The sequence below is a fragment of the Gastrolobium bilobum genome, unplaced genomic scaffold (assembly GCF_033153095.1).
Source record: "Gastrolobium bilobum isolate Gb01-03AN ecotype WA unplaced genomic scaffold, APGP_CSIRO_Gbil_v1 utg3449, whole genome shotgun sequence".
Classification (NCBI taxonomy): domain Eukaryota; kingdom Viridiplantae; phylum Streptophyta; class Magnoliopsida; order Fabales; family Fabaceae; genus Gastrolobium; species Gastrolobium bilobum.
This window is the reverse complement of record NW_026895570.1, coordinates 47,165-171,295: the sequence shown is the minus strand read 5'-3', so window position 1 is coordinate 171,295 and position 124,131 is coordinate 47,165. Positions and strand designations below refer to the sequence as shown.

At 34.2% G+C, this 124,131-nt stretch overlaps 4 protein-coding genes across 6 annotated transcripts; 2 read left to right on the top strand and 2 right to left on the bottom strand.

The window, feature by feature from the left end:
- Window positions 1-13,153: 13,153 nt before the first annotated feature.
- LOC133317272 (nuclear transcription factor Y subunit C-2-like) lies at window positions 13,154-13,519 on the bottom strand. Its single transcript, XM_061519132.1, has one exon. It carries the CDS (start codon window positions 13,517-13,519, stop codon window positions 13,154-13,156), a length of 366 nt encoding a protein of 121 aa, XP_061375116.1.
- A 7,781-nt stretch (window positions 13,520-21,300) lies between these two features.
- LOC133317296 (G-type lectin S-receptor-like serine/threonine-protein kinase At4g27290) lies at window positions 21,301-25,105 on the top strand. Of its 2 annotated transcripts, XM_061519167.1 has the most exons (8): window positions 22,285-22,468; window positions 22,719-23,078; window positions 23,216-23,347; window positions 23,532-23,689; window positions 23,783-23,993; window positions 24,132-24,369; window positions 24,462-24,612; window positions 24,696-25,105. In XM_061519167.1, exons 1-8 carry the CDS (start codon window positions 22,435-22,437, stop codon window positions 24,996-24,998), a joined length of 1,587 nt encoding a protein of 528 aa, XP_061375151.1. In that variant the 5' UTR covers window positions 22,285-22,434; the 3' UTR covers window positions 24,999-25,105. The 2 variants fall into 2 exon arrangements, with proteins under 2 accessions (XP_061375145.1, XP_061375151.1); XM_061519161.1 differs by having other exon boundaries at window positions 21,301-23,078.
- Window positions 25,106-56,125: 31,020 nt separating this feature from the next.
- On the top strand, window positions 56,126-60,266 carry LOC133317281 (probable NAD(P)H dehydrogenase (quinone) FQR1-like 1). Of its 2 annotated transcripts, none has more exons than XM_061519142.1 (4): window positions 56,126-56,234; window positions 58,544-58,637; window positions 59,413-59,675; window positions 59,768-60,266. In XM_061519142.1, exons 1-4 carry the CDS (start codon window positions 56,212-56,214, stop codon window positions 59,997-59,999), a joined length of 612 nt encoding a protein of 203 aa, XP_061375126.1. In that variant the 5' UTR covers window positions 56,126-56,211; the 3' UTR covers window positions 60,000-60,266. The 2 variants fall into 2 exon arrangements, with proteins under 2 accessions (XP_061375126.1, XP_061375136.1); XM_061519152.1 differs by lacking the exon at window positions 56,126-56,234 and adding an exon at window positions 56,415-56,490.
- Window positions 60,267-63,951: 3,685 nt separating this feature from the next.
- Window positions 63,952-66,731, bottom strand: LOC133317326 (transcription factor bHLH123-like). Its single transcript, XM_061519194.1, has 7 exons — window positions 66,415-66,731; window positions 65,571-66,192; window positions 65,315-65,422; window positions 65,115-65,180; window positions 64,875-64,940; window positions 64,735-64,785; window positions 63,952-64,144 (listed from the first exon to the last, which is right to left on the bottom strand). Exons 1-7 carry the CDS (start codon window positions 66,729-66,731, stop codon window positions 63,995-63,997), a joined length of 1,380 nt encoding a protein of 459 aa, XP_061375178.1. The 3' UTR covers window positions 63,952-63,994.
- Window positions 66,732-124,131: the final 57,400 nt, after the last annotated feature.

The following is a 124,131-nucleotide window of genomic DNA, read 5'->3' as shown; positions in this document are numbered from 1 at the left end:
GCACTTGAGAAAGCCAAAATTCACATTTAGAAGGCTTTGCATATAATTGTTTCTCTCTGAGAATTTGCAACACAGTTCTTAAGTGACCTTCATGCTCTTCCTTACTCTTCGAATATATCAGGATATCATCAATAAATACAATCACGAATTGATCCAGAAACGGCTTAAATATGCGATTCATGTAATCCATAAACACCGCAGGAGCATTAGTGAGTCCAAATGGAATTACTTGATACTCATAATGTCCATATCTAGATCGGAAGGCAGTCTTCGGAATATCTTCCTGCCTAATTCGGATTTGATGATAACCCGACCTCAAATCAATCTTTGAGAAGACACAAGCACCCCTCAACTGATCAAGCAAATCATCTATGCGAGGGAGAGGATACTTGTTCTTAATGGTAACCTTATTCAACTGACGGTAATCAGTGCACAATCTCATGCTACCGTCCTTCTTCTTAACAAATATGACTGGTGCTCCCCACGGGGACACACTTGGCCGGATAAACTGCTTAGCCGAAAGCTCTTCAATATGCTTCTTTAACTCGGCTAATTCCGGTGGTGACATCCTATACGGAGCCAGAGAGATAGGCCCCACACCAGGCAACAGATCAATCGTGACCTCAATCTCTCTATGAGGCGGAAGTTGTGGAATTTCATCTGGAAACACATCCACAAACTCCCTCACCACGGAAATAGTGCCAATCTCCTCATGAATTCCGCCTACTAAACCCCCCACAAAGACATATCCCAATGCCCCGGCCCTCAAAGCCTTTCTAACCTGCAACGCAGATAGATATGGGGAAGAACTAGTAGCAGAATCATCAGCATCAAGCACAATCCTTTTACCGCAGCAGTCTATCATAGCACAGTTCTTTGACAACCAGTCCATACCCAAGATAACTTGAAGGCTGATCATAGGTAAACAAATAAAATTCAGCACGTAATCTCGGCCTTCATATTTGAATTCGACATCTTTACACAACACGGATGTATAACACTCCTCTCCAGTAGCTGTAACCACTTTCATTGGAGGGCGAATGTCATACATTTGCAAATTTAGACCAACGGCCATAAAATCAGACATACAGGAGTGTGTAGCTCCTGAATCAAACAACACTTCAACATCCATATTATCAATGTAAATTGTACCTTTCACTAGATTCGGAGCCTTCTCCGATTGTTGACGGTCCATGGTATATACTCTACCAACCGTCTGAGACTCTAGCATAGGTTGAACAACAGAGACCGGAACAGCAGTAGCTTGAACTGCCATAGTCCTTGCTTCGTTCTGAGGACACTGCCTGGAGTAGTGACCGGATCTTCCACATTTAAAGCAAATCACCTCACCAGTAGCACATGGACCTCTATGCTCTTTGCCACATCCCTTGCACTTGGGAGGAGGTCCTCTATCAACAAATTCCTTCTGAGTACCGGGTTTTTTGAACAAGTCAAAGGGCTTATTCGCATTCAGCTTCTTGCCTTGCACCTTCCTGTTCTTCCAATAACCTGAGCCCGTTGCTTTATTGGAACTAGGTGCCTGGGCCTCAGAAGACTTCTTGGTTTGGGACACCTTATACACTTCCTCCACTTTCCTACACTGGTTTACAAACCGACTGAACTCTCGGATGTCACAATTTGACATCTTCCGAGACATCTTCTCATTAAGACCCCATTGGAACTTGGAGGTCATTTCAGCCGGGGTGGGTAAGGCTCGCCCATAGTTGGCGTATTTCACCAACTCATTGAATTTTGAGAAGTATTGGTCAATAGACATCGACCCTTGTTTGAGATCGTTATACTCATTCTGCTTTTGTTCCCTAGCCTCTCTAGGGAAGTAGTTATCCAAGAACAATGTCTCGAATAACCGCCATGTGATCTCCCGACCTTCAGCTTCTAATGGCTGCACGGTATTTGTCCACCAATCCTCTGCTTCCTCTTCCAGCATATAAACAGAGTAAGCCAACTTCATTGCGTCAGGGCACCTCATCACCCTGAATATCTTCTTCATCGCTTGGAGCCATTTTGCAGCCGCCATTGGCTCATAACCTCCCTTAAAAGAAGGAGGTTTATGTTTTCGGAAAGCCATCAATCTCCTTTCCTCCATTTCATGATCACCGACATTTTCAACTTGAGGTTGACGAACCTCGGTGTGATGACTCCGACTCCCAGAGTGGTGACTACCTTCACCCTCATTGTTACCCACTCCACCCTCTTCCTGTGAAAGAGGTGGAGAAGGCGTAGCAGTGTGAGGAGGAGGAGTGGGTTGCCGATTCACGGGCCTAGGACCCCTCAACGTCCTCAGCTCAGTCATCATTGCGGCTATGGCAGTCCGCGAGTCTTCATTTGTTTTCATCAGATTTTCATTGGCTTGCCTGCTAGCAGCCAACTCCCTCTGAACGGCTGCAAGAGCTTCAGCCACGGGATCAGGCTGTACGCCCATTGCCCCACGGCCACTTCTAGGCCTCACAAGAGCAGCCAAAACAGGTTCTGGCTGAGCATTGGTGTTTGATGGTCCGGGGTTGTTTCGGTTCCTCGTCATGTCACTACACATGTTACACAAAGAAGTGAGTTGATCAGGCCCACACTTAGTGATCACAAATGCAATAATCATAAAGAGTACTAAAACAACTATAAAGCATCAAACACTAAGCATACTCAACAATAGCTAACAGTTATTCCCTACGAAACTGCTCTGATACCATAAAATGTAACACCCCGTTCTAGAACCGGTTTGTTAACATCGCATTATGATATTAAGCGCAGTTACAATCACATGGGTTCAATTAAAATCCGGATAAATTTTTCATTTTAAAACGTACCGAACTTATAATACCCAATTTCGTGATCATAACCATATTACCTTGCGGAAACAGATAAATTAAGCTTAACATCATGTTCATTTTCCATTTTTAAACCATTAATTTACTTCTTATTTATTTCACAACTTCTAATATATTGTAGGTTTCTTCATTAGCTACCCGTGGCTTCAAACCGTGCTCAAATCGGAGCACTGTAGCCCAAGTTAGGACAATTTGAAGCAACACAAGAGAGTGTTGGTCACAGGCCCAGCGCGCTACCGGGCGCTAAAGCCTCCATCTGGACGCTTAAGCGCACGGAGGCAGTAAGCATCAGGCATTCCAGTGTGGATGGGCGCTTAAGCGCGCAACAGGGCGCTCAGGCGCGCTATCCTGGGCGCTCAAGCTCCCACGGGGATGTTTTAGCGCGCAGAGACAGAAGCATCTCCTCCTTCAGTGGCGAAGGGCGCTTAAGCGCGGACCAGGGCGCTCAAGCGCGCAACCCTGGGCGCTTAAGCCCCACCCTGGGCGCTAAAACACGAGGGGGCAGTAAGCCACCCAACTTTCTGCAGCAAAGGGCGCTTAAGCGCACGCCAGGGCGCAATCCTGGGCGCTCCAGCGCGAGGAGGCAGAATGCATTGGCACTCGCAGGGGCAGCAGGGCGCTTGGGAACTCGGTCCAAGCCTAGGGGAAGATGCATCCCCATAACAAACCCCAATTGTCCATGCCCCAAAACTAAATCCTAGCACTCATCCAACCTCTCCTCATGAGATTTAGCTAGAATTTGGGCAGCATGACCTTTGTTTTCTCATCGTTTACCAGTTTAAACAAAAGGGTACCTAATTGATTTTCAGCCCAACCAATTCAACAACTCAATACATAACAAGCATGCATATATTGAATTTCAAGTAGGCATCATTTACATTACATATCCTTTACAAATCATAGAACTTAGCTTACAAAACACTATGATCATTCCCTTGGCTCCCATCAACAAAAGGTGTAACCAAAGGCATAAGCATAGGCTAAGTTCATCCAATGAATCAAGATATACAAATGACCATGGGCTTTCAAAATAAAATCCTATACATGTCAACTACAAAAGGCATGCATAAACTCAAAGAAATGCCATATTTCATGCATAATCCAGATATGGCCACTTGCCACCAGAGGCTCCTGCAGCATCCTTACCTGAAAGGGGGTCCCCACAACACGGGGTGAGATATACGAATATATCCAGTAAACCAGGGGTCCTTGGAGCATCTCTCCACCCCACAGTTCCATATCAGTGTAATAGCAATAACAATAATAATGCAGTAAATACATATCTATGCAAAGTGCAATACATCTCCAGGAGAAATCCCTCGAGCTCTCAAGCTGTCCTAAGGAAACTCAGATGCAAATAGTCCTACTGGCCAGCTAACTACCAAGTATGATTTACGCATCGTCATGCAACATACCAACATAGGGAAACACCATCCTATGCCACACCAAATGCATACACATACGTATAACAAAGCATTACACTATTTTATTGCATTTATATACACAATCACAACCTCTACCCTTTCAGGGCTTGGTAGAACAGTCAAGGGAATTACACCCAAGGTCCGAAGGCTTACCTCAATGCTTCAGTCAACCTTTGTTCTTCACCAACAGTTTCAGCAATCAACTTTTACAAACATACACCTACACATGGTGTAATGCAATCAACACATTGCATCCAAGAGTATTTCACAATCAACCATCAATTACTCAATTCAAAGCACAACACAAGTATGAGCTTACCAATTCTAATGAGCTATTCAAGCTCCATAGCTTGCTCCAATGGTTGATCACTCACGGTTGGTCCAAATGTCTCATTCCTAGACATCACAAGGATCCAATCAATCATTCAACTCACTAATTGTTCAACATGCTAGAATACTAACCAATCCAAGCATGAATTTTCCCATATTATGAACAATTATCAAATGACTATCTAGGCTCATTTCCACCGATTAAATGACATTCCTAGCATTTTCCATAACATGCTCTAAGCTCCATTCTTCCTAGAACATAGCTAATTCAACTACATTTCATAAAAATCCCAATTTACTATTCACAAACCCTAACTCATGCAAATTTCAAGGAATCATGAGGTTCAAGGGTTAGAATCTTACCACCAATGGTCACACAACCAAGGATTGATGGCTCCTCAAGCTTCAATGGAGGTAGAAACTCTCAAAACCCCAATTTTCACCAAAGGGCCGAATTTTTGAGAGGTAATATCTCTCTCCACAATGCTCCCCACTCAAAACAAAGCTAGGATTATGAAAGAGGGGAAGATTTAGAGTGATTTAGGCTTTTGAATCACTCCAATCGGTTAAGATTTGCTCTCACTCTCTCTTCCTCCCTCCTTTCCCTTCTTCTTCTTTCTCCTTCTTCCTTTCCTCTTCTCTGATGCTCGACGGGTTGCTTGGGGGGGTTTGGGTTCATTTTGGCTTTTAGTCACTTAACATAGGTTAAGTGGCTTAAAGCGGGTATTGGTTCGTCTATCTATTCAACTCCAATAATTACCAAACTTTACCCAAAAGTCTGGAATATTATTCTAGGAATATTACTATTTTTATTTTTATATTTTGGGTACTTTTGCCAGTACCCATTTATACCCCTTAATTTTCACTGAGTACACTTTTTAACTCCAAAGTGACTCAGATTCATTTAATTAAGCCTTATACTTAATTTCACTCACTAAAACATGTTTAATTAATTAATTACACTTGATTTACTAATTAATTAAGATGGGCTATTATACCGCCTCTCCTCTGCTATTCTATATTGGGTAAGGGATCTCTTTTGACATACTATTGTAGGTGCATGAGAAGGACAAGAAGGGCCTGAGTTTGATAATATACCTTTTCATTTCTCCATTGGAATATGTGTTTTATACTTTGATTGTTTGATACTTTGATTAGCTTGTGAAAATTGACTTGTGGATATAATTGGTTGAATTATATTAAGTATATTTTGAATCTTTAATGATTGGTGGTTTGATTTTTTTGAATTTTTCATATAGAATATATATTTATATATTTTTAATGTATAAAACCCTAACGAATAAAGAACATGCATTATTTTTCACGAATTTATCTGAGGGGGAAAATATGACCTTGAAGTTAGACGTATCATTATGGTCAACCATTTCAGCAAAGATCTGGTGTGCATAACCATATAATTTCTACTCATGTTCTCTGGACGTTATTTCTTTATACGCTATGCGACCCAACTTAATGAACTGCTCCTTTGCTTTCTTTAGATCTTCTTGAGAGAGATTCAACTGGTTCTGCAATTTTGAACTCTTTGCAGATCTTGAGGTTTGTGTATCTGGTGGAGAGAAGGTGGGTCTAGGTGATTTCTGCTCAACCACTGGCTATGAATTCACAGATTGCAGTGATCGTTCCACAAAGAGACGACAATTTTGCAAGGGAGATGGTGATTCTGATTCTGAATTCGGTAGCTCTTTCTCTGAAACTGAATTCTTTTCCTTTGATTCAGCCATTTTATTCTTTGCTTCTTCATTTTCTTTCGCCTTACTTTCTCCTCCTGTTGCGTCCACCGCCATCACCGCGAATGCCAATACGCCAAAAGTCGACCACGACAGATCCACCAAATTTAGAGAGTCCACAACATCAACCGACACATTCTTAGGAGTATGGTGAATTTTATTGAAGCAACTTTGCAGCACCACATTTTCCCTTGAACAATTTTCTCTACCCAAGATTGCAGCGTTGTTGGGAGCTATGATGCACGGACACGGACACAGGACACGACACGATACGCCGACACGTTAATTCTAAAAAATGTCATATTTGGACACGTTGGGACACGTTTTGATATTAAATAAAATTTTTAATATATAATATCAGAGACTTGGCCCTAGAATGATGTATTTATTGATATCTAATTGTGGTAATTTTTCCATGGGATTATATACCTTAAAATAAACTACGCTCTTTAGCACGACATAAAGCTAAACATATTTACTGTAATGAGGCAGAGCATGTTACATGAACAAAGTGGTGGTCTACAATTTGACAGAGGTAGGAAAAGCTCAATAAAAGATAATAACATGCTTGAATCCAATTATATGATCAATTGCTTGAAAAAATGTAGAGCTTTGTTCACAAAACACTCGTCAGCAAGCCCAGAAACAAGATAAACATGTTCAAAAAATAAGGAAATGCCATCAATCAGAAATGAAAATTGTAGTAATGTTAATTTGCTTTAAGTGATATGCAGTTGAGTTAGCTTCAAGCATCAAATTATCCCATGTTGAAGTTGACTAGTCCAGTTAAATTGAACTAAGAATCTTGCACATAATCTTTTCAAATGAGAATCAAACATGATTAATTGAAGTTCCCAAGTTGAGATTGAAATTAAACCCAACAAACCGGGTTGCGAAGTTAGAAACTCAAAAAATTCCTCTCATTTTTTTTTCTTTTCAACATCATACTGTCATTTCAGCAAGCAATATCTGAATGTGAGGCTCAATTGTGGAACAAAATAAAAATAGCGCATGGTGAAAATGGTTGATCACAGAAATGCAAATATTGTCCTATCACATTAACGAAAGAAGCAAAACAAAGAAAACAATAATTGAGGATAGAATGAAATACAGGGCAAATCAGAGAGATAGTGAAACTGACAGAGGGCAAGTCATGGAAGAATAAGAGAGAATGAGAGAAGAAGCCATTGCTTGGTCTCAGTTCTATGTTGTGAGCAACTGTAGGATTCCACTATTGTATAAATGAAAAACCTCCTCCTCCATTCTATGTTTCAGAATTTTATTTTATTTTTCTGGTTTAAAGGTATTGAAAATCTAGAAAGCAGTTTGAAAAAATCTATTAATAATTTCACGTGAATCATGTACCATTAGTTTCTTATTTTAGATTTAAGGTATCACATACCATTCGAACCGATCTCATTCCTAAACCAGAAATAGCCAGGACAAGGGGCAAACAACCATCACAGTATAAAAAAAGTTTCAAGTTTGATTCTATTCCTAACATATAAAAATCATTAACACAATTCAAATCCGCAGAAGCTGAAGAGAGTAAGAAAAGAGGCACCATAGAATGAATGGGGTACCTTTGTGGAGCTTGATGAGGAGCTTCTTGGTGGGCTGAGCCGGAGGAGGAGCTATATTGATCTCCGCTTCCACTGCCTATATTATTATTGGAGATGCAGAAGACCAACCAACCACCGACAGGCGACAACGAAGAAGAAAGCCTCCACCGCCAGAGAGGATCGGAGAATAGGGTTCCACTTTTTGATTTTTATTAAATATTTTGAATTTTTTTGATTGTAATTTTATTTTATTTTTACAAAAAAAATGCAAAACGTGTCCACATCTGTTGACCGCGTGTCGGATACGGTCAAATTCGCGTGTCCCACTAGTCAACGTGTCATAAAAAGTCAACCACGTGTCGGACGCGTGTCCGAACGTGTCCGTGTCCGACACGTGTCGGACACGCATTTTTTCTCAAAAAAGGCGTGTCCGTGTTTCACAGGTTGGGAGCATGGTGCATAGTTCTTTGATTCAATGAAGATTGCGTTGCTCTTGCTGTCAAGGCATCAATACCCAGAAGTGCAGCGTGAATTTGCTGCAACAGATTCTTGATATTGGAGAACAAAGCTTGATTTTCAACGAGACCTTGCTCCATTCACGTTAGCATCTTGAACGAAAAGATTGGTGTGTGTTCAAAAATGAAAAGATTTAGGGATGGTGGAGACTCGGACTCCTACTCATCCATGATGTAGAATGAAAGCACTAGTGATAAGGGACTAGCCCTAACAGAGTAACAGAGAACAAGAAAGAGTAGAAAAGAAGATTATTCTATTACTTTTTTGAATGAATTTTCAAAAGATACAAGAGTCCCCTATTTATTAACTACCCGGCCTAACTAACCACTAATGCAATGCCACATCCACACTTCTTTAACAGAAGACTACTCACAAGATTACTTATTAACAACTCCTCTAGCTATACACCTTTACAAATCAGTATTAACAAAGCTATTGCTATTACCTAGCAATTATGGAAGATGATATCGTAACACAATGATCGTGCACGTAATGGATATTATGTATCACAAAGGAATGAAGACCCTTTAATCAGTGGTTTAAGCATTATAGAACTTGAAGCTCATTTAGATTCATTCAGTGCCATATTAGTGCAAGGCCTATAGCTGGTTTTTGTGTTTGTTTTACAGTAGAAAATCGATATGCACTAGCGGACCAGGATTTTTTATGATAGGAGATAGAAAATAAAATATCAAAATTATAAGTGTTATTAAAAATAATATGATGAACTAATTATTACATATTTTTTAAGGAGGGGCTAAATATTAGCATCAATAATCTATGATTATTATTATTATATAATAATAATAATAATAATAATAATAACAATAAAATCAAAAAACGTAAAGGAGATGGTAGAAGGTAGAAACGTAAATCGTAAAAACGACATGAAACGTAAAGTTTCTACTACTTAAGGTCAAGATACACTATATATATATATATATATATATATATATATATATATATATATATATATATATATATATATGTGTGTCATATAAATCACTATTCAAAATTCAATGAACAATTTCATATTTAAAATATATAGGGGTGGCAATTTGGGTTGGTCCGCCCCGTCTCGCCACCAACCCGCCAAAAACGGGGCGGGGTGGGTTGACTCAGCCAAAAAATATTGGTTGGAAAAATGAACCTACCCCATTTTATGATGAGTTGGCGGGTTGACGGATCAATCCACCAACCCGCCAATTAAAAAATTAATTAAAATTTAAAAATAAATTATATTTTATTAATTTTTTCAATATTATTTTGTTTTATTTCACACTTTTCTATATTTTTTTAGTGTCAATCTTAAATGTAAACTAATATTTGTCAAACATTCTTTAGGAATTTATATATAGATAACATTTGTCATAAATAAAATTGTTATTCTTTATTTTTTCTAGGAAGTACTAAGATAAAAAAAAATTGGATATCACAAAAATTTAAGGACTAATGAAATAGTACCTAATTGTAAAAAAAAAAAAAAAAATTATAACCCGGCGGGTCAACCCGCCCCGCGACGGGTTGAACCTGTTTTGACCCACTTCTAGGTGGGGCGGGTTGAGATGGGTTGGTGGATTGAAAATCTCAACCCAACCTGTCCCGTTTTAGCGGGTTAGCGGGTTGACCCGTCGGGCTCAACTCATATTGCCACCCTTAAAAATATATAAGTCACATAAATATATAAGATATAAGTCCAAAAACATCAAAAGAATAAAGTTTAATAGCTCTTAAATTATATCAATTGATTCAAATCAAACAGATCATGCATTAGTTGCATGTTCTCTTCTCTTGCTTCTATAACAAATTTATTGGTAATAATACGTAATAGATTGATTCAAAATCCACCTCAATTTGGTATTCAAACTTTTCATCAATGGCTTCACCCTCTTATTTCTCGGCAATAGCGACCTCGTGTGAGGGTTTTTTTCCAAATAATTAGAAGAAGATACTGTGCATTTTGATTTGGGGGAAATGGAAATAGGTTTTTTTTTTTTAAAAAATTAAAAATAAAATTGTGTCATGGGTTAAAAGTTGACCTGGTTCAAATTTATTTTTATTCTTTTTGTATAAGATCCGATTCAGTTTTTTGGTTTAAGTAAAAACGTACCGTTCTTATATTTTTATATTGTGTTTTTACCAATTTTTATTGAGGAGAATTTTTACTTATGTTTTACATGTATCACTTCAATAAAAACGTAATTTTTACGCCAACTTTTGACAACAATGTATGCCATTATAGCCTGTCTTGCTTGAACAAGATGCATGGCAACTATTTTCAATGTACAATGATTATTTGTGCATAAAAATGGGGAGAGACGAACCTCTCTTGCGGGTGTCCTCCTAAGCCTTTAGGCATGGCCTTTCATATTAGGCCTGACCATAGCGCCGGCCAATTATACTGGCCGGAACAATTATTTATCAAATAAATTCGTCTGCTATGACCTTATTTTAGCCACTCGAATATTAATAATTAGATATTTTAAAAATTCGTAAACCTCTCGAATTTTCTGCATTCTTCTAACACGAGTTTGTAACAATTGTTTGTGGTGTTTTACTTATTGCTTTATTATTCTTCGATCCATACAATGCATGCTAGCTTTGCTCAAATTAAACTCTCAGTGCCGTCGTGCTGCAGAATTAATTAGCATATTGAGAAAGATAATAAAATTAGAGAAAAATTATACTTATAAAAATTTTTTTACAACCTCTTACAATTATATCTTAACACCGTTGATTTCTCCCAATAAACGGTTACGATTTCTCAAATTAAATTCATTAATTAATTATTGATTCACAATAAATGATAACCGTTGATTGGCGAAAATCAACGGTGTTAAAATATGGTTGTAAAAAAAAATTGTAAATATAACCTTCCTCATGAAATTATTATAAACCTTCACCCAAAAGCTTAAAATAGAAAAAATATCATTAAATTTCTTTGTCCTTTATTTGTTGCGTCATTTTAGCTTTTGCTTGTTCATAACGCAAACGGTTCCAAGGAATCAAAGTGTGGCCAAAAATAAAAGGACAGAGATAGCTTTAGTCAATATTGGCTGCTAGCAATCTAGCATGAGCAAGGATGCACAATGTCGCTGGTGTTTTGTCAAATATTAAGGGAAAAACACTTCTTAGGATGCTGTTGCATGAGAAAGCGTTTTTTCATATTGTGAGTCTTTAATTTACGTCAAATTTTTTTTTAATAAGTGAGGGGTCTAAAATAAGTTGAATCACAACATAAAAATTCAATTCTCATACAATATGAAAAAATCAAAGCCCAAATATTAATATAAAAACTGCACATGTGCTTTGGCCAACAATTCAAGCTTTTCACATAATTGGTTGCATGACATAAAGTCTGTTTATATTTTTTTTTTAATTTAGAAATTACTTTAAACTAAAGTTAAAGAAAAAATAAAAAAAGTTAAAAATTATTTGGTGATTATATAAAAATTTTAACTTAAAAACACATATTTCAATAAAATCTCTCTCATTTTATCTCATAGCTCTTCGTTTAAAAAAAAATACATAATTCAAGAAAAATTGATAAGAGCTTAAAAAAAATTCCTTCTAGGAACTTTTGGCGTTTAACTTTTTTCTTCATTATAAAAAAAGAGCTTTTCCTCATATAAGTTTTTCTCAAAATTTGATTGGCCTAATTTCTACTTATAAATAGCTTCTATCTTAAAAAAAAAAATAGAATTCAAACAGGTAGATAGTATAAAAGCCTTTATGACCAAAGTCATTAAGATTCCTTTCTTACAGTCCCATTCTTCTAACGAATATTATGAATTTGAAAATGGATCTTCTCACGTGAAAAGTGATCATGTGGTCATGTTATTTGATCCCAATCACTTATTTAAAAATTATATATTTTTCTCTTTCTTATCTCTTCATCAATAAGTAACTATGATCAAATAACATGACCACTTTTTCACATGAGATGATCTATTCCTATGAAATTTGAGCATGTTCAGCGTTTGCAGGAGGGATTGTGTCAAAAATATAAATATAAAAACCATATATGTGCCTTCACCTGCTTAAGTTTTTGGAACAATTGATTCGTGACATGTTCTTCACAATGTTTGTTTCCCATGACATATAACCTTCAGGTTTAGCTAAATGTTTGTGTTTTATGTGAAAAACAATGGACACAAGATCAAGGTAGGAATTGAAGTTGGAAGCACCACCGCAATATTATGTGACCTGTTCTTAGCTCTCTATTTCATATGCAGAAGAGGAAGAAAGGCCACCGTGAAATGTAAGACTACTTTTTCATCTTGATATACTTAAGCATCTTCTTCTGGATTACGTACGTTAGTTGACTTACAATACATTATGGTGACAAGGCTTATTTATAGCATTTTCTTTAGATCATTGTAGTCCAACTACATAGTTCTAGTGACTTCGTCTGATTTGTCTACCTAATGTTTCTAGATTTTTGTTATTTCCATAATTTGGGCTTGGGTTGTCCAAATATGTACCAAATATGTACCTAGCTAGCTGCATGAAGAGAATTTCATAAATACATAAATAGTAACTATTGCTAAATCTTTTTTCTTTGGATAGCGGATGGGGCTTTCACGTGATTGGAATTGTGATGAATCAAAGAACTTGAACTAACTATAACACAACTTCATTTGAGTAAAGAGAATGCATAACCAACAGATAAAGTACTTAAGTTAGCTATATCCATATTATAATAATTACATAGAACCATATTATAAAGGTTATTCCAAAGTTTCATTTTCCATGACAGTGGCCGCAGCACCAACTACAGGTTTTCCAGAATTAGAAACCAAAGTGATCAAAAAGTCAAAGATATCAGTGGTCATAACAGCAGAGGCCACATCCTCTTTGTGCAAGGTTCTCCTTTTGCCTTGGATGACCATGATCCAAGACCTTCTTGTAAGCTCCTCAATGAAGAGTTCACAAGCCTTTGAGAAAACAATGGGAGCTTCCCCTGATATCATTTTCACATCCTCCCCAGATTTCTTCATGATCTTCTTGATCCTTGCTAAGGGAAGAGAATGAGGCCCTGTCCTTCCTGATATGCCACCACATAGTAACCCTGAATATGCACCAGCTTGTCTCATATTGTTATTCTCTTCTTTTCTTTCTGTTTCTGCTTTAAATTCAACTTTATATGTCTCTGAGATACTCTTTAAGTTGCAGTATCAGTGTCAGTTTCAGTGTTATATATACAAAAACTTCATGGCAGAAGCATGCCATTAACGTGGCCGGCCATGCCTGCTTTAGCCGGCTAATTGAAAATTCTAATAAATAAATCAGAGAGTATGCATTCTTAATTAGACTCTATGACTCCAAGACTTGTTTTTATTTGTTTATTTATAAATGTGTGTAAACAATCATACAATCGACAACGTCATCGTGATTGTGTGGTAACAACATCAACTTTCCGTTGTCTAATTTGATTGAGTCACGTTTGAATGATTCAATATAATGTACAAACTACCAAAAACTAAAAAATTAGAGACAAAGATACTTAATTTGATAACTTTAGAATAGTTCAATGCATACACATATCATCTACTAATCTAAATATCTAATAATCATATAATATAAAGGGTTTTATTAGTGTTATGTTACATGATTTAAGTGTTGTTTCCAACACACACACAAAAATAGAGAGAGAAAGTGGAATGATGAAAGAGAAAGGAAAACATGTGGACCCCACCTCTTTAATGTGTGTGTAAGAAAGTGATGTTATATCATGTTACATGATAAACATAAAACCCTAATATAAACACTGAACAAAAGTAAAACTGATAAATATACCTAAAATGTATTCTGAAGAATAGGACTTTTAACTTAGTTAGAATTGCCTATCAGAGGAGTTTAAATTATAGAAGATTATTATTGGGTCTCACACCTTGTCTAGTTTTGAGGATAATAAATAAGTGAATTATCTAATCATTTGTTTAGTTTTTGAAAGTTTATGTAACAGATCACACTATGAGATTGGACCAATTTTAATTTTTTAAAAATTAGTCACATTTTAGACATAGGTAAATAACCATTGCTAAGTTAAAGATATAAAATTTAATGGTTGGCGCTAGCTAAATTTTTTTGGCCCTAACTTATTAATCTTGCTTGCTTCGCCACCTGATAGGATAGCAAAATTTATTTATTTACTTATTTTCTCCAATTCATCCCTATAAAATAAAGCATAGATCATTCGTGCTTTATGCCTAAACCACTCCCCATCCACAGTGCCCTTGTGATAAAATATCCCTAGAATTGTTAAAATTTATGTTGACAATCTATTGGTTATGAATAAGAAGCAGGTTAAGGAAAAAAAGAGAAAAGGGAAGTTGAAGGAGTGTGTGAATTTAAGAAGTCCCACGTTTGACAACTAGTAGGAGGTGTGAGAGTTTATAAGCTCCAACCTCACTCTCCTAAAATGGCCCTTGGGTCACTAAACATTTTCTGGAAGGGGAGGACCTAGGTGGACTTAGGTTCACCACACACACGCGCGCCACCGCCATCCGGCCGGTTCGGTTCGGTTCATATATGTAATTTAATTTTTTGTCCAAAAATGCCCCTGGACTATCCGTTGCTTCCCGCCGATTTTTTGAACATTTTTGAACTGAACTGGTTGCACCCGTTCACGGCCGTCAGTCACGATGGTTCATCGTGACCGGTCAGTATCTATAAATAGACACTGACCCCCCTAGAAATCCTATCCAATTTTTTTCACTGAAATTCTGCCAGAATTTTTCTTCCCTCCCGGTTTGCATATTTCTGTTCTTCCTCCGGTGTAATCCCTCTAGCATATTGTTGTGTTCGTTTTGGCTTTTGACTGGTAGTGCCGCCACTCTTCAGACTAAATATGTTCTACCCTGGGAGAAAAGTGTCCATCGACCTTTTATAACGCCTGGCCACTTGCAAGAATCAATGATTGTCCCCACACACTAACACGAGACTTTTCAGTGTGCTTTGTCCTCACTCGCACACTTCCCAGGAAAACTTCCAAGGAGGACACCCATCCCAGAATTGCTCCAAGTCAAGCACGCTTAACTGTGGAGTTCTTCCGATCCGGGCTACCGAAAAGTAGATGCATCTTGTTAGTATAGGTAGTACTAATTAATTCTTCTAAGTCATTCCTAACTGTACCGTCCCATACCAGCACAGTCTCTGGAATCCCTCTCTTTCGGGTGTTGATTTGATTCATTCATGAACCCCCAAGCTGCAAGATTTGGCATGAGCCGCTCATTGTCCGTGCCCTTTCACACCAGCGATCACTCCTTGCCCTTGTCAGCTCTTGGGATGTTACATGCCCACTAGCTTCCGCCTGGTTTGTCCTCGAACCACACCGTACTGGAAGAGAGGCCCTGCTCTGATACCACTTGTAACGCCTGACAACTTGCAAGAATCAATGACTGTCCCCACACACTAACACGAGACTTTTCAGTGTGCTTTGTCCTCACTCGCACACTTCCCGGAAAAACTTCCCAGGAGGTCACCCATCCCAGAATTGCTCCAAGTCAAGCACGCTTAACTGTGGAGTTCTTCCGATCCGGGCTACCGAAAAGTAGATGCATCTTGTTAGTATAGGTAGTACTAATTAATTCTTATAAGTCATTCCTAACTGTACCGTCCCACACCAACACAGTCTCTGGAATCCCTCTATTTCGGATGTTGATTCGATTCATTCATAAACCCCCAAGCTGCAAGATTTGGCATGAGCCGCTCATTGTTCGTGCCATTTCGCACCGGCGATGACTCCCTACCTTTGCCAGCTCTTGGGATGTTACATGCCCATCAGCTTCTGCCTCGAACCACACAGTACTGGAAGAGAGGCCCTGCTTTGATACCACTTATAATGCCCGGCCACTTGCAAGAATCAATGACTGTCCCCACACACTAACACGAGACTTTTCAGTGTGTTTTGTCCTCACTCGCACATTTCTCGGGAAAACTTCTCAGGAGGTCACCCATCCCAGAATTGCTCCAAGTCAAGCACGCTTAACTGTGGAGTTCTTCCTATCCGGGCTACCGAAAAGTAGATGCATCTTGTTAGTATAGGTAGTACTAATTAATTCTTATAAGTCATTCCTAACTGTACCGTCCCATACCAGCACAGTCTCTGGAATCCCTCTCTTTCAAGTGTTGATTCGATTCATTCATGAACCCCCAAGCTGCAAGATTTGGCATGAGCCGCTCAATGTCCGTGCCCTTTCGCACCGGCGATCACTCCCTGACCTTGCCCGCTCTTGGGATGTTACACCTTTGGCATCAGTGAGGGGGGAAATATGCAAAGTGCTAATCAACCTTCTCGCCAAGCCACTCAACATCTTAGCAAACTTCCTTGCGATTTCTCCTTCTCATAGTCGACATCTTTTACTTCAAATGTGTGCGATCAGGCCCAGTCCAATATTTTTAGGATTGAACATTTGCACCGCTAAGGATGCTTTCAGGTTGGTACAACGAAATCACATGTAAGAGAAGGCATCTGAAAGGGAGGAAGAGCGTTCCTGCCAAAGATCTAAATTCTTAGCCTCTTCTTCCCACTCCATATCAGCCAATCCTTCCATCAAGGGACCTACTTCCTTCCCTTTTTGGTAGAAGATTGATGGAAGGTATTCCTATCCTTCTCCCCACTTTGCGACATCGGTTGTGGACAAAGTAGTTGTAGTTATATCGAGATGTGCAGCTTTTCTTTTCTTGATTTTCCTCCTTTTGCTTGGTTCTATTTTAAATTTATTTTCTTTCTCGATGGAAGAAGAGGATGCATCAATTGGACCTAAAATTGGGCAAGGATAGGAGCGAACAGGAGTCTTAGATCTCGCTTGGTCCTGCACCAAGATCTCTAGCGAATGTAATTATGGTCTACTAGTACCTTCACCACCAGGTGCAGCTTCATCTCTTTTCTTCACCAAAAGTTCCATTATTTGTAGCATGCTCGATATCTCGTTATCTGCAAAAAATTCAAAATAAGGCATTATAGCATAACTAGTAAGAATGCAGCCAAAAAATTAAGTGTGGGGTCATAAATGAATGCTACATGCATAAACTGATTCCTGCCAAGGAAGACCTTTACATTATCATCAGTATGATTTGAGAGGATAGTTTACGCGCTTAACAAACCACCATCTGTGGAGTTATAAGCAATGTCACACAACTTTGTCACAGTCATGCTCTCAGGCTTATTCAAGTCATCATACTCATAACTCAACTTATGAAAATCTTCAGGGTCATTGCACTAACACAAGGGAAAGAGAGGGAGACATCCTTATAATCTAGCAAGAAGTGATGACAATCTTGTACGGGATACACCTTGAAATAATCCCTTTTCCAAGAATGAATTTTGTTTGAATACGCCTCACAAAATTGAAGGTTTGGTTCTTTCTGAATGAAACCCAGCTCTTACAGGCTTCGTACACTCTAAACAGACACAGAAAGGATTGAACAGAAGGAAAGAGATTATATGCTTTGCATAACATCTCGTAAACACAAATAAACCCCCATGGATTTGGATGTAGTTGTGAAGGGGTGACATAAATCTGATATAAAAGATTATTGACGAAAGAAGAGAAAGGAAAAAGACAACCTAAAGTAAGGAAGAAGAAGTTGTACATCATCAGAAAGTGTTTGGTCCTCGTCCAAGCAAGATGAACAAACACACTCTTCGGAGGGAATAGGGGAAATCTGCCACTCAGGGTCAGCAGCTTTATCTTGTTTGAGGTGAATAGTGGCAGAAAGCTCCGCAACAGATCCAGTTGTAGGATATTTTGAAACCACCTTTTTTACAACATCCCGGATACCCATGCGAGACTATCTACATCTCGCAAAGCACTCCTCTCTGGAAATTGACGACGGCTCATAACAACCCCGATAGATGATAACTTGCCAGTCTTATCAGTCTTGCATTTTTTCAAAGGATAACTGGTGAGATAAATAATATTTAGAGGAACATGATTACAATTTCGATGGGGACTCAATTCAGAATTTGATCTATCAAAAATGATTATAGGACTTTTAGAGGATGAGGGAATATGAGTACTGGACCAGCTTGCTCATGCATATTGCTTTGTTGGGATTGAACTCGGGGCAACCCGCGAGATTCCCTATGCCAAGATGAAGCTATAGCCCTTTTAAAGCCTTGAGAAGAAGAACCCCCTTCATACCCTCTAAGTGAAGGGGGAAAATCCAGAGCATTTCGGCTTTCTCCCGTGACGAAATTCCTTCTCCAGTTAACCACCATTCTCCAGTATTGTGAGACCTGGCAGCACAAGGCCTAGGTGCTTGCCTAGGTTCTGGACTAGTCGAACCTGACCTCTCCATTATTCTAAAAAAAAGCAGAAAAAGGGTGTTCATGAGACATTCTCTCAAATGGGTGGTAAACTCCTCACAAACACAAAACCAAAAAAGAGAAACCCAGAAACGAAAAATTACCCAGAAGGAACGAACTACTCCACACAGTAAATGAAAGTAACAATGCAAAAGACTTAAAAGTTTCAATACTCAGATTTCTAGAAATAGAAGAGAATGAAAAAAAACAAAAGAAAGAAAGTACCCGGTATTTATACTTGAGGTATGTTGAAGTTCAATGAAGTTTTTCTCTAAAGCAGCTTACTCACTTATAAAAGTGTCACGAAAACAAATTAACAAGGGAGGTAAGGGAGAGCAACTATGGAAGAGGAGAGAGCACTATCAAAGGAGAAGAAAACACAAAGCAACCAAACGTAATGGTTCCTTCCCAAACCCTCAAGGTTAACATATGAAAAGTAGTCGAAAGGTATATGTGTAAAAACACATAAAGGTGACACGATAAAACAAATGAGTGGGACACGCGTCAGCAGAAGACCAAAAGGTTAATACATTAACCCACACGAAATGAAGGCTGCATTTAATGCTTCTGATAGTTTAAAATCACATCAACCGTCTCTTAAGCGATGAAATGCCGGATTACCAAAACCCACTCTAGTGTATATCCTACGAATACGTGGCAGTATCTCACCACAAGTAAAATATCTCGCATAAAGAATACATCTCGCTTCTCATGCCTACAACATAAGTAGCAAGATGTGGGACATCTGATTTGAACCTACTATATATGAGATAAAACCTCAATCTCATAAAGGCCCAAACGACCCAGAAACCCCTGTGACTTGATCACAAAGGCAACCCATCTCGCGTAGAAAGCATGGGATCTCGCTTACTTGATTAGCAAGCCAACATGACTTAATCTGAAAAGAATCATCATCGCCGAGATCACCAACTCAGGCAAGCTGACCACCATGTGAACCCAATGATTGAATGGCATCTCCTGCTTGCCACTACATCTAACAAATCTACTCTGAACATAGGTTTTCCCACCAAGGAATAACCTGAGAGAAGTCACCTCTCTCCACTAATGAAAGTGAAAATCTTCCTACGTAAGGCGGTATGAAATAAGACACTCAAACACTATAAATAAGAGGTATTTAGCCCAAGTATAATATTTCTATTTGAATACTTGAACCTCCTTGAATAGTGAACTGACTTGATCATCGTAGTGCCGTTGCAGGTACCCCTAGTCGCTCGCAAACTGCCTAGATACACAAAGTGCTGATCAACCGTCTCGCCAAGCCACTCATCATCTCGGCAAACTTCCTTGTCATCTCTCCTTCTCTTTGTCAATATCCTTTATTTTAAGTGTGTGTAATCAGGCTTAACCCAATATTTATTGGATCGATTAGTGCCAAAGGCTCTAAATAACATAAGAGGTTCCATTTTGATCCCATTTTGTTTGACATTTATGCACTGATTTGGACGTTAAGAATTTCTTACTTAATAATACCTATTATAGTTTTACCTTAGTAATGATGGTTTTACATTATTTTTTGCTCTAGGAAAATACAAATCATTGATTTAGAGAGAGAGAGAGAGAGAAAGAGACAGAGAGAGGCGAGGAAATGGGTGATCAAAATGGTATTATGTAAATCATGTGACAGGGAATGACGTAAAAGTAACGTAACTCTAAAGTCAAAAACTCTCATAGCTTCATCGTTTTCGCACGTGTTTGCAGGCCATTTGATATGACGAGAGAAGGAAGACGATAATATGAAGAAACCACAACTTCACAACTTGCGATCAAACCAACCAAAATTGTCTGTCTATATATTTGTTCGATTTTATAAGAGTTATTTTGTAAGAAAAGTGATTGTGTAATGTTATAGAGATTTGTTTTTCGTGTTTAATTTTTTTTTTTTGCTTTAGAAAGTGTGGGCCCCACAAAATATTATTGTGTGTGTAGAAAATTTGTTTGTGTCATGTTAAAGGACAAACTAAAACCCCATATTTGTTATTAGAGAAAATATTTTTTTTTATCCTCAGCAAATTTCACGATATCCACTTTAGTGTCTAGCAAATAAAAAAGTTATTCGTGGTCCTTATGAAATTCAAAATGGATCCATTTAGTTGAAATCGTAGTCCTTCACAAATTTAAGAAAAACCCACATTAGTCCCTCAAAAGGACTAAAATGGGTTCACTTTAAATTTTTTATGGACCACGAATAATTTTTTTATTTGCTAGGGACTAAAGCTAGCATCATAAAATTTGCAGAGGACCGAAAATAGTATTTATTTTGTTATTATTTAAAGTCCCTACATCTTTTTCTTTTCTTGCACGTCATTCTTTCGAAGAAGTCTATGTAAATTGACTATATAGCTTCTTCTCCTAGACCAAAAGTGGTAAAATATAAATAAGGTCATTAGTTATTACCAACTCCCATCATCTAGAGGCACCAACATGATCATTTGGTAATACTCCTTGGATCCAGGTACATGTAAAAGAAACTAATTAATATCTTATGTACAAGGCTTTTTAGATTTAGGTAAAATTTTAAAATATATTCAAAATCAAAAAAGTAATATAAATAATTAAGTTAAAAGAGAATTCTGAAAATTCTCTTTCTTCATCATAGGATTACCGTTTCAGAATCAACTTGGCAGGTTTTGACTTTGGAATCAGAAGTTGCAATCAGTAGAACTGCTTAAGCAATATTTCAACCTTGCAAATTGTTCTTCCCCACTCCCACTACACCCACCTAAAAGTGTTTCTGACTCTGCTACTTTTCTTCTCTTCAATCCTGTGTCTCTTGAGTGTACAACTTTGTTTCTGGGTGTCAGTGCACTTTTCTGAACTTTTAATATTGTCACAACCACCCCCAACATGTTTGATTTAGAACAATTAATATGCCTGTCCAGAACCAACCTCATGTTTCGTATTTTATAATTACTATATGAGTCTCTCTCTTTTTTTTTTCCCTCTTATTTCTTTATATGCAGATCATTTAAACAAGCAACATGAATGTAGCTAAATTGCATAGTTCTTCAATTGTTACAATTTAATTGGCACTATGTCTTTCATGAGAATCATTTTCCTTGCTTTTCATATACTTGCCCATCTTTCTGAAATTTCCTTAGCAGTTGACTCCATTTCTCAGTCCCTTTCCCTAAGTGATGATGGCAAAACCTTAGTTTCCAAAGGTGGAACCTTTGAACTAGGATTCTTCACCCCAGGAAATTCCCAGAAACGTTACCTGGGGATTTGGTACAAGAAAATCCCAATTCAAACAGTGGTTTGGGTTGCAAACCGGGTCAACCCAATCAATGATTCATCTGGAATCTTAAGATTAAACATCAGTGGGAACCTTGTCCTCACCCAGAATGACACTGTTGTTTGGTCTACTACAACAACATCTCTGAGAAAACCAGTGAGTCCTGTAGCCATGCTCTTAGATTCTGGCAATCTTGTGGTAAGAGATGAGAAAGAAGCAAAGACTGAAGCATACTTGTGGCAGAGCTTTGATTATCCAACTGATACTTTCTTACCAGATATGAAGTTTGGTTGGGATTTGAGAACTGGTCTTAATAGGAATATAACAGCTTGGAAGAGTCCTGATGATCCATCTCCTGGAGATTTCTCTTTTGGTATGGTGCTAAATAACTATCCTGATGCATATATGATGAAGGGTAACAAAAAGTTCTACCGAAGTGGACCATGGAATGGCCTACATTCAAGTGGTTCACCACAGGTAAGGGACAACCCCATTTATGACTACAAGTTTGTTTTCAATAAGGATGAACTTTACTACACATATACCCTCAAGAACTCATCTATGATCTCAAGATTAGTATTGAATGGAACAAACTATGTTCGTAGACGGTATGTGTGGATTGAATTAACACAAAGATGGGAGGTTTACACATCAGTGCCATTGGACTTATGTGACACTTATGCCCTTTGTGGAGCTTATGCAAATTGTGTTATTTCTGATTCACCAGTGTGCCAATGTCTGGAAGGGTTCAAGCCTACGTCACCTCAAGCATGGTACTCAATGGACTGGTCTCAAGGATGTGTCCGCAATAAGCCATTAAGTTGCAAGGACAAGCGTAAAGATGGATTTATCAAATTGAGTGGCCTTAAAGCGCCTGATACTACACATACTTGGCTGGATCAAACAATTGGTTTAGAGGAATGCAGAACCAAGTGTTTGGATAACTGTTCTTGTATGGCATATGCAAATTCAGATGTCAGTGGACAAGGGAGTGGCTGTGCCATGTGGTTTGGCAATCTAATTGACATGAGACAGTTTGCATCTGGAGGACAGGACCTATATCTTCGAATGGATGCTTCAGAATTAGGTAGGTACTTAGCTTTGCCATTTATTAGTCCTTCAAACAAACAAAATTTGTTAGAATCCTTTTTTTATCTTTGAATATGTAAGTTCCCTTTATAAATTTGTGATTTAACCATAGTTTGTTTGATCAAATTTAATTAGAACATGTCAGTCATGGCCACAAGAAGGAGGGAGTCCTAGTTGCTGTGACAGTTTCTCTGGCCGTGGCAGCAGTTTCTGGTATACTCATACTTGGTTGGTGTTATAGACAAAAGTCACGCTCCAATGTAAAAGGTGACATTCACATTTCAGTTCCTCTTCTCAAAAGAAAAATAAAAATAAAAATGTCTAGATTGCTTTATTAATGTTTATAGCATTGTATTAGATGTACCCATATAGTCATATAACATTGCAGTAATATACATATGCTGCCATGCTTATCATATTAATCTGAAACCACCCACTAATAATTTGTCAGAGAAATTAGACTTCAATATCAAAGAAGAACAAAACAGTAGAATGCAAGTGGATGATATGGATCTACCAGTCTTTGACTTGTCAACAATTGCTAAGGCCACTAGCAACTTTACAATCAAGAACAAAATTGGCGAAGGAGGTTTTGGACCTGTATACAGGGTAATTTGCTTATAGATTATTATAACATTAAGAATTGATAAGGAGAAAAACTAAAATGAACATTTCTATCAATTTGAAAGTTTAAATTTTCAGGGAACTCTAGCAGATGGACTGGAAATTGCTGTGAAGAGGCTTTCTACAAGCTCAGGACAAGGATTGACTGAGTTCAAGAATGAAGTAAAATTGATTGCAAAACTTCAACACCGCAATCTTGTAAAGCTTCTTGGATGTTGCCTTGAAGAAGAAGAAAAAATGCTGGTTTATGAATACATGCCTAACAGTAGCCTTGATTCCTTTATTTTTGGTATGGATCCAAGGAATTGTATATTTAGATGGTTAAATGTAGTAAATAATTTGTGTCCCTTAACAGCTTTTCACACTAGAATTATTTTAGACCATATAATCAAATTGGAGGGTTTTTTTTCTGATGGGAATATGGCAGATCAACATAGAAGTGGATTACTTGACTGGTCAAAGCGCTTCCACATTATATGTGGAATTGCCAAGGGCCTTCTCTATCTTCATCAAGATTCCAGACTCAGGATTATTCACAGAGATCTCAAAGCAAGTAATGTTTTACTTGATAGTGAGTTGAATCCAAAAATTTCAGATTTTGGCATGGCTAGAATTTTTGGAACAGATCAGAAAGAAGGAAACACAAGGAGAATAGTGGGGACTTAGTAAGTGAAATAAGTGTTTTTACAATAAAGCAGAATTCATAACATGCTGTTTTCTCCTCGTTAGTGGCTTCATTTCAAAATGTTTTCTGCAGTGGTTACATGGCACCAGAATATGCAACTGATGGGCTATTTTCAGTAAAATCTGATGTTTTCAGCTTTGGAGTTTTGTTGCTAGAGATCATATCTGGGAAGAGAAGTAGAGGATATTATAGTCAGAACCACAACCATAATCTCATTGGCCATGTAAGTTTGAGAGACAAATTGTTAATTCACAGTGTATCAAACAGTTGTTTCTTCTTTAACAAGAAATCTTTAATGTCTTTCAGGCATGGAAACTCTGGAAAGAAGGAAGACCACTAGAACTGTCTGATACAAGCCTAGAAGACTCTTGTTTTCTATCACAAATATTGCATTGTTTTCATGTTAGTCTCTTGTGTGTTCAGCAGCATCCAGAGGATAGGCCTGGAATGTCATGTGTGATCCTAATGTTAGCTAGTGAGTTTGAATTGCCTGAGCCCAAACAGCCAGGATTCTTTGGAAAAGATTCGGGAGAAGCAGATTCCTCCACAAGTAAGCAGCAACTGAGTTCAACAAATGAAATAACCATTACCCTCTTAGAAGCCCGATGATATTCCTTTGCTAAGCACAATCCATGTTGTATATAAATGTAGATTATTGTATTAGAAATTAACTCAAGGTCAAGGACTATATTCTCTCACTCTTTTTCTCCCTTCCTTTACACAGAAAGAGAACATCAAAGCTAGAATATGCAAGAAGCTGCAAATATGATGGTACAAAAAATAAATAAATAACAATACATTTGTCACAAAAGTAACCAAAAAATAACAGAGGGATCAAACACTTGCATGTTGTTCAGCAATAGCTACATATTAACATCAGGTATTCACTAAATATCATTTCTCTGTTTCTTTCCTTTTTTTTCCGTCAAAAGAAATAATTAAAAATTTAGCTATGTTGAGATAACACAAGATGCAATTCTTCAAAATTACCTAGCTCTTAAACTATGTCAGAAAACTCCAATCAAGTTCACTGATCCTTTAGAAGAAATTCTTATATTTTGATACCCCTCCCTCCTTGAAATGAAGCTATCCTGCGAAATGTGTCTTTGAGTATTAGGGTCTATTTGATTGTATTCTAATTTTTTTGTAGTTCTTAAAACTGATTTATAGAATGGTTATGGAAATATGTGTTTTCTGTGTTTTTTTTTTTTTTTTTGAAAGTGGAAAGTCAAAACATAAAACAAAAATAACCTAGACATATTTTCTAAATTTGATTTTAAAAACAAAAAAAAGTTACAATTTTTTTATAAAAAAAATTACAAAACAAGCCTTATCAAACAGGTATTTTTATTTTTTTAATTCTGAAAATCAAAAAATTATTTTTAAAAAAAGTATTCAAATAGGGCCTTAGCTTCTAGATACGCTCTCTAATGAAATTGCATAGTGTGAGGCCAAGTCCATTTTAGTGAATTTGGTTTTGTTCAGCATTCTAGCTAATTTTACCACTGTAGGGATGATAATATACGGAAAAACAATGACATCAAGCTTTTATTGGCCTGGTTCTATATCTGACTAAAACTATGTCTTGAAATAGAGCAATAGAATCAGCAACACTCGCTGGAAAAATTATCTGTCCTCGTAAGATGAGATATGCATGAGAAGTTATAATAACTACCCAAAGTCTCCAATTTACCGTTACAAAAAATTTCAGGTATTTAACTCCCCAAAAAGGGTTAGGTCTCAGTGTGCTCTTACAATCTCAAATCCCTCAAAAGGTAAAAAAAAATTCCACTCTAAGAACCTTTGAGACAATTTTTAGAGGTGAAGGATCAGCTAACATAAATGACACTCATTATTAGCAATTGATTTGAGTTTCACTTCACGTTATATGTTAGTTGCTATTAGTAATGGAATAAGACTTTTAAACTTAAAATAGCGTAAGTTGACTCTCCTCATTATTTAAAATGAAAAAGAAATGAAAAGTGAGAAATAAAAATATAAAACATCAAGGGAGAAATAAACACGAGTTAATTATTTTAAAGGTTTAATATTTCTGATTTTACTTATAGAAAAGTTTTTTTCTGCCACACTCACATAATAGTGAGTAAATTCCATTATAGTTTTACTAATTTTTTGTTAAAAAAAAATTTATGCGGTAAAAGCAGAAATATCTTTATCTTATTTTAATAACTTAAATTTCCCTCAAAAGTGAGGTTAGGCCATTTGGGATTGATTAGTGTGTGTCCGGGTAATACCTGGGGACAAAACGAATTTTCCTTAAAAGATGTTTTGTCTAATTGAGATTTGAGGGACACCTCATAGTCTGCAAAGAGCAATTTATAAAAGCATTAGGTAAACGGGCGTAGACAAGTAGGGCTAGGCCCTCACTTTTTACCCAAACAAAAAAAAAATTATTTTTAAGTTAAGGTATATAAAAAAAAAAATACTTAAAAAATATACAAATTTTGATGGTTTTAAAAAGGAGGTAGGTAGGTAGGTAAGGGTGCTAAACGAACTAGGAGTCTTTCAGGGATCTTAGGCTCGGCTCGAGAAGGTTTGGACTTACATGTCTAAAATTAGTTATTGGAACCAGCTTGAATTTGTATAAAAGCTCGTTTAATAAAAAAGCTTTCAGCTCTAATTCAAAAGTTCGGCCTTAGAGTCTCTTAGGTTGGCCTAGTATACTAACTTTTATTTTTATTTTATATTTTTTATACTATTCATAATAAATCTCTCTCTCTTCTCAACCCATTTCACCTCATTTTTCTGGTTAAACAAAGTTTTTGAATTTTTTTGTTCTATATTATGTTTTTTAGATATAGATTGAATTTATGAATCTTTGTGAAGTTATTAGTGTTGTTGATCATATATTTTGTTTGAATAAATTTTTGTGTCTTTTTTTTTTTAAACAGGCTCACAGGCTTTTATTTTTTATAAAGAAGACAGGCCACAGGCTGATAATTATATTCATAATAGGTAACAAGTTAGGTCAGGCTGACACATCTTATATTCTAAGACAAACTCATTCTTTGGCAAGTCTGCTGACGTGTCACTTCCTCCTTCAATTTCAGCTTTGCGTTCACACTACAAAAATTTGAAAACTTTCCTTCTTTGGTAAATCAGTGAAAAAAAATTATAAAATAAAATCTAATTTTGAATGAAAGTCGATGGACAAGATTTCATAACTCAAATCAATGGTACAAATTTGTTATAAATTGTAGTGGCAGACAGCTCATTTAAATTTGAATTTACGAGTTGAAAATTTAAATTTGATTTTTGAAATCTGACAACTCATTTAATGTTGAGCTACTTTCTCCATTGGAATTGCTAAACATTTAAAAAAAAATACATCTGCTTCTCATTGTTCTATGCGATTGCTTAGGGGCGATTTTGTTGCTCCTCTTCATTTTTTCCTTTTTTTGCCTCTGACACATATCAGTGAAAACATACAGCCTCCAAGAATCAGCTTCTTCGTTCTCTCTTTGATCGTCTTACCAATATGTTTTTAAAATATAATTTTCTGAAGGATGTCAGTCCTGCCAAGCAGGGGCGGACCGAGGGGGGTGCTAGGGTAGGCAGCCGCCCCCCTCAAAATTTGAAGAAATTTTTTAACACAAGTATAATGCAAAAAATCTTCATTTTTTTCTCTTCATTAATGTGGAGTAGTTTTCTCCCACTGCAGAGAGTTGATAGAGTTTCTTTATATTTTTAGATTTATTTAAGATTACATCACAGTGTTGAGAGTACCAGTGACCACCAATAGAGCTACATGGTTTCTCTTAGTTCAAATTCTTTTAGCTACTTGGCTCTTGTTTGTTGGCACAAACCTGGTGGTAACAATTAGCATATGGAATTAGCCTTAGATTATGGGGAAAGATTTGTTTACAATTTTTTTTACAAATTACACTAAGTATGACCAGTCATACACTCTTGATTAAAGTATGACGATCAGACACAGTATAGTTTGTAAAAGTTTCTAAATGAAAAGTTTGTAAATATAACATTTCCCTTATTTAAACCTCGACTTGAAACTAACAGTTTCAACTTTTATTATGCTTAGATGTTAGCACAAATCTTCCCATCCATGAATAAAAATAAGAAGTCCGAGAGCCTTATGAAAGAATGAACCTTATTCTTTCGATCCCTCTCCTTTTCTTGTGATTCGTGACAAAGAGAGAAGTGAGGGGCAGCAGAGTTTTGGTGATTGTGTTTCTTGACAATCTGTCTCTTCTGATTTATCTTTGGCTTTTTTTTCTTGTTGGGCTAATAGTGAGTACATAGAAAAAGAGGTTAAGAAATGAGAGGGTTCTGCTTTGAATTATCTATTTAGATTATAGTACATATTTTTTGTGAAATCTAAACCTTTGCTCTCTTCTCTTTTTCTTTGCATAAAAAATGTTTATTTTAGGGGTTGAAAAGGTGTAATTTTTTTCAAATTGATAGTAGATTTTGCCGTGACAGCTTCCACCTCTCTCTCCGTCTCCTTCTTTCTCTCTATAACAAGTTAAAAAAGGTATTTATAAGTTATGTTCTCTAGATTGGTATTTCGGCCTCCCACATATTGTGATTGAAGAGAGGAACAAATGTTTAATTTTAGCCCCCCACAGGAAAAATTCTTGGGTTCGCCACTGCTGCCAAGGAGGACTGGAGGATTAAGGTGAAGGTGGTTCGGGCTTGGAAAGTTCCTAACTTTCAACGTAGAGATTTTGACGACAATGTTGAAATGGTTTTATTGGATGAACAGGTAGTTGTCTGCGTTTTTTAAATCATGGTTCTTTGCGTTTTTTAAGTCTTCCATCTTTTGTGAGTTCGCTGCGTTCTTTTGTAGGGTGGTAGGATAATAGGGAATGAACCCTAATGGCAGAAGAAGAACAGAGGAAATTGAAAAGAGAATTCCAGAATTTTTAACAACCCCTGAAACGTCTGTTTACATGTATCTTATACCTTGCCATTCACTTTGGCATGACACGTATTGCTTTGTATCTATGGGCCCTTACCGGTAAGGCTATTAACAGAATACTAATTCCTGAACAATACAGAAACAACTAACTCAGTAAAACACACGTAACCTACATCATAAGCTGCATCCCACACGTGTCCTTCATTACAAGTTTTAAGCTACATAGTCACTTAAACGAGTGGACATCTTCTTCTCTCTCACTGACCTTCTTACCGTAACATTCCCCTCTCCTTGACAAAGAACCTTGTCCTCAAGGTTCAGGTGTGGATAGCAACGACTGAGCTCATCAATAGGCTCCCAAGATGCATCCTCTGGCACAGCTTCGGACCATTGCACCAAGGCTTCACGATGCTGAGAAGTGCCATCAGTGACCACACGTGATCCAAGTACTGTCAAAGGCTCCTGCACGGGTTGATTATCAATGGCAGCTGCTGGAAGAGAGGCTCCCACCCATGAACTAGAACCCACATAAGGTTTGAGTAAGGAAATATGGAATACAGGGTGAATTTTGCACCCTGAAGGAAGTTGTAGCTGATAAGCTACAGGTCCTAGCACCCTTGAAACTGGAAATGGCCCAAAAAACCGTCGTGCCAACTTGTGATTCGATCTCCTAGCCACTGAAACCTGACGGTAAGGTTGTAGTTTAACCCAAACTTGATCACCCACTGCTAAGGACCGCTCCTTATGATGCTTGTCATACTGAACCTTCATCCTGTTGCGAGCACGTTCCAGCTGCAACTTTAATGCAGCCAACACCTCATTGCGTTGTTGCAGCAAGAAGTCAATAGCCTCAATTTTAACCAACCCACGAGGGTAAAAAGGAATCATCAAAGGAGGCTTTCCGAACACAGCCTGGTAAGGAGTCATACCAATTGCTGAATGTGTGGCAGAGTTGTAATGAAATTGAGCCCAGCAAAGAAAAGAAGCCCACAAATGGGGCCTATCATGGCAGAAGGAACGCAGATACTGTTCCAAATATCTATTTGTTACCTCTGTTTGTCCATCGGACTGAGGATGATAAGATGAAGTAGTGCGAAGTGTAGTGCCACTAAGGGAGAAAAGATGCTTCCAGAAATGACTCAAAAATATAGTATCACGGTCAGATAAAATTGATCTAGGAAAGCCATGGTTACGAACAATTAGATCACAAAATAAAGCTGCAACAGTAGCTGCTGTGTATGAAGAAGAGAGTGAGCCAAAATAAGCAAACTTGGACAACCTGTCAACTACGACCATAATTGTGGTGAATCCTTTTGAAGATGGCAACCCAGAGACAAAATCCATGGACAGCTCCTCAAACACTCCTTCAGGAACAGGAAACGGTTGGAGCAAACCCGAAGCTTTAGAAGTTTCTGGTTTAACTTGTTGACAAATAGGACACTCCCGAACAGCTTGCTTCACATCTTGCCTCATTGAAGGCCAATAAAATGTAGAGGTTAGACGAAGGAATGTTCTTAAAGTACCAGCATGACCCCCAACAAAGGAGCTATGAGCTTCCTTAATTAATGCTGGAATCAAAGGAGAATTAGAACACAAGAAATACCTGTTCTTGTGGAATAAAATTCCCCCACGAACCGATATGCTAGAATCAGTCATTGACCCATCACCAACTTGTTGATGCAACTGCAGCAATGTAGCATCTTCAAGATTTTGTTGCCTAACAGCATTCAATATATCAAAGGAAGGTTGAGACAGCAAGGCATTTACTGATCCATTCTCATAAACCCGAGACAAGGCATCAGCCACCCGATTTGAACAACCAGTCTTGTATTCGATGGTGAAGGTATAACCCATTAACTTGCTCAAATATTTTTGCTGCTCAGGTGTCTGGATTGTTTGATTCAGAATTTCCTTGATGCTTTGATGATCAGTTATGATTGTAAATTCAGAACCAAGGAGGTATTGTCTCCAGCGTTTGATGGCAGCCACAATAGCATATAGCTCACGCACATATGTAGAAGCATTAGACATGCGAGGACCCAGTCTTTTGCTGAAGAAAGAGAGAGGCTTATCATGTTGTAAGAGAACCGCTCTGATGCCAGAATTAGAAGCATCGGTTTCTACCACAAAAGGAGCTGCAAAATCTGGGAGAGCTAGGACAGGACAAGAAGTCATCACCTCCTTGAGCTTCCTGAAAGCATCTGCTGCAGTAATGGACCAACAAAAATTTCCAGCACCCTTTCCAGCACCTTTTAACAAATCAGTGAGAGGGAGGGCTATTGAAGCATAACCTTTCACAAATCGTCGATAGTATCCCGTCAAGCCAAGAAATCCTCTAAGCTGTTTGAGAGACTTAGGTTCCGGCCATTGCATCATGGCTTCAATCTTCTTAGGATCAGCAAAAACTCCTTGGTGGGAAACTACATGTCCCAAATATTCAATTTGATCCACTCCAAAGGCACACTTGCTGACTTTGACAAAAAACAGGTGTTGTTGTAGACAGTGTAAAGCCAAATGGAGGTGTTCGACATGTTCCACAATGGACCTGCTAAAAATCAAAATATCATCAAAAAATACAATTATGAATTTGCGAAGGTAAGGCTTGAATATGTGATTCATCATCGCTTGGAAGGTCGCGGGTGCATTAGTTAGGCCAAACGGCATAACTAAGAACTCATAGTGCCCCTCGTGAGTTCTAAAGGCAGTCTTCGAAATATCAACGGGACTCATCCGGATTTGGTGGTACCCTGCTCGCAAATCCAACTTAGAAAATATTGTAGCACCTCCCAATTCATCCAATAATTCATCAATGGTAGGAATCGGGAATCGATCCTTTATAGTAACAGCATTCAACGCCCTGTAATCAATACATAACCGCCAAGTGTTGTCCTGCTTTTTCACCAACAAAACTGGAGACGAAAAGGGACTATGGGAGTTCTGAATAAATCCTGACTTCAACAATTCCCCCACCTGTTTCTCAATTTCCGTCTTTTGACAGTGAGCATACCTATAAGGCCTGACATTAATTGGGCTGCTTCCTTCCAATAAATGAATGGAATGATCCATGCCACGAAAAGGGGGAAGCTTGGCAGGAACTGCAAACACGTCCTGAAAAGACACCACCACCTTCCATATCCTCGGTTCCAGCTTATCCTTAAGGGACAATAGTTCTGAGTTGACAACAGCTCCATGAGCTTCACCCGAAATCAACTCCATAGCACAACAAGTAGCGCACTCCAAGCTACCTTCATCTGAGGCAGAATTTATCACATCCAAAGGATGCACCCCTTGAAGGACAATAGTTGATCCCTTCCACAAAAATTCCATTGTTAACCGTCGATAATCATGAGTCACCCTTCCCAACAATTCAAGCCAAGGCATTCCAAGGATAGCATGAAAAGTAACCAGCTCAATAATCCAAAAATCCACAAGAAATAGTACATCTTGCAACTTAATAGGGACTTGCAAACACTTACGGTCAGAAAACAGAATCTCCCCATTACCAAGAAAAACACGAAGCTTCTGAGAACGTACGGTGGGCAATTTAAGCTGATCAACTAGGTGACTTTGAAGAAAATTGTGTGTGCTCCCAGAATCCACCAAAACTGATATGGCAGAGCCTTCTAATGAAGTAAGGAAGGTCAAAGAATGTTGATGTTCTTTGACACACAAAGCATGTAACGAAGCATCATTGGTTTCATTAAAACCGGAATCTGCCTGCCAAAGAATTTGTTCCTCTTCAGGATCACCCTCATCTGTTATCTCCTCCCCAAAGAACAGCATCATTTTGGACTTGCATCGATGCTTACTGGTCCACTTTTCATCACATGTATAACAAAGGCCTAATTCCCTCTTCCGCTGTAACTCCTCATTGAGCACACGTTTGTAATTCGAAGGAGGAGGCAGTGCCAGGGGTCGAGTCTGAGTTGAACCAGCATTGGTTTGAGACGAAGGAGTATGCTCAACAGAAACTGAAGTTCGTGGAAATAATTTATTGGAGCCCGCAGCAAATGAAACTCTCAATTCTCCATGATGATCATCATATGCCATGGCCAATTGGATCGCCTGATGCAAAGTTAATGGTGCTCTCAATTGCACAGCACTGCGCAATTCAGCTTGCAATCCCGACACAAAGAAATGCATAAGTAAATCATCATCCAGTTCAGGAACTTGATTCACCAAGGATTCGAAGCGTTGAATATAATCACTCAAAGAAGAAGTTTGCGTCAGTTTAGATAAAGCACCTTTCAAACTAACAAAAGTTGAAGTACCAAACCTTTGGCGCAACGCGACAGTGAAAACCTTCCAAGAATTGAGCGTGCCACTATTAAACATCCACTGAAACCAAGCGGCAGCCATACCGTCCATACGAATTCCGGCGAGAGGAACCTTAGATTCTTCCGGAATGTGTTGGAGATGGAAGAATAGTTCAGCCTTGAAGATCCACACATTCAGTGCCGAACCGTTGAAGAGCGGAATCTCCATGCGCACACCTTTGAGCAAGGAACGTTGATCCCCGAGCTCGTTCTGCTTCAGTGTGGAAAGCGAAGAAGAAAACTGTGGAGTCACCGGAGAATCCTTCACATGCACATATCTGATCACAAAATTGTCCTGGAATTGCTGCATTTGAGCAACCAGCACCGAAATTTGATTCTTCGTATCTGAAGCTTGAAGACGAAGCTCCTCGAGAGTGGAATCTACTCGTTGCTGAAACGAGTTGAGTTCCTCCGATAATTCCTGCACCTTCATGATGGTGATGCAAAGAAAAAATCAGGGAAGAATGAAAGCACCAATAATAGGGAATGAACCCTAATGGCAGAAGAAGAACAGAGGAAATTGAAAAGAGAATTCCAGAATTTTTAACAACCCCTGAAACGTCTGTTTACATGTATCTTATACCTTGCCATTCACTTTGGCATGACACGTATTGCTTTGTATCTATGGGCCCTTACCCGTAAGGCTATTAACAGAATACTAATTACTGAACAATACAGAAACAACTAACTCAGTAAAACACACGTAACCTACATTATAAGCTGCATCCCACACGTGTCCTTCATCACAAGTTTTAAGCTACATAGTCACTTAAATGAGTGGACATCTTCTTCTCTCTCACTGACCTTCTTACCGTAACATAGGATCCACGCCACTGTCAAAGGTTCTTTGCTGGTGCGGAAGAAAATCCACGAAGAAGACTGCTATTTTATAAAAAAAAATTGGAGTTGGATTCAATAGCGATGTGTTCAGGCCAACCAAGCATTAGGGCTGTGCTTGGGTCAGGTCGGGTCAGGTTTTTGTCCGACTCGACCCAACTTGGTTTTTATAGGTTAGGTATTTTGACCCGACCCGCTTTAATTTGATCCAAGTCAGGTCTGACTTGGTTTGGACTTTGTTGAACTAGTTCAGAACCGGGTCAGATCTGACCTGACTTGGTTTTTGAAGTGGGTCTGACTTGGGTTCTGAAATGGGTCAAATCTGACCTGACCCGTTTTTGACTTGGTTTCCTCACAAAATTTCGTCGAAATTTCTACGTTGCAAATGAAGAAAATTTTGTCACAGTTATTTTTTCGTCGAAATACTTTTGTCGAAAAGGGACGAAATTTTTCTCTAATGAAAATTTTTATAAAAATAAATTTTCTATCGAAATTTAGTTTTGACGAAAATGATTTCTTCCATCAAATGTTTTAATCGAAAAAAGAATTCTGTCAAAAATTTTGACAGAATATTTTTCGTTCAAAATTTCGATGGGAATGTGTTCTGACGAAAATTTTGACGGAAATTGTTTCGAGGGAAATGTTTCATCCGAAACTTTTGACGAAATTTAGATTCTCTAAAGAATTTTGCCAGAATATTTTTTTCGTCAAAATTTTTTATCGAAATATTTTTTCTCAAAAATGTTTACGAATTATTTTTACAGAAATGTGTTCCTTTGAAAATTTTGATGGAAATATTTTTTATCAAAAAACTTAACGAAAATATTTAATTGAAAATTTTCGATGGAAATGTGTTTCGCTAAAAATTTCGACGAAATTTTTTTTTTGTCAAAAAGTTTAACGAAATTTTTTCCGTCGAAAACTTTCGCCGAAATTTGAAATCTGTAAAGAATTTTGAGGAAATATTTTTCCGTCAAATTTTTTTGAGGGAAATGTGTTTCGTTGAAATTTTCGATGGAAATTGTTTTGAGTGAAATGTTTCATTCGAAACTTTCGACGAAATTAAGATTCTCTAAAGAATTTTGACAGAATATTTTTTCGTCAAAATTTTTTATCGAAATATTTTTTGTCAAAAATTTTTACAATATTTTTTTACAGAAATGTGTTCCGTTGAAAATTTTGATGAAAATATTTTTTATCAAAAAACTTGATGAAAATATTTAGTCGAAAATTTTTTATAGAAATGTGTTTCGCTAAAATTTTCGACAAAATTTTTTTTTTGTCAAAACATTTAACGAAAATATTTTCGTCGAAAACTTTTGCTGAAATTTTAAATCTGTAAAGAATTTTGATGACATTTTTTTCGTCCATAAATTTCGATGGAAATGTGTTTCGTCGAAATTTTTGATGAATATATTTTTTTGTGAAATTTTTTGACGAAATTTAGACTCCGTAAAAAAATTTGACAAAAAAAATATTCCGTCAAATTTTTTTACAGAAATATTTTTTAGTCACAAATTTTGAGGAAAATATTTTTCGTCAAAAATTTTTGCGAAATTTTTTTATGGAAATATTTTCTTTAAAAACTTTTGTCGTAATTGTTTTACGTTAAAACTTTTATTTTAATGTAATTGTGATTTTTTTTTCTTTTTTTTTACATAATGGGTATCGGTCAAGTTTTGGGTCAATATTAAAACAAGTCAGGTCTAAAACTGACCCAAATAAAAGTGGATCAGTATTTAAACCAGTTCAAAAAATATAGGTATTTATGGGTCAGGTCAAGGTCGGATCAAGGGCAGGTCAAGTGAACCAATTTTTTTGCACACCCCTAAGCATCAGTATCGTTTGTCTTTCAATTTGAGAACTGATCTTAAATCAATTGTTGATTCTAATATTTCTCCGAGTGAATTTGATTTTGTTGATTATGACATCATTGAGAAAGAAACATCTGACTCTCCTTATTTAGTGGGTAATATAATTTTCCTAACCGTTTTTCATTTTTTAATTTTTGCATTTTTTTTTACAAACTCTTTGCTGCCCTCTTTTTTTTGTAGACGTCATTGGTTTAATCTCAGGAATTTGTGAAGTTTGTGAACGTGTGGTGTCTGGTAGGAAGACGAAAATGGTTGTGTTGGAGCTTGGCAACCTAAGGTATTTAAAATTGTAGATTTAAAAAAATTAATTTTGTCGAGCTCTGTTAGCTTATATTTTTCGTGTATTACTGTTGTTCTTGCTGCAACTCATATGAAGGGGTCACAAGCTGGAGTGCACTTTGTGGGAGCATTATGTGGATGAGGTCCAATCTTTTATGGCAAACAACGACACTCCTCATAACGTCGTGATAGTCCAGCTAGGCAGGATAAAATGTTTTAGGGGTATGATTTTAACAATCTTTTTTGACAAAACGTTATGCTTCTGTGTTCTGTTTAATTCACATTTTTTTTGGCTTTTCGGTTTTTATTTGATATGCTCAACTCGATAGGTAAGGTTGGGTTAACAAATACAAAATATACAACGAGGATTGTCATGGATTCGAAGATGCCAGAGATCGTTGAGTTTAAAAAATGATGTGTTTGTTATTCTTGAACTCATTTGACAATTTATTCGGTTAATCATTTATGGTGTTATGAATTTTCTCTTTATATTCTTTCGGCTGATGGTGTGGAAAGTAGTCTGAGGATGACTCAGTTGTCTACTCAGTCCACCTATTCTTACGAAAAAGATTTTCTGAAGGATACAGAAAAGAAGTCTATCAGTGATGTGAAGCTTTGTGGCGAGGTAAATATTGAATTTTTGTTTTTTCGCTTTTCTTGAATAATATAAAGTCTGTATGAATGATGTGAATCATTGTTGTCAAAAACTAGTGTAAAAACTTACGTTTTTACGTTTTTACTAGAATGGTACGTGATAAAACGCAAGTGAAAACGGTCCTTACTAAAAATTGGTAAAAACTCCGCGTAAAAATGATAAAAACTTATGTTTTTACCGTTTTGACCGTTTTTACTTAAAACAAAATATTTAAAAAAAAAAGATTTACGAAAAGATAAATTAAAAAAAAAAACCCCAATTTTTTCGTTTCCTCAAATCATATGCACATTATCTTGATATCTTTTTATTTGGATATATGTCTTTTATAATTATATCTTATAAAGCTGCAATTCTATTATAAGTTATGCTATGAGAATCGTTTTGTGTTTTTGGATCATTGTGTGCATTGAAAAAATGGAATTATATCCTAATGAGCGACGATCCAAAATCTGCAGAGTGTATGAAGCAGTTAGAGCATATTGGTTATCCATTACTTGTTAGTTATCACTGTTTACAATTTTGATACTTAGTTATCAAAAATAATTTTTCTTTTTAGATAGATAAGTGGCTCAACACATATGTGATATTATGTGATATTATTTTTTACATGCATATATATAATTTTGTATCTAGACCTTAAGTATTAGAAAGCAGAAACTTTACGTTTTGTGTCGTTTCTACGTTTTATGTTTTTACCACCCCTTTCCATTTTTAAGTAGAAACTCGAGTTTGACAACATTGATGTGAATTGTTTGCCTACGATTAATATATTTAAGGTTACGACTTGCATCACGTATGGGACTATAAAATCTATTTAGAGAAAATACAACTGGTGGTACAAGTCTTGCAAAAAATGTCCATTTTCTGTTTGAGAGGATTTTGAGAAGTGGTATTGTAAGAACTGCCAAAAACATTGGGAAGATTATTATCCGAGGTAATAAATTGTTCTTGGTTTTTAAATTGTCTTTAATCTGTAAGCTTAATATTTTGTTCCGATATACAATTTTGCAAAACGATAGATTTAGTGTTCAGGTAAGAGTTGTGGATAACACGGATTTCACATCATTTCTTCTGTTTGATTGCGACTGTGTGTCTTTGTTGGGGATGAGTGCTGGTGAATTGCGCGAGCTGCATTTCAAGAGGGTTTGTATTATCATTGCTATGAAATATTGAAAATGTATATTTTGACGTAGAGTGCACTATGTTCGCGCTGTAGTTGTAATTTTTTTTCCATGTTTAATGGATGATCCTTTTTTTTTGTAGGGTGCGGATCTGGATCAATTTCCAGAAGAGTTAAATGTTCTGAATGAGAAGTCGATGTTGTTCAAGCTAAATATCAAGCAAAAGGATTTGAACTCATACAGCGAGCCCAAGTATCAAAGGATGCTTAGGTCTCTTATGTCTGAAGTCGATCCAAATGTATGCTGCTTCTCTATTTCTGTTGGGCATCCATTTCTCTTATTCATTTTGTTCACTGGTGTTGGTTATTGTATTTCAAAGGATGAAGCAAATTTCGAGGATGCACGCGAAAATGAAATTATTTCATCAGAACCAGAAAAGGCTGCGGTAACCCATTATTTGAATTTATATTCATGTTATGCAAAAGTCGATACTTGATGTGCCTTTTTTTTACGAAATAATGAATAGGATGTTGAGAGTCAGACCTGTGATAGTGCTGACGTTGGTGATATCTCTTTGACAATGTTGACACCAGTGATCCATTATCATCATTCCATTGCTGGAGAATTCAATTTTCCAGCTGTTCGGACAGCCAAAAAATAAAGCTTGAAAAAAAGTACGTATTTTCAAATTTATATTTATAATTCAATCGTGTGGCATGTATATTCTTTTTCTTTTCGTAATATAATGTGCAAACTATGTCATTTGCTTTTATATTTTTTAAAGTGCTGATCATCGAATTTTTTCTTCCTTTTTTTAGATAGATTTGACGCAGAAGCATATGAGAATACCCCGTAGATTGGGCTACTGTGACTGAAGAGTGGTATTTTGTGTCTTGGAGACAAGATGTTTACAGAAATGTTGAATTCACGTTTTTTTGTTGGAGTTACATCTTGAAATGTTTAAATCTTTTTTTTTAACATGACATTTATTAAATATTCAAAACGTTTTGTGATGTTTTGCTGTGTTTAGTTCAGCCAATGATAACGCTTATGGAATGTATATTGATATATTTGATAAACGCTGTGTTTTTGCAATGGAAACCTAAGTTGTTGATCTATGTCATGTTATGTGATTTGTTGCTGTGTTGAAATAAAAAAGTTTCATTTTTTAACAAATAAACACATCTTCTTCACATCTTGACGTTTATTAAATTTTCAAATCATTATTGTTACATGGAAAAGTTTTAATTCAAATTTTTGTTTCTTATTTTTAAAATTTAGTTTGGATTTTTATTAACCTTTGTTCATGTATTGGAAGATGTGTCTTTTTGATCCACAAAAAATAACATTTATAACTACTAAAAACAGATTAAGATACGATTTCAATATAACAAAAATAAGTAGTTTTAATTCAATTTTTTTTTCTTATTTTAAAATTTAAAGTTTTAATATTTATTAATCTTTGATCATTGGAATTCAAAAAATGTCTTTTTTTATCCAAAAAAAAAATAAATTTTATAACTACTAAAAACATATTAGGATACGATTTCAATCTAACAAAAAAGTAGTTTTAATTCAAATTTTAAGTTTGAATTTTATTAACCTTTGATCATTGGAATTCAAAAAATGTCTTTTTCTATAAAAAAAAACGTTTATAACTACTAAAAACATATTAGTATAGGATTTCAATCTAACAAAATAAGTAGTTTAAATTAACAAAAAAAAAAGTAGTTTTAATTCAAATTTAAAGTTTGAATATTTATTAGCCTTAATTCAAGCAAGGACTGATAAAACAAAAATTTTAATCTGACAATTTGAAGATATTCAAATAACATATCTTAACAACTGATATCATATCTTAACAGGTTATTTCTTTCTGTTTCTTTTTTTTTTCTTTCTACATTGTTTCTTTTTGAATTCAAAATGGAATTTGGAACGACGGTGTATGAGTATCCTCATTTGTCATCAAAACGTTGCACCTAATATGCTCCTTAATCAACGTAGGAATTAATGACCATCTTAGGTTTAATGACCGTTTCAAAATTTGAAGAAAAATGGTTTTAGAAATCGATTAGCATAATTAAACAATTAAAAGCTTAATTTGGGACTATCTCTCATTAAAACGCTGCACGCTGCATCTAATCCACGACGTTCCATATTCCAGACTTCCAGTTAACGTGTTCAGCCAATGAGTTGCAGACGATTTAAATCAGCACGTCATACGAAGATGACCAGCCGAATCATCAAGGTTAATCGTTTGGCTATGTATCGTTCTACGTCATTATATATGATGACATTTCTGTATTTTTATATTCATTTTATCTTCCGTGTAATTTTCATCCAACGTTGTTCATCCTGAGATTGTTCCATGACTGGTTCATCGTCACAAAAGCACATGAAAATGGAGATCACCGGTGTTCAGTCTCTGAAACATCTTCCGTCAGATGTGTTGCTGCTGATCTTTGGAAAGGTGGCATCTCATTCAATTGAGGACATCACTAACGTCAAGTTTGCTTGCACCGAATTTCTTCGACTTGCCGAATCAAATTATGTCTATGAGCGTGTTTTGTTGGATAAGTTTGCGCTGGGACCATTGGAGTGGGTTACAAATGCGAAGCCTTTTCTTCATCGAGTTAGGGTCATGGGCAGTGAAGAAGAACAAGGTGACGTGTACTACGACCCACTGCAAGTAGCCAAAAGAAGACGACAAGTTCAATTTTTGCAGCGTTGTAGGGAGAGTGGCAATCCTGAAGTATTGTATCGTGAGGGCTTGGTCAATTACTTTCTATAAATTACGCATTTCTTAGTAATATATAATTTGATATTTCATATGAAGTCTGTATAAAAATTATAGTTGTTAACGTTTTGTTGCTTTTTTTTATTATATTTTTTAGATAGCAAAAATGCTAGATTAAGGCAGAAAGGTATAATGGTTCAAAAGAAAACTTCTAAGAAATGTGTAACATCACAAGATATACCACGTATGCTTCACTTAACAGGTAATTCATGTTCGAATGAATTGAATCGTTAACTCATTAATGGTTTGTACATAAGCAATCCTCCATAAACTCCGATTAGTTGTGTTCTTATATATTTTGTATAATGTATTTTTTTGATGTAGAAAATCTTTCTCCATTATCTGCGGCCACCATTGGCATGTAAGTTTATTGCTTAGGTTAATTTATTTAGATTTGATTATTAATCATTCTTTTTTTCTGTTTTAAAACTTACAGCCTTACTCAGATCACCAGTGAACGGAATGAGTTTACCTGCAGCAGACAACATCTTCATGATATAACTAATAGTACGTAACTCTCTTTCCCCGGTACAGATTTTTTATTGTTGTTACAAAAAAAATAAAAAACTTATATTATCTATATTGTGTTGGCATCAAATTTATATTATCTATATTGTGTAGAAAAGCTAACTCCGTTGACTCCGTCAACCGTTGGCAGGTAAATGACGTGTGTTTATATTTCCTTCTGTCTACAAGGAGATAACATTGTTGTTTGGTACAGGTAAAGACAAAAAAAAATGGCAATGCAGTGCTTTTTTACTTATCTTCGTTGCTGTTGGTTTGAAGTTTGATTTTTTTAACTGCTACTTCTTTTTCTCATGCAGGAATCGTATTTCATGCACACATGGTATATTGTTAACTGCTATTTTTGAACAAACAGTATTTCATGGTCATCAATATATTGATGTATTGTTATAACACTTTTTATTTGTACTCACATATTCATCTTTTTTTTTCATACTTTCATTTGTAGATTATTACTCATTGATTTCTAAGAGGATGAAGGATCACAAATGTAGGTTCGACATCTTTCTTATTACCTTCATGTCAAGCACATCATTTAAATATTTTTTGTTCACATGTTACGTTATTATGTTTATTATGATTTACTCTATTACAGTTATATTATACAGAAATGCTGTTAAATGTTCTAATCATCTCCGAAAAATACTTACAGAAGCTGAGTCAAACTTTGTTATTTTTTAATAACCACATGACAATGTGAAATGCAGCAATATACTTGCATGTGTTGCGTTAGTTTTTACAAGACAAATAAATCTATTTTTTTTTTCATCCGTGCAACACACGGGTAATACACTAGTTTAAACAAAGACTCAACCTTTTAAGACCAAAGTCTGGCTTGACTCGGCCCGTTAACACCCCTAGATGTTGGATATTCATACTACCATTTTTTTCTATTATCAATTCATTACTACTCTAATTACCGTTGGATCAAACTTTTAAGCAAAAAATAGGCCGAGAGAGAGAGAAAAGTTGCTGAAAAGTTTGATCCAACGGTGATTAGAGTGGTAGTAGAAAAAAGTGATAATATGAATATCCTATCTCTTTAAAAGGGAAGATGGAATAATATATCGTTAGAGTAAATCATTGAAGGATAAAATTTATAAATGCAAGTTTAAAATAAAGGTAAAATTGAAAAATAAATATGAGGAATTCAGAAATTGGCATGCATCTTTAAAAAAAATTCTGTAGAATTGTTATTTTTATTTTTATTTTTACTTCATTGTAAAAAAAACTTTTTAAAAATAAGAGTTTTGTAAAATTATGTTTGACTAAACTTTTACTTTTAAGGAGAACGGAAGATAAAAATAAAACATTCCAAAACATGTACTTAGTTTGTTAAGAAAAATGTTCAAATTTCAACTCATTTAATTAAACAAATTAAATTTAGGGCTCATTTGGTGGACACAGTAAGATAAGAACAAATAAGATAAGAGAAGAGAGTTGGATAAGGATCGGAAATGATATGGACAACATAAGCGCATATCATATCATGTGTTTGGTGTGCATTGAATTAGCAGTCTGATAGGATTATGTTATCCTATCACGTGTTTGAAATGAACCAGAGATATCGTTATGATATGATATAAATGGACTAAAATAACCATTGCAGCAATCAGCATCAAGCCATGCTCCACCATCACCATAGCCTAACTCACCTTCATCTCCCCATCCACCATCCTCATATCTTCCTCCCCTTTCATATTTGCCAACTTCAGCTTATCCACCATTAGTGGCGGACACAGAAATTTTAATAAGAGGGGGCGAAAATAAAAAATACTATATCATAAATAAAAGTACTTGAAATACAATACAAATTTAATATACAAAAAATTGAAAAAAATCTATTACAGAAATTAATATCACTTCACTTACTCTTGTTCTACGTATTTTCATATTATTAAACTCATATATAATTGAATCCGAGATAAAATTCAAAATAATTTCTTTTTTTAATGTATGTAATCAAAGATAGTCTATAATTATACATACATGCAATGATCTTAGGAAGGTGGAAGTTGATTTTGCTTGGCTCTAGATTTTTTTTTTTAATACACAGCCAAAATCGAATTTACACAGCCAAAATCGAAAGGCTAAAGAAGGAGGTTGGTAATGGACAGAACACGGAAAGGAGAGAGAGGATGATATGATGTTCTCAAGAAAAAATATGGGTAAGAGTGTGGGCAGAAACATGAGGAACTGAGGGACCGTTTGGTACGAGGCATTTTTTAGGATTTCTGAAAAACTAGGAGTGGTAATCATATTTACCCATGTTTGGTACAAGTTTTTTAACGTTTTCCCGGAAATCTGATTTTTCCGAGATTTTATTTTGTGTAATTTTTTTTTAAAATACCATCCAGGAGGTGGTATTTTAGAACTTCTATGGCAAAGAAAAATTTAATACAACTAAACATAGCATTAAGAAAATTAACCCAATAATTCCGGGAATATTTTAGTCTACCAAACACCTTTTTGCTAACATTTTCAGAAAACTCATCTTCCTATCATATTCCTGGAAATCGTGATTTTCGGATAAAAAAAAAAATCTCCTCTACCAAATGCCCCCTAAAGGAAAAAAACGTGTACAACACAATAATTTTATCATCATATTTTTTTACATATATTATAAAAAAAATATTCTCAAATTTTAGAGGGAGGCGGGGCCCACCCTAGCCCCCTACTTGGTCTGCCCCTGTCCACCATGTCCATATCCGCGAGAACCAGAAGCCCAAAGGAACAAAAAAAAAATTATTTTCGTTACGGTTTTTTCCTTTTTTTCAAATTTGCTCTCATTGTTCATCGATTAGTATTATTGAACACATTATGTCTGAAATGCTTATAGGCCAATATCTCGTGTACTAATGTTCGATCTACACACTCCTATTATGTGTGTTTCGTTGCAACTTCGCTTCTATCACTCATCTTCTTTCGGTAATGGATTTTCGGGTCTCACCCATTTCTGCCATAAGCTCTATTAGATGGCATCGGTTTCAAGTCATTTCAATGTAATACAGGGTATGTAGTTTATAAAGCGAAACTTAAACGTATTTATTTAATAAAATAAAAAAATAATTAGAAATTTAATAAGTTAAACTTGAATAATTCATAAAAGAGAAAATATTATCTTATGCTGTGGGAAAGTATTTTTCTGTCCTACACATACATCGACTTCCGTGTTGTTGTTTTTTCTTTTTCTTTTTTTCTTTAAATGAATAGGTCTCACTCATAATTATCTCTATGACATAAGAGAGCTTCTCTTATGTCAGATGAGATTAATAAAGCCCTTCATAAAATTCATTCTCGAAAAGGTATCTAACAATTTGGCTGAAAGTCACATTCCGCCAGAGCTTTATATAAAATGTGAGGATAAGATAAATAGTTATCCTGTAAACTATCGAATTTGCTCAACCGATTTCTTCGGGATCAAGACCTTTGAAAAATAGCTACTACATTTTCATATTCACTTCATTACCTAATAATGTGACTTCAAAAAGAATGAATAGACTTGTCCTTCAAATGTTATGATGCATATTTAACGAGAATTTTATTATAAAAAAACTTTATGTTTATTTATTTTTAGCTAAAATTAATTTAGTTTTAAAAAAGTACGTCTGAAATAAAAGTAATATATATAGGAACAAGATCATTTGACACTGATGTTAAAAAAAAAATGATATCAAATTCTTACCGTTAATTTTTGTGAATCTTGAAATTATAATTTATTATGTCACACTTATTAATTAATTATTAATTTTTAAAAAATTAATATTGTTAGATTGACGTAAATCAACAGTTAAGATTTGATATTACGTACCAAATCTTATTATATTGACATGATCAAACTCGGTGTCAAATGTTTATGTCCCATATATATTAAATTTTAAATTGTATTATAGATAATTTATTTCACTTCAAACTCACTTTTAATTAAAAAATTTATAAATTTAATATCATTTAAAATCAAGGATATAAGGATACAGTATCTAACACTAGATTCAAATTTATCCTTATTACATTTATATATTTTTAGAGGTTTATTAATCTCTGTTTATAAGAAATTTTTTCTCTTCAACTACACTCACAAATCAGCAATGGAACCCATCAAAACAAATGGACCCTACATCAATTTTCAGTCTGTAAAAAAAGCATGCTATCTTCTTTGACAAAGAAAAGTAAAATCCATATTTTTATATGATAAGGATCAAGCAATTTAAAAGGTGAACACTTGTCAGCCTTGAACGTCCATGCGTAGTAAGGACGCATTACGTACCAGATCATATCTCCTATGCACTTTACAGTTAATCCTTTTGAATTTCTTGTATAAGTTGAAATCCAAATTAAAACGCCGTGTCCAGACCCACACAACTTATTAAAACAAGCCCAAAATTGACCAGCAAACCCAGAAAATAAAATTAGCTGGCAAGAGAAAATAAAGAAAAAGAGAGAATCTAGAATCATGGACCACAATTTGTGTGAGGGGCAAAAAAAGACCCCCACTAGGATTGCTTTCTTTGACTTGTAGGATTAGGTGTTATCCATCTTTCATGGGTCCAATCCAATCATAAGTTTCCCAACGCCTTTGCTAATTTATCCACACCTTACATACATAAATAAATTACAAACATATTGTTGGAAATATAAATATGGAGAGTGAAATTTCACATCAACTAAAAATGGACTAAGTGTCGATCATTTAAGTGAAAATACTCATTGTCATAGATCCACATAACGTCCATGTACTTCAGAGACCCAATAAAGGATGGACAGTTGAATGACGTGCAGACACAAGATTGGGCCTGGAAGAAAGAGGCTTAGATAATTTAAACTTAAACACTATAAATAGAAGCTAAAGACCACATGTATGGACTAATCTCTCTCTATTATTATTATTAACGCAATTATTGTGCACACACACCATTCCCTTTTTAGCTAAGGCCTCATAATCGTATACAGTAATTTACTACCCCAAAATACTTAATTCATAAGTATTTAGAGAGATCACAAGATCTTATATTGATCTACTAGCCGTTGGCTAGACATCTCTGTCACATAAAGAGAACACTCATAAATTAAATACCTTAAAAGTTTTGGATTAAAATGTGTTATATGAATCCACTTATTAATGGTAGTTCTTGCCTCCCATGAGCCCCTCCTTCATCCTTACCCAACACATTTTTACATTAATACACTCAAAGCAACCTATTATTTACAGTTAATTTTATATACGTTGAACATAGTAGCAAACCATGAAGATTGCACACGAGGAGGTAGGTCTTGTTGAGATATATAATCCCACATTGGTTGTATGAACAACGAATGTGGAGTTTATAAGGCCTTGGGCACTCTCACCCTTTGAGCTAGCTTTTGGGGTGGTGACCTCAAGGTTATTTACATGGTATCATGCCTCGCCGCCCCCCACTTTCTCTTGTGGCATTTCTTAGCACAGGTAGGATGAGCCTGTTGCATTGTTCATTCTTCAAGCCTAATGGGCTCTTGTGTGAAGGGACGTGTTGAGATATATAGTCCCGCATTGATTGTACGAGCAACTAATGTGGATGGAGTTTATAAAGCTTTGAACACTCCCACTCTTTGAGCTAGTTTTTGGGATGGTAACCTCAAGGTTATTTACAGGTCTAGATGAAAGAGATGGGGCGGGGGGAAAAAGAGTACTAAGCTTTATAAATAAGCAACCGTATGGTTATGAAGTTTGAAAGTAATTGGTGCAGACATTGAATCCGTGAAGCAAAAGCCACTTTTTATCTTTGTTCATGTGGCTTGTGTCCCTTTAGCGTAGCTATACTCTTCTTAGGAATCATAAAGCAAGGACAACACCATAATAATAATCCTATTAATAATGGCGCTATGGTATATATCTAAGGAAAGGGAAAGGGATTACCATCTTTTCTTTTATATGGTTATTTCAATGCGAAACTGTGAAGGAAAGGTTGCTTTGCTCCTTTTTACTATAGAAACACGAAAATTACTTGCCCTGCTACCAAATGTTTTTGTTGGACATTAATTTTTATATAATGCAAAAAGCGTAGGCTCATCATCTTACATAGAAACATAAAGTTCATTTTTCAGGTTCATCGACGTAAAACAAATTAATCAATATATCACGTCATTAGGTGAGTTCAGGGGGCCTAACACCAGGTGAAAACATGATGACGCTGGACCAATTTTGGAGACCTTAGCACCAAATAAGGAAGACTTTATAAAGTAACGTGTTAATGTTTCATAATTTATTGACAATATATATAGGGATATTTGTTTCTCCTTTTACAGGAAAAAGAAACAATATTCCTGTCCAAACATAAACTGTAAGACCCATAAGCCAAAAGAATAAAAAAACAAATATTAATCAACAACATTAAAAGCTTGTCTCAGTTGGAAGGGTGTTGTTTTCTCCGGCGACAGGAGAAAGGAAGCCATATATATAAGCCCTGACTTTGTTATTGCATTGAAAGGAAGCCACTGTAAATATAATATTCTGGAGTTAGAGGTAGTTTGTTTCACCTTTTATAAAAAGTAATTTTTATCACTTCCTTATTTTAAAAGTACTTTTTACAAGCGTTAAAACTATTTATATTTTTATAAAAATATTTAGTTTCTAAAAAATATATTTGACTTTTGACTTCTGCTTTTCTTAGAAGTTAAAATTTTTAGCTTCTGAAAAAAGTAAGTTTTTGGCTTTTTCTGTGACTTCTCCTTTTTTAAAAGCAGATATCCAAACGAATTAAAAACGAAAAGTGTTTTTTTTCTTGAAAAAAAGCAGCTTTTGAAAAAAAAAAAAAAGTTCATCCAAACAGGCCCTTAAATATCTTGCAATATTGGCACGTGCATACAGCGAAGTCTGCAATGGATTATCACTTTACCAATTAAAATATGGGATGACTTTATATATATATATATATATATATATATATATATATATATTGTGGCGGACCCAGGAAAATTTTTTTATATCCGCACATTTAGTGGTGGAGATTCGCTGCCCCAAATTTTTTTTTGTAAAGATAGTTTAGATTAACGCTTTATGTACAAGGTTATGAACTCCTTCATAATCTAGTTGCTTCCATAACAAGCTGCAGGCAATAGTTGGACCAATCATCCCCCTAAATCTTACCAATCCTCCAAAACAAATATTAGAATATACTCCGGTACATCCATATATCATCATTCTATTTTATAGTAGTGAATAAAAAAGTCAACACTACCTGTACAGAAGGCAAGCAAAATCACAGTGAAGGCCTCGTCTCTAGAGATTAACTTATTTGAGAATGTCAGCCATATAATCAATCCTCTCTTTTTAGAAAAATGAAAAAGGAAACAAATGATGAAGAGAACATGGGAATGGGTATGTGACGAGGAGGAAGAATAAGTTTTCTCTCTAATCAATTTGCGTTGCTACGTTATTTTAATCATCTCTGTACGTTGCTAACTAATATAAGAGTAAATATTCTTTTTGGTCCCTAACAAAAAATTTGGACCCCACTTTAGTCTCTTACAAAAAAAAATTTGTGACATGGTCCCTGTGAAATTCAAAATGAACATATTTTAGTCCTTTCGAGCGACTAATGTGGGTCTTTTTTGAATTTGTGAGGATCACAATTTTAACTAAATTGATCGACTTTGAATTTTTTAGGAATCTCAAGATTAATTTTTTTTATAAGGGACTAAAGTGGAGACTTTATTTTTTATTAAGGACTTAAAAGAGTATTTACTCTTAATATAAATATTGAACCAAGAAACAAATAAAAACTTACAACAAAGAAAAGAATAAAGAAAAAAACTAAAATCATCAGTTTTATGTCTGCAATGTCCATACTTGCGGACATGTGCGCCAACTTGGGTTCGCCATATATATATATATATATATATATATATATATATATATATATATATATATATATATATGGGGCAGGATCATCTTACACCGGTGTAAGAATAATAAATCTTACACCAAATCTTAATCATTGATTTTCTACATCTAACGGTTAAGATTTATTAGGTCTCATTCATTAATTAATTTTTAATTCTCAATAAATCTCAACCATTGGATGCACGGAAATCAACGGTTAAGATTTGGTGTAAGATTTATTATTCTTACACCGGTGTAAGTTGATCCTATCCCTATATATATATATATATATATATATATATATATATATATATATATATGATATGACTGCTTTCTCTCTCTTGATTGATGCCAGGTTAAATCTTGAAATTATTTCACAATAAATTAACTACTGCAAATTTTATTCAAACTATATTATATAAAAGGGGAATATTTTTCTCCTTTAACAGTAGAGAAGAGTTGTCTCCTACTGAGACAAAAAAGTGGGACCAGCAATTTAAAAAAAAGTAAAAACAAAAACAAAAGCTTGACACGAAAGTCGATGTATGTGTAGGAATAAAATCTTGTCTCATGTGAAAGGAGAAAAACATTTCCCTATATAAAATGCAAATTAGTGTTCATACATAATGATTTACGCCATAGATAATAGTTACAACCATTTTATTTGACAACTGAATTTTTATATTTTTTATTCCCGACCCTGATTCTTTTTGAAGCGGATGTTTTCACAAGCTTCAACTTTTTTAATTGGTTATTAGTCATAATTAAAAATCATCATCCTTCCTCAAAGATATATTTAATGAGAATCAAATACAAATTCTTTTTTTACCTACTCAACCTATGTTACCAACTGAATTACCCATTACGTTCACAGGTGAAATTCTAGATATTTCATTTTTGAAATGAAGTCTTCATCAAATAAAGAATACGACCAAGGAAGGTTTGAAAGCCAGAAGAGATCATATACTTCCCACCACGTGGATAGGTCAAGAATATAAGATAAAAGATCCAAAGAAATGTGTATGAACAAGGTAGCCAATTTTTGAAATAAAAACATATTGATGTATTAACGAAACGATACGGGATCTAAATGAGCTAGGTCGGCCTACAGAAGTCTATGATTTAGCTTAATTAGGTAAGACTTGACCTATTATAAATAATAAAATAGAACAGACCTAGACTTTTTAAAAAATATATTTAAAAAATAGACTATAGACCTTTTTGTACATATCGGGTCTATAAGCCTACAGGCCGGCCTATATCATATTATTGTTATTTAAATAAAATAAATAAAATTGTTATTTTAATAATTTTGAATAATAAAGTAATATTTTTTTAGTTATTTTTTTAATTGTTGAATGTTTAATAGGCTTAAACAGACTTAGGTGAAGGCTTTGATTTTTTAAATATAAGTCAGACCAAACTTGTAATTTAGAGCTACACATGCTAACAGGTCAGGCCAAATCAAATAATTTTTACACAAATATAACCTATTTAAGCCAAAATCTAATCTAACGTATCCTATTTACATCTCTAGATACAGCTAACGCTAGTTACTACCCCCGAAAGTTGAAGTCAAGATCACTATTGAATTGCAGACAAACAAACCGGTTTTGAAAACTACCCAAAATTGATCAAAATCGTCAACAACAGGAAAAAAAGACCAATTCTTGATTTTAACTTGATACCTAATTTCTCTCTATTGTGTGTGTGCGCGCATGGTTTTTTTTTTTTTTTTTTTTCACTTTTCAGGGTTACATAAATAATGTTGATGTAAATTGTACTATTAAAAATTGAAGTTTAACAATAAATAACAATTTCAAAAAAAAAAATAATTAACGAATTTTTAATAATGAACAAATAAAGTTGAAAACAGGTTATATGTAAGATATGATCAATGATAAGGCATGTACACAAAAAAAGAAAAAATGAAAGGACTTCGGCAATAATTGAAAAATAAACGAAATATAAATCCAAATAAATATGAGAAAAAATGTTCTTAAAAAGAATTATTTAATAAATATATTTTGATATTAATTCATTTATTAATTTACGTGTGAAAATAAATTTTATTATAGTTATTAACTTCTTAAAATAAATGTTTTTTTATATATATAATGAGTATTATTCAAATCATTCATAACTAAATGAATCCTAATGATATGCACAAAAGAAAAAAAATTAAATGATGGTAGCTTAGTTAGTAGCAATGGAGCTGAGTAAGGGGAAAGGAAAAGATTTCAATTCGATCTCCACATATCGTCTTTTGGAAGGGGTTTAAATATCTTCATCTTTGATTCGCCCTGCATTCCGGATTAGTCTCGTAATAGGCTAAAAGAGTTGAAGGCTTATGGGATACCGAAGAAAACCAACTCGCCTCAAGGATATAATTAGGATTCGGTTAACTCGAATAAAAAAAAATCCTAATGACTTAAAGGACAATAATACAATAATATTGATAACAAATTTTATTCAAAAACGAATGAGTAAAACAAGGGGGGAAAAATTTGATCCACTCCCATTGATGTTAGGGTTGGCAAAACGGGCCAACCCGAGTCGACCGGACCCAACCCATTTGCCACCCGAAAAAAATGAGCTAAGTAAGGGTTGACTCGGAAACAAAAAAAGCTAAAAAATCCAACCCAACCCGATTCGGGTTAAAGTTAGCTTACAGGTTGGCTCGAAAGAATGGGAAAAAAATAGCATTTATCACACTCATCCAATATATGTGGTGGAAAGCTAAGAAAATGATTTTTATTTGATATAAGATATTTACTGCAATGGAAAACAATTGATATAAGATATTTAGTTGTTGAATATAATTAAATTAACAAGTTACAAAACCAAAACAACAACTCAAAATATATCACACAAGGTCCAATACTTCATTAAAAGTTTCCAAACAAAATATTCCAAGTCCAACAAGACATAATGCTAAACCAAATCAAGTTTCATGAGCTTTTAGGGAATGGCAACGGCAACCGCGACGACAAGTATGTTTTTGGGATTTAGTCTTTAGGTTTTTTACTTTCTTCAAATAGATCTGGTCCCCTTATTATTCTTGTATATTTTTTAATAAATAAAAAAGATAACTCGCGAGCTAAGCTGTTTAACCTGTGGATTGACTCAATTTTTTTTGGAGCTGACTCTGATTATTAGCTTATTTTTACAAATTCAACCCGGCTCATTTTACGTGGGTTACGAGCCAACCTTCGTTTTTGCCACCCCTAATTGATGTTAGGTTCTTTATATTAATGCACATCTGGTCAATATAGATAAAGCGCAATAATATTAAAACGCTAAAAAGCATATAAATGCACAATATTTCTAATATTACGATCTTATGTTTCAGCTAAAAATTCTCAAATGATATTACCATATTAAAATCATATATATAAAATGATTTATTCCCATTAATATTATCTTTTAACTTTTAAAGGCTGAAAAGTAGGGACAAAAATAGACTATACGGTCTATTAAAGGCCTATATGCCACATATATGTCAGACTAAAGTTGACATAACATATTCACTAGAACAAGCTTAAGTCTTAAAAAAACTCATTTACAAAATAAGGTATAGACCTATTTTTACAATATCTGGCCAAGAAGATTCTAAGCAAAACAATATTATATTATTTAATTTAATGAAAATAAGTAAATAAATTTTATTTTTATATATAATTTAATTAATAATATAATATTATTTTATTTATTTTTCTAATTCTTGATAGTTATTGAAGGTTTGATAGGTTTAAACAAGTTAATAAGCAACACTTTTTGAATTTTTTTTAACATAGAACAGATCAGATTTATAATTTAGCTTATATCAAACTAATAGTTTAAGTTCGACTTAAAAATATTTTACATAAACCTCATTTATTTAAATCGATACTCATTTAAAATATTTTACCAAAATTAACTATCCATCACCTTTACACGCAAGTGTAACTCCAAGTAGAGGTGTAATTGAGTCTGCCAATTCAATACTATGTCCATTCGATCAAAAATGAATCAACAAAATTGTCTTTTTTTTAGCATCTAATTTTTGATTTTATGAATCTATATAAATATAAAAATTATATCTATTTGAATTGATTCATAATCAAATTTAATAATCCATTTTTTTAAAAAAAAAAATTGGATTATTAAATGAATATTCTTTTTGATACAAAATTCAAAATTAGTGTCATTACTCTTGCTGATCAATAAAAATATCTATAAAAAAGACGGGCCTTATATGATACAAAACTCGTTTATACCGCTAACTTAAAAAAAAAAGAGCTTAATAGGGGCCTATGGCTCGCCGTCAGATCAAGCTCGACCTATTAAATATAATCAAATAGAATAAGCTCAGATATAAAAAAAAACTTATTTAAAAAGCAGGTCAATAGTTTTCTTTTACATACAAGGTCTATATCTTATTATTTATTTTATTTAATAAATAAATTATTATTTTAAATAATATTTGTAATTATTCAATGTCTAATAAACTTAAACAGGCTAATCAGTTTATGCCAAATTTTTTAATTTTTAAATATAAGTCAGGCTAAAATTATAATTTTGGCCTATAGAAGTTAATAATTTAGGCCGGGTTAAAAATATTCTAGACAAACCTAATTTATTTAAACCAAAATTTACCAAAAAAAAATCTAATCAAATTCAACCTATTTACATCCCTAACTCCGAGCAGAGGATCACCAACAGACACATTTGGATTTCTTTTGGGGGTAAACGGGCACATCTGTAATTTCATTGTGATTGCTATAGAATATAAATTTTGGTCAGCATGCAGCGTGCGATACGTCATCTAATTCCTTTTGTCGACGCCAAACACCGCGTTATGGAAAAGTCAAACGCCATCAACCTTTTACAGCAAATCAGCAATTTCTTACGATTGTCAACATCTAAACACTTTCAATTTTCATCATTTTTATAAAATATTATGGGTACATCGGATATATTTTGTTATAGGATATCTGTAATTTATTTTTAATTATATATTTTTTTAAATATATAATTATAATATTAAAATTATTTTTTTTAGCTATATATTTAAAAAAATATATAATTAAAAAATAATTACAATAATGAATAATATTTATTATTCCTATATTATGATTCTTATATTTCCAGAAAATCATACTCTTTCGTGGTTCAACGGCCAAGATCTCACCAACCCCACCCTTTCCAGTTGCCCCACATCACTCATTGATTTTCAAAAATCATATAGCATAAAAAAAATATCCTATAATCAACTCTAATAATAGTTCATGCTTCTTTACATTTATATTTGTTTTAAGTTTTATTTAACATTCTTAAGTGCAAGCTTAAGTTTTCTTAATTTTTAAGAAAAAAGTCATTTTTTTTCAAAGTTCTTCAAATAAAATTTTAAGAAGTTGTGTGTTTTAGATTTTTGTAGAACTAGTTTTAAAAACAAATAATTTATATTTTAGAAAAATATTTTAACAATAAGCTTAGAAGAATTAATTTTGTTTGAATGATAAAAAAAAAAATCACTTTTGAAGTGTAAACAAAAAATATTTTCAAAATTACACTTAAAACGAAATATTTTACAAGTAATTTACTTTGCTCAATTTCAATCCTAATTGTCACCAAATTAATTTTAAAAATTCAAAATTTTATCCAAACAATTATAAACTATATTTTTAAAGCGAATGTTTTTTTTACAGGTATCTTCCACAAGAGAAAAATATGTTTGAAGTGAAAATATTCACGTCATGATGAGACTAACCTTAAATCCTTAATGAGTTTATTGTTTCTTTATCAATATGATATAAAATAATTTTCATCCACGGCAAAAAAATTATATTATTTTGGGGATTAAGGAAATTAATAAAGGATATTTTTTATATAATTCATATAACAAGAAATAAATAAAATTCTGAAAATATCATTTGTTAATTCTCTTAATCCTCAAACGTAATTTTAAAATTGACGGGATAACTTTTCTCGTGTTGGTGGAAAAACAATAAACTCATCATAAATATATAATAAGCTAATTTAAATACATGCTAAAATTTAATTTTCATGTTTACTTTTTTAATCCTATGAGTTAAACCGTTATTAATTGTATAAAATTGAGCTAAAAGAATTGACAGGTTCTAGAGCAATTGCATATTAGTTCACGAAGACCACGATGATGATGATGAGCGTGACACCATCCTATCATCATTAATCATGTTGGAGACAACGGTGTTGTTTCACCTACCAAACATACAAAAAGCAAACCAAGAAATTAAGCACTAGTAAAAAATTATTATTGTTATTATTATGGGCTTTATTAACCTGACGTGACATAAGAGAAGTTCTTTTATGTTATAGAGATAGTTATGAGTGAGACCCACTCACTTAAAGAAAGAGAAAAAAAAAAAAATAACACTGAAGTCGATATATGTGTAGGAGAGAAAAATACTCTCATACAACATAAGATAATATTTTTCCTATTATTATGCTATTAGTAGCTAAACTAATCAATTCAATGTGCAAAGTACACATTATAATTATATATATGTAAGACATATGTGTATATATATAGCTTGTGCTCCCTTCCCATTTCGCTAACATCAACTTCAGTGCTTTGTTTAAGTGACACAACGAATCACAGAGAGAGACACACAGAGACCTTGGAAGACTTCATCAATGGCTGTCAAACTTTATATTGTGTATGTTTTTTTAAACTTTTTATTTTTTTTGGTAATTAGAATTTTACTTTTGAACTTTGTTTATATTCTCTGTTAATCTCTTATTTGTACTGTCCTTGTCGTTAGTGCTGTTTTTTTTTTAATACCTTTTTTTTCTGGTCCCTTGTTTTGCCATTCATGCTGATCAAGATGGGATTTTGGATACTGGGTTTTCTTCACTTCTTCAATGGGTTCCTAAATTTCAAACCTTTTGGAAATTCATTGAAGATCTGGGGGTGTAAGAATTTTTTCTTTTCGATCTGATGCATTGTTGGTTTGACTGTGTTCTTCTGTATGCTCTGTAATGGAGTGTTGTTCAGTTTGATCGTTGGGGGAAGAAGTATCTGTTTCTTTTTGGGTTTGTTGGGAATAATATATCAGCAGAATGGCGTTGATGAAACAGAATGTCTTTTGAAAGTTTGTTAGTTTTGATGCTTTTTCTGTTTGAATTGTTCTGCATTTTGTTTGGTAGTAATCATAACCTTTCTCTGCGCAATTGCACACCTTCAAATTATTTTTCATTTGTTTCTTTTTCTGATTTGAGTTGGATTTTATTAAGAAAAAAATGATGACAACAGAATTAAGATATTTACAAACTCTTTGTGTACTAGATAGCTTGTTTTACTGATGGTGCCATCATTTCTCTTGCAATACCTAACAGTTATCACATCAGACACGATTCTAATTGCACTATTGTATTGTGTGTGAAAATCTCAGTTATATATCTGAAGTAGGTATCAAACTTGGCATTTTCATTTGTAGGCAACATGTAAAATAACTAGAATGAAGGAAAATGATTAATTCTTCAGTATGGTTCCATAGATCTCTAGTTGCAATACTAAAAGTCTAAAACAATAGTTATTGGATGTCACAATCAATACTAAAACAATAGTTATTTATGAACATACACACATATGCATGTGCAAATACATAATATCTAAAGAAACAGAAATCCTTATGAAGCGTGCTTTTGCCTCTTTCGTTACCTACCTGGCTGCTATTTTCATCAGAAAAGAAAAATGAATATAGAAAATCAGAGAACAAAGTTACTTTCATATTTTTCTGTAAGTTTTCTACAAGAGTAATTTTATTCAGGAATCCCTCTATTGGTAATGATTGTTATCAAATGGGGAAAAAAGGATGGCCAGTGTAAATTGATCTTCATCTTCCAAAATTTCTAGCTTTTTAATATGTTTGTTGATGCCAGCAAGATAAGTTGGCAATCAATTTAGGGTGGACGGAGTAGAGATTCGAAAAGGAAACTATTAAGTCTTTCTTTTGGTTTTCTAATTGACTAATTCCACTGCTTGCAAGTGTATTTATTGTCTTTTGAAGTAGAGGTTACCAAATTTTACTGCTTAATGATTAAAAGGTTATTGAGGATGAAAACTTTTGACAGCCATGGGAATTCCCATGGCACCCCATCCAGAACACATCACTTTGCTAATGTTTTCAAAGTTAAATGAGGATCATAAGTATCTCTCTCCTGCCCAATCATTTAGGGCTGTTCTAACTTTTAACAAAGGTTTTTCTATGATATACTGGTTCTGATGATTGGACAGTTGGACTTGTGTTCCTATGTTATGGTTCAACCATGATGTTTTTGTTGAAGGCTTTATTGACTTTGTCTATATTTGTTAATTTCATGGTGGCCTTGCTTGTTACTATTTTGAGTTCAATTTTCATGGACATGAGTGCAATTCATGTCATAAGTTCCTTTGGTATGGGCTACAATGTAAGTCAGGATAATAAGTAACCGAAATTCATTGAACTTATTTTTTAAACTGACACAATTTTGATTACTAGGCCAACAAAGGACCTGGGGTTTATGTTTCCAAACTAATAAGCAAACTTACAAAAGTAGGCTGTCTTTTCTAAATGACAAAGTAGGGATAATTAAAGTATTTGTTTATTGGTTGAAATTGGAAATTTTAGATTACATATATGAAATTTATATAAGTAATTTAGGAATTGGGTGTTCAGAGGTTGATGAATGCTCAGTTTATCACGCATTTGATCCATCTAAATGATTAGCAAATACTGCAATCATCTTTTCTAGGAAAAAAATAAAAATCTTATGCACTCTTGTTTATACATAATTCTACTGTTAAATTGCTATCTTTTGTGTTTATACTAGCCATTAGTTTTGTTGATCTGCATTTCCTCTTCTTCTTTTTTTATTGTCAATGAGTATTGCTCAATTCCCCTTTCATTTCATCAGCAAAGTGAATTACTAAACATGTTTCTCTAAGCTTTAATAACAAAATGTAAAATTTACATTGCTTTGACAGGTACTACTCCATGTATGGACATGTGGAGAAATTGGCAGAAGAAATTAAGAAAGGGGCTGCTTCTGTAGAAGGTGTTGAGGCCAAATTATGGCAGGCATGTATTAATGTTTCATATTTTACATTTCCTGTGTGGAGCCTTGGCACAATGGTTGGTGTTGTTGTCACATGACTTGAAAGGTCACATAGTCGAATCATGTAATCAGTCTCTTGCAAATGCAAGGTAAGGCTGCTTACTATTGATCCACACAACTGGTCTGACCCTTCTGTTTCCCCTGCACATAACGGGAGTTTTATAGCACCAGTTTGCCCTTTTATTTTACATCCATGGGAATTCCATTGTGTAATAGCATGAAAGTTGTGAATGGGGTGCTACATCAGTTCCGGATACAAGGCTTATTCTTATGTAGAGCAGATAAATGCTTTAAAAAAATAAAATAAACTGCTTGTATGACTCTCATTGCACTGTAAGGTTGATCATTGGTTTTCAACTCAATATCATTGTTCCTGCCATCCAAGTCACATAGTTTTAAATTTTCTGTTGGCTAGGTTCCTTCATTCTGACCATATATTCCTATTACCCATGAGCCTTCAGATAATTTTCTTTATTACTTCTTGTCACTTCTACGGCCCCAATGTTCTTTCAAAGCTACCTTTATAAGTGCTATATATCTGGAGGATCTCTGGCCTTTGGTTTCAGAATAATTCTTGTATGATCAATTTTGGTGTACTGAGAGTTAAACTTTACTCCCCAAATTCACTCTTAATAAATTTGAGAAGGGATGTAAGCATTTTTTCTGGCCATGATATTGTAAACAATTTCATTATCAAAAGAACAGAGCTCTTGCTGACTATATTAAACCTTTGAACAGGTACCTGAGACACTGCAAGATGAGGTGCTTGGTAAGATGAGTGCACCACCCAAGAGTGATACACCAGTCATTACCCCCAATGAACTCTCTGAAGCTGATGGCTTTGTTTTCGGCTTCCCAACGAGATTTGGAATGATGGCTGCTCAGTTTAAAGCTTTTCTAGATGCCACTGGAGGCTTATGGAGAACACAACAGCTTGCTGGCAAGCCTGCTGGAATCTTCTACAGCACCGGTTCTCAAGGTGGTGGACAAGAGACTACAGCGTAAGAGCCTCTACCGGAGTGTTCATCTCAAATACTCAATTACCATGATGAATCAAATATTAATGTTATGAAACTTGTGTTATCCCTGACAGGCTTACAGCTATCACTCAGCTGGTTCATCATGGAATGATATTTGTTCCAATAGGATATACATTTGGTGCTGGCATGTTTGAGATGGAGCAAGTGAAAGGTGGAAGTCCATATGGTGCAGGAACTTATGCTGGTGATGGCTCAAGACAACCAAGTGAGCTTGAGTTGGAGCAAGCATTCCACCAAGGGAAGTATATTGCCACCATCACAAAGAAGCTCAAGGAAGCTGCATAATGTTGCATTCATATAGACATACTATTAAACAAATACCGTAGTAATGCTTGAAAACCATTACCCATTTTTTAGCATTGAAATATATTGAGTTATATCTGCAAGTAACCTTTTTTTTTTTCTTATTTATTTTCGAAAAGAAAATGCTTTGTATGCGTGTTACTTGATTGCAGTGGTTGCAATTTGTTGAATGATGAAAGTTTGTTTGTCTTGTCCTTTTGTTTTAGGCTGAGAAAATACTTGTTCTCATCTTTTGTATTCCCCCTTAATGCCAATAAGCAAGCACATATACATTGCAGCGACCAGTTTGAGCAGAGGGCTTTATTATTCTCTTGAATATAGTAAAGATTGCATGTTTGAAGAACTTAATATGTGCATATTAATGTGTGCTATAAGGATGTAAATGGAGAAAAATGAAAATGAAAGTTGAAGATAATGGATCTTATCAATATCATCCCTATTAACATTAGCTTATTGAAACGGTGCCGAAAGCAAATGTGGTTACTTTGTCACTTGGAACTAACAGTGCTTAATTATGTAAAGGACAATAGTACACCTTTACTTCACATTACAAACCTTCCAATACTTCATTATGTATATTGTCGGTTTGGATTATATTAGACATAGCTTAGGTCTCTTAAATTCTTCAAAAATGAAAGTGGTTTTGATCAGATTATCACGACCAATTTGACAACTTATCACCTCCTCCATTTCTAACAGTTGCATTTTAGTCAATTTTTGTCATCAGACCCTCTTCCATATCTTCTTTAATCTACAAGTTTAACCATGATTTCTTAACACTTTTTTTTGCACTTAGTTATATAAAATAAAATAAATTTGTTATGTACATGATTGAAATAAATAGGTACTTACTGATTAGACAGTCCGTGCCACAGAAAAAGGCAGTCTTGAAAAGAAATATTCTGGTACACATTGGTTTTCCTTTCTATTTGTTGTGAATGAAATCCATTGTCATGTGATTCACAGAGCTTTTTTGCATTGTTGTCCATTTTTTGTCCCATTTTTTCCCTTCCTATTATTAGTTTGTGTCCATGAGCTTCTACTTCTGGCTTTGCAGCATCTAGTTCCATCATTTCATGACAAAAAGTGCCTGCCCTGACATCTTTTTTTAACATGCTAAGCTAGCCACGCTCATGAATTTCAGCAGTAATTTATTTATTTTTGGATTCCAACGACACTGTCCTTTTAAACATGATGAAGAAGCCCTGACATTACCCATGACGCGCTGAAAAACTTGGAATGGAATCTGCATAATAGTTACATACAGTCTTAACTTATAGTGTGGATAGATAACAAATCTTTAGTACTACTGAAGTAATATGTACATCCTTTCAAAAAAAATAAAAAAATTGAGATTTAGATGAAAATAAAAATAAAAATGTTGGTTTAAATAAGGATAAAATTTTTCTTTTTAAGTAAAGGGAAGTATCGAATTCGGTACTCCTGTAGTAGGAAAAATTCATGGATAGATAAGCTTAAGCTCATTGTTCTCTTCACTGCTTAAAAAAATGCTCAACGTGACCATAGCTATAACTGAAAGCTAGGAATCTTTAGACAATTGATATAGCCCTAAATAATTTGATGATTCTATTCCTTCTCTTTTTTTTATCCATATGAACTTTGGTATCATTGACATTCATTGATTAGTGATAATGAGTTTGGGTAGTTTGTATGAGATTACATGTTCGAATCTCAATGCCATTATTATATTAAAAAAAAAAAACTTGATCAAACAGTGAGAAAAACTAAAATGTATCAATTATTTTCGAAATAAATATGCTTGAGCTATTAAGTATGTACCTTAATGTATATATTACCCTACTCTGCTGCTACCTGAGGAGTACAAAATCGTAGCAAAGAAAAATGGTTTATGCTAGCTCCTTCCCTTGTTTGTTATTCACTTCTTATCTCTTTCAAATTATATACCTTAATGCCAAATGCTTTCCACATAAATAAACAACGCATGCGAAAAGGCAGATTCTTCTTATTATTTACTTTTAAGTTAAATAAATAAACACAAAGTGCTCAAATATGACAATTTGTTAGTGAAGACAAATTTTATAGAAAGTAATTAGGCTTATAAAATAGCGTGGAGCCCCATTACAGGCTAGCTTAATTAACATAATAATGACTAATGCTTAGAGGCTCCATCTTTTGCATTAGTCTTATATTTGGATCGCTAGACAAGTTAGAAAGTGAGATTTGGTAAAGTACCTTTAATCACAAGGGCGCCACCCACCTGGACCATAACAAAATCGTTTGAATTACTCTCCGGCCAATAGCTGCAAAGGTAAAGTTGGTGTTTTTGAAGATATACCAATCATATAGTTTTTTTTTTTAGATATCAATCACTTTTAAAAACTTTAATAGGTCCTACTAATTCAATTTTAAGTTTGAATCTCTTAATTTTTTTTTGGGAGTTACGAATCTCCGGAATCAAACTCATTACTCTTTGAGTAAGTCAAATCCTGCGATCTAGATGAGTCACCGTTAAACCAACAACTCTTAAATTTTTTTTTTACCATGGTTTTAAATTAAGACTATGGTTTGCTTTGTCAATTGTTGTTATTATTTATTTGCCTTCTTTTTTGTCCAAGATAATACAAAAAACGGAAGACTAGCATTAAGGTCTCTCTCTGTCTTTTCATATATTAAAAATTGGGTTTTTTTTTTTTTTATGTTCCTGAAAAGAAAATATATAATTATAATCGATTGATACAAAAAATTTTTTTGCAGCAACATAAGAAATACATTTTCTTTAAAAAATTATGTTGAACATTGTACCTCAAAAAAAAAAATATTATATCGAACCTTAGAATTCGGATTTCTAAAAACTCGCACTCAACCACTGGTACTATGATTGATCAGCTCAGGTAAATTAATTAAAGCTCTAGTGATGATCCCAAGTTGAAAATAATATTTTTCTTTAAACCCAAGGTACATATATTTTCTTTACTTCGTACGTTCATTTGAATTTCTTGAAGAATCTTCATGTTCTTTTGAAAAGAAAAAAAAAATAGATAATGACGGGCACATACTTCATTCAAAATGAGGACCATATCTGTCCTCATCCAGAAGTCCACCGAAGATAAAAAAAAATATTTATGAATTTTCTCTTCTTTTTTTTCTTATTTTTTCTATCCATACTTCCAATGGAAGCCCCTCTATGTGACCATTCGGTATAAAGCACAAAAGCATGTGAAAAAGCATCTGCAAAATATAAATATCTTTCTAATTATTCATTCTGATAAAAAAATAATAATAATTTGATTTGAAAAACCAAAAAGGGAGAATGTGGGCCACCCTCTGACTTCCACTTACTTATTCCAAAGACATAAACAAATCAAAAGTGAGATTTTTCCAATCAAATGACGTATCCATTCATTCACTCTTGTATTCTATATTTCAATGATTCCTTCAAATTAGATTTATTTTCTCTTGAAAACTAAAGGTAGTGCCAGCTCTATTCACAATATCTCTCAACAAGAAATTAATAAAGCTCCTTTATCTTTCTACTAACAACAATTTTCCTTCTTAATGTTTAGTCTATGAAGTAAGAAATTCCCCTATATTCAGCAACTTTGTCATTCCTAATCCCCCACCCCTTGTAAGGCATAATTCTTGAATTATTACAACAATTTATTGTGTTCCCAATGGTCCCAATATTGCACAAACCCTGCCATAACTCTGAATGTAGTTGGCCCCAACAATGGGTCAATGGCCTCTCTTTTTTGTATAGTCATTTCCCTTTCTTTCTCTTTCAAAACATTTCCCTCCCATTCTCTCTTTTATTATCTTTTCCACAACTCAGCAAGTATTAACTAACTTTACGTATACTTGTGGGCTTCCGTGTCCTCTTTCTTTGTTTCTCTTTTCCTACATCTTATCATTCCCAACTTGGCCAGGTTTGATAAGGTGTGACATGCATGTCCTAGCTAGTTGCAGAGTATTTGGTTCCGTGCCCCAATTCTCCATCATTATCTGGAAGACCCTCCATATGTTGGTGTCCAAAAATCAACTGTGGTTTCATGAGTCACTGGAAATGTACTCGAAACTGGCACCAAGCATAGCCCTCGGCTTCTAAGATCTTGCTTTGGACCCTCAGCTTCCTTTGATTTACCAGAACTCTGCATTATAAGGCAAAAAAACATCAAAGAACAAATTTCGTACACAAAAGTCATTTGGACTTGAAGTGTAGATATTGTACTAGCTGCACGGGTAAATTTTTTATTTATCTTGTGCTTACTTAACTCCACCACAAGGTAGGGAGCGGTGAGGATCAAACTTGTGACCAATTGATCATTTCAGCTTTGATATCATATAAAAAATTATTTCAACCCAAAATCTTAAAATATTATATAAGGTTACGTTAATAATTTTATATCTCCGTAACAAAGGTTACACAGTCTAATCCTTGCATTCTTTATAAAGAAACTGTTTTCCAAACTTTAATGCTTAACCTTCCAATCACAAGAAGCAACTTTGTTGTTGCTCCAAGTCTGATAAGAAAAAATAATAATAATAACTGCGTGACCTCCCGATCGCAAGGAGCAACTTTGTTGTTGCCCCAAGTCTCGATAAGAAAAAAAATAATAATAATAATAACTCCTAAACTTGGAATAAGATATCAGCATCATTGCAAGATAATAATATTATTATTATTACTACTCGAAACGATATTTTGATGTGGAAATATAAATAAATGTACGTATGCTACCTGTTGTGTCTGTATTGGTGCTCCACTTTTCATATACGGGGTGCTTAAAACCTATAGAGAAAAACGTAAAACATAAATCCATAAGATGAAAGTTTTTGAGTTTTTTAATTAAGAATATAATAATGGGTAATGAGACTTACAGTGACCTGTTCATGGAGGAATTTGATGTATTCAATGGCTTCAGATAGCACTGAGGCTGTATCAGTCTGACACAATATAACAGTTTTTTAAACTTTTATCAATAAACAGCATTAGTATAAGTATCAAAACCGCTATAATCTTTATTTTTTTTCTTTCCCACTTTATTATATGACATAAATTCACAAAGGAAATGATCATTTACTTAGTAGGCTATGTAGATAATTTTATTGGAAGCTTACCTTTCCGAAAGGCGACACTAATTGTTGGAGTGCAGTGATTCTGTCCCCCATCTTCTCTTTTCTCACCTAAGAAGCAAGAAAGTAGAATTACAGGTTCACATACTTGTTTATGGATTCAATTGAAGGATAAAAAATTAAAGATAAAGATAAAGATAGAAAGCTTCCCATTCTTGTTAAAAGGTTAGTTGCACTTATTGTACCTTAAAAGCTGGCAAAGGAGATGGGGTTTCGTTACGAGGCCTTTTGGGTGTTGGCTCACTCCCACTTTTCCTTGCCACAGCACTTGACTCCCTAACTTCAGATATATTCTGCAAAACCATGAGTATATATATGAATTAAAAACTTTATACTTGACCACATCAAATGCAATGTTTCAATTCAACCATAAAATAATAGATCATCAATATGGTGTTATATATACATATATACATGTCAAATGCATTTTAGTAGTAGTACCTTTGACTGTGCATCAAAATTTGGAGTGGAGAATTGGGGTTGCAATGAAGGGAAGAAGCTGGACCGAACATCTTTGATGGAAGCAGCATCAGAGTTGTTCCAAAAGGGAGCGTTGTTGGTGAAATGCAACTGGTTATTTGGTATTTGTTTTGGAGGTGAAGCTCTCAAGAATTGAGGAGGTTTAGACCATGAATGAATCAACTCATTAGAGTTTAATCCATAGCTTGTTGGGCATTGAAAAGTACTCATGGGGCGATTATCAAAGGAAGCTTGATGGGGTTGATGATTATTGTGATCAGGTCCTAATAGTCCTTGTAATATTGATGTGTTCCCATATAAAGCTGCTGAGGAATCCATTGGAAAAGTAGAGGACAAACCTTGGCTTGTAACAGTGCTGTCCCCAGAACTATATTGAGGACTAAACTGGTTTTGTTCTAAAGAGAAACCCCTATTTACTTGCTTGAATTCATTCGTTGGAGACTCTGTAGAGAACAACTTCTCTGACCTCCATTGAACTTGAGACAACCCCATCTCAGTTTCTTGCTGAAAATTTGTTCTTGATGAGCTCAAATTCTCTTGCAGCATCGACCTGAAACTGTTCTCTGTACCCTTCTCACCTCTTCTACCAGCATAAACAAAAAAAAAAAAAAAAAAAAAAAAAAAAACACAGTTTTTAGCTGATGAGAATTGATTATACTCTATTCTATTCTACCAAATTAGTAAAGAAGTCAACACACACACACACAGAAAGAGAATGAAAGATAAAAAAAAAAAAAAAAATTCTTTTTTCTTTTTTGTGGGTGGTTTTGTTTCTGTCTTTGACTTGACAAAAGATTGCACTTACAGCAATGATGCTTGATTCCAATCCATGGCATGAGATGAAAGGCCTAAACCCATCATCATATGCAAGTTGGGGTCAGTGGCAGAATCTGGAGTTTGAAGCTTCTGGTTGTCATGGAAAACCACAGAAGAACTACCTGAGACAGACAAGGAATCAATGGAAGACCTTGGCTTCATGTCTTCCATATCTTGGTTTTGCCAAGCAAAGTTTCCAATGTTTGTGATGGCAGAGGAAGAAGACTGTGATGCCCCACTTTCAAACCTCACGTTTCTTGCTGAATCCCACCAGTTTCCACTTGCTTGAAATTGATCATCTGCCATGGTTTGATGAATGATGAATCTAACAAATGCTACACCTTCCTACTCCAATAGATACTCTCTGTGTGTGTTTGTGTATAGCTATGTTGTCTGGTTCTGCCTTCACTATCTATAAATTATGAAAATATATATCATGATAAAAAAAAATAGTTAAACTTTTCTGCTATATATGTGGTATTTGGGTGCACCAAATTCTTCAATGATCTACGTGTGTTGTTGTGACTGAGAGTGAGTTTGATAAAAATGAATGGAAAACGTTTCGCTACTTCTCAGTATTTATATTAGCTGAAGAGCGAAAGACCATGAGAAGAATGAATGAATGAATGAGGAGAGTAACCGTCTAACTGGAATATGGTTGACACTTTGATAAGACACAGGAATTAAATTAAAGTTTCATTTTTCAAATCGAATTTGGTTTGTTCCTATATATTATTATTTTATAGTTCATTTTTTTTTTTGCTTTTTTTTTTTTTTTCCAGTTGTTGGCTCATAGCTGTCTTGGATTTTTCATTGAAACTGAAATTTTGTTAAAAATGAAAACCTTTAAAAGTTTACATAAAAACTAAAATAATAAATAACTTAATCGTGCAATAGTTAAGACAGCGTGATCTCCACCTTATATATTCTCTTTCTTGGAACGAAAAACTTGTCTTTTCTAAACTTTTGTTTTCAACCAAAAAAAAGAAAAAATTGGGTTTATACATTGAATCAACGTTTTTCTCTTAAATATAATAGGCTAATATAAAGGGTACGCTATTAAAATTAGGAAATTAGGGATGTAATTCGGTCACATAGATTACGTACTAACCTATGTTAGGCCAAACTTGAGTTAGCATATGTCGTATTATTTATTTTAATTAAAATAAAATAATTATTCAAAAAATTAATTAATTTTTTTTAAGACTTGATAAATATTGAATGCATGATAGGCTTAACTAGATTAATAAGTCTAGACTCAATTTTTTTATTTTTAAATATAGATCAAATCGACTTACAATTTAGCTTAAACCAAATTAATATAAGGCAAATCAAACTGAAAATATTTTACATTGATTTGGTCTATTTAGACCAAAATTTAACATGATGCAGCCCATTTGTATCTTTACTTAAAATTACTTTAAAAAAATTAATTAATGTTAAAATTAATCAAAATATTTTTATTATAAAGAATAATTGAATATCAAAATATTACCCAATAATCAAATAAATTCTATCATATAAAAAGAAATATTTACTTAAAATCGAAAACATAAAAAATATAATTTAAGATTCAAGATGTCAATCTTGAAAACATGGTCAAAACTAAAACAAATATCAATGTCCAAGAGCAAGTGTCATTGTTTATCTTTTTCTCATATGAAGAGTTTGTAATAGCTAGCTTAGTGCTTTACTTTTGCAAATAATTGAAAAAAGACGCATGTATTGTTGGCCTGGCCTCGTTCATCCCAGGTTGCCTCTTTTGGGATTCTATAGAAGCTTTTCTTTGTTTAAATTTTTATGCTGAGTGAGGATGCGTTTTTTTTTTTTTTTTAACGAATCTATTCTTTATGTTATATTTATCAAAATGATGTTAACTGTTATTAATATACATATATTTAAACAAAAAGGTGAAGACGCTCTTGCCAATGATTATTTCCAGCGTAATGTTAGTTCACTTTTTTTCCTTTGTTTTTGTGTTTTTTTTTATACCCTTAATAGTATCTTTGTTTTGCGTTTCGGTAACGGTAACACATAAATAATTGATACCTTCTGCAATTACATGTTTCAAATTTATGGTCATTTTTTTAATTCTGTAGTGAAAATATAAAAAATTCAAAAGTTAATATTTTAACATTATATATGAGTATGAAACATTAAAATAGAGTCCTATAAGAAAGTGTCCTCATATTTGTGTATCATCAATTGCAAAAACAGCATGGACGACCAAAGCTCAAGGGTCGCTTCAAATGGTGGACGATTAGGGTGCTGCTTATTAGGGATGTGAAAAATAATTAAAAAACTGAACCGAACCATGAACCGAACCGAACCGAACCGAACCGCCCCTTACAATAATCGGTTTTTAAAATTCAGTTCATCAACCGAACCGGTTTTTAAAGAACCACTTCATGAATCGAACCGGTTTTTAGAACCAGTTTAAGAATCGAACCGAACCGTACTGAACCGTTTTCAAACCGAATCAAATTGATTTTTGTAACTTTATTTTTTAATTTTTTAAATTTTTTTCTTTTAAAAAAGAGGATTGACCCGAACCGGTTCCGAACCTGTTCTAAACCGAATCGAACTGTTTCAACCGAACCGAACCACTTCTGAATCGAATTATTTAACCAATTCGATTCGGTTTTTTAAAAAATCCAATTCAGTTCGACCCATGCACATCCCTACTGTTTACCGCTTACGTCTTACGTTGCAGCATTGCTGAACATCTACAGTGTACAAGGTTTTGCCGTGTGCGTTTAGGGGACTAGAGTAATTTATTAGACGAAGTTATCAAAAGTAATAAATAATAGGGAGATGTATTTCTACTATTATCGGAGAAAATACATTTCCTAACCCACAAAAACATAAATAATTTATTATTTATTTATTTTTCTAAGTGGCCCCACCATCATTTATTGTTCGCACGAAATGAATCACTTCTCCCATAAAAGGAGAAGTGTATTTCTCTAAATAATAATAACAATATTAGATTGTGAAAGTTAAGTGACCCATTCCACACGGACCAACTCCTGCATGGCCCTAAAGATCCACTAATCAAGACCTAGAGAATAAGCAAACACCTCCATTACGGTGGCAACTTAGGACTTTAACCATCTCCACAATCGCCAATGGCAAAAGGACAGACACATGATTCCAGTTATGCTTAAAAGGCAGAGCCCCTAAATAGGAATCCCGCATACGGATAGGTTGCGAAGGCCACCTCAATTCATCTATAAGACTTAATGGTAGAGCTAGCAAAACTACTCAGCCCGTGACGAAAAACTTGGCTAATTTTTTAAAACAAGGCACTGGCTGGAGTAGGGTTGGCAAAAATGAGTCAACCCGTCGGGTTGGCTCGTAACCCGCCAAAAATGAGTCGAGTTGGGTTGGCAAAAACGAGCTGCCAACCCGGCTCGTTTCAACCCGTGAAAAAACGAGCCAACCCGCGGGTCAAACGAGCCAGCTCGCGGGTTGAGTTTTTTTTTTATAAAAAATACAAAATATAATATACAAAAATGGACAAATCCCACACATGTTGTCATCATTTTTTTTCCTTCTTTAAACCTAAGTCCTTAATATTCTCACATCCATGCTATTTTTTATTGTTAGGCTGTGCTGACTCTGTTTGGTTCAAATATCTTACCCACTTGGTAGCAAGTGGTTCTGATTGTTTTTGGATGTTGATGCAAATTTGTTGTGAAGAAAATTTGAAACTAAAATATTTTACTTTTATTTCTCATTTTGTAACCCTTTGTTTAAGTTAATAGAAGCCACATAGCAGGTGCATTAATACTACATAGTCATTTTAATAGGCTGAAAACGAGCTAACCCGTGAGCAATTTTCGTGCCAACCCGCGAGCCAATTTTCGAGTCAACTCGCGAGCTATTTTTTCAAGCCAACCCACGAGCCATATTTTTGAGTCAACCCTCACCCGACTCGGGTCGGGTTGGGTTGGGTTTTCTATCTCATTTTTTTTTCGAGCCAATCGTAACCCGACTCGTTTTTTTCGGGTTGAATGCGAGTTGGGTCGGGTCGAGCCGGATTGGCCCGTTTTGCCAACCCTAGGCTGGAGCCAACGTGATTCCGCCACTAATTATGAGATTAAATGTCGTCATACTAAGGCGGCATAAATAGCCCAACCATTATATAATAGAGGCTTAAAGCCCTTGTATGATCATCTAATCCATCTTAACTTAAGCTTATTGATCAAATACTGACTTTAGCGTCGGATGCCTTGCAAGTATCTCCCCCATTTGTCCTAGCCAAATAAAGCTATCAGGATCAACTCAACGATCCCGTAGGTGTATCCCACGACAACATCCATACCAGAGCAGATCCACTCAGATTGCTATTGTCTGCAATCTAGCCAACTCCTTTTGAACTGATTTGTTTTTCATTAGGGGTAGAGTATGTCAATGTAATACTGATATAGAGAGCCAATGATGTGAAGCAAAAGTATGGAGAAGAAGTATTTATAGAAAATTCCCTCGTGTGAGTAATACTTGAGTCTAAACTTTTTTTTTCTTGTGGGCCTCACTAGAGAGTGATGCAATGCGCTTTCATTTGTGTGGGATGCTTGTATGCATAGGAAAGAGTAACCTAGTGTAATGAGAGAGCATTTGTCTCATTTTAGAAGTGCATTAGTTTAGTCCCATAATGAATTGTAATGGTCGGCCAAATGAATTAGGCTGGTAAAATCGATCGAGAACATATTCACTCACATAGATTAACAAAATTAATAAAATAAAATAGATTAAACATAATGTTACCACTCACTATTGCCATTTATTATTAGGGTTTTAATACTATCATGTTGCAAGAAAGTGGATATCTTATGCCATAGAAACACCAAGTGTGGGCCCATCGATTTTTCGAAGAAGAAAAAAATCACAGATTTCGAAGGCTGCAAAAGCATACCCAATTTCATGCAACATGATACTTATAAATCCCTTATTATTATTGTTGATGTGAAATGCCATTTATTATATGGGCTTTATTAATCTTATACAATAGAAGAGAAGTTCTCTCATATTATAAACACAACTATGTATGGGATTCACCTGCTTATAAAAATTAAAAAAAGAAGTAACACGAAAATCGATATATGTGTTGGAACAAAAACTCTCCAATAGCAAGGAAGTATATTGGGATTTATTATTTTTATGTTACATAAGAAAGAATCTATCTTCTACACACAAATTTAAGATGAGTTTCACTCTATTTTTTCTCCCTCTCCCCTAAAAGTAGACCTTATATGCCAAATGAGTCTGTCCTATTGCATAAGAAAACTATTACCTAAGGATATGATATTTTCCCTTTATTATATTTTTGTGTAGCATTTGAATGGTAGCACAGCGTGCGCTTCCCTGACAAGACCTTATTTGAATTTTCAACCACGGGTCGTTGTTAATAATTTGTTGGTGAGTGACTAATGAAATTACTTGACATAGGGATTCATTTGTGAAGAACTGAAGTCGTCTATTGATTATCAAAGGGTTGAATGTTTTGCGTGTAATACCGATTCGAATATTTTGGGTCAAGGATAGGATCATTTTGACAATTGCTACACAAACGTGGTAATCAAGGGAATTTGGAAGTCAAATAGGCAATTTCTTATGTCATTGCTAAGGATAATATTCTACATCATCAACCACATTGATTTAACTTTCCATATGAAAACAATTAATGAATTTCTAAATTTTCTGTTAAATAAATTGTAAGAAAACAATTTATAAATATTTCAATCATGTCATCGTAATTATATTAATTTTAACACTTTAGTCATGTATTCCATTTATGGTTTTCTATTTAATTTTTGGGGTGAGATTTGGTCATTTTCACGGAAAAGGATAAGCTGTAAAAGTTTTCTGACCCATTCTGTGAAGTTAATTAGATCGATATGGACTTCAAGAGTCATCTAGTAAATAAAGACTTTATTTTATTCTGAATGCGTTGATTATTACATTTCTGAAATTTTGTGTCAATTGAAGATGACAATTTCCCTTATGAGTTGGGGGAGGGGGCGTGTTGTTTGAAAAATGTGTCAATTCGGACCTGTTCATTTTGGCCCGCCTGTTATAGGCTGGATGAAATAGGCGCTCGTCTATTGCATTTGAAGTATAATTTAAATTAATAAATTGTTAACTCAATTAATTTTTAAAATTACGAATTTTTTAGGTGATTCATTGATTTATAATTTTTATTTATTCATATAATAAGGATTAACAATATTAACTATTTTTTTATAGAAAACCTAGAGGTATTTTCACACAACCTTCTCTTGCCACATTTGGACCACTGTTGTAGGAGAAAGGGTGGGACTAATGGCGAAAGGTTATTTTCCTCTATTCCCCCAAAGAATTATAAGAATATGTTTAGACCAAGATTTGAGCCTCTGAGTAAAACAATTATTTGAGCACTTAGTTTAATTGAGCTACCTTTGAAGGTTTATCAATTTTAACTTTAAATAATTTTTTTTGATTAAAAGACATAAGTTACTTTACATTACAAAAATTTGATTTTTTTAAAAAAAAAAATGAATACATCTTTATTATAAAATGAGTTTCATAAAAAAAAAAAAATTAGTTAATCATGATAATTTTAAATAATAAAAGTCAACCAATATCAAAATGGATCAACTCGTCCTATTAAAGTAAGCAAATTAAATTAAATTAAATTTTGAAAAGTATGCTTTTTATTATGCATAAGGAAAATTTTGAATTTACAAGTGATGGTTCCTTTTTATTTGCATCTCAATGCTCAACAACATAAATTGATTCCACTTCCGTTTATAAATATAAGGTGATTTATATAAATTCTTCGTATTTCCTTTTAGGAAATATCAATTAATAATAACTGATTTTTTTTGGAAATATATATTAAAATTTTCAGTATGATAACATAAATTCATAATACAATTATATAGAGAGAGAGAAAGAGGGGGGGGGGGGGAGGAAGGGAGGGGGTCCATCTGATGTCCAATCACTGGATATAAAATTTTGTCTATTCATCGTGTTATAACCAATTATTGACCCAGCCCAATTATTGACCCGATTGAAGTACTGGGTCACTGGTTCTACCAATGGATCACGGCTTCAACCGCGTGACCTCGAAAGTATATATAAATCTATAACTTATATTAAAAAATTATAAATATGCTTAAATACCTGTAAAAAAATGATACCAATTTCAAATATTTGAATATGAAAAATAATATATTACACATCATTGTCCAACAAAAGATCAATCAAACATTTCATATTTGTGATACTAGTTTTTAGGTTCAATAAACGACATCTCTAACTATAAATCAAATCAAAATTCCCTGCTTATGCATAACCAAGATAATATTAGTGTTCTAGGTACATAATCTATCTAAGTTAATAAGCTACAAATCACTCAAATATTTCAAAAGAAAACAAACCATTTTGTTTTGAGAGTGAAAAAAAGAAGAAATCAATTGATGAGAACAAATTAGTTTTTTTTTTTTACCAACCGACCAAGTCACCGGTTTTTATGAAAACTCGTCAGGTCACACCGGTTCTATAACATGGCTGGTCCAATATGAGAACTTGATCGATTATATGACCGGTTCATTGGATTCCGAGTCGACCCGGCCTAACTTTGTACTCCAAGAAATACAGAGGTAAATAGTAAAGTTGTGCTTTTTTTTCATTTTTTACGTCAACAAATAAGTTTATGCAGAGAGAAAAAATATAACTTTAATATTATAACTACGTATTCTCCGAAATACATAGTTATAATGCGGATACTGGACAAAATCTTATATCCAGCGACTGAGACCCAATTTTCCTATATATATATAGGCATGATCTTTTTACACCGGTGTAAGACAAACAAATCTTACACCACATCTCAACCGTTGATGGACAAAAATCATCTGTTGTTATTTGTAGTATAATTAATAATTAATTAATATTAATTAATTTATATGAATTCCTAAATTATAACCGTTGGATGCACGGAAATCAACAGATGAGATGTGGTGTAAGACTAATAAGTCTTACACCGATGTAAAATGCTCCTTAACCATATATATATATGGGTTTAGTGTTTGTAATTTTAAATGATACAACTTTGTGTCATTTTTAATGAAACTACGTCGTTTTGGTGTGTTTTGTCATTTTCTCTAATTTATAAAAATAAAAATAAAAAGAAAATGGAAGAGAGAGAATGTAAAAACTTACCAAAACGACGTAGTTTCATTAAAAATGACATAACTTTGTGTCATTTAAAATGACAAACATTTTTCCCTATATATATAGGCAAAATGATTTGTAATGTGACTGAATATAAGCATAGGTGTAGTCACCTAAAAACTACGTCGTTTTGGGTGGGATAAAGAAGTTCACATTTAAAATTAATTGTAGAAAATAAAAATATTATATTTATTTCCAACTTTGTATGGTTATGATTCTCCATATTTAATGTTTTATATTTATTTCCACCTTTGTATGGTTATTATTTCTCCTATTTAATGCTTTTACATTATAAAATGACGTAGTTTTATATGACTGCATCAATCCTTAGGTGCAGTCACTTTACATCCGCTAAACCCAGATATATATAGGATTTAATGTTTGTCATATTATAAGAGATAAATTTATCTTCTACACCCACATAAAATGTGTGAGACACATATTTTTTCTTTCTCTCTTTTCTCTTCACGTGGATCTACATGGCTCCCACATTTATATGTGTGTGTGTGTATGAGATAAAAACATAAGAAACATTAAACTTTTATATATATATATATATATATATATATATATATATATATATAGCTATATATATATATATGCAAAGTCATTTCTGCATCTGCTACACATACAGCAAGCCAAGATACGGTTTCGTATCCTGACTTTTTTTTAAAGAAAAGCAGTGGGCCCACTTTTCTGTGTCAGCTGCAGATAACAACTCTCTACAGCTGTTGCATAACTGTTGTGCCCATATATATATTGAATCTATCATTTGACATGTCACATGACATAAAGTTATGTCATGTAACCCTAATAACTATTTCGTTTTGGGAGTTTGGAGAATTAATGAAGGGTGTTTTGGTAAAATTCATATAATAAACAAATATAACAATGCGCCCTTTATTAATTCCTTGAGCTCTCAAAATGACGTAGTTTTTGAGTAATATGAGATAACTATATGTCATGTGACATAAAAACTAATAAACCTATATATATTTTCAATATGTATATTCTGAGGTAAAGAAACTTTACCCCAAGGATAAGCCTCAATTCAGTCCACTTATTCATTGGACTTTCTTAGTTAAGGTTAAAAAAAACCCTTCGCACAAAATAAATTTTATACATAGATCCCAAAGACTAAGGGAAATAATTATCTCATATTGCATGAGATAATTATCTCATGCAACAGAGATAAAGTAGTGGGGTCCATTATTTTTTTATTTTTTTTAAATAATGGACACCACTATTTTGTCTCTGTTGCATGAGATAATTATCTCATGCAACATGAGATAAATAGATCCATAGATTAAAATGCAAGTTATGCAGAGTGGTTGAGACCCAAAATAATTGAGTGTGTAGAATGCCCACTTGAATCCACAAATTCAAAAAAATTCAAGTAAATGGTTTTAATGGCGGAATGGTAAAATGAATGTAGAGTGGATGGTAAAGCGGGTATTTCACCCAAAAGATATTTCTTTTTATGACAAACCATGACCATATCTCTCTTCACTTTATCATTTTCCCAACTCTCTCTCCATTTCCTCTCACTGATGCCCCTCCCCCTCAATCCACCTCCATTGTTGCTTTCTTCCTTCTTCAAGGTTGAAGCTTGAAAGCACTACCTATACTTGATACTATGATAAAAACCCAAAGCTACTTCACCCCAAAGGTTAAATCAAGAAGAACCCAATTCCTTGTGTTGAAACCCATCTTCGTGAACCCCTTAGGTGGGAGAAAGAAAGGAGTTTTTCTCGCCATTAGTGCCTAGGAAACACTCCTTTCAAGTATTTTAGGGCTTGTAAGGTAAAAAAAAAGCATAGATTTCTGTGGTTATTAATGGGTTCCAAATTCTACACAAAGATATGGTGAGATTGATACTTGAATCTTGTGACTTTGTTGTGGAGGAGTGGTTGGTTGTGTTGAAAGTGGAGTTAAGCAACCATTGAACCATCCTTGAGCTAGGGTTTTGGTTCTTGAGACTTCCAAGAATTGGTAAGAAACTAAACCTAAATTCTTGATGAGATTATAAACCTTGGTTGATGGCTAAGTTATCTTGTATGCGTTGTTGATGAAAATCCACCTTGTGAATAGGTTGAACTAGTGTGGATTGCTTAATATTGACTTGTGTTGGCCAAAAAGAGCTAGACGGTAAAGCCTTGAAAGGTAAACTCTTTGATGTTCACTAGGGGTGAAATTGGGTCCTCCCGACTTATTGGGGCCTACGGCTCGGCCTTCGTCGGGCCCAACCTGACCTAGTATATTTCATAAAATAGGTTGGGCTCAAGCCTTGAAAAAAGCTTGTTTAATAAATAGGTCGTAGGCCCACTTTCACAAGGCCTGACCTATAAGTCTACAGGCCGACCTATATTGTACTATTTATTTTAAATAAAATAAAATAAGTATGGCTTGAAGAAAAAACAAAATATATAAATTTAAGAGTAAATGCCCAAATCGGTTCCTGACAAAAAACTCGGTGCCCAAATTAGTCCCTCACAAAATAAATTTGTTGGATAGTCCCCAACAAAGAGAAACAGGACCCACATTAGTCCTTCAATTAGTCCAAAACTCACGGTGTCACTGACGGTGCTGATGTGTCACGTTAAGTGACATGCTGAACGCCACGTTGGATTAGAAACTACGTCGTTTGGAGAGAGCACATCCACGTTGGTCAGAATAAGTTCACTTTCATCCAAGGATTATCGTCGTCTCAACATTTAGGGTTCTTCCTAAACCAGAAAGCAGGGGATTAAATCGAAGATTGAACCTATGAATTTGGGGAAAATTGATTTACGGTATAGTGATTGTGGGTTTATACTGATAACTTTAGGTTTCTTCTTAGTTTTTATGCGATGAATAATTCTTTTGGAAGGGGGAGCTCAAGTAGTTCATTTGGGTCCAGAAGTGAAAGAAGGAGAGTTACTCCATTGTGTAAATGTGGAAGGCACATTTCTGTTTACGCCTCCAAGACCATTAGAAACCCTAATAGATCATATTTTGGGTTCCCCAATTTCAAGGTGAGGTTTATTTTTTCATACGTTCCTTTTTCTAATTTCAACATTATTAACTGTTTAATTTAATTTGGTTTAGAAAAAGAAGCCACACTGTAACTTTTTTACATGGGTGGATGATGCTACATCTGAATAAAAGGGCTACTCGAGATTGGGTGGCCAAGAAATTGGAGAAGAGGATACTAACACAGCCCAAGATGTCCAGGTTAGAGGCATTTGAGCACATGAAGAAGGAATACAATGTTCATTTGAATATGAAGAAAGTAAGCAAGGCTTTGAAAAAATCAAAGGGAACCATTGAAGTTTGTGAGAAGAAACAATATGGAAGACTAAGAGAATATCTTGCTGAGCTGTTGAGGAGCAACCCTGGATCCACTTGCAAATTGCAAGTCACCCCCCACCTAGGCCAGCCCCACATAAATGATTGGAATACTCTATAATCACTGACATTAGGACTTTTTTGTATGGCTCTGATATAGGAATTCATTGGAATTGTAATTAGGCCAGTTATTTAGAATTACTTTGGTTTTGGCCCTGTTCAAATGTGTCAGATAGCTTTTTTTGTATGCCTCTGGTTATGGCCATATTAAGTAGGAAACTTTGTTTTTTTGGAAGACTATTGTGTTGGTCTTAATGGTATATTATGTCAGTTGGTTTTTTTGAAATTGTAACTATCTGGTGATGAAATGAATGGGAATTGTGTTTGTAACTATCTGTTTGCTGTCATTGCTCTCTTTTGGATGTTGAATTTTTGAATTGGAAAACAAACCATCCTTGGATTAGTACTTGCAATAGGAACACTTTCTTGTTTCTGTCAATACAGGATGCCATAAATTTGTTTGTTGTGTCACATTTGGGTTCATGTTTAGCATAACTGAACAAGCTCTATCAGTAGTTAATATCCCTTATTAGTCCTCAACATTTTTTATCGAGGACCTTTTTAGTCCTTCATTACTTCATCATTAAACAATATTAGTCCTTAACAAATTTATCGGGGTCCATTTTAGTCCTGTTAACCATGAGCTAACACCAATGCCACAAAACGTGTTAGCAGACCAACTAGTCTACCCCCTTCTGCATAATTCCCTCCATCACAGTATCATTAAACTTTGTTGCATGTCATGTCATTCAACTTTATACTATACATTGTGCCAAAAAACTAAACTTCAACAACATAAACCATATTATTTACATTGCAAGAACAACATCTCATAACATACAACACTGATTCTTCCATTACAAATATTTACAGTCCAAAAAAATACAACATGTAATGGTTAAAGGTTTAGGCAATTCTCAGCAAAACCACATTTTTTATTTCACTCCAGCCAACCAGCAAGATAAATACATATTACAAACACAGCAACAATGGATCAAACAAACACCCTAACACACCTACACACATGCATAATTTCCTTCTCATCCCTTTCAATATCTGTCTGCATCTTCTTTGATAGGTCTTCAATCTTTATATAGTGGTCATTAATCTTCTTTTTGTGCTCGTTCACCTCCAGCTGCATTTCATCATTGAGTTTCATGTCCAAAAAATTAAACTTAAATTCCATTTCAGCTACATTCAGCTCTATCTTGTTAATTCTCTAATCTTCCAGCTTCATGGTATCAGATGTAGCATCATCCATCCATATAAAAAAGTTACAGTGTGGCTTCTTTTCCTAAACCAAATTAAACTAAATAGTTAATAATGTTGAAATTAGAAAAAAGAACGCATGAAAAAATAAACCTCACCTTGAAATTGGGGAACCCAAAAAATGATCTATTGGGGTTTCTAATTGTCTTGGAGGTGTAAACAGCATTGTTCCTCCCACATTTACACAATGGAGCAGCTCTCCTTCTTTCACTTCTGGACCCAAATGAACTACTTGAGCTCCCCCTTCCAGAAGAAGTATTCATCATATAAAAACTAAGAAGAACCCTAAAGTTATCAGTATAAACCCACAATCACTATATAGTAAATTAATTTTCCCCAAATTCGTAGCTTCAATCTTCGATTTAATCCTCTGCTTTCTGGTTTAGGAAGAACCCTAAATGTTGAGACGACGACGTTCCTTGGATGAAAGTGAACTTATTCTGACAAACGTGGATGTGCTCTCTCCAAACGACGTAGTTTCTAATCCAACGTGTCGTTCAACATGTCACTTAACGTGACACATCAGCACTGTCAGTGACACCGTGAGTTTTGGACTAACAGAAGGACTAATGTGGGTCCTGTTTCTCTTTGTTACGGACTATCCAACAAATTTATTTTTGTGAGGGACTAATTTGGGCACCGAGTTTTTTGTCAGGACCAATTTGGGCATTTACTCTAAATTTAATCAATTAAAACTATTTTATAACTGAATTATATTAGATTATATTTTAATAGAAATCTAACTTTATTTCTTATGTAGACCAACATCTCAACATATTAGATTCTGTATACGAATATATTAAAAGGTTTTTGGGAGAGGTTATACTTACTATTTTTTTCTTACTATCAAATCGTAATCATTGATTTTCGTCAATCTAATGGTTATAATTTATTATGTCAATCTTATTAATTAATTATTAATTTTCAGTAAATTATAACTATTAGATTGACGAAAATCAACGGTTAAGATTTGGTAGTAAGAAAAAAAGGTAGTAAGTATAACCTCTCCCAAGGTTTATTGTTTCTTAATCTTATATTTTATCTTTTCTATTCTTTAATATTATTTTTTGTTTTCTATATTTACAAATTGTTTGCCAACGTATATAACATTGGAATTGTATTTGCAGGGGAGAGAACATGATGAGAAGTTTTTTCCTACTACAAGCATCATGATGTGTTTGTTGGATTCATGTAGTAATTTTAATTTACATAGTATGGATTGATTTGTTGAATTTAAAGAAATATATGTTATTTAATTTGGGCATTTTATTTTTGAGAGTGACTTAAATGCAGATTGTGATAAGATGTTGTTGTGATATATGGTTCTGTTTGGATATTGAAATTATGGTTTTTGTTTTAACAACATAACTTGAGTTTTTTGTATAGTTGATTCATGTTTTACTTGAAAGTTAAAAATTAAGATAACGGGTCAGGCTAGGCCATTTATCTTTTTATAAACGGGCTAGACCAGGCTAATAGTTAGACTCGTACTATATTATCGGCCCAGGTCAAATTGAAATTTTTTGTCATAGGCTTGGGCTTTTCAGGACAAAGCTCAGCCAGCCCAACCCACTTTCACCCCAAATGTTCTTCATACTCCATAAGGAGTAATGGTTTTATGGATTGATATACATTGTGAGTTTAAATTAGTAGTGATGCATAATATGATAATGTATGTTATGTAAATGCATGACTGAGGAGGTTCCCTAGCCAGGAGAATATGAAATATGGAATTTACTTGGAACTAAAGTTATGTGAATAAAAATTCCTTGTGGTCGACACTTAAAAGAAAGAGCCAGGAGGGACCTTTCGTGGAAGTGTCATATGAGCATTCTTTTGTTTGGCACATTGGCCAATGAAATGGCTCTAATGATATATATATATATATATATATATATATATATATATATATATATATGTGTTTATATTTTTCCAGCTGCTGTACATGCAATAGTCAAATACTTGCCATATATATATATGTGAAAACATTAAATGTTGCGAATCAAAATCATACACTTGCTATTGTTGTATGTAAAGCAGCTGTAGAAATGATTTTACTATATGAGTGTGTGTGTGTGTGTGTGTGTGCGCGTGTGTGTGTGTGTGCTTTGACGAGACATGTATTATAATGTTTTTTAATGCCTGTATATCATGAAAGTGAACTTAAGGGTGGAGAAATCTCCAAGGACTCTTAGTTTATAGAGATGATCATCTCACCCCATGTGGGAAATTATATTTCTCTTCTTTTGTGCTACTAGGATTGACCCAGGATATATTGACAACTTCTGACAATAAAACTTTGGATCTATCCTAGGTATTTTGGATGACTTCTATGCAAAGACATCTTTACTATTCTTCAAAAAAATCTGCTAACTCTATTTTAACAGCCAGGTCTAAAGCTTTGCCAACTTTGGTAGATTGCCCGGGCTCATTACCCAGGAAAAGATCTTCTAACTCCCCATACGGCTCCGGTCTCAGAATCAAGGCTTCTTCTCTCATATCTAGCTCAACCATATTCAATGGTTTGCCTTGCTGGTGAATGGCTTCTTTTCTTCCTAATCTGTCTCCAGGATGGATCAAGGGTGGGGAAGATGGTCCACCTTCATTATCTTTCACAGCTTCAAAATAGCACTCAGGTGACTCCTTTTGATCACCTTGGATAATGACTATCTCATTCTTGTTGCCACTATCTTCAATTTTTGGCGCTTGGTGGACACCAACACGTCCCACTTATGAACAGTTGGCCTTCCTAAGATTATGTTGTATGGGGATGGAAAGTCGGCCACGATGAACCTTACCCACTTCGACTTAAACGTTTCCTTTGTGCCAAGGGTCAACCCGAGTCTATGTATCCCCTTGGAGGGATGTTTTCTCCATTAAAGAGTATTAAAGTCGTCTTACACGGCTTCAAATCTTCCTTATCCAGGTTCATCCTCTTTAAAGCATCCCATACGATAATATCAGCACAGCTGCCAAGATCTACAAATATCTTTTTAACCCGGTAATTTAACAGGGTACCCGTGGTGACCAAACCATCCCCGTGGCTTGGCACCACGTCTTTTAAGTCATCTTTAGTGAAATACAAAAGTGGAGGTTCTGACTTGCTGGGATCTTCTTTGAATTTCGGTCGATCCTTAACCGAAAGCACTTCTCTTAGATACTTTCTTCTAGCAGTTACTGTATCTCCACCACCACCTAGAGCTCCATTGATGACGTTGTAATCAAACTCGGCTTCAGAGAACTCATAATCATTAGACTCTGTATTCTTCCCTTTCTCATTTTTCTTTTTCTTTTCTTTCACAAGATTTTTGCTCTTGTTGTGGCCTCTTTGTTTTCTTTTATTATTCTTTCATCCTCGTGTTTTGATCACATGCTGGAGTAGGTTATCTTCCCTGATGAATTTTTCAATTGCATATTTGAGATCCCAACATTGGTCAGTAGTGTGTCCGGGTCCATCATGAAACACATAATATCTAGACTGATCTAACCGACTTTGTTGAATACAGGTCGAGGCCGCTCTACCTTCTTCATCTTGGTCATGGCTACCTCCCTCCAAATTTAGGACCGAGATATATTCAACGAGGCATACTTCTCGTATCTTTCAATCCAGAATCTATCATCCGAATTTTTACCCCGAAAATTCGATTGTTTCTTATTTCCTGGTCATTGTTTCTCTCTTTGGGTCAGACTTTTCCTTCTCGAACTCCGGCATCTGTTCTCTTTAATTGGAGCATTTGTTATCTCCATTTGTTCTAGCTCCAAATACTTTTTTGACCGAGTTCTAAATTTTTCCAATATTCTAACCGGCTCCTTGTAAATTGATTTCGCTAGTCGAGATGAACCGTTCAACCCAACTACAATAAAATGCACATGAACATTTTCTTGTAACCCTGGAACCTATAGGGATGCGTCCTTGAAACGATCCAATTATTTTTAGAGTATCTCACTTGGTTGCTATCTGATTTTTTCAAATGTGAACTCAGACTTTTGGTGTTTTTTACTTCTAGCAAAATTCAGCAAAATCTTATCTCCAAACTCTTCAAACAATCCAATTGAATTTGCTGGCAAAGTCGAAAATCATGTCAGCACTGCTTCCATCATGTACATATATGTATCAAATGTATCTATATGGACCTGAGGATCCTGGCTTCCATCATACTTTGGCAAATGTGCTGAGTTAAACTCATGTTGGAATAACGCATATATGATCTCATTCGTGAAAGGGCTATTGTTGTACTGCCCCCTACGGTACGTTCTTCTATATGTTCCAGCTTCACTACGGCCCTGAACTTGAATATCTCGATTGCGATTAGCTTCACCTCGGTTCTGCTCCATATTTCTTGTTATTTCAGCATTTTGATCTTGGCGACCACTCACCACTTGACACGAGCTGTCGAACTCGCGCAAATTAAAAATTATATTTTTATTAGGGTTCAGAAAATTTGTAGTAAAGTGGAAACCCTAAGTCGTCTCTCAAGGAAATTATTTTGGTAAAAATCGCTTATGATGACAGAAAATTAAAAGGGGGTTTTGGATTTTGATTGAATAATTAAAAAGGCAAAATATAAATTTGGAATAAAAATTCGTAATTGAAAATTAACCAACCTAAGGTTAGGGTTCCATGGACATCTTTCCTCGGATAAAGATATATCAGAATCGTGATTGATCGTCAATCGAATCAGAATCCTTATTTCCAATTGGCAACCCTCTCTAAGCGATCGCTTAGCATTTGATCAAATACGGTGCTTCTACTGATACAATCGCAGAGTATCAGCCCGTTTGATTTAAGTTCATAGGGTCAATCAATCTAACCATCAAATCTGATGATTAATCCCTTTCCATAATTGCAATCGCGAACCTCAGATTGAATATCCACGATCGCACGATATCAATCTGAGTTGGGAAGGGAAACGAAACTGATTTAAAATAAAGCGCAGACCCTCAAGACTAATCCATGGAATATTTTAAAATAAAGCGATCGCTCCAGAGAAAGTGCTTTGATCCCAAAATACAAAAATTCAGAATGAATAAAATGTTTCCTACTCTGCCGTCATATACCCCTACCCAAAGCGGGTTACGGTTTAGTTCTGATCGGCCCATCTGTCTAAAATACGAAATAAAATAAATAAATTAAAATAAAACTAAAACTTGGCTTTGGGCCACTTAAGTAACTGGGTTTTAATTTAAATTACAAGTCCAATAATAAAATAAAACTTCAGCAAAATGCGTTCGACTTGACGTAAGAAATATACCAGCTTCCAGTCCTAATTGGGCTTCAAACTCTTCATAAGAATTGTAGTCCTCTGTGTTATCTGAAAAATCCAAAAAGAACGGAGTCAATCCGACAACTGTGGACCGAGATATTGCCAAAATACAGAAGTAACGTAAAGCTGAAAAATTCTGACGAAAATAAATTAAACCCAATCAAAAACTAAAAATATAAATTAACTCAAAACATCATTATTTTATTCAAATAAATCTTAAAAATACTAATCAAGAGTAACTAATAAGTGTAATAAAATATGAGTTATCACCACTCAACTTTGATCATCTACGCCTCGACCATCGTTGCCTCTAACTTATAGTTGGTAGTTAACTTCATTGGCATTTGTGCTCTCGTTCTCAACATTATTATCGGCATTACCACCATGGTGAACTCCCCTATTCCTTTCTCTTCTTGTATATTCTTCTCCTCGAACTTGTCCTTTAGTACACTCCGAGTTCTTTCAATGCAGCAACCACTTTTCCATCTCTTGCATCCTTTGAGCGTCTTCATGTCTTTGGAGATTATTATAGTTTTCAACTTCTTCCATCCGCTGTAAGATCGCATTGAGGATGGTTTGCGCGAGGCAAGTATCTGCATCCACAACTGTACGTTGGTGAGGTGCTGGTTGAACTGGAGGATTGGGTGTTAGTGTTAGGGTGGAAGCCATGTCCGAGATGTCATCACTAACGCGTACTGCATCAAAACAGGATTCGCTGGTGGCGGCAAGTGACTACTACTTCTAGTGTTCACCATGTCTGGTTGTGGGAATATGAATTTACCAAATCCCAGCAGACGGTGCTAATGTGTTGTCCTAGGAACAAAGATGTCTAATCAAGAAACTAATGAATTAATCTTGGATCTAGATGCTCTCTCAGATATCTATGGGTTAGATACTTTTGAGTGTAGTAGATCACTGTGCACTAATAATAATAGCGTTAGCCAAAAGGGTGGTGTGTGTGCACGATGACAACATAACAGCAGAAAGAGAATAGGTGTCCATACATGTAGGCTTTACCTCTTATTTGTTAGATTTACTTATGGGTAGTGGAATTCTGGACCATTGGTGCCTCCTCTTAAAGCCCACGTTGAGATTCATTGTTATCATATTAGGATTAGTATTTTGGATTGATACTTTCCTTTAGTTATATTAATTTCCTCTTTCTATTGCTCATTATTGGGCTTTATATTGTATGAGCCACTTATATGGGTCTATAATACCTTGCAAATGAAAAGACTAGTGTGAAACTATCATTGAAAAAAGTGGGTTTTAGTTTGCAATTCAAATCGCGATTTTCTAATCAATACATCACTGCAAATTTTATGGAGGCAAAATAGCAAACAAGGCGAGGCATAGAATCATGTTGCGGTTAAGCTTTTGCGAAGAAATGACAACCATGTCCTCCCCACTTCCACTCTTGATCTTGATCTCCAATTATGTGTGTTTTTTATTTTATCTCCACACGCAATGCTAATGCAAACGCAATTCCACACTCGGTGTAAGGAAGATAAAGCAGAACAGAAGCGATAGCAAGGAGGTTAGGAAAAAATTGAAGATGGAAGAGAGAAAAAAAGAATTGTAATTGATTGGAACCGTTGGATCTAATACTGATCTTTTTGAGTCCTATAACTTTTTGAGTTAAATTTCAGTTTACATACAATGAATATAAATATGCTATATCTAAAAGAGGATTTTAGTCCCAATATGATGTGAGTTTGACAAGTGATAATATCACACAAAGTTCTTGGATTCATTAAAGATTTACACGTCTTTCCTGAAGGAAGGAAACCTACAATGCTGACAAATTCACAAAAGGTGTAACATAACTTATTTAATTTCAGAACGTAACCATATATCATCATGCTCGTGGGTGCTGTGTTCCCATACGTCTTCTTTAATTTATCCTTCAATTTGTACTAAAAAAAAAATTATCCTTCAATGTTTTTTATTTTTTTTTGGCGATAACTTATCCTTCAATAATTAAAGAAGCACAGTCCTATTCGCCAGCACATATATTTCTCGTTATTTAGTACAAGTAAACTCAATAGAACATTTAAGTATGCTTCATGCTTGGAGAAACTTTAAAAAATTAAATAATTAATTAACTATCTTTACATAAAAAAGAAGAAGAAAAAGATGTAGCGTTTAACTTCACCGAGTGCGTCGGAAAGTACTTCAACACCTAACCATAAAAAATCATCAAACATGCTTGAAATGTTTTGTCTCCTACTAAATAAGTTAGACCGTCTTATTCTGCCACTATACGTTTCTTTAGTATAATTGTTTCTTGTATAGTGATATTTATGCAAATTGTACTACCAGTCAATATCATGATAATGAATGCAAATACCTTTCATATTTCAAAGCAACTGTTTAGGCATGGAATAAAACCTTATAATTAAATGGTAGAAAGTTTGCAGAGCGAAGAGTTGTCAAAGATATTGTTAGTTATTAAAAATAGTATCAGCTATTAACAAGTCATTTACAATATTTGCTGAAAAATTATAAACTTTTACAGTTGACTTTTTTTAAAAAAAAAATTAAAGTGCAAAATTTGACTGTCACTTGCGTTTAATTCCTTAATAATTAAGTACCCAAAATACACATAATATGGATAAGTACTTAATACTTATCATTTTAATTCCTTAATAAGTACTCTTACGGTGTTTATTAAAAAAAAAACTCAAATATTATGACCACTATATTAATATTTTTTGTCACTTATTAATAGCAAGGGTAAAGTTTAAAAAATAATTAATATTTTAAAGCAAAAAAAATATTAAACAACTTTATTAAAGTGATAAAAAAATATTTAAATTAAAACATTAGATATATTTTTAAAAATTTTAATATAATAAATACTATAATATTTGTTTAATTTTTATTTTTTTAATTCGTTAACTACTTTTATTTTTTTTATTTGTTGGTAAACAGTTAACAACTTCATTATTAGCTCCTTATGAACAAATCCCTTATCTTTATCTCTTCCATAAATTAATTGGCCAATAACTTGTACGACGTACTTTCACTTTATCATTAAATGGTTTTAATTTCTTCAACTGGAAAATATCTTCTTTTTCTAGCATAAAACATTGGGTGGGTATTTCCAAACTATTTTCACTAAATAAATAAAAGCAATTGAACCTCTGATTTTCAACTTTAATTTAAAAGCAGTAGACGAAGAGTATACGAAGAAAATATTAAGCAGTCACAAATATTTTTATAAAATTGTTACTTGATTAAGTTGACATTATTGATAATTTATAAATAAATAAACAGTTCTCGTCATTTTAACTTATCCATTTTATTTTTTCAAATTTTATTTTTTGCTACCTGGCAACATATTTAGTATTGATTAAATTTAGAAATATTTTTTTTAAGAAAAAGACTTGTCAATAATTATTAATTTGAAATTATTCCAAGCAGAAATGTAAAATAAAATTTTTACAATTTGGAAACTATTGTCAACGAGTAGGACCCACGCGGCGTGCACGCGTGCGACGACATCTGGGTCCGATTAGCATTCTGCTGTAGGCTTGCAACAGTAACCCTTTTCTTAAGAGTCAGAGCCCTGAAAGTGACCCCTTTTTTATTCTTTTATGTTTTTTAATATTATATGCCGTCTTAATCAATTGCATAATGGCCATCCCAATTACCCTCAAATACACGAATGTTTTTAGTGTAGTGCACGAATAAATCTTTGGTACTACTTCTGTACTTAGATTCAGTACATCTTAGTAATGAGAGTATTACACATCAAAGGAGAGAAAAAAAATTTGACAGAAAAAATAATAATTTATCTTACATGTAATATTATCATTGATGGGATGCACTGAATCTTTGGTACAGCAGTAGTACCAAAGATTTATTCGTGGTCCAGGACCATTCTTCTACTTAAAATTTGACATCTGGATTAATTTTTTTTCTCTCTCTCCTCTCTTCTTAATTTTTTCTCTCTTTCTCTCACTTCAGTCCCACCAAACCTTTTTTTGACGCCGGAGCACATTAACTTCACTCTCAAATACATATAAACAAAAAAAAACTGAAATTTGTGTAACCCCCACCGGCAGAACCACCATTTCAAAATCACACTGTCCCAATCCATATAACTGCTAATGTGAACATAACTTACCTAGCATGTGTTGCCAATCCATTAGCATAATGAATTCCCCAAAAAAGTTGAAGCTTCTCCTCGATTAGGATTTGGTATAGCACTGATTGATTGCTTGCAAAATTTCTTCAATGAGTGGGAATCGTTGACAATTGAAGGGTCAAACAATAACATATTTTTTTTTAGAAATATTTCAATTAATTCATCGTTTCGCAATTAGTCTAGTTCAGGGCTGGTCTTAAGATTAAGACTTTAAACTCCTTTCAAAGACGATACTATAGAGGATCAAACACATATTTTTACTCTCATCTGCTTAGCTCCTCGGTACCAACTGAGCTACTATCATTTGGTAACATGCATGATAACACATTGATCCTATCTATACAAGAAAAAAATATTAAGAAACCATTGACAAGTGCATGTGCACTAATTACATTAGATGTTTGCCCAATTGCTTACTAAGTTTAAGTTGGAAATTAAGTTTTCTTTTATAAATAGTCTAATTGAATCCAATATTAAGATCAGTAATACTTGGTATAAGACCCCTGGATATTGGGATCCAACATAGTGTATATGCTATAACGTGGAAGTCACCAAAATGAGAAATCAGGGGCTCCCTATGATTAGCAGAATGATAATGGCTCCGCTTAATGACTCATATAATGCCAAAGGAAGACAATAAAACAATCTCGGACAAAACCTACTATTTAGCCTCAGTTCTCATATTGCATGCTTGCTAGCTATTTGGATGAATTATTTTTTGTGTTTGATCAAATCAAGTGAAGATTGCAGTAGCTATGATCAATATATCAACAAAAAACATGCAAGTTAATTTAGTGATCTATGGTATTATTTTATATTGGGATCTCTACAAATTTTATTTTAGTGTGATATATAATTATACTGTGTGGTAGTCTGGTAGATAAAACCCAAAAGAAAAAAAAATGATGTCATAATGCAGTAAGCTTTAGGTGTGCAAACTGACAAATTGAATTATACATGAGAGTAGGGCTACAAATGTGTGAAGACACAAAGTAGTGAAGGGTGACCTGACCTCCCCCACATGAGTAAGTAAAGAAATAATGAGGACAAAAGAAGGACTACAAAACTGTGAAGTACATTCCCAACCATAGTACTCTCTTAGAGGGGTGAAAATAAAATTTTAAAGTTATAAATATTATTAAAAATAATAAAAGATATTAATTATTATAAATATTTTTTAAGAAAGAACTAAGTATTAGTATTATTATAAAAAAAATATTATTTTATATATAAAATAAAAAAGAAATTAACATCTAGGGATAATCGGCCGTTAATGTTCATCTCTCCCTCTGTCCACCCCATGCGTGTCACATGATTGAGAGTGGAGAGAAAAAGATTAAGCCAGCAAACTTGCTTTAATTGGTTGAGATCCATTGGTCCATATGTTTTTGTGAATGCGCAACGTGTTTGACTTGTTTCCATGTCCTATATTTTTAATGTATTTTTTTTTTCTTATTTAATTTTGTCAAGTCAGCCACAGTTTAATGGGGTGGCGATATTGAATTGAAACACGCTCTGTGCCTTACACGACAAATTCTCATAATGGCTTGGTTTACTTCTCAAACATCATCACCAAACTCTGTCTTAACTCTGTCTCTCTGAACATCATGAAGATATCACTAAATTAACCAATATGACAAATTTGCTTGGAGTTGCTTTAATTAATTAATAAACCATTGTAGATTGGGTAATTAATAAGGAAGAGATAAAGTTATTATAGGATTTAGAAGGTTTAATTCAGATAATATCATGAGGGAAAAAGATCTTCCTATGAGGGGGAATAACGGGAAAACAAATTAATTAGGATTAATAAAAATGTATTTACTACAAATTATTTTAAAAAAATACTAATTACTAGTATGAAACAGAGTTATACATGTCAACATCCTATGTATAGAACTGTCATTCTACCCCTAAAAACGTCACTCCACGTGGTGCCATACAAATTAAAATGAGTTATTTTTTATTTTATTTTTTAGAGTTTGTTATAAAATAATATAAACTATTAAAAAGACCATTACTTAACACCTTAATATAGATTGGGAGGTAACGCTTTCTCATATTCCAAGAGAAGCTAATTCCTGTGCAGATTGGTAAGCCAAGTCTGCTCTTCACAAAGATACTGGATTCTGGAGTCATAGAATTATGCCGTTTCACCTTGCTCAGTTATTTGATCACGATCTTCAGGGAATCTCCTCTTGTAGGGATATAGACCCTGGATAGTTATTTTTTGTTTCTGGTTGTTTGTTTGTTTTTGTTTGGGGCTTCGCCCCTTAATGTTATCAAAAAAAAAAAAAATTTGAGCTAAAATGGTTCTTCACGTAATATTATAGCTTCAGTGACCACAATGTCATGAGTTCGATCCTCACCGCCTCTATTTTCAAGTGGAATTAAAATAAGTACAAGGTAAAATCAAACAATTAGGCGGATATAATATCCACACTTCAAGCCCAACTTCAGTGACTATAAGGTCATGAGTTTGATCCTCATCGTCATCACTTTCGAGTGGAATTAAAATAAGTACTAAAATCAAAAAATTGAGCATATACAATATCCACACTTCAAGCCTAAAAGGAAATATACATATTGAGAGAGAAGTCAAGTAACATAAGGATACATTATAGTAGAATATAATTTTTATATAAAATTAGGAAATTTTTTAATATGCTCTGGGACCATCATGGTCTTTTCATTAAAAAATTGACACTTATACTAAAAAAAAAAAAAATCTCTCTTTCCTTTCTCCTCTCTCCTTAACCTTTTATCTTTTTATCTCACTTCCATCCCACCAAATTTTTATTAGGCCTGGAGCACACACATATTGCTCTAAAATTAGGCCGTGACAACATAATAAAACAATTTTATTAAAGGGATATGTTATTTTACTTATCATTTTTTTTTCTTACCTTTACCTACCACCCTCCAATACTGTTAGATCAGAATATCAAGAAGAGAGAAAAATAAATGTTAGTTAAGATTCTGATCTAATAATGTTTTAGAATGGTAGACAATGGCAGACAAAAAAAAATAGTAGGTAAAATAATCTATCCCTATAATAAAATTGTTTTATTTATGTGACTAATCCTATCTAATACAAGATGTTTTTGTTTTGTTGTTGTTGTGAATTGGAAAGGTAATTAGGTTTGATTTTGCCAGATATTTTCACTAATCAGGTTAGAATTAATTAGTTTGATGTGATAGATTCTTGTTGGCGATGACCAAATGGACCATCTCACTATCACTGTTTTCTAATTGATATGACATAAGTCAACAAACTATAACCTTTTTACAAAAGTCAATTGATATAATTTTGGGGCTTGACTAACTTAGCAGTGAACTTTTCTGGTGCACATTGAATGGCCTGCAATCAAAGCCTTTGACTTCAATCAGCCAATTAGGATTTGTAAATCAATTTTTTTTTTTAATAAATTACGCCGATTTTGACTCTAGTTCGTCAAGCCTATGTAAATTACGTAGACTGTTTTTGTGTCCGTAGAAATATGTATTTTAAAAAAGTTTGGCGTCATTTGAATTCTTCATCCTACAAATTCCTCTTCTAGTTTCTTCGTATTATACCCAAATCTTTGTTATTAATTTTAGGAAGGTATAACTATTTATTTAAAAATATAGTTATAACCTTTTAATAACTATTATTTTTATTATTAAATTAAAATCAAATCATTGATTATAAAATAATATTGAATGAGAGTGATTAATTTAATTTTGATCAAGAGCTAACAAAATAATTATAAGGAAAAAATATAAATATAATCTGCCTAATATCAATATATATATATATATATATATATATATATATATATATATATATATATATATATATATATATATATATATATATATATATATATATATATAGGGCTTATCATTTCTCAAGCTGCTTGAGACAATGTTATCTCTGACTACTAAATCATAACTGCACAAAGATAGACCAATGGTGATAAATGAAGAGAGAGAAAAATGAAACCATAACCATTCAAAGGTGGATCAATTAATATAAGGAAATGTCTTTCCCATACATATATATATATATATATATATGATAGGATCAACTTACATCAGTGTAAGAGTAATAACTCTTTGGATCAGAGGTTCAAACTCTGTCTCAAGCAAATTCTTGAAAAATCTTTGGGGGACAGAGGACGTGCCTCTGTCCTCGAAGGAGGGATTAGTCTCATACTTCCTCCGGCATTGAAGCTCAATGCACCCGCTGTTCTAATGAGGGGGTAGCTTTCGGGCCGTACTCCGAGGACAAGGTGACCGAAGGAGGTTGAATGGGGAAACCCTCCAAGTTATACCAATGAGGGGTATCTTCATCAAGCCTATATATAGGGAAAAACATTTCTCAAACAGCTTGAGATAAGTTTATCTCCGGCCACTCTAAAATTACGTCATTTTATTTATTTATTTCCTTATATTAATTGATTCACCTTTGAATGGTCATGATTTCCCTTTTCTCTCTCTTCCTTTATCACCATTGATCCATCTTTGTACGGTTATGATTTAGTAGCCGGAGATAAAATTATCTCAAGCAGCTTGAAAAATGATAAGCCTATATATATATATATATATATATATATATATATATATATATATATAGAGAGAGAGAAAAAAACATTTCTACAGCCACTTTAGATAAGGTTATCTACAGTTACCATTTTTAACAATGTTCTCCCGGGAGAATATAGTTATAACATTAAAGTTGCTTTTTTTTATCTCTCCTCCGTTACTTTTCAGAACTTGTTTGCTGACGTGAAGAGAGAGAAAAAAAAGCAACTTTAATGTTATAACTATGTTCTCCCAGGAGAACATAGTTAAAAATGGTAGTTGTAGATAACCTTATCTAAAGTGGCTGTAGAAATGTTTTTTTTCCATATATATATATATATATATAAGGAAGGTTATACTAAAAACATTTTTCGTTTACAACATCTTACAATCATATTTTATCCGTTGATTTTCGCCAAACAACGGTTATTATTTTCATAAATTAAATTAATTAATTATTAATTCGCAATAAATGATAACCGTTGATTGGTGTTGCGAAATCAGCAAGTATATCGTTCGTTTCAAGTAATAAAAGTGATAAGTAAAGATCGTTCCCACGAGAATTAATGCATCAAATATTAATTTAACTATTCTCGTTAAGTTGGAAAAGAAAATTGTTTTGATTGTGAAAGTGATTGATTCTTGTAATTTAAAAACAGAATTTTAAAAACAATAATATGAAAATGCATGCAAGAAAAGGTCAAGAACGTAACGGAAAATATGAGATTGATTAAAGATTGTAAAAAGACTGTAGCCAGGATGCACTTCACCTCCAATCCTCTCTTATATCCCTATATTGTATTTTATAATTAACTAATTGCTTTGCTAAGACAATTCATTATTTTCCTATAAATTAGTTGAACCCTAATGTCTCAATGATTTCAACCCTTTAACCCAATTAGAATCCTAGTGTCCTAGTAATCCCTCTTGAATTAAGCATTAAGCAAATGAATTAAAAATCTGCAATCTGTGTAGGCCTATGTATAGGTCATCCACAAATTGTTATTCTACCCTTGTCCAGACTAAAATCTCAATATTTCTATTGTGAGTCCTAACCCTCAAAGACCTATCATTAGAGTGGCCAATTATAATCAGGATATGAAAAAATTAACACGGGTGGAATAAAATAAACTAACTAATTAACATATAAAAACAATATAGAAAATATAAAGGATTCGCATCGGATCCGTGATCCCAACTACAAAAAGAAATTAGCCAGACATATTCATGTCTGACTTAAACAAATTAAAAGAATAAAAATTGTTCATAAATGAAAAAGAAAAGAAGAAGTAGATCGAAGATCAATGGTCTTCTGTAACACCCCGTAGTACTCCGGTTGTTATTATTTTGATACTTAGCGTACACAGCGGAAGACTTTATTTTAAAATAATAATAAATCTTTTTATGAAAATATGAATAAACTTTTTCCAAAACATTTTATGAAAACCTTTCTAATAACGTTCACGTGAGATACTGCGAGAGTGTAAATCTAAACATACATCTACTAATTAATCCCATAAGCCAGTATTAGTGGCCATTGACCATCAAGATATGACATCAAGTGTCATTCCTGACGGAGTCTCACGGACATCATAACGGCTGTATTTCGGATAACTGGGAACATGGTCCCACATATACCGTTAACCTAATTGATACAAGAATTTAAACAAATAGCTTGCAAGTCCCAAACGAACTGCAATCCCCTCAATATATCAATACAACAATAATTCTCCATGCCCAAATTAACTGAATGCATGCATCAAGTCTATATTAATCCTAAAACATAACATCAGTAAATCATCCATGGCTCTAAGGATACAATCATGAGCCTAAATAAATCCATAACATAATCTCAATACAATAATTAAGCATGTTAAACAAATCTACATGTCGTCATAAGTCTAAACATAATATAAACTATCAGCTGTATCATCAACTACTCCAATGCGGGGGCCTTGCCCCTAAAAGGATCGCCACTACCCTAGGTACCTGAAATGATGTCCCCAAACGGGGTGAGATAACATCTCAGTAAGCTCAAGGTTCATAGAGGATCCTCTAATCCCTTGAGTTCACTTCCTGCATGACAAGTCAGATATAAAGCATATAATACAAACATACAGCAACAATATAGCATTATCATATCATCCTTGTGTAAGCCCAAGGTCAAAGCCATAGAAGGTTACACATGTGTGACTTCCAGGGTCAAGCCATACACAGTTAACACAACCTCAGTATGAAATAGCTCCCATAGTCAAGTCATAGGCAACCTACATACCATGATCACTGGCCAGAATCCTTATAACATATATCATCAGTGCATCATCATAACATCAAGATCATATAACATCTATATGAATGTGAATACCATCATGGTGGGGCCACAAGAGAGGAGTCAACTAGAACTAGGAGCATACCTCAGGGAGCTTAGCATAAGCCCACACTCCAATATAATACATATGCTCCAACAAAATTCTCAAGTGCACGATTCTTTAAGCACACGTAGAGTATAAACCATTCACATCATTAATTACATATTAATTAATCAAGTCATATTCACGACTTAATCATTTAATGATTCCACTTTTCATACTCATATGCCAATAATATGCTCATTACAAGTCTAGACCAATTATTACTTATTACATATTTTAGTGCATTATTACAAGCCATCTTATTCTTCAATTACTTACATAGCTTAAAATCACATGCAAGGCTCACTTAGGTAACTTAGATTATTTTCAACTCATCCAAGCCATATATATGATTATTATAAGATACTAAGGGTTCTCATAAGCCTACTTAGCTTAAATATCACTTTTACAGTTTTTCCATAACTGTACATGCTTCTATTTTCTAGTCACTGAGCCCAACTCACTTGTTATAAAATTCTTATCTTTTTGTATGTTAATATAGACTCAATGAACTTTCCAAAAAGGTATACATGCCTAATTTGGAGTTTTCTAGCTTCAGTTATCATCATTTGAAGTTGGACAAGCAAAGCTGTTTGCTAACTCCGAACAGAGCCCTAAACATCTTTTACCATTTCTGCGATTCTGGAAATCTACTAAACCCATTTCTCGCAAATTTTTATGTAGACAACTAGACATATTTAGCTTTAATTAGACATATTATGAGCCTAATTTGAGTAAGAATTAAGGGAGAAGCAATTCGTGGAAGTTCAACTCACAAATTTATTTTTAGGCAGTGCAGGGGATCCCAACATCCCTCACGGTTTTTGTCCCTGTGAGAGTTCCAGGAGTTCGATTTCTTTAAAATTTTAATATGTTGTAGTGGATACCTAGGGATTTAATTCTAGGTATCATAAGCTTAATTTGAGTAAGTAATGAGAGAGATATGAATTTTAGAATTTGGACCTTTGGAATTGTCCCTGCACGACGCGATTTTGGGCAGTCTGGACTCAAATTCACGTTCTGCACAAACCAAAATACATAATCCTCTCAAATTTTATGACAATATAGATGATATCTCCAGATTTAAAATGAGGTATCATTAGCCTCATTTGACCAAAGGATAAGGGAGATATCACCCTCCAAAGTTAGGGTGTAAATTAAGATTTTTAAGCTTGTTTCTTTGTCCTTTCTTTAGTTAATTAGTCCTAACACTTAATTAATCCACTAATCCATGATTATCTAATTTTTAACACAACTAATCCACCTTATACTCAAGAGGTTAGAATCATCATGTGTCTCTTTCAGGGTCCAAGTTCATCCTTTTTCATGAAATCCATACAAGGATCCAAAGGTTGTACCTTTACACATCAAATCAACCATTTTCTTTGTTCAAAACTCACACACCCTCAAGAACAATCATCAAAATTCTTTCTTTAAAAATTTTAAACAACATTCTCATCAAATACAAGACAAAATCGAGGATTAGAAGGGAGGAAGAAAGGATTTTTGGGGCATCTTTTTCCAAAGGAAAGCTTACATCTTTAAGCTCACACCTTTAGCTCCAAGCTCCACTTTTTACCAACAAGCATGCTCCTTTAAATAAGAACACACCTTCAAAAATATGCTCAAGAGTTAGAGCTCATGAACACAAGAGAGAAAGATGAGATTTTTCAAGAAAAGTTTAGGAAACTTACACAAAAACTCAAGAGAATTAAACACACAAGTTATGTTCTTCAAGAGAGCTCAAAAACACAACTCCATAGCTCCTTGAACCTTCAAAATTGTGGCTGTTCATGAGGATAAATACCACGAAATTTTGCTTCACACCATGAAAATGGTATGGTTGTGAAGAGGAGAGTGAGGGGAACAAGTTTGGTGAAAGAGATTTGGTGATTTGGAAAGGTTTTGGAGCTGGAATCTTAGAGTGAAGTGAGAGCAAAGTTTGAAGTTTGAATTTTAGAGAGAGAAGTGAGAAAGGGGCTGCTGATTCAAAATGAGGGGGAAGGGGAAGGGTGCCCTAATTAGTGAAGCCATGTTACTTTAATGGCACTTTGTCCTTTAGTGAGATCCGGTGTAATTTTATTCTGAACCGTCGTCAAACTTTTACCTGAAAACCCCCAAGAATCTAACTTTAAGTACTTAACATTAATTTTGTCTAATTATCATCTTCATAACTTAAAATTTTGATTAGTCGATCACAGATCCACTAACAGTTGTTTAATTGCACTATAGTCTTTACCAGTGTTCTTAACTGTATCCAGATTTCATAATCTTCTTAACTTTAACATTTTTGGTCTAATTATGACTTGTTAGGCATATATTGGTCTTTATTTCCATTTTCTCATCTGTTTCCCGTTCCGGGATTCTACCGGTTGCTGCTACAGCAGTACAAAATACCTGGCAGAAGTGACTTTTCAAAAATACCCCAATATGGGTATCAATCTTCATCAAATCATATCCTTACCTCATTCATTATGTTTATATCGTTAGATTAGCTCTCTAACTATAATTTTCTCACTTGAAGCTATTCTACTGACTGTTACTGCGTAAGCAGTCAAATTCACAGATGAAAATTCACCTGTGTAAAATACCCTCAATATAGGTATCAAAATTCTTAGAATTTCAATCTCATTTTATTTATGACCATAATGTCCTCATCATAACCCTCTAATTTAAAATTCATATAATTAGGGTTACTATATCTTCGATCTTCAACTCCGTTGGAGTCCTGATCTCCAGCGCGAGTCTCCAAGAATTCTCTCAATTTTCTGTGCTCACGATTCTCTCCAACCAAAGATTTCTGTCTCTGGGGGTCTGAGTCTCTATTTATAGAGTTTGTACCCTTGCTTAGAAATCTTGATCAAATCGTCATCGTGTATCTTGGTCCAATCTTTCTCTGATTCAGAATGGGATAAGTTACTGATTTTCCCGTACCTCCTACGCTACTAGCATGGATCCCACACTGAGTGCGTGAGAGTTTTGTTCAAGTACTGGAAGTTCACGCTACTAGCGTGGTTCCCACGCTACTAGCGTGGTTCCCACGCTAACAGCGTGGTTGGCAAGATTGGCTGGTGCTGCTAGCGCGAATGCCATGCTAACAGCGTGGAGGTTCTGGATGTAAAGTTGCTTCTGGCGCTGTCAGCGCCACACCCGCGCTAGTAGCGCGGGGCTTCAGAGGGGAATCTAATTTCTACTAGAATTTGTTTAGGCTCAATCCTTACAGTTATAATTCAAGCTGTAATCTAATTTCAAAATTCTACATCAAGCATTATCTAAGAATTATTAATCAAAATAGTTATACAAACGAGCAATCATCACTCTCAAATTATCTAAAACTTTAATGCTCCATAGATATCACATGTGCTTCTTATGATTGAATCTAATTAATTACTAAGTAAGCTTTTGCAAAATCTAAGAATGCTTGTTTAGGAATTTTAAATTTTTTGTTTTTCAAAAAAATTGAATTGAATAAAAAAAATTTGAATTAAATCAGCAGAATTTAATAAAAATAAAAGTTAAAATATCTCCCCTTTTAACAGAAAAATTTTCTGTTAGATGTCTCTGTTGTGCTATTCCCCAGTTAGCAGGTATCACATGTTGTATGCGCCCGATTTCCAGATTTAGAATGTTGTTGTCCTCAGCAACAAACTACACTAGTTGAGTGAAGCTAATTCTGCGCAGGTGGAACACACACACACTTGTTAAACATAAAATAGAATAATCATAACAATAAACTGTATATAAAGGAGACATAACCAAATCAAAACAGCAAAATAAAGAAAAATACTAAAGTCAAGATAAATGGTGAAGTGTGTGACATGGGATGAAAAATCTAAAGATCCTCCATAATATCATCAGCATCTTCATGCGCCGGAGGTGATGTAGGTGGTGAAAACTGTGGCCGAAAACTCGCAGTGTCAAATATTTGGACAGGCGCTGATAGCGCTGAAAGTGCCATCCTGGCGTTGTCAGCACGGAGCTTCTGTGAATTTTGGATTAATGGCGCTCTTAGCGCCAATTTCACGCTATGAGCGCGGACTCACTGTCTCTTTTTCATTTTGTGGCGCTACTGGCGTTAGGTTGGTGCTGATAGCGCTAATTCCCAGATTTAAAATTTTTCTATGTGTCATTACTTCACCAAATCCTTAGCTTGTAAAAATTTTAAACTAACCTAATAAAAATAAAATAACTAAATAAGAAAAATTTACTATTTGGTTGCCTCCCAATTAGCGCTTGTTTAACTTCACGAGCCTGACGTACCCCTTATGATTATAGTGGTTGGAAGCATGTTACCATTGATGACCCAGTCTTTTTGGTCCAGTATTGTGTCTTTCCATGATCTTATGCATGTGGATGAGGAGGAGGGTTCTCAAGAACTTTAAACTTAGTTTTCACATGTTTTTCCTAGTTCGTGGGCGTTTTCATCTTAGTCTTTGGCTTGCTTTCTTCATGCCGCTGATGGACTTCCTTCTTGTTCCCTTTCTCAACCTTTTTCTCCGCAATATAGTTAACTTTATTTTTAGGTTGAGATGCTTGTAATGGAGCTTCAATTGTAAGTACCTTGAATGTTGCTTGCTCTCCATCCACGTGCATTATCAACTCACCCTTAGGTACATCGATTAGCGCTCCTGAGGTTGCTAGAAATGGCCTCCCGAAGATCATAGGCACACTGGCATCTTCATCAATGTCAAGAATAACAAAATCAACTGGAATTAGAAATTTGTTTATCTTGACAAGCACATCTTCCACAATACCATGTGCTTATTTTGTTGAGCGGTCGGCCAGTTGAACCTTCATCCTTGTTGGCTTTACTTCATTAATTCCCAGCTTTTTCATAAGGGTGAAGGGCATCACATTTATGCTGGCACCAAGATCGCATAATACTTTCTCTATAGTCGTTTTATCGTGGTGCATGGAATACTGAAGCTCCCTGGATCCTTCAACTTTGGAGGCAATTTTTTCTGTATGATTGCACTGCACTCCTCTGTTAGTGTAACAGGTTCATTCTCTGTGAGCTTTCGCTTCTTAGATAATGTCTCCTTCAGGAACTTGGCATACAAAGGCATTTTCTCCAGAGCTTCTGCAAAAGGAATGTTAATTTGCAATTTCTTAAAAATATCTAAAAATTTAGACAATTTCTTCCTTTGCTCATGGTGCTTGCTCTCCATGGGATATGGAGGTTTCTCAAAACGTGAGAAATCCCATTGCTTCTTCTGAACTACATGAGGTTGCTCTTTTGCTTTTTCCTTGCCTTCTTGAGTGTGCTCATCCTTGCCTGTAGAAGCTTCCACTTCTTCTAGATCCTCGCTCTTAGTTGTGATGGCATTGTAGTGCTCCCTTGGGTTGATTATGGTGTCACTGGGGAATGTTCCTGTATTTCTCTCAGCTAATTGTCTTGACAACTTCCCAATTTGTGTTTCCAGATTCCTTATAGATGTTTCGTGATTCTTGAAAGCGGATCTAATCTCTTGCATGAATTCATCGGTGGTCTTTGTCAATTGCAGTAAAGCTCTTTCTAATTCCGATGGTTGAGTCTGTGGAATTGGAGGAGGTTGGAAATATTGGTTGGATTTGTAATCCAAACCTCCCCCTTGTATTCTCCTATGGAAGTTGTTCCCTGTAGCATTGTTTTGGTTTCTCTAGTACTTTTGTAGTGGTTTTGGTTCATACCAAACTCCATTAACTTGTAAAGCCTCTAATTCCACCAGTGTTGGGCATTCGTTGGTCTCGTGCTCTCCTTTGCAATACTCATAGTTAACCGAGTTAACTTGAGCTGTAGAAATTTGCATCTTGTCCAACTTAGCATTCAAACTGGCTATCTGTTGAGATAGGATCTTTTGTTCTGCTAGCGATGCATCGTTGTTTCCCAATTGCAGAATTCTCTTTCTTGGTTGAACTAGTTGAACTGCCATTGATGCATTCTCAGTACTTGCCATGTAGTCGATCAGCTTTAAAGTTTGAGTTGTTGTCTTCTTTCCTCTGGTTCCACCAGCTGCACCATTGACAACCATTCTGCAATCTGGTGTCATTCCATTGTAGAAGACTCTGACTTTCTTTCTGTCCAACAAGTCATACTGGGGCACTTTCTGATCAATTCTTGGAATCTGGTCCAAGCTGCGCACAGAGTCTCCCATTTTTGTTGAGTGAAGTTGGTGATCTCATTCAACAACTTGTTGTATTTCTCCATGGAAAAGTGCTCCGCGAAGAACTTGGCCGCCAGTTCAACCCATGTTTTGATACTGTTGGGGGCATGTCTATCAAACCATCTGAGAGTTTTCCCTGTTACAGCAAAAGGGAATAGTCAGAGTCTAATTGCATCATCTGACACTCCGTTATGTTTGGTAGTGTCACAGATTCTCAGAAATCTGTCCATGAAATCATGTGGGTCTTCATAATCTTTCCCACCAAATGGATTTTTCTCAACCAAGGATATCAGTGTTGGCTGGATATCAAAATTGTTAGCGTTGTTTGGTGGTCTGATGATGCTTGAATTTGACCTTGTAAACAATGGAGCTAGGATTAACTCCATCAATTCTTCTCCCGGTGGTGGATTAGGTGCTGCCATCTCGGGTTCTGCTTTTGGCTCTGAGCTCGAGGATTCCTATTGCTTCCTTAGTTTGGTTAGCTTCCGGTTTTTCTTTGCAGTCTTTTCGATTTCTTGATCAAACTATAAAGGTTTGCTGTTAGCTTTACCTCGCATAGAAGAGAGAAATCAAATTAGTAACAAAATAAAAAAATTTCAATCTCAAAGATCGAAAGTTAAAACTAATATTGGCGTGATTAATCTCCGGCAACGGAGCCAAAAACTTGTTGCGAAATAAGCAAGTATACCGTTCATTTCAAGTAATAAAAGTGATAAGTAAAAATCGTTCTCACGAGGATTAATGCACCAAGTATTAATTTAACTATTCCCCTTAAGTTGGAAAAGAAAATTGTTTTGATTGTGAAAGTTATTGATTGTTGTAATTTAAAAACAGAATTTTAAAAACAATAATATGAAAATGGATGCAAGAAAAGGTCAAGAACGTAACGGAAAATATGAGATTGATTAAAGAGTGTAAAAAGACTGTAGCCAAGATGCACTTCACCTCTGATCCTCCCTTATATTCCTATATTGTATTTTATAATTAACTAATTGGTTTGCTCAAACAATTCATTATTTTCCTATAAATTAGTTGAACCCTAATGTCTTAGTGATTTCAACCCTTTAACCCAATTAGAACCTAGTGTCCTAGTAATCCCTCTTGAATTAAGCATTAAGCAAATGAATTAAAAGTCTGCAATCTATGTAAGCCTATGTCTAGGTCATACACAAATTGTTATTCTAACCTTGTCCAAACTAAAACCCCAATATGTCAATTGTGAGTCCTAACCCTCAAAGCCCTATAGTTAGAGTGGCCAATTCTAATCAGGATATGGAAAAATTAACACAGGTAGAATAAAACAAACTAACTAATTAACTTATAAAAACAATTTAGAAAATATAAAGAATTCATATCGGGTCCGTGATCCTAACTACAAAAAAATTAGCCAGACACATTCATTTCTGACTTAAACAAATTAAAAGAATAAAAATTATTCATAAACAAAAAAGAAAAGAAGAAGATGGAAGATCAATGGTCTTTCAGTCTTCAACTCCGTTGGAATCTTGATCTCCAGCGCGAGTCTCCAAGAATTCTCTCAATTCTCTGTGCTCACGATTCTCTCCAGCCAAAGATTTCTGTCTCTGGGTCTTTATTTATAGAGTTTGTACTTTTGCTTAGAAATCTTGATCAAATCGTCATCGTGTATGTTGGTCCAATCTTTCTCTGATTCAGAATGGGATAAGTTACTGATTTTCCCGTACCTCCCACGCTGATAGCCTGGGAGTTTTGTTCAAGTACTGGAAGTTCCCGCTACTAGCGTGGTTAGCAAGATTGGCTGGCGCTGCTAGCGCGAATGCCACGCTAATAGTGTGGAGGTTCTGGATGGAAAGTTGAATCTGGCTCTGTTAGCGCCACACCCACGCCAGTAGCGCGGGGCTTCAGACTAGTACTGTCAATTCGAGCTTCTTTTTGTCTTGTTTTCCTACAAAATCGTAATAAAATCAATGACAAGGTATCTGATTGAGATTTATAAAATTAATAGTAATTCTAGCCTTTTTTATTCAAGATTGAGCAAAATTCTTTCTCTTTTTGGCTTAAAATCATATATAAGCCGGAGGCATATCAATTGACGAAAATCAACGGTTAAGATATGGTTATAAGAGGTTATAAATGAAAACATATTGTAAATATAACCTTCCTCTCTCTCTCGCTATATATATATATATATATATATATATATATATATATATATATATATATATAGGTAAAATTATTTTTATCGTCGTTTTACGTATAACAATGACAGGTGTATGGTTACGATTCCCCATGTTCAATGCTTTCATGTATATATATATGGTAAGTATTTGACTGTTGCACGTACAACATCTGCAGAAATATAAATTCCTTATATATATATATATATATATATATATATATATATATATATATATATATATATATATATATATGGGTTCGCTTTTTCTGCAGTTACTGCAGATAAGTTATCTGCGGTAAGCCCAATACGACATCGTTTTGGGGCGGAAATCATGGTATTTTTGTAATTTTAATTTATTCCAGGGTTATTATAGTCATTATAATTATAATTTTCTAATCTTTCAATCTCAAAACGACGTCGTTTTGGAAGTAAATGCAGATAACTTATCTGCATTAACTGCAGAAATATTTATATTTATATATATATATTCTTATTTATAAAAGTAGAATTAAGCGGTGATCAAAATCTTGAAAAACGCTAATGGAACTTTAAAGATTAATTGTCAATTTAAAAATAAATCAATAAACTTTCAAATAAAAAAGTCATAGTAATATCTAAAGATATAGATGGTAGAAGCATAAAGAAAGATAACATTTTTACCCTTTTTATAAATATGAATTTACCTTTTTTAATTATGTGTTCTCATAACATGAAAAAAAACACAAACTCTACTTAATCGCATTATAGCAAGTTAATCTCTTTTTTAATCGCATTATATATTTTTTAATTATTAAAGTATTAGACCTCTGAATGATTAAAATCTAAATAAGTTAGTCCGATTCGGACAGGTCCTGGAATTAAGATTTTAAACTCTTTCCAAAGACGGTATTAAGAATAGTTGAACACATATTCTCACTCTCACCTACTCAGTTTTCTAGTATTAACTGAGCTATCATCCTTTAATAGATTTTTTTTTGTTTAGTGCGTGATTGCTTGCTTTATTTGTTGAACACAACGAGAAACGAAATAAGACTATGTTAGCATAAATGAAGAAGAGTTTTTGAAAATTAAGAATCTTTTAGTATATCTTATCAAAGAATCATAAAAAAATGATTTTCTATTCGATTTTGAAGTTTGCTCTTGATTATTTTCACTGCCGATAAAGCTCTGTTATTAGCTACTCTATCAATAAGAGGGTAAATTATTAACTTTTCAGTTCTTGTTAGCCCTTGACATATAATTCGAATGTAGTTGTTAAGTTATACAAGCCTGGATGTTTAGGAATGTCGAGCTCAAAATATTATAACTCTATCTTCAAGTGCAATTTTTTCAGTTTTGTAAAATCACTAGAATAAAATTTATCAATATCATCACTATTAAATGACTTATACCCATTTCTTAGATCTAAACATATGCTCAAAACAAGTAATTCAATTGTATTATCATTGAATTTGATATTTAATTCTTGCAATTAAAAATCAATTGTAGCATAAACGATATTTACCCTATAAAAATTTTTTGTAAAAAAATCGTGTTCATTTCGAGTATGATCTCTAATGTGAGTCTAGCATATGATATTTTCTAACTTAAAAGAAGCAAGGAATTAATTATAAATGTGTGAAAATAGTCTGTAAATGCAAGAAATATTGATTATTCATTCTCAATCATGCTCTCACTCAAGTTATATGTTTAAATAGCAGGAAACGCCGCAAAAAGGAGCAAAATCGGAGAAACCAAATTTCCAGCTGGCGCACGACAAGGGGATGTGGGCGCACGACGCGCGGAACTGGCACACTAGGTGCGATACCTGGCTCACGAGGCGCCAAATCGACGGGAAGCTTCTATTTCAGCGGCGCACAAAGCGCGGATTTCAGTGCGCGGCGCGCCAACCCGGCGCACGGCGCGTGGGAGGTGCCGCCTGGGGCGAAGTTTTCGATCCAGCTTCTGTTTCTCTCAAGTTTGGGGCGCCAAGCCTGGCGCCCCGTGCGTGGGCGATATATTTTTAAGTTCGAATCAGCTAAAATAAGGCCCAATGGGAGTGCAAGTGAAAATAGGTTTTCCTAAAACCTAATAAAAGGATAAGAAACAGAAGAAGAAGGAACTTTTGGACAATCAAGAGGAGAAAAAAAACAAAGAGAGTGGAGATTCCTTAGAGCTTCTTGGAGATTCAAGGATTCGATTATCAAGACGGAAAAGCTTCATCTTCCTTTTCTCTTCTAGGTTTTAAATGCTATTTTCTTTTATTGTTATTTTGTCAGACATGAACATGTCTGGCTAGTTTTATCATTGTGGTAAGGGTCACAACCCTTGATGTGAACCCCTTGTACCTTGGTTGAATTTTATGTTTATCTATTTTAATTGAATTTATCTTTTCTTGTTCTTCATTCTATAATTCTATTGGAACTGATCAATCTAGTAGGATTGCGAGGGTTAGGGTTTACAAGAGGGATGTTGGAATTCTAATTCCTGACAAAGAATAAGATAAATGTTCATGTACGCACTAGGGATAGGCTACATGAACCGCAAACGTTAAAGATTCATTGATTCTAAGGGTTAACTCGAAAAGGAATTTCTAAGGGATTAGGATTCTAATAGAGTTAACAAGGTTAAAGTCACTAAGGGATTAGGGCTTAACTACTCATATAAAAGATGATGAATTGTTCGATCAATTGAATAGGTAAATGTAAACGTAATCCAAGTTGCAAGGTGGGGATCAGAAAGGTGTTTGTTTCTCTTTACCGCAATATTTTCTCAAATATTTTCTCCATCCTTAATCTTTTGTTCTTGCATTCTGAAAGCACTTTTGGAATCATTTACATTTTTCTTTTAATTGTTTTAGTTTATTTCATAAACCATAATTGCTCTCAACCTATTTTGATTAATCCAACAAGAGAGGAATGGTTATAACAACTTAGGTGCCTCAATCCTCGTGGGACAATATTCTTACTCACTCTTTATTACTTGGTACGATCGGTGCACTTGCCGAGTTTACGCAACAATCTCTCCTTCCAATATATTTTGAGTCATATCTAGAATGTCAATGTCACATTTTCTGTAAAATTGTGGAACTTAAACCAAGAAAACATACCAAACCATCTCTCTTACCATTTGTAAAGTATTCGAAATATCTTGATAAAGAACTTCAGTAATACCCACAATGTATCCGATTATTTTTAGGCCAAGTATACGTTACTTTTTTACACCAAATATATCTGTTGCGCGTACGCTCACGCACGCACACACACACACACACTAAGAGAGAGAGAGAGAGAGAGACTTCTCCAATTGTTGCAAGATATAGAGAAGCTTATAATCTTCTTGTATAAACAAAAACACATGGGACCTACCATATTAAAAAAAGAAAAAAAAAGAGTTATAAGTTTCTCCCGCTGTTGCAAGAGATAGAAAAACTTATAATCTTCCTATACAAACAAAAACACATGGGACCTATCATATTAAAAAAAGAAAAAAAAAGAGTTATAAGTTTCTCCAGCTATTGCAAGAGATAGAAAAACTTATAATCTTCCTATACAAACAAAAACACATGGGACCTATCAGATTAAAAAAAAAAACAATTGACAGTACTTTTTAAAGGTGTGTAAAAGGGGGAGTTTTTCTCCTGTAACAAGAGAAAAATACACCACACAAACACACATACATACATATATGCGCGCACACACACACACACATACATACATACATACATATTATATATATATAGAGAGAGAGTATCAATTTACACGAGTGCAAAAACTAGAAATCTTACACCTAATCTCAACTATTGATTTTTAACAATTTAACAGTTTTATTTTATTGGGTATTAATAATTAATTAATAGATAAGACCGAATAAATAATAGAGGTGTTCGCGGTTTGGATTAAATCGATTTTAAAGCCAAAATCATCTGATTTAATTCCTTCGGTTTTATCATTTAATCATCCATTCAATTTGGATTTTTTTCGAATCCTATCCTATCCAATATAATTTTATTCGGTTTGGATTGAATCGATTTTTGATTTTTTGAAAAACCTAAAATTGTAGTCATACAAATCATCAGCTATATCAAAATAAATCCATACAAAGTTACAAACCACTAGAAAATTCAAGGATCTTCAAACTAAAACAAGTCTTAAAACTCATGAATAGTTAAAATAGAGTAATAGACAATAAAAAACTAAAACAAGATAGTTTACTATCAATAACATTCAAGATTTCAGATATACAAAACAACAAGATTCCAAGTCGCCATTTTTCTCTTCCATACTTCACTCTTTCAACTTGCTCAACGCTCACTGTGTAGTCTTCAAAACAACCAGCAAGACAACAACTTTAATCAAAATTAGAGATTAAGAGAGGGTTCAAGTAATAACAAATTTAGAATAAATACATGAATTAGGGAAAAGGGCATTAGCGGAATTTCAAAAATAATAAATACATAATACATTGTATCAATTTGGATTGGATCGGTTTTCACCAACCAAACCAAAAACTAATCTAATCCAATTAAAATATGCAGGTTTTTTTTTTTTTTGATTAATTCGGTTATCGATTTTCGATTTGATGCCCACGATTTGAATCAATTGATGAACACCGCAACAACTATTAGATGCACACAGATCAACAGTTAAGATTAAGTATAAGATTTCTTATTCTCATACTGATGCAAGAATATCTTGCACCATATATATATTAAAAAATCCAAAATTTAGGGAGGGGCGTTGGAAAACCTTAGCCCCTCCCTAGGTCCTATGGTGTGAGTGCATAATTACAATAGCAAAACTAAAGGAAAATATGAAATAAAAATTATTTCACACTTTATTCACTATAACAAAAATATTAAACAGTTGTAAAATAGAACACGACGTATTTAGTCTCTCTTATAACATTATCATAAAATAAGGTAAAATTACTTTTTCTATCTAACACAAAACATTGAGTTTAAATCTTAAAGGTTTCAATGCACTTTTTTTTTTTACTCAAATCTGTCTAATTCTTATCTCTTTCATTCTATATTGCCTTAAACATAGTCATATACTTAGACTTAAATTGGGGTCGATTAAGTTCAGATTTGAATACCAATCAAGTAAGCTCTTTTACTTTTCAAAAGTATAAATTGTTGTAAAGATAACTTGTTGCAATACTGTCAGTCAAAATATTAGTGAGATGTTTATAATTCTTTTTTTTTTTTTTTTTGGAATACGACATGTTTATAATTCTAAATGCCAAATAAAAGTCCACTTCATATAATTGTTTCTAGGTTATATACTAGAAGTATTTTGATACCATAAAGGTTACTCACCCGTCATTCATGTGCGTTAGAGAATATTTTTACAAATGGATAACCAAAACTACACACAGAAAAAATTTGAACCAATATATGTGTTTGTTGTAAAGAGAATCTAAGTGTGAGTATTAAAGTTTCTCATTGGATAAAAATGTGCTAAGTAGATACTATATAAGTGAAATAACTTGTAAATTTATTATTTAAAAGTTTTAGATTGAGATGTAATGTCTGAGCTCTTTATAGAGCCCGTTTGGATGAATTTTTATTTTCTTCTCAAAAAAACTTTTTTTTTTCTTCTCATCAAAAAGCACTTCTCACATCAAAATCCGTTTGAATCTCTGCATTAAAAAAAGCATAAATCACAAAAAAAGAAAGCCAAAAACCTTCTTTTTTTGTTAAGCTAAAAAATTTAACTTTTAAAAAAATAAAAGTTAAAAAACAAATATTTAAAGAAAAATCTAAATAACTTTAATTTTTATAAAAAAAATATTTATAAAACAAATAAGACATAAAAAGCCTAGTTTTTACAAGCTCATCCAAACAGCCCATAATAAAAAATCTATACCTTAACCCATATGATATTAGATCTTCCCTCATGTCCTACCTAACACATTGAGAACAAGAAGTTGAATTTGATTGACAAATTCAGAATATACATGCATCGACAGTGATGATAATGCTTTATAATCTGAATTTGGCGTATCCTATATTCCTATTAGATTATCCTACGCATATTCTCTAGTTTTATTCTTCTTCTTTTTTTAATAATACTCTGCTTATTCACCCACCAAGAATGGAATTATTGCTTAGTTTTAGAATAAAAATCCTCTCTCGACCAGTAACACACTTATCTGACCAAACCAACTGCGCATTTTTATATCAACTCTTTGTATGCTTTGGAAAAGTTGGGTCGTCAAAGCACCACGCTTAAATATTTATATATTAAAATAAAGGGTTCCATTTTTCTCCTAGAAAAAAAAATTATTTCTTGCAAAAAAATATATATATACTATGAATAGTACATAATTATAATGGTAAAATTACTTTTTTTTCTCTCCACCACATCAGTCGATAATGTCTGATGAGAGAAAAAATAACTATAATATTATAACTATATACTATTCTTAACACATAATTATTATTTTTTGAGAAGAGGTTTATTTTCCAACAAGCCGAAAAATAAATCGTTGATAATTGAAACAAAGATAAGATTGAATTCTATTATTAAATAAAATAAAATTATAAAATAGAGGATAGATTTTCCGTATCCTTTTTTTTTTTGAACTCCGTATACAATTTATTGACTGGCATTACGTGGTTGATAATTTGTATTTTATAATAAAATGATAATAAATAAGAGGTAGGTTATAGTTATAATCTTTTTTTTTTACAACCTCTTACAACCATATCTTAACACCGTTGATTTTCGTCAATCAAGGATTATGATTTTCACAAATTAAACTCATTAATTGATTATTAATTCACAATAAACAATAACCGTTGATTGGCAGAAATCAACGGTGTTAAGATATAGTTGTAAAAGGTTGTAAAAAAAAAGTTAAAACTATAACCTTCTTCAATAAATAATATTAAAAAAGTGTTCAGACTGAAAAATTTATAATTATAAAATATGAGTTTTAAAAATTATTTAAGAAAAGTTTTCTTAAACAAGAAATTTTATTTATTTTATCCTTTATTTGCGAATATTTTAATGAATAATAAAATTTTATAGTTTTATTTTTTCTATTTTTTTAAAAAATTTAAGCAATTAATAACATGTATTTTTATATTTACATTTAATAATATTAAATAATAATTAGTAATACTAATTTTAACCCTTGATAATAATATACATAGATTGTATAACTAATTCATTCCTAAATAAATATCTATACTTACTGTTGTAGCGAGGATTTCACTTTTTCGTCACAATAATGACTAAAGATTGAAAGATAAATATAAAGGCAAAAAAATTTAAATTTATTATTTAAATAATAAATTACGAAAACATAAGATTTTAAAATCAATTGGGCATGACTGCCCAATGTAGGTGCGACCCAGCACCCTAGTGTGCCTTATTTGGGTGCGACCAAGACCCCTAACATTTCTAATTTGGGCGTGATTGGCCCGGTTGTTTCTTATTTAAACTCCTCTCGTGTCCACACTCTTCACAACACTTCTTCATCATAAACCCTACTCTTAGATACATTATCACTTGCCTATTCATACTTTCTTTTTGTATTTTTTGTTTATATATTTAAAAATGAGTTCACATTCTGATTTTGTTTGTGTTGTTCTATATTATAATGGTAGAAAAGTGGAAGGTCAACGTTATGTAGTTTTTGAAGGCGATAAAAGACCAACATGTATCAAACGCAAATCATTAATTAACGAACTACATAAGAAAATCCGTCAAAAATTTGGTCTCGAAGGTATCCAATCTATCACTCTGGTCACAACAAGATTATTATCTGAAGAACAGTATATTAGTTTGCAAGTTGTGGATGATGAAAACGTAGATATGGTAATGAGAGAATTCTTCAACCATTCAAGGAAATATTTCTTAGAGTTGTACATGGATATTGCCGAAGCAGAGGATGTTGTTTTACCTATGAGGTCAGTTGCTTTCAATTCTCCACATAATGCATCATCATATACTACTCCAGTTGTTAACATGTTTAAGGAAGATAAAAATGACCTTACTTGAGTTATGGATAACAATGATGGTGATGACGATGATGAAAATATCGCAATGGAATATTATCAACTTGCCGAGGATGCTAGTGTTTTGGACAATGTTGAGGATCACAGTCTTCCAGTGACTCAAATCCAAGAATATCATAATCGGGAGAGTCTCGATTCCCGGAACATCATGACATGTCCTTGACTCAATTACCACAACATTCTGAAGGTATGTTAGTAAACAACATATATATACATATATGGTTTTGTTTATGTAACTTTTTTGCCATTATTAATTGTATTAATTCGTACGTGCAGGTGATGTCGTTACTCCTTTTTGGGATTGAATTCCACATTACACATATATTCATTGAGATCATCCGAGCGAACAAGAATCTTATACCAAGGGTTCAGGTTCAGTTCAGGGTCCTTGGCAATTAGGGAATAAGTTATTTGTTAAGCAGAAATTTGCATTAAAAAAAGGCACAGATGGTAATCAAGCGAAACCTCATGAAGGAACATGAAGAAGCGATTGTGGTTGAGAGCACGCCTACAAAGTTAAGCATGAAATGTCGAGCGCATAGGCAGGGTTGCCTGTGGAGGGTTACGGTAATAAAACCAACGTATGGTGAAAAGTGGATGGTTACAAAATTGGGTGGAGATCACAATTGGTTGAATGACCACATTTCTCAAGATCACAAACAACTTGATTCTGATGTTATTGCTTCACTCATACTAGGTATGTTATTTGAGAATTTTGTAATTACGAAAAATTTATGCTATTTTTATTTGTCTTAATGTATACTTTACAATTTGATAATTAGGGATGAAAAAAGAGGAATCACATTCTCAATTGCATGGTTCAAGACCCATTACTATGGATTCAAAGTTTCATATAGAAAGGCATGGTATGCGAAACATAAAGCAATTGCAATGATGTATGGTGATTGGGAGGAATATTACGCAATTTTGCCCAGGTGGTGTGAATATGTGCTTCGCTTTTCACCAGGTTCTGTTTACCATCTTCAAACAAATGATAATTTTGTGGCTCATCGACGAATTCCAGGAAAACACGTATTTCATCGCATTTTCTGAACTTTTAAACAGTGTTGCGAGGATTTCAATTTTTGCAAACTAGTAATTCAAATTGACGAGACTCCTTTATATGGCAAGTACAAAGGAAAATTATTAATTGTCCTGGCTCAAGATGGAAATAATGAATGTTTGTCACTAGCATTTGCTTTTATTGAGGGCGTGACTTTGGAAGCTTAGGAATGTTTTCTCGCTAACATCCATTTTCATGTTACGTAGAGGTCAAATATATGTCTCATTTCGGATCGACACCAAAGCATATTATCTATTATGGAGAATCACCGCATTTGGCAGCCACCACATGCGCATAATGTGTTTTGCTTCGTCATATTGATAGCAATTTTAATCAAAAGTTCATGAATGAAAGATTTGAAGAAGGCGGTAATGAATTTAGGTATGTTAGTAACTCCTATCTTCAATTTCAATGTGTTAATGATTTTATTTTCTTATATTATTTTTTAATGTAAATAATTATCATTGTGTGCAGGTTATACTCCTTCTATACTTGATTTTGAGATAACCTTTGCACGATTTCGTGAAACTAGTTTCGAAGTTGCGAATTGGATTGATAGCATCCTTAAGGAAATGTGGTCACATACATATGATGTAGATAGATGAAGATATAGGCATATGACAACAAACTTGTCCGAATAAGTAAACAATATGTTAAAGGGGCAGGAAATATTCCTATAACTGCTCTGGTTAAGCACACATACAGTAGATTGGTTCGTTATTTTATTATCAGGGGTCAACATGCTGCCTCACAACTTCAATCTTCTGAGCGTCATTGCAAAAATGTGGTTGATGTGTTTAAGCATAATGAGTCTCTTGCTACAGCCATCATGTTCATACATATAATGTGAACGAGACAGTATTTGATGTGGATAAGGGTTATGAGAGATCATATTTTGTCAACCTTCCAGAGCGGTTCTGTCAATGTGGAAAGTTTAAGGCCTTCAAATACCCATATAGTCATGCCGCAGCAGTTGATTTACATATTCATTAGAATCCTTTCCAATATGTGGATGATGTATTCTTGACAACTAACCTGGTTCAGGCGTACTCATTTCCTTGGCAGCCAATTGGTCATGAGCAAGCTATTCCACCCAGTGTAGATCTAGTGCTCATACCTGATAGGTCTATGTTGCGTGCAAAGGGCCATTCCAAGTTAACCAGAATACGTAACAAGATGGATGAAGTTGAAACCAATCAATGATGCATTAAGTGTGGTATTTGCAAGCAACCTGGTCATAATCGCAAAAATTGTCCTAATTGTGGACTTAACCAATGATTATGATAAGGGATGTGTTTAACTACTTTTCTGTTAATGTATTTCATTTTCGTTTATGTTGCATGACCCATCTTTTTGGTTATTAATGTATTAATTTGTTGGTTTCTATGGAAAAAAAGAATTCTAAATATTGGACAATCCATGTACATAAAGAAAGTGATGAAAAAATTATAAAAGGTCCAAAAATATAACACAATCCATAACATATAATACAGTCCATAGACATAATACAATCCATAACATATAAATGGTATATAAATAATAAGAAATACAGATAAAATCTATGACGGAGGAGGCCATTGCTAATGACGTGCAACATGATCTGTCAACTTGTGTCTATTGCGCCCATGCAAAGACTCTACAGGCAGGTCTGGAGTTGGAGCTGGACTGTTAAAGTCCTATGACACAGCCTGTAAAAAATCTTGTGCGACTGTACCTAGCTGCACGGGAGATGATGTTGAAGCATGGTACAGAGCTGGGGTGGCCTCTGCCGGCTGATGTGGTTGATAGTCTCCCAAGTTTATGTCATCAAAATTAAAATGGTTGCATATGTTGTCAAAATTTTCCTGAGACCACGAATGATATGTGTGACTACTGCTCTTTGTCTGAATAGACTACCCATGACAGGAAGTGTAAGAACCCGCACCGTTAATTAAAGAAGTTAATTAATTAAATATGTAAAATTAGGAAATGATTCCATAATTGACCCTAATAATTATAAGAAAGCTTAAATAATTATGATAAGTGATTAATAATGCTGAAAGTCATTTTTCTGACGATACGTGCAGATACCAGTTCTGTTAATCGGTATAAGTGTGTACCGATGAAATATCCCGGAAAATTATAATAAGTACATGAATATTTCTAGAATAATATGTAGGATTGTTATTTCAAGTTTCAAGTTAAAATCATGAGAACTGGTGCCAAAACTGATACTGGCTATGGAAAAGCGCGTACCGAAAAGGTGCTGCGAAAAATAAAATAAAAATATGATAAATCTTAGAAAAATGAGTAGGTTCAGATTCCAAAGTTTGAGATTAAAATGCTAAGCATAGCTATTATTGTTAATACTGTGTGATTAATTAAGTGGACCTATTTATATACTAGGGCACAATGCCCTAGGTCAGAATTCAAACACTCCCACGTAGAGTTGCTGGTGCTATTTGGAGCTGCCACCCTTCATTACACTATTCCATTGCTTTCTTCTCTTGAAACCAACCAAGTCTTAGCCTTCTCTTGATTCTTCCTCTTCCATCTTGTGTGCACTTGAGAGTATACATTGTGAGGGAGAAAGGCACCTTCTTGCTGAGTGTAGCTTCTGAGTTGTGTTGCTTGGGGCTGAGTTTGTGAACTACCTTGGTGGAGGCTTTTTTCATGTCTTTTGTGGTGCCAAGGAGTGATCTTTTGGCTTAAATGACCGAGCTTGGTGGTCAAATTCGTATCTTTTAATAGTCAGAACCTTGGTGTATAGTTGGAAACCTCTTTGCTGTCTCATTTTCGGAGTTATGAGCCTTAGAGGTATACCTTGATCATAGCTTTGTGTTTTTGAGGTTTTAAGCTTGTTTAATCGGTTAAAAAGTAAAACTTGGATCATTTAATTAAAGGAATGTGTTTCTGAGTTCATAACATGTTAATGAATATCTGTTTATGGAGTCATTGGACTCCAAATCACGATTTGACCCTTAAAAGTGGGATTATGCAGAAGTTTGTTCAAATTTCTGCATTCTGATGGAGAAGTATTCGAATACTTTTCGTGTAGTATTCGAATACTTGTCCTCTAGTAATCGAATACTCCTTGCTGGAGTATTGGGATACTTTTCTGGGAAGAAAAGTATTCGGATACCTTTGAAGAAGTATTTGAATACTGAAGAGTATTCGGATACAGTGAGTTTTGGTATTCGAATACTGTGGTATTCGGATACTTGTGGTGTTGGTATTCGAATACCTTGTGGTATTCGAATACTTTAGTGAAAGTAATCGAATACTTTCTGGAGAGCTGGAATATTCGAATACTAATCGTGTAGTATTCGAATATCTCCTGCAGAAATAGCATGAAATGAGTTAAAATGAGCTAGGAAGCCTTAATCACTTAATGCAATCTTGAGCAATGATTATTGATGATTAATTATTGTATAAAAAGATTGTGATTGTGTTGTTTGTGTGCCTTGAGCTTGTGTGGACTCTTGGCTTGGATTGTTAGCTTGCAAGGTAAGCTTTCGTGTCCTCGGTTTAGCCATTGTGTTGTTCCACCATACCCCGTGGGGGAATGGTTTATATGCATGATGTGTTTACATGCTTTGATAATTGAAAATGTTGTTGAACTTTATGTGCAAGGGCTTTTAATATGTATGTGTTGTTCCACTTAGACGGTTAGCCTGAGTATGTGGCGTCATACCAGACGGTGACACTGTGGGTGGGTGCAAGTGACGTCTTGCACTAGTGTGGGTAATAGACGTATTCCTGCATTTCTCTGGCCAGTAGATTAGTTATAACACACATGACATGATTATCTGTTGCATTGCACTATTTTGGAACTTATACTGTTTAACTGTTTTTGAAACTTATATTGCACATGTAAGTGAACTTGGGGTGGAAGATCCTTGAGGACCCCTTGTCTTACTGAGATTTCTGTTTAGAGATCTCACCCCACGTTTGGGGCGCTTATTTCAGGTTCAGGTAACCCAGGGGTTGAGACCTCTAACTGAAGGAGCCCGAAGCTTAGTTGATTGTTGTTTATCTGCTTATGCTGACTATGCTTGGATGCTGGTTTATGTATGTTGATATCATGTTTTAGCTTTGTTTGTTGTTATTGTTGAGACTATGTTGATTATGTTGCTATTTGGTGAGCATGGGGATTGTCCATGCCACATTGACTTGATTTTATATTTTTAGTTTTGAGTTGTATTAATGTATCAGGATATTGTCTGGACTACGTGTTGTAGACCCGTGACTTAGATACTCACTTATTTATCTATGAGGTATTTCAGTTAGCTATCTTTTGCAATTTACATACAGGCGGTGTTTTTATGAAATTGATTAAGTAATCAACTTGGCTAAGTTTAATGACGTCATAATTGAAAAGAAAAAGAATATTTCGTAATTTAATTAAGCGTGGCTTAATACGATGGCATGTTAACAAATCGGGTATACACTGGGTGTTACAGGAAGCCATGGCTACTGAACAGGCGTGATACACTGGATGGCTCTACGTGTCTAATGGTGGATACATACCAGCTTGGCTAGGATAATCTAGCATGTCCTCCTGCTGAGGGGAATCATAATACAAGGGCTGAGTGTCATATGCATGACCTATCACTGGAGGCCTGTACCATCCAGCCATGTGTGGCTTGGGTCCTTGAATAAGCTTAGGAAATGGTTGCATCGGTTGGTGATGGCGTTCTATCCCGCGTCCCTTTTTTCCCACGGTGCGGGATGTCAATAGACAATTGGGGCTCATATGGAAGCTGGGACGGGGTGCATGTGGTCTTGCCTCCTCCACCCGAGATGTGTCTTTGAAAACAGCTATAATACGACCAATCTCCTCGTAGACCCACTCCAAAGTGTACATCGAGAATTTCTCAAGAGTGGTCGCGAAGTATAATATCTCCAGGCCATCAACCTATAGCTCAAAACATAAATACATAAGCCAAAAAAAATAAATATAAAACACATATTAATAATAACTAAAATAATAAACATAAATAACTTATATCGCGTCCAATCTTTGCAGCCCCTCTTCATGACATATTGTTTGCCTCTCTTCTTGTACCGCTCCATGTACTCATGGTTGGGTCACTTGGGTGACATCAGGCCCTCCAATGGAGGGGGAACCTCGATGTGTTGCTCCCTAATCACTTATCTATTTGTAAATGGCCTCAGCTTACGAATCCAATTATCATCTTTTTTTACCTCGAAGAGTATTATCATGGACACCTCTTAGCTTTCTAGGCCTATATGGCATTGGCTGATCCTTACCAAATTTCTGCATGCATCTATTAGACTGGCAATATTCAGTAATGTGAAAATAGATAACTAGTGTCCTAGCCATCCATAAATGTTGCTCACGATCTGAAGCATCCAAGAAATGGTAGTCGAGGTATGGTTGTCAAACCACCTACATAATAAATGAATATGCAGTCAGTATTCATTACCATAAGTAACCACTGTTTGAAATTTAAAAGATATATAACATACATCATCTCTACATAGCGTGTCTAATCTATCCTGATACCGCAGAATCTTATGTGCTCTGAAGCAGCCTAAGGCATTAAACCTGACTTCCAACTTTAACATAACCATTAATTATAACACTTATAAAAAGATAATGGATCGGGCAATACAAAAGATATATACTGGGGTTAGAAGTGCCACTCATGCTGAGTAGGGGGAGCAAGAGATGGAAATATGGGCCATGCTCAAATATTATGCAAAATGGTGCACCCACCAATATCTGATATGTCCATGTTTATAGACTTGCACAAATGTCTAAACAAATGTGCGAAACCGCAAACCCCCAACTATATCGGCCAATATCCTCAAACTCCCCTGCAAGCAATAAAATGTAGTGACATCCAACTATGCTACCTCCTGACCTGTTACAAAGGAGCCATGCTCCTAACTTACCTGCAATGTGCGCCTTAGTGTAATAAACCACATTTTTGGGATACGTAGCAAATGGACCTCAATGCGCATATAGTCTATCAAATTATGAAAATCTTAGATTTCCAATATGGAGCTCATTGGCCTCGTCAGGCATATAACCAAAAGCCTTGTTACACACGACCCCAATCTAAGGAAGTAGATCTGGTAACCACTTGCCCGTCAGTATGCAATCATAGGATAGCCGCCATGTCTTGCAACAAAATGGTTATCTGGCCTTGCGTCATGTGAAAATTATGTGTTTCTGGTCTCCCCCTCTCGACCAAAGCACTGATAAGGGAGGGATCAATATGAAATACGCATAACAATTATCAATTCATACGTTCAAAAATACACTAATTTACAAAGACTATTATTTCAACATAATATAATCTATTACATTTTTAAATGCATACCTGAATATGTCGCATGCGTGTAACATGTATGAATCCAGCTTGTGTAAGGTACTGTGCAACCACGTCTTAAATGTCGTCCGGATATGGTATCCCCTGGCATCTACCTCATTGAGTTTTCAGCGGTCGAATCTTCTTCTTGTTCCACACGGCTTGTGAAACATGCTTACGCTATGTCCGCCTCCGGAGTATGTCCCATATGTATGGTCCAGGAATAATATTTGTGGTGGGATCGGTAGGCTCACGCTCATGCTCAAATAAAGATCGAGGAGACTCGGATGATGACGACCTAGCCATAATAATATACTATAAAAAATTACAAATTCATTGTTATAAATAAATTAATTTCAAATAATTTACATGTCTAGTACAAGATTTAAAAAAATATTAGATTAAAAATAAAAATAAAATTATTATTTTTAATGCAAAATCACTAAGCATAATTAATATGTTCGTCATGTATATCCTAAGTTACTACAAAAAATAAATTAGACTAACTACGATCAAAATTAATAGCCATATTGAAAGTATGTATGCATAATCTAATTTATTAAGCATGACCTAAGTTACTATAATTCTCCTAAGTCACTAATCATAACCTAAGTCATTAACCATGTTTCAAGCCACCAAGCATGTTATAAATCACTAATCATGTCGCGAAAGTATACCATACATCATTATTCATATGATAAGTCGCTAACAATTTCCTAAGTCACTAACAAATTCCTAGGTCACTAACAATTTTCTAAGTCACTGATAATTTCTTACATCACTAGTATAACATATCTATTGCTGTAATTCAAATATATAAAAAATAGATATTAAGACTTTCTTGACTGACAGAGTTTCATCGTGTAAAAAACTCAAGGAGAAGTCAAGGAGAAATCTAGAGGGAAGTCGTAACAAAATTTTAGAGAGAAGTAGAGAGATAGTGTGAAAGTGAACAATCTTGCGGCCACATGACATCAGCTACCTGGACTGCTACCACCCATCTTTATAGCCAATGGCAAGAGAACAGGCATGTGCTTACAACTACCACTATAAAGTATAGCTTGATATTAAGCATCTCGCACGCAAGATCACCTGGAATAACCACTCCTGCCTACTAATAAGAATGAACGTTGCCATACTAAGGCGGCAAAACCGGGACACTCATCTACAATATATACAGAGGCACTAATCTCAGGTAAGATCATATTGCCATCCATATTTGACTATATTGAATACTCATTGAGTTGAGCGTTGGAGTGTCTTACATAAACAATATTCCCTAAGTCTCCTCAAATATCTACAAGCACTCATTTTAACCCAGACATCTCGCACCATATCTAGCCAGAAATACATCTAGTAGAGCCTCATCTCGCAGCAACAATCCCAGCCAAGGTCCATACCCAGGCATTGCAGACTCAACCGCTTGTGATCTAGCTTAATAGTCTTTGAACTGATCACATTTAAATATTTAAAGAAAAATATAATTAGATTAAATTATAAATAGTTATTGTTCTCTTAATACAATTATGTTCGAACACTTCTCAACTTTTCTTTAAACACTTTTCATTATTGATTCCTTTTTCTTCAATAGAAATTATTTTTAAACATCTCTTAGTTTATCAGTACATGGTTATAATTAACATCAAATACTTATGATTATTATTATTTTGGTGAAATTTTTATAAATTTTAACCAAATAAAGCGAATTCACTGGCACTATACACAAGCAATAATTTTGTGTTTTTTTTAAAACATAAACGTTTCCAAAATATAGGTAAGTATTATTCATACGAAGCAAAGATCCCCAAATTAATTAAATATAAGGTAAATATCCATTTTGGTCTATGAGAAATTAGATTGACATTACTTTGCTTCTTGAAAGATAGAATATACTAATTTAGTTCCTTAATTATGAAAAGTTATATAAAAATCGTACTTTCTATACACAAACTACGTAATTGATAAACTAAATTAATGCCATTTCTTTTATTAATAAATTGAATTGATGTTAATTTTCTCTAACTGAGGGATTGAACTAATGTTATTTTTTTATTGAGTTACTAAATCATATTAATTTCTTTATGCCAATCTCTATCTTTTGAGAAATAAATTAACGTTACTTATTAACAAATTAATGTTCAAAAGGGTTTTTTTAAACAAGAAAATAATAGTTTACTTTTAAATTGAATGCTCTGGTAACTTCCTAATTCCTATTATATATTAATATAGAGTAGCAAACCAATATGCTCTCTTAGTTCTTAATGGCAACATCATTTGTCATCGCTTATATTTATTCCGTAATAAACAAACACCCTAGCTTTTAACGTCCAACAAGAATAATATATAGGTAATTATGATTTATGTGTGCAAATTCTTTTGTCATTAAACCTGTCTGCATCCTCGTTATCCTGCCAATCCTATCACCTAAAAATGCAACTATTTGGTATTATAATTTAGTGTGTTTTGCCTCTGGTCATTTATTCAACAGAAGAAATTTGGATTGGACGCATGTCTGCCTTATGTGACCATCTCTCTTTTGATTGACTTGTGTCGAAATTCTGATATGAACATTTGTGATGCGAGAGATTCAACCATAGAGGAGGCGGCGCATGAGGTAGCTAGCTATAGAATCATGAGCATGATTATGATGCTGATTATTAAGCAAATATCTCACATAAAAGCTCAATCTTTTAAGTTTATTTATTTCCTTATATAAGAGTTAATTAGATTTGGAAAATAAATAATATATAGAGCTACTTACCTGTGTTAAGAAAATTACAATTAGAATAATGAGAAGCGGTGAGATCAAACTTGTAACTATTTGGTCATTTACTTTGATACTATATTAAATAATTATTTTATCTAAAAATTCAAGTTGTTAAGTGAAAATTACTTTCATAATTTATATTAAATTTTTTCAGCACACTCCTCTCTTATCACAGTTCATTAAACTTTAAGAGTGGATAATATACAACCCTAACTACATCTAATAAGTCTTTTGTAACTTGTTCTGAAACTATAAGTAACTATCTCACCTAAAAACTCAAACTATTAAATAAAAGTTATTTTAATAATTTTATATTAAACTCGATCCCCTTACAATTATCACCATTAAAAGAAAAATATTGTTGGAATATTCAAGTGTGATGAGTTCCACATTGGTTGGTAATGAGCTAAGTGAAGAGTATATAAGTGGAAGGGACCCATGAACTCATTGCCTTAAGGTTTTGGGTTGAGACATGGTGTCGGATCCACTTGCTACGGTTGGTGTAGCCTTAGCTCATTGGTGGTGGCCCCCGTCACGGGCTTCCCCTGAACCCGCTTGACATTAGTGTTTGAGGGAACGAATTTCCCAACAAATATATTAAAAATTTGACTAGAAGGCAAGCTAGTGGCATGTGTGTCTCGTCACCCAAAATATGAGTATTCTTTATTGTTCATCCTCTGGTGGGGTGGGTTTGACATGGATCTTGACCCTCTTTGATGAAACATTCCTTGAACTCATTATATGGCCCCCACTCATCTCTCAACCTTCCTTAAAATCCTACAATATTTGAGGACAGCCTTTGAAAGCTGTTCCTTTGCTTGTCCTCTTGTGAGCTATTATTCTTCTTTCTTTCTTTTCTCTCATTCTCACTCTATCTCTTTTCAGAAACTATTCTTCTATTCCTTACTTTGTTTCCAGCTGTGTGATGTTTATACAAGAATATCTTCTACCGATTAATTAAAGACTACCTTTAAGCAGACCCATATATAATGCGACAATTTTCTAAAACACATGTAGCAGCGTCACTATCTCCGATTCTTGCTTTCTTTAATGACTATAATAGTTTGAATAATTGATCGTACTTAATTCGCGAGGATCAAGTTTCTAGTCGTTAGTTTAGATATTACAAGTTATAGCTGTAATAACAACATTAAATTTTATTTTAATTTAATTTCACATTTATCCTAATTATCACGTCTTAATACATTATTGAAGCCTATAGCATAGGCTTAAGCTTAAATGTCACCTTAATTAAAGAGGAATCAAGTTTTAAAGATCAATTCATATAGTTCATGGACTGCCTCCATAGTAGATTTTTTTTTTCTAAAAAAATTGCTTAATATATTTATCGAATTAAATAATTAAAATGTCACAACTGTTGAGAATGGTACGGGGAGCCCAAAACCCATTGCAAGGGATACATCCATGGGCCAAGCGATAAACCACAATAAGTGGGCCGACACCACATTTTAACCCAAAACCTTAAGGCGGCAGGTTTATGGGTCTTTCACACTTATATAGTCATCACTTGGTTTATGTCTAGTCTATGTGGTACTTCTTTACAACTCATACTTGATTATTTCCAACAACAACACCAACCATTAACTAACCATGACACCATTTTACCAAAAAAACCAAGAAACTAACTCAAAATAGGTAGATAAGAAGACTAGGAATTAAAGAGTAAATTTGCAAATAAATTGGGCGTATTTTTCTGTCATTTATGAAAAATGAGCTAAGCTTTGATTTAGAGGATGTAACCTGGGAGATTAAATCGTGAATTAGTTTCTAGCTACCAAAGTGCACAGCATGACCTCACCTCTACATCATAATTTGAAAAAAAAAATTAAAAAAAAAAACACAGAGAATAAAAGGAATCAAAAGAAATTAGTTTCTTTTCCTATTCATTTATGAAAATTGAAAAAAAAATTGGATGAACAAGAAAAGGCAATGACAGTAGGACCCTTCATTTATAAG

What these genes read in the sequence shown, in the direction of transcription:
- LOC133317272 (XM_061519132.1), bottom strand. Translation starts at nt 13,519, where the DNA reads ATGAGACAAGCTGGTGCATATTCAGGGTTACTATGTGGTGGCATATCA.
- LOC133317296 (XM_061519161.1), top strand. Translation starts at nt 21,791, where the DNA reads ATGTCTTTCATGAGAATCATTTTCCTTGCTTTTCATATACTTGCCCAT. An exon ending in GTCACGCTCCAATGTAAAAG is followed by an intron (nt 23,348 to 23,531) that starts GTGACATTCACA and finishes ATAATTTGTCAG; the next exon opens with AGAAATTAGACTTCAATATC. An exon ending in CCTTGATTCCTTTATTTTTG is followed by an intron (nt 23,994 to 24,131) that starts GTATGGATCCAA and finishes GGAATATGGCAG; the next exon opens with ATCAACATAGAAGTGGATTA.
- LOC133317326 (XM_061519194.1), bottom strand. Translation starts at nt 66,731, where the DNA reads ATGGCAGATGATCAATTTCAAGCAAGTGGAAACTGGTGGGATTCAGCA. An exon ending in CTCCTTTGCCAGCTTTTAAG is followed by an intron (nt 65,181 to 65,314) that starts GTACAATAAGTG and finishes CTTGCTTCTTAG; the next exon opens with GTGAGAAAAGAGAAGATGGG. An exon ending in CACCAATACAGACACAACAG is followed by an intron (nt 64,145 to 64,734) that starts GTAGCATACGTA and finishes CTTATAATGCAG; the next exon opens with AGTTCTGGTAAATCAAAGGA.
- LOC133317281 (XM_061519142.1), top strand. Translation starts at nt 56,212, where the DNA reads ATGGCTGTCAAACTTTATATTGT. An exon ending in TTGAGGCCAAATTATGGCAG is followed by an intron (nt 58,638 to 59,412) that starts GCATGTATTAAT and finishes ACCTTTGAACAG; the next exon opens with GTACCTGAGACACTGCAAGA. An exon ending in GGTGGACAAGAGACTACAGC is followed by an intron (nt 59,676 to 59,767) that starts GTAAGAGCCTCT and finishes TATCCCTGACAG; the next exon opens with GCTTACAGCTATCACTCAGC.